Source organism: Fusarium musae, chromosome 6 (assembly GCF_019915245.1).
Source record: "Fusarium musae strain F31 chromosome 6, whole genome shotgun sequence".
NCBI lineage: Eukaryota > Fungi > Ascomycota > Sordariomycetes > Hypocreales > Nectriaceae > Fusarium > Fusarium musae.
This window is the reverse complement of record NC_058392.1, coordinates 1690057-1811952: the sequence shown is the minus strand read 5'-3', so window position 1 is coordinate 1811952 and position 121896 is coordinate 1690057. Positions and strand designations below refer to the sequence as shown.

At 45.1% G+C, this 121896-nt stretch overlaps 34 protein-coding genes across 34 annotated transcripts in view; 17 read left to right on the top strand and 17 right to left on the bottom strand.

Moving 5' to 3' along the window:
- Window positions 1–202: 202 nt before the first annotated feature.
- On the top strand, window positions 203–2220 carry J7337_008422 (uncharacterized protein; the record flags this gene model as incomplete). Its single annotated transcript, XM_044826041.1, has 5 exons — window positions 203–249; window positions 315–434; window positions 493–640; window positions 690–758; window positions 856–2220. 5 exons carry the CDS (start codon window positions 203–205, stop codon window positions 2218–2220), a joined length of 1749 nt encoding a protein of 582 aa, XP_044678958.1.
- Window positions 2221–3596: 1376 nt separating this feature from the next.
- J7337_008421 (uncharacterized protein) lies at window positions 3597–4669 on the bottom strand (the record flags this gene model as incomplete). Its single annotated transcript, XM_044826040.1, has 3 exons — window positions 3597–4020; window positions 4073–4545; window positions 4598–4669. 3 exons carry the CDS (start codon window positions 4667–4669, stop codon window positions 3597–3599), a joined length of 969 nt encoding a protein of 322 aa, XP_044678957.1.
- A 2945-nt stretch (window positions 4670–7614) lies between these two features.
- J7337_008420 (uncharacterized protein) lies at window positions 7615–9537 on the top strand (the record flags this gene model as incomplete). Its single annotated transcript, XM_044826039.1, has 7 exons — window positions 7615–7686; window positions 7831–7980; window positions 8025–8151; window positions 8209–8323; window positions 8371–8443; window positions 8493–8588; window positions 8641–9537. 7 exons carry the CDS (start codon window positions 7615–7617, stop codon window positions 9535–9537), a joined length of 1530 nt encoding a protein of 509 aa, XP_044678956.1.
- Window positions 9538–10092: 555 nt separating this feature from the next.
- J7337_008419 (uncharacterized protein) lies at window positions 10093–10365 on the bottom strand (the record flags this gene model as incomplete). The annotated part of the gene is made up of 2 exons (XM_044826038.1): window positions 10093–10279; window positions 10310–10365. The coding sequence occupies 2 exons, from the start codon at window positions 10363–10365 to the stop codon at window positions 10093–10095; spliced, it is 243 nt and encodes an 80-aa protein (XP_044678955.1).
- A 269-nt stretch (window positions 10366–10634) lies between these two features.
- Window positions 10635–13622, bottom strand: J7337_008418 (uncharacterized protein; the record flags this gene model as incomplete). The annotated part of the gene is made up of 1 exon (XM_044826037.1): window positions 10635–13622. One exon carries the CDS (start codon window positions 13620–13622, stop codon window positions 10635–10637), a length of 2988 nt encoding a protein of 995 aa, XP_044678954.1.
- Window positions 13623–15564: 1942 nt separating this feature from the next.
- J7337_008417 (uncharacterized protein) lies at window positions 15565–17082 on the top strand (the record flags this gene model as incomplete). The annotated part of the gene is made up of 1 exon (XM_044826036.1): window positions 15565–17082. The coding sequence occupies one exon, from the start codon at window positions 15565–15567 to the stop codon at window positions 17080–17082; it is 1518 nt and encodes a 505-aa protein (XP_044678953.1).
- A 2216-nt stretch (window positions 17083–19298) lies between these two features.
- On the top strand, window positions 19299–22302 carry J7337_008416 (uncharacterized protein; the record flags this gene model as incomplete). Its single annotated transcript, XM_044826035.1, has 2 exons — window positions 19299–20171; window positions 20221–22302. The coding sequence occupies 2 exons, from the start codon at window positions 19299–19301 to the stop codon at window positions 22300–22302; spliced, it is 2955 nt and encodes a 984-aa protein (XP_044678952.1).
- Window positions 22303–24094: 1792 nt separating this feature from the next.
- On the top strand, window positions 24095–24939 carry J7337_008415 (uncharacterized protein; the record flags this gene model as incomplete). Its single annotated transcript, XM_044826034.1, has 5 exons — window positions 24095–24099; window positions 24177–24271; window positions 24332–24610; window positions 24644–24697; window positions 24749–24939. 5 exons carry the CDS (start codon window positions 24095–24097, stop codon window positions 24937–24939), a joined length of 624 nt encoding a protein of 207 aa, XP_044678951.1.
- A 451-nt stretch (window positions 24940–25390) lies between these two features.
- Window positions 25391–28820, bottom strand: J7337_008414 (uncharacterized protein; the record flags this gene model as incomplete). Its single annotated transcript, XM_044826033.1, has 4 exons — window positions 25391–26471; window positions 26524–28496; window positions 28548–28698; window positions 28756–28820. 4 exons carry the CDS (start codon window positions 28818–28820, stop codon window positions 25391–25393), a joined length of 3270 nt encoding a protein of 1089 aa, XP_044678950.1.
- Window positions 28821–30219: 1399 nt separating this feature from the next.
- On the top strand, window positions 30220–30821 carry J7337_008413 (uncharacterized protein; the record flags this gene model as incomplete). The annotated part of the gene is made up of 2 exons (XM_044826032.1): window positions 30220–30655; window positions 30709–30821. 2 exons carry the CDS (start codon window positions 30220–30222, stop codon window positions 30819–30821), a joined length of 549 nt encoding a protein of 182 aa, XP_044678949.1.
- A 151-nt stretch (window positions 30822–30972) lies between these two features.
- On the bottom strand, window positions 30973–33671 carry J7337_008412 (uncharacterized protein; the record flags this gene model as incomplete). The annotated part of the gene is made up of 4 exons (XM_044826031.1): window positions 30973–31602; window positions 31652–33062; window positions 33112–33545; window positions 33591–33671. The coding sequence occupies 4 exons, from the start codon at window positions 33669–33671 to the stop codon at window positions 30973–30975; spliced, it is 2556 nt and encodes an 851-aa protein (XP_044678948.1).
- Window positions 33672–34267: 596 nt separating this feature from the next.
- Window positions 34268–36017, bottom strand: J7337_008411 (uncharacterized protein; the record flags this gene model as incomplete). The annotated part of the gene is made up of 3 exons (XM_044826030.1): window positions 34268–34748; window positions 34799–35371; window positions 35419–36017. 3 exons carry the CDS (start codon window positions 36015–36017, stop codon window positions 34268–34270), a joined length of 1653 nt encoding a protein of 550 aa, XP_044678947.1.
- Window positions 36018–37987: 1970 nt separating this feature from the next.
- Window positions 37988–39367, top strand: J7337_008410 (uncharacterized protein; the record flags this gene model as incomplete). The annotated part of the gene is made up of 3 exons (XM_044826029.1): window positions 37988–38167; window positions 38213–38791; window positions 38846–39367. The coding sequence occupies 3 exons, from the start codon at window positions 37988–37990 to the stop codon at window positions 39365–39367; spliced, it is 1281 nt and encodes a 426-aa protein (XP_044678946.1).
- A 678-nt stretch (window positions 39368–40045) lies between these two features.
- Window positions 40046–40501, bottom strand: J7337_008409 (uncharacterized protein; the record flags this gene model as incomplete). The annotated part of the gene is made up of 2 exons (XM_044826028.1): window positions 40046–40163; window positions 40218–40501. The coding sequence occupies 2 exons, from the start codon at window positions 40499–40501 to the stop codon at window positions 40046–40048; spliced, it is 402 nt and encodes a 133-aa protein (XP_044678945.1).
- A 71-nt stretch (window positions 40502–40572) lies between these two features.
- J7337_008408 (uncharacterized protein) lies at window positions 40573–41799 on the bottom strand (the record flags this gene model as incomplete). Its single annotated transcript, XM_044826027.1, has 3 exons — window positions 40573–40611; window positions 40657–41599; window positions 41675–41799. The coding sequence occupies 3 exons, from the start codon at window positions 41797–41799 to the stop codon at window positions 40573–40575; spliced, it is 1107 nt and encodes a 368-aa protein (XP_044678944.1).
- A 6126-nt stretch (window positions 41800–47925) lies between these two features.
- J7337_008407 (uncharacterized protein) lies at window positions 47926–49359 on the bottom strand (the record flags this gene model as incomplete). Its single annotated transcript, XM_044826026.1, has 3 exons — window positions 47926–48208; window positions 48256–48926; window positions 48979–49359. The coding sequence occupies 3 exons, from the start codon at window positions 49357–49359 to the stop codon at window positions 47926–47928; spliced, it is 1335 nt and encodes a 444-aa protein (XP_044678943.1).
- Window positions 49360–50243: 884 nt separating this feature from the next.
- Window positions 50244–53365, top strand: J7337_008406 (uncharacterized protein; the record flags this gene model as incomplete). The annotated part of the gene is made up of 5 exons (XM_044826025.1): window positions 50244–50296; window positions 50480–50598; window positions 50652–51932; window positions 51982–53210; window positions 53258–53365. 5 exons carry the CDS (start codon window positions 50244–50246, stop codon window positions 53363–53365), a joined length of 2790 nt encoding a protein of 929 aa, XP_044678942.1.
- A 4198-nt stretch (window positions 53366–57563) lies between these two features.
- J7337_008405 (uncharacterized protein) lies at window positions 57564–59909 on the bottom strand (the record flags this gene model as incomplete). The annotated part of the gene is made up of 1 exon (XM_044826024.1): window positions 57564–59909. The coding sequence occupies one exon, from the start codon at window positions 59907–59909 to the stop codon at window positions 57564–57566; it is 2346 nt and encodes a 781-aa protein (XP_044678941.1).
- A 1076-nt stretch (window positions 59910–60985) lies between these two features.
- J7337_008404 (uncharacterized protein) lies at window positions 60986–63544 on the top strand (the record flags this gene model as incomplete). Its single annotated transcript, XM_044826023.1, has 6 exons — window positions 60986–61331; window positions 61370–61613; window positions 61671–61743; window positions 61789–62097; window positions 62144–62485; window positions 62537–63544. 6 exons carry the CDS (start codon window positions 60986–60988, stop codon window positions 63542–63544), a joined length of 2322 nt encoding a protein of 773 aa, XP_044678940.1.
- Window positions 63545–64281: 737 nt separating this feature from the next.
- Window positions 64282–65902, top strand: J7337_008403 (uncharacterized protein; the record flags this gene model as incomplete). Its single annotated transcript, XM_044826022.1, has 4 exons — window positions 64282–64321; window positions 64418–64539; window positions 64588–64753; window positions 64800–65902. The coding sequence occupies 4 exons, from the start codon at window positions 64282–64284 to the stop codon at window positions 65900–65902; spliced, it is 1431 nt and encodes a 476-aa protein (XP_044678939.1).
- An 872-nt stretch (window positions 65903–66774) lies between these two features.
- On the top strand, window positions 66775–67608 carry J7337_008402 (uncharacterized protein; the record flags this gene model as incomplete). Its single annotated transcript, XM_044826021.1, has 2 exons — window positions 66775–66835; window positions 67091–67608. The coding sequence occupies 2 exons, from the start codon at window positions 66775–66777 to the stop codon at window positions 67606–67608; spliced, it is 579 nt and encodes a 192-aa protein (XP_044678938.1).
- Window positions 67609–68419: 811 nt separating this feature from the next.
- Window positions 68420–70482, bottom strand: J7337_008401 (uncharacterized protein; the record flags this gene model as incomplete). Its single annotated transcript, XM_044826020.1, has 2 exons — window positions 68420–69392; window positions 69452–70482. The coding sequence occupies 2 exons, from the start codon at window positions 70480–70482 to the stop codon at window positions 68420–68422; spliced, it is 2004 nt and encodes a 667-aa protein (XP_044678937.1).
- Window positions 70483–80832: 10350 nt separating this feature from the next.
- J7337_008400 (uncharacterized protein) lies at window positions 80833–82434 on the top strand (the record flags this gene model as incomplete). The annotated part of the gene is made up of 5 exons (XM_044826019.1): window positions 80833–80850; window positions 80991–81386; window positions 81436–81903; window positions 81954–82110; window positions 82160–82434. The coding sequence occupies 5 exons, from the start codon at window positions 80833–80835 to the stop codon at window positions 82432–82434; spliced, it is 1314 nt and encodes a 437-aa protein (XP_044678936.1).
- Window positions 82435–92298: 9864 nt separating this feature from the next.
- J7337_008399 (uncharacterized protein) lies at window positions 92299–93710 on the top strand (the record flags this gene model as incomplete). Its single annotated transcript, XM_044826018.1, has 3 exons — window positions 92299–92743; window positions 92796–92935; window positions 92985–93710. 3 exons carry the CDS (start codon window positions 92299–92301, stop codon window positions 93708–93710), a joined length of 1311 nt encoding a protein of 436 aa, XP_044678935.1.
- A 1560-nt stretch (window positions 93711–95270) lies between these two features.
- J7337_008398 (uncharacterized protein) lies at window positions 95271–95967 on the top strand (the record flags this gene model as incomplete). Its single annotated transcript, XM_044826017.1, has 2 exons — window positions 95271–95433; window positions 95483–95967. 2 exons carry the CDS (start codon window positions 95271–95273, stop codon window positions 95965–95967), a joined length of 648 nt encoding a protein of 215 aa, XP_044678934.1.
- Window positions 95968–96313: 346 nt separating this feature from the next.
- J7337_008397 (uncharacterized protein) lies at window positions 96314–97228 on the bottom strand (the record flags this gene model as incomplete). Its single annotated transcript, XM_044826016.1, has 1 exon — window positions 96314–97228. The coding sequence occupies one exon, from the start codon at window positions 97226–97228 to the stop codon at window positions 96314–96316; it is 915 nt and encodes a 304-aa protein (XP_044678933.1).
- Window positions 97229–98594: 1366 nt separating this feature from the next.
- Window positions 98595–99149, bottom strand: J7337_008396 (uncharacterized protein; the record flags this gene model as incomplete). Its single annotated transcript, XM_044826015.1, has 3 exons — window positions 98595–98774; window positions 98835–98961; window positions 99031–99149. The coding sequence occupies 3 exons, from the start codon at window positions 99147–99149 to the stop codon at window positions 98595–98597; spliced, it is 426 nt and encodes a 141-aa protein (XP_044678932.1).
- A 2100-nt stretch (window positions 99150–101249) lies between these two features.
- On the bottom strand, window positions 101250–102394 carry CAP1 (F-actin-capping protein subunit alpha; the record flags this gene model as incomplete). Its single annotated transcript, XM_044826014.1, has 7 exons — window positions 101250–101598; window positions 101647–101784; window positions 101838–101890; window positions 101943–102032; window positions 102088–102206; window positions 102265–102283; window positions 102341–102394. 7 exons carry the CDS (start codon window positions 102392–102394, stop codon window positions 101250–101252), a joined length of 822 nt encoding a protein of 273 aa, XP_044678931.1.
- A 512-nt stretch (window positions 102395–102906) lies between these two features.
- On the bottom strand, window positions 102907–104091 carry J7337_008394 (uncharacterized protein; the record flags this gene model as incomplete). The annotated part of the gene is made up of 1 exon (XM_044826013.1): window positions 102907–104091. The coding sequence occupies one exon, from the start codon at window positions 104089–104091 to the stop codon at window positions 102907–102909; it is 1185 nt and encodes a 394-aa protein (XP_044678930.1).
- A 1513-nt stretch (window positions 104092–105604) lies between these two features.
- Window positions 105605–107382, top strand: J7337_008393 (uncharacterized protein; the record flags this gene model as incomplete). Its single annotated transcript, XM_044826012.1, has 2 exons — window positions 105605–105722; window positions 105773–107382. 2 exons carry the CDS (start codon window positions 105605–105607, stop codon window positions 107380–107382), a joined length of 1728 nt encoding a protein of 575 aa, XP_044678929.1.
- Window positions 107383–108934: 1552 nt separating this feature from the next.
- On the bottom strand, window positions 108935–109582 carry J7337_008392 (uncharacterized protein; the record flags this gene model as incomplete). The annotated part of the gene is made up of 1 exon (XM_044826011.1): window positions 108935–109582. The coding sequence occupies one exon, from the start codon at window positions 109580–109582 to the stop codon at window positions 108935–108937; it is 648 nt and encodes a 215-aa protein (XP_044678928.1).
- A 2465-nt stretch (window positions 109583–112047) lies between these two features.
- J7337_008391 (uncharacterized protein) lies at window positions 112048–113619 on the top strand (the record flags this gene model as incomplete). The annotated part of the gene is made up of 4 exons (XM_044826010.1): window positions 112048–112373; window positions 112426–112928; window positions 112982–113510; window positions 113556–113619. 4 exons carry the CDS (start codon window positions 112048–112050, stop codon window positions 113617–113619), a joined length of 1422 nt encoding a protein of 473 aa, XP_044678927.1.
- A 5650-nt stretch (window positions 113620–119269) lies between these two features.
- J7337_008390 (uncharacterized protein) lies at window positions 119270–121544 on the top strand (the record flags this gene model as incomplete). The annotated part of the gene is made up of 3 exons (XM_044826009.1): window positions 119270–119489; window positions 119714–121440; window positions 121494–121544. The coding sequence occupies 3 exons, from the start codon at window positions 119270–119272 to the stop codon at window positions 121542–121544; spliced, it is 1998 nt and encodes a 665-aa protein (XP_044678926.1).
- Window positions 121545–121894: 350 nt separating this feature from the next.
- FMN1 (riboflavin kinase) overlaps window positions 121895–121896 on the bottom strand; it is a gene marked incomplete at both ends in the record, with an annotated part of 678 nt that continues 676 nt past the window's right edge. Inside the window, one exon of the mRNA XM_044826008.1 lies at window positions 121895–121896. This exon is cut by the window's right edge and continues 523 nt beyond it. Coding sequence (XP_044678925.1) covers window positions 121895–121896 — 2 coding nt within the window.

Sequence of the window (121896 nt, the reverse complement as noted above, 5' to 3'; positions counted from 1 at the left end):
CTACATAACCGGAATCCTCCTGTTGTTTTGAGTGACAAGGTTTCCGAATTTCCGGTCCTGACTGGCTCGATATTAGTGGACCTCGGGTAATACCATGTATATAAGTAACAGAGGCGCTACTGGCATCAAGTTGGCTTCTTCCTTGATACTTTTCTCATATATCTTTGACAGATTGTCTCTCCTATAAAACAAACAAGCAAACATGGCTGCTGCTGCTCCAGACTCTACTTATGACTTCATCATCTGCGGGTAAGGTTCCGCACTCACAAGGTTCAAGCCTAAAACCATTATTGGTTAACTAACCTGATTTATAGTGGTGGCACTTCAGGCTGCGTTGTGGCAGCACGCCTCGCTGAGGATCCCAATGTAAAGGTTCTCGTTCTAGAGGCTGGTCCCCATAATGAGCATCTTGAGAACGTTCACATGGTTGGAGGGTAAGTACCCCTGCTCCTGCAGCTGTTCATAAAAGCATTGACTAACTCATTGTTTTAGTTGGTCCAACAACTTCGACAAGGAGACTGACTGGAATATCGTCTCTATACCTGGCCCTGGTGTCAACAATCGCTCTGTGAAGCTTAGCCGGGGCAAGTTCCTTGGCGGCTCTTCAGGTTGCAATGGCACTCTTATGGTCAAGGGAATGGTGAGCTCCATTGATGGTTCTCAATCGATACTAGATCTAACCTGCGTAGAAACAAGATTATGATGACTGGAACCTATCCGGTTGGAGTGGTGATGACATGTTCAAGTACATGCTCAAGGTATGTGCCTAAACTATATCCTCAGCACAATGGGAGCTATCTCAACATTCCCACGATACAACTCTTCAGAGCAATTACTGACTTCTGATACTTACAGGCTGAGAACTTTCACACAAAAGATTGGTTCAAGGAGACGAAAGGCGCCCATGGTTATGAAGGCCATGTCCACACCGAGCCCCATGACTTGGCTCCTATCTCCAACTTGATCGGAGAATCCATGGTATCAAAGGGTCTTCCTCTCGACCACGATATGTTTTCCTCAGGTGTGAACCCCCATGGCTGCGGCCACTCTGTTAGAACAGTCCACCAAGGCCTTCGTACCACTAGCGCAGACTTCATCACCAAGCAGAAACCTAGAGATAACCTACACCTCATGGTCGAGACACATGTTGACAAGGTCATCATTGAGAAGGACAGACAAGGAGAGTTGAAGGCCACTGGTGTTCGAGCAGTCAAGGCCGATGGATCAGTCGTTGAGCTCAAGGCCTCTAAGGAGGTTATTATATCTTCCGGTGCTTACTGCTCACCCAACGTCCTCAACCGATCAGGCATCGGTGCAAAGGTTGAGCTAGAGCAGCACGGTATCACCACTCTTGTCGATCTTCCCGGCGTTGGAAAGAACCTCCAGGATCACTTGATCGTCTTTATGTTCTACGAGACTGACAAGGAGGGGCTCACCACTGATTCTCTAGTGTACCACGGTAACGCGTTAGAAAAGGCCTATACCCAATGGAAGGAGGAGAAGAAGGGCCCTCTGACAGTGTTCCCATTCGGAATCTTTGCCTACGCTCGCATGGATGAGCGTCTCGCCGACTCTAAGATCTGGAATGCAGCTCCTCGAAAAGAAGGCCGCGATCCTATGGGTCTTACTCCCAAACAGCCTCAGATTGAGTTCTTTACCACTGAGTGCTATGGCGGCCCGAAGCAGTACGACCAATTCCCCATCGACAACAAACACGCTTTCAGTATGATCGCCGAGCTCTTCGCTCCCAAGTCCCGCGGAACCGTTACTCTTCGCGACGCCTCACCAACATCTGTCCCTGTTGTCGACTGCAACTACCTCTCTGACCCTCTGGACCTTGAAGTCCTCGCTGAAGCATGCGCTTTTGGCAACGAGATCATCACCGAAGGTTCGGGCACCAAGGACATCGTCAAGGGTTCATGGCCCTCAGATCTTGTGCACCACAAGTACAAGACGCGCGAGGACTGGAAGGAATACGTCAAGGATAACGCTACAACTTGTTACCATGCCAGTGGATCGTGTGCCGCTGGCAAGAAGGATAACCCTATGGCTGTGGTGGATGAGAAGCTACAGGTCTATGGGGTCAAGGGGTTGAGAGTTGCAGATTGCTCGATAATGCCTACCGTGAACAATGGCCATACACAGATGCCTGCGTATGGAATTGGTGAGAAGGCTGCTGATCTTATTAAGGAGAGATGGGCTCTGTCTGCGAAGTTGTAATAATCGCGATGTATTGATACGAAGAGCTAGCATATGCTTCATAACCCGAAGCGAATTGCAACCAATTTGAAGAAACAAAGATCAACCAAAAATGAGGATACAGTATTACCAGCTCGTGTGAAGCTGTTCTGTCCTCCCTCCCCCCCTTGATAATGTAAAGACTCTGGAAGGGGTTGAACCGACGATTCTTGATGCCATTTACAAACTCCATGAAGATCAACATACCCTATACTTCTGCCTTTGTTCTCCGAGCCTAGTATATCCGTCGGAGCCATTCGTGAACCACCGTAACAAGGGTCAGGGGGTCACAATCCTTCGCCAAGATCGACGCGTTCCGCAGAGTAACATTGAGATCTTCCCTTGTACCTGGCTTTAAGTTGTACGTAACCAAATTGTCCGGAAAAGCACTCACTGAATATTCAGCATAAAATGGCCAGGGAGCAAACAAAACTGGAACCCTTGACCCTAGGTGATAAAAATATTTAGATAATTTACTCCAAGTTTAGAGAACTCTTTGCTAAGCTTAGTTACGTCTTCTTAAATCTTGAGTCTTCTTGCTCTTCGAAGATGGGTTCAGAGAGAAAAAAAAAACAAGGCAGAAAACGGACTCTCTTCTGACTAGGACCGAACCGCACGGATGCTGATCCCCAAGAGATGGCGTCTTCTAAAGCGGAAGGTGATTCTGCAGTGGGTTACCAGGCTTGGTTTGTTCAGGGGTGCAGATACAATCTGCCGCTTTCTTTAGGGCTCAATTTTGAGGTTGCAGTGAGGCAACTCGGAGTTGCAATCTCTGGTTGAGTTATAGAGAGAGAGGCCGAACCAACTCAGCCAGGCTGTCAGATCTTCAGACTCTTTATCCTTGGCTTAACATTGAGTCAGGTTGAGAGAAAGGTGCTGGATTTGAGCTTCGACGGAGCATATGTTCCGTATCAGTTTGAAGTCATGGCGAAAGGAGAGGAGATGGCTGAGCTGTGTTGTTCAAGCTCTGTTTGGAACGTTATGGTTAAGACTACATATGAGAGCTTCCACTAGTTTTTATCAATGTGCGGCAGTTGACAGCTTAGTACTCTACAGTCGCATCCAACACCTAAACCAGCTATCGCTAAGTCACGGATAGTCGTCACACCACCAGCGGGAACTAATTCTACGTTATCTATCAACCCAACTTGACAGACGGGATTGACATACAACGGTTTCCATGTGTTTATTAATCGTAAATATTATCACATGGTGGATTTCAGCCGGGCAGAGTATCAAAACAAAATAGATCATTACTAAAGTGGTATCTAAAACAAAAGTTCCTATCCATACGATTATTGTTAATGCAATCCCCAAGATCTGATCAACTCCCACGCCTTTCTCATCACCGATTGGTATCATAGTGATCGTTCATACTCCACCGTCACTGTCTTTGTCTGGACAATTGCTGGTTTGATCGTCCCCCCAACGATCCCCTTTTCAGAATCACTATCGATCCAACCCGTCACCTCTTCACTCTGGCCAACGCTGGTATTGTGTCCCACGCGTCCATTTATGGGGCCTAGAGCAAAGTTATCGGGTATAGGGTTCTCATCGCCATCGAATTGTGAATATTGTGTTCGGTCACGGCGTCCCTGGGAAGAGGGGCCAAATGGTCGACTCGGAGGCTTGGATCCTGTATCTGGCTTGCCGTATTTTGACGATTTCCCTGTTTTGCTGCCATATCGTGACTCGCCGATAAGCTTGGGGGCAACATGTTTGAAGAACTTGCGGAGCGTTGGCATCGTCGCACAGGTAATGATCAGGTTCGCTTCAACGATACTGGAGGCATGTTAGTTATAGCGCTCTGCTAGACGGTCAGAGAGATCCATACATCCAAATCGAAGGGAAAGCGATAACCCAAGTCAGGTCCATAGATTTAAGCATTCCAGGAAGAAGCGAGACGCGCACAATTGATGTGACTACTGTCAAAGATCCGATTGTAAAGATGCCCATCAAACCCACCTTTTGCTTGAAGGGCATCTGGAGTTGCAGAACCATCGGCAACGGCAGTATAAATAGGACAACGTCGCTGATGATGTTGGTTATGGCGGTCGCGATATACAGACCAGGTCTGTTAATACATTTGCCTTCTGTGATTGTAACATCCCAGTTCATGGCAATAGGATGGCAGGCAAACATAACAGCGAAGAATATCCCGATGGTGTATCCGCTGATAAATACAGCGGTTGACCAAACTGAGATTTTGAACCAACGCTGAGGAGACAGTCGGAAGTAGAACATGAGGAGAGCGAGTTTGGCCAGGGAACCACAGAGGACATATATGAATGCGGCAAGATAGACATCCTACTGTTGTTAATATCTTGTGAGAACAATTCTCCTTTCGTAAGAGACTTACCATTAGGTAAATGTTAAAGGTCTCAATAGAGGCTTCCCAGGCATGCACTCCTCCAGCGCCAGAAGCAAACATATGTAGGCAAAGGCTGATAGTGACCAAGGCCAATATCTAATTTTGCCGTCAGTTTTTGTCGATATAGACGCCTTATTCGTGGAACCTATAAAGCCATGACTCGTGGCTGCGAAGATACTTACATATGAAAATATGAGTAAGACTAGTATTTAATATCAGCACAATTCATAACTTCGATCTGTCATCCCATGCAGACTCGCCACGATTGAGTTTGCAGGGTCGAACCAACAACCAACAGCAAACAGATAGAAAACGACATGTCAAAACTTACCATCGTCAAACTGCAAGCCACCTGCAAGAAATAGCTTGACATACATCCTCTGGCAGAAGAAAAGAAAGCTCACAGCCATGCCGAACCCCGCCACAAAGTACGCTTCTGTCACTCCTTGTCTCTGTGGGTTGTCGAAGTTGACCACATAGCCCTCGGGCGGTGGCAGAAGCACCATTACTCCATCTATCAGAGGCATTTTGACATGGAGGTTTGTTGGGAGAAACTGAAGACTCAGTCTGGGGAAGGCCTTGGGTAATAAAGGATGGCTGACGGAATTCGGAACGATCTGAAGCAAGAGATGGAGACTAGCCGATGTGCCACTTAAGGATCAACACGTAGCTGTCACTCGTTTCCCCTCAAAGGATGCTACAACTTCAGACGGTAGGGGTAACTGTATATCACCGTGGTACTCGCCTCCCAAGGAGAGAGTCTCAGAGGCATACGTGATAGGCTCAAGAGGTTCTACTAACCGATGCTGCTTTGACGATTCATCACAGGGGACATACAGGTCATACATCAGAGAATATTCAGTTGAAAATTCACAGAAAGAACTTAACAGAACCAATAAATTCACTCACTGTGACCGTGGCCGGGTGTTTTGGCCCAGAAGATGAGAGTTGCCGAAGAACTCGCCTGAAGCCAAGAGATCCGTGAGCCAGGCACCGCAACCCAGACGCGGTACAGGGCATGTCGATCCGGCCGACAAGCGCAGGTGGTATGATTTCCAGACGGTCAGTGTGTTCGATATCATCGCGATATCCCAGGCCCTTTGTTAGACAGGCCCTGAAGTGGTAACGAGAGCCGGCCGTAGGACCTTTGCATTTCGCCAAGAGGTCGTGTAGAGTCAATGTAACTCCTGAGCCGGATATTCGATACAGCAATGGAATGTGTTTATAGTGGTGTTTTTCTAAGACGGCAATGCCGTTTATGTGTTTGAGGGCTTGCTGTGGCGATGCTTTGGATTGTTGCAGAGTTGTTTTGTTACCCTGCTGATGGAGATGGGCATCAAGATGTCTTTGGTCGTGATGCTTTGATTGTGATCAGATCGGGGTCATCTCATGCATGGCTACTAGTCTTACAGGCACTGAGACAAGGATAATTCATGATCAGCCATCATGAGTCCGGAAGATGAAAAGTTTGACACAACCGAGGAGTCAACAGTGAATATTGTTATCTATTAAGCTGCCATTCTTATATCATATAGCTGTATATACACTGAGCGAGATTGAATCGTATGTTCTTCTGTAAATGGCCGATTTCGAAGGATCATGAGGATCAGGTCTATGTGTATGGGAACTCAACATTAACAGCCGAACAAAGGATGACTGATCCTGCCCATCGATACCAGGGCCTGCTGTCTACAAGGGACAAAGAACTGTTACAGGAATGTAACTCGTTACACTTTGCCTTATTACCGATCTTCCTCACCGATCTTTGATTTCAGTTCGCAGCAATCTTATATGGCAGCCTCGTCTATCTCCAACAGAGCCAATGAGACATGTTCCGTCACTGCGAACAGACCTGCGGAATGGAAGAGCCCCTGCGACCTGTCATATCATATGCGGACATAATACGGAAAGTCACCAATACACGTGGAGTTCTTGATGACGATCAGCATCTGATAGAGACAGGTGAATAAACACTAAGTGGGCTGGGCTGAGTTGGCCGACTACCGTAGGTAAAATGGGTTTCTTCGGTTGCGCGGATCACACCTGAACGGAGAATAAACTGCAGCGCATAAACTATAGAGAAAGAAGAAATCGCGAATGGTACGGAGTAGTATAGGTTTCAATAATGGTTCGAGGTGAGGATCTATCCTTATGCAACGGTACTTGCGAATAAGGTTAAGAACTGGACAACCCTGTTCTGAGCCCTGCTTCTTCACCAATTCCAATCCCTGGTCCCGACTACTGTGGGGAAATAGGAGGATTCATGAGCCGTAAATCTCCTCAATCATATCCTCGTTCAAACAAGGCCCCCCCATACTAGTCTCGTCGAAAAGACCGGGATTCACAGCCAACCGCTTCAGAGAGGTCGGCTTTGGACCGAGGTAGGCGAGGCTTTCAGGACTTTGATATTGATGTTCAAGAGCTCTGATGCAATGCAAAAAAGTGACAAGGTATGATCCAAGACAATGGTTCTCATTGTCAAGGATGTTCCACGTGTATCCGAGTCCAATTGTGACAAGCTGCAGCTCAATCTTGAGCCTCACAGACCTCACCAGTGGCTACTTAGTAACAGTGTGTAGTATGTGCTTCCTCATTCCGGCCCTGTCTCCGAGTTGACGTGCTCATATACAATATATCTCCTGGCATATCGGTGGAACCTATCCCAGCAATAGCTGTGCTGACTCTGCTCCCAAGCTGCCACTAAACCACAACGAACATCACAAGACAGCATTAGGAATAATGTCTACTCCAGGCCTCTCTCCGGCCCCTCTCTCGCCCGAACATCGCTCCGTCTCCTATTGCCGAAGACAGGAGATCAACTAGTTCATCCGAGGGGCGAGTACTCCGTAGTTGGTTTAATAACAAGACGATCTTCCTCGTCCGTGACCTGTAGATCGTTGCCTTTCTTCTTGTTTTGATAGAGCATATCATCTTGGTTCTATTATCGAGGGTATCCTTTCTCGTCTTGTCATTCTTTGTTTGAGATATACGTTACAGTTACAACCATGAAGCTTGGTGTGTTGGCTACTGGTGCCGCTTATGGCACCACATTGCTCCCTTCTAGCCCTCAGCAGTGTGTAAGTCATGTCTCGAGTCGACCCCTCGTCGATCGACAATTCCTGATACACATTTAACCTGCATCATGTTCTCTTATCCCGTCACAATGAACAATTATTCTTATCTCTTCTGTAACCTGCATAATGGCTAATGTCACATCAAAGTGCTCTGCTCTGCTGAAGGAGGCTGGCCTCTCCGATCTTGTCGTCACAAAGAACCAGTCACTTTACAATGAGCGAATCGACTCCTACTGGTCCGTCAGTGCTGCCTTGCATCCTGACTGCATGGTACTACCCAAGACGGCACGTAATCCGGTTTGATAAGTCTTTCCAACGTTTAGTCCTGACACCATCCATAGCCAGATGATGTCTCAAAGGTCATGGAGGTCATCACCAAGAATCAATGCAAGTTCGGTATTCGCGGCGGCGGCCATGGCAACTTTAAGTTGTCCAACTCTGTCGAGGAGGGCATTACAATCGACTTTGGTAAGTTATAGGCGGTGAATCTCATCCCATCATCGTTATTCATGCTAAGAGCTGTAGGTTTTATGAATGGAACATCGTACGACGAAGAGAAGAATGTCGTGAGCGTAGGACCTGGTGGTCATTGGCAAGATGTCTACGACACTCTTATCCCATATGGTCTTGCTGTCGCTGGGTATGCCTATATACCCTAAGTCTTCTTCCATTACTTACACTCTATAGTGGTCGTGCCGGAACTGTTGGTGTTGGTGGTTTCGTGACAGGTGGAGGAAACTCCTTTTATTCTGCATCTCATGTAAGTGACAGAAACACTAAAAAGGCACTCGACATACTAACATATATAGGGAATGGCATGCGATACAGTGGCGGGTTGGCAGCTCGTCCTCGCCAACGGTGACATCGTTGAGGCTAACGCCGAATCCAATGCTGATCTCTGGCAGGTGAGTGTCTTTATATCACACCATTCGAATCAGCCATGCTAATACCAACTAGGCCATGAAGGGTGGCTCTGGAAACCTGGGTCTGATCACAAGAATCGACATGTATCCCATTGAGTTTGTCGACCGTAGCAACCCTTCAATCTGGGGTGGCAACCTTCTCTACATGCCTGAGTCAGGCCCTGCAGTTATCGATGCCCTTATTGATTTCACCGCCAATGTCCCCAAGGACGAAAACTCCAGCAGCATCGTTTACTGGGCTTATCTTCCCGCCTTAGCTGGTGGCACTATTCTCAACGCAGCTATAGAGAACACCAAGGGTGAGGTCAAGCCCCCTGCTTTCGACAGCTTCTATGCCATCCCTGATATTCAAGGTGACACCACCGTCACTGAAAAGCTTAGCAAGGTCACCAAGGATCTCGGTTCAGGCCAACCTCCCCACTTCCGCAACGTCTGGTTCACAAGCTCCTTCAAGCCCAATGCTGAACTCCTGAACTATGTCGTTGAGAAGTATGACGAGCTCAACCAGGCCCTTGAGGCTCTCATGCCTAGTGCCGAGTCAGAGCTCAACACACTCTGCATGTTCCAACCCATCACCAAGTCCATCGCCGAGAAGGGTGTCAAGAATGGCGGCAACGTCATGGGTCTAGACAAGTATACAGAGGACGGGGATGGTATCATGTTCCTCCTCACCTGGGCTGCTAAGGGTGAGGCAAGCGAGGAGGCTGCTTTCCCTCTCCTCAAGGCTTACATGGACGATATCGAGATCAAGGCAAAGGAGATGGATGCTTGGTGGGCTTGGAAGTTTGTCAACTACGCTCATCTTACACAAGATCCCCTAGCGACTATTGGAGATGAGGCTCTTGCCAAGCTTCGTGCTGCCAGCAAGAAGTACGATCCTCAGGGTGTCTTCCAGAAGCTCCGATCTTCTGGTGTAAAGATTCCTTTTTAACCAGAGTACTATATAGATAAATATTAGAGGCACTATAGACTGTATGCATTTGAATCACATAGATCTCTAGTCGAGTGTATATTCATCAGCTTAACTGATACTAATCTCATCTCGGAAGATGTTCATGAGATGCAAATAGTCCAAATGATATTATCACCCTCCCATTACAATACATAACTGACCCAATGACGGGATTACCAGTCGATAGTAAGTACTATGTTGCTATCTACACGCTTATCAAGGGAGGATGGAAGAAAAACCACGGCCTCGGTCCTATATAGCAGAAAGATTTAGGTAAGTTTAGGATAGACTTGGGCAAATTAGTGATATCTTAGCAGTCCTTTAGACTAGTTTATTTTGGCACATCGGCTTAGTGTTAGAGGCTTTCTTAACCCTGACGATGATCTTGTTATTGTGATATTTTATACAGTATCGAGGTCAACTGAAATGAGATGAGGCTTCCGCGTTTCTCGTCCACAGAGTCTTATTATCATCGATTCTTATGCGGCGTAATGCTCAACAGAATTGAGCCATGCATAGATCAAGTGGTCCCTCTCAGTTCCTAACAATCTTCTCGCCACCAAACCATGCTCGAATAGTAGGCCAGTATGTGTAGTGCATGTAAACATCAACAGAGGCAACGACTGCGAGGCCTGCCAAGACATATCGACGATTCTGAGGAGAGGCATTCCTCCATTTCTCGACCAAACTGGTAGACTTTCGGACAGTGGGGGCGACGGCGCTTTTCATGGTTGTTGAGCTTGAGATGTACCTGCGAGCAGCTTGGCTGGCAGAGGTGGAGAGGCGGATGGTGATGGTGGGCGACATGATATTTTGTGGTGGTTTGATTGAAGTATTTGTTTTGGGTTTGTATAACTGACGGTCACGTATGTGATTGAATTGTTTTATCGAATTGTTCTTGTTGCTTTTCGATTCTACCAGAGTCGACAAACAGTCTATATAAATATTCTCAAGTGATATAAACCAAATTCCAAATTCCGTTATGCTTAACCATAAGGCCTAACGATCCCCCACAACGCCTCGCTGCTCAAACATGACCGGCATTACTTTGAACCATCACAAATGATCTCATCACATCAGCCACCTGGTCGCTTCGGTCGATTCGGTCGATTAATCGTCAGCGGTTTGAATGGTTTACGCAATCGGTCCATTGAAGGCGCCGGCCCCAGGCCAACTGGGCGTCTCACACCTCCATTGGGTTTTACAGACATGAATGTTGTCGCATGAAGACTTGAAGCAGGCTTGTTAGGCAATGCTTCTTCCTCGTCCCCTTTGTTCTCTTCTTCAGGCTCTTTTCTTGACGGCGGCCGCGGTGGTGAACTGGAGAAACAGGAGTAAGGCTTTCGAGGGCCCGCGTCTACCTTTGGAACATTTGGTTTTGACAGAGGTCGTGCAGAAGGAAGTTTGTGTTTTGCCAGTTCCGGATCTATCAATGGCTTTTGTGGCTCCAACCCTGTTGGCAGTCTCCCCGGCATACTATTCTGCCGTGAAAAAGCAGACTGGTATCGCACCTGTGCAAGGGACCTGGACTGCTGCTGCTGCGGTACAGGCTGAGGTTCAGGCGGAGGTCGAGGAGCATCTCTTCCATGGTTAAGCCAGCCAAGCATGCTCTTCTGTCCAACGCCTCTTTTCGTCGATCCCTTCTTTGGCCCTGGTTTTGAGTTTGCTGGCTGTGCTGCGGCTGCGGCTGCAGCATCTAGGGCAACTCTGTGAGCTCCCGCAGTTGTGAACCCTGGTAAAGCAGAAACAGTGAAATCGGACGATTGTTCCATTGTCGTAGCATATTCTCTCTGCCAGGGAAGCTCATTTGTTTCATCGTATGAGGTGACCGGGTGCGCCGTACGTTGGCGCTTGGGTGCCCGCGAGTAATGTCGGCCAGTCTCTTCGTCGTATCTATCGACGTTCTTTGGGTCGACAGGATCAGCCGGAAACCCGTCATCTTCAACTGAGAACATAGGAGGGAGTTTTTCGATTATTGCCTTCTCGCCGGGGGCCTCGCGCCCCAGGATTTTAGCAACGCCCTCTACAACTGCTCGATCGAATGATGGCCCCTTCTTGGCGAAGACCTTGGATGCAAAGGGGGAGACAAATGGTGAGAGTTCAACCTTGCTGCTCATTCCTTGAGAACCGTATAGTGGGCAGCTTAGGTACAGTAGCGCTTGAGCTCGTGTCATTGCCACATAGAGGAGACGTCGTTCTTCATCTGTGTCTTCCGACCTTGAATGGGGTATTGATCCGGTGTAGACAGAGGGCACGAAAACAACAGGCCACTCCAGCCCTTTTGCTGCGTGAATGGTCGATATAGTGATCAGCGACTTCTGGTCTTTTGTGTCGCCTTTGTTCTGTGCATCCGATGCCAATGATATGTTGGCCAGGAATCGGCCTAGCATATCATCCTCTCTTACTTGGTCCATATTCTCGATTTCAGGGAGTGCTTCTTCCTCAGGTCCGCCAAAATCTCTCATAAAATCGCTGACCAGATTAACGAACTCCTGAACGTTGGCCCATCGCTGTTCGTGTTCTTCTGTGTATTCTTCCTCCAAATACTTCTTGAAATCAAGATGGCCAATCAGTTGCTCTATCAAGTTAACCAGAGTGACGGGGCTGCTCTGATTAATTTGATCGGCTTCTTTGCGTAAGCTCGAGATGGTACGTATGAGTTCTGTATTGAGCTTTTGCTCCATCTTTGGTCTGATGTTTGTGTTTGCCCTACGATTGCCTTTACAGTGCTTGAGAATCAAAGTCCAGAGGCTTATGTTAGTCTGCTCCGCCTCTTCAAGAAGAGATTTGATTGTTGCTTCTCCTATACCTCTTCTTGGCACATTGATGATCCTGGCTAGCGCATCGTTGTTGTCAGGCTGGCTCACTACACGAAGGTAATCTATCAGGACTTTGATTTCCTTTCTTTCGTAGAATTTATGGCCTCCGATCATTCGGTATGCGACACCGGCTTTCCCTAGAGCTGATTCGATGTGTCGAGAAAGCGCAGCGGATCTTAAAAGAATTGCGACATCTTCAAAATTGAGCATGTTTCCAAACATCATGATAACCCGTTTGATCTCAGAAACGATCCATTCGCCTTCAGATGACGAACTCTTCAGTGTTCTGAGAACCGGTCGCGCTCCCTTAGTGTGGACTGGCAGTAACACTTTCTGGTATCGCTTTTTGTCTTGCTGAATAACGTTGAGAGATACATCAAGGATGGATTGTGACGATCGATAGTTTTCTTCCAGGGAGATTTCATCTGTATCAGGATAATCTCTTAACAGTCGATAAAGGTTTCGAATCTCGGCTGAGCGCCAACCGTAGATACTTTGATCAGGATCGCCTACAATTGTGATTCGCTGGCGTGCTTGGGCGAACAACTTCATCAGCTCATATTGAATGCCGTTTGTATCCTGGTACTCGTCGATAAGGACGGTCTGGACGTTGGAAACGCAAGCTGGGTGATCTCTCAACAGCTCGACACACTTGACCAGGAGATCATCATAGTCCAGCAAATTTGACCTTTTTAGTTGAGCTTGATACTCTTCATAGCATGTCCTTAGCCCTGGGTTCTCCTTTTTGCCTTTCTGCGCTGGAGCCGCGGCGGCATTTGGTCCCTTCGCTTTCTCTTTGCTGATCCATGACCTTGCATGTAGCGGCTCGATACCAAGCTCCAGCCTCTTGCAGATTCTCTGGATGATCGCCCTCGAATCTCCGTCGTCTGCGATTCCAAACTTGGAGTCTAGTCCGATGCGATTTCCGTATATAGACAGATATCTTCGGGCAATCGAGTGAAACGTTCCAAGCACAATCTTCTTTTCGCATTCCTCGCCTAGAGCTTTTCCTATACGCTCTTTCATTTCTCTGGCGGCTTTGACGGTAAAAGTTGCGACAATCACGTCGGCAGGTCGATAGCCGACTCTTTGGATCAGCCATACTACTCGAGAGGTAAGAGTATGAGTCTTTCCACTACCGGGGCCAGCTAGAATTGCTACCGTCGATGCAGATGAGGTAACAGCTCGGCGTTGCGCCTCGTTCAACGACTGAAGAATCGCATCTTGTGTGGTCGCGGTGGACATGCTGGGTACGTGGACGAATCCACGAATTGCTGTCGAGTGATCGGGGAGAATAGTATCATTGAAATTCTATACCCATGCGAGATTGCTCGAATGGGATTACGGCGTGTATTTCAGCCACCGGAGTCACTGTATCTGCATTCGATCGAGGGGCTTTCGCGTTGATGAGGAGCGGGCAACGCGCAACGCGATGTCATTTTCGCGATGTCACGTGTATTGTAACGCCTACGTTGTAGGGTGGGTAGGACTAAAACACCAGGAAGCTATACATATTCTACGCTCTGATGTCATTGTTGACTTCAATTAAGTACCTATCTTGTTCTTGTTTGGTGGTTTATTTAATGTTCTTGTCTACCTTATCATCCACATTTTTGCTCCTCATGTTTTTGAAGAGAATATTGTGCTCATGACGCTGGTCTCACCATTCAATTTCCCCCATGGTCATCGTGAATTCCTCCATCGACTGACTCTGTGGATGGGCAAAAGCATTATGTCTGTGTGTCACATGCTCATCTTTCAACAACTCTGTCAGATCTCGTTGTCAGCTTCGTCACATCCCCTTTGCGCTGAGGCTTCCCCCGTCACTATCACTGTCACGATATGCCATATCAATCACCGCTAAAAGAGTGACAAACAAAAGTCCAATGCTACGGTGATGTCCCACCCTAGGAGTTTTGATCAAGCCAAAAGCGCACTGTTGCCCAAAAAGGTCGCACTCTGAAACATAATATTTCTGTGGGTGCTGTGAAACATCGCAGTCTGTTCATTATCAGCCAGGGACACATCTATGATCGTAGAGCATCAGGATTCATGAACCGCCCCGATTCCCCTGCACAAGTGCTCACCGCATAGCGCCTGTTTTGCATCTGTAACAAAACTCAACATGGCCCTCAATTATGATTGTCACGTCTCCAGTCAGCAATCACCAACCATATCACCAAAGTCACTTGTGCAGGGTAGCATGAAGCTATAGTCGTGCGATAGTAGTGCGACCTTACACAATAGGCGCCGTGATAGGTCTTTCTATTCGAGGAGATCGACACGAACATCACTAGCAATGCCGAGCTACCTGATGTCACACAAAGACGAGCAGCCCATTCGAAAACTTTGGCACATCACATGATGAGAGGAAGAATGGGAGATTCCACATGGTTCAGGGCCCGACAGCCTGGATGATGCAGGCAACACACACAATTGGGCCTCAAAGTGACCCTCACTGCCTAGACTCCATCGTCTATGCCGTTAGTTGAGTGATTGAAGAGCTATCGCCACCAATCGCTGGGTCAATGGTTGCTGGTTTGACCCCGCAGATCCAGGAACGTTTGAGTCGGACAAGACCTCTCTCTGTGATGGCGAAAAGCAAGGATCGCCCCGCCCCGCTTGGGACCCTTCAATGGCAGAAACAAGACAACCACAGAGAAGCTTAAAGCGAGAAAACACTGCAGTGTATCCCGGCATCTAGGAATCTAGAGCCAGCGATAGGTTGTGTATGTGGGTATTGGTGGTTGGTAGTCAAAGCTAATGGCCAATCAGGCGATGGCACACTATATCGCTCAGCGGTTAGCCATCCAACCAAAGCTCGGAGATGGCCTCGTCACACTTGAGCCCTCACATATCGCCTGCAACCACTCTGTTGCCATCACCAAGGGTATCGAGCTATTCTCAGACGTGTTCTCATGCATTCGGCCGCTATTCGACGACCGCCAGTTGACTGGCGTTGTCTGCTCAGCGACTCAGCGTCCAGCCCTGGATAGCTCAGCGGCTAACGCAGAGTGATAGACGATCATGACCCAGCCCGCTATATACCCCGTTGAGACCGCAAGTTCCCTCTTCCGTGCATGATGTTCTTCTCTAGTGTTTCGTCTCATCGTGTTCAGGAGGTCACATCGCACAAGCTGGCTTCTCCATAAAGAATAAGTGTCTCGCCTTGACCTCGTTTCCCACGATGCTTCTCGAGGGTGCTCGCTACTCACTACAACTCGGTCTGCTTCTGCCTCTGTCAGTCATTACAACAGCTCAGTCCGAGCCTGTTCTATCCTCAATACTCCAAGCCCGGGACACAGATAAGCCTATACCAGGAGGACCAATTGACACAACCTACCTGCCAGCCCAGATTGGTGGTATAATCGGAGCATACGCTGTATCATTGGTGCTGGTCGCCATAACACTGCTTGCCCTATCAAAGAAGCGACGCGAACATATCGCAGCTGGAATTGACGAGGTCGACTTTGAAGTTCGGAAAGATATCGTCAGTCCTGACTTTCCTCCCACAGCTGTACCTACATCTCTGAATATCATCACCGACACCGAATTTGTCAAACCGAGCTTCCAGGACTCGCACGAAGGAAATCCATACATCTATCCATCGCCGGCTTCAAGTATTGGAGCCCCCGGAACTAATCCTTTTGTCGATCCCCGTGTTGTGGCAGTAGACAGACTCATGGCTCAATCTCAGCTTGAAGACATGTACAAGCATGTCCTGGAGCATGAGGATGCAAAGAAGCGAGGAGTAGTTTACGATGTTCCTCTGCCTCCGACTGCTCACCACCAACCACGCCCTTCAGCCTCGGCTTCCGTACTCTCTTTGAAATCTTCGACATCGTCGCCATCGAAGAAGGAGAGGAGCAAGCCAGCAACACTCAACCTTTCTGCTTCCCGCGAGGAGAAGAGCCAATCAAGGACCTCCTCATTTCTCTCAGCACTACGATCGCCAAAGAAGAAGCAGATGAAGGGCATGAGCATCTCATCGCCTCTCATGACCCCCCAATCGGGTGAATTCCCTCGCTATGAAGGACAGGAGATGAGCGCGATTCCTCCCCGACATTATGCTCCGGCTGCTCCTCCTCCGGTCCCCACTAATCAGGTCCCGTATGGTTCACCGGCCCTCCCGCCCAAGGCCCATGCGTCACTGCCGACCCCGGATATCTCGCCCGAGAGTGTTTTGAGCATCGATGAGCGTATCGGAAGTCAACTCCCTTATCCTGGCCATGCCCGTACTGTGTCACATGCACCCAGCGAGCGTGATCCCGAGTCAGCAACTTCGGAACACTCTCAAGCACCACTGGTTGGCCTGCCATCGTCCCCCAAGCCTGGATCAAGGTTCCCATCTCTTCCTGCGTCACCCAAGCCTGGCCAGACATTCCACCGTGCCAACGCACCTTCAGCTGTGCGAACTGGTGGTTCTCTACCGTTGCGTGCCTACGAGCCTGCCATGGTTTCGCCAAACACTATTGCGCAGACTACCAAGCAGACTGTGTTTGAGAGGAAAGGACCACTATCGCCAAGCGGAGCAATGACTCCGCACACAGCTGGTGCAGTGCCTTATTCGCCTTATCAGCCCTTCACGCCATGCATGCCTGTGACACCTTCGCTTGTAACCAGGGAGGATCGGAAGAGAATGAAACGCATGGTACCTAAGACACCGACGTTGGAGATGGTTCAGAGTTCGGATGACGTTTGGTAAACGAAATGATTGGAGTTTATAATTATTTAACGGGGTCTACATTGCATTGTTTCCTTTGATGTCGTTGATATCAAGATATGAGGGGTCTACTTGGTTGGGGTTTACAGTATTTGGCTAGAGCTGGCCCACGGGCTCGCGGGGATCTAGTAACGGCCGCAAGGACCAGAACTTTACTATCTGCATAAAATATTCACCTGTATATCATTTTCTTCTGCCAAATCAAATTTGTTCACGAGTTCTCGCGTTATTTCCAAACGTGTAACGTCACACAACAGACGCGGTGTTTTCCATCTATCGTAACCCAGGCGCTAGCTAATATCTAGTACATATCGACTCTACGATCTCAAGATCTTGAATCGCCAATCGGAACAATTAAGAAGATGTATGTGACGATACTTAAAAAGCAACAAGCGTTAAAACTAGAGGATGACGCAAGGTTGTTGATCGTTTGATCATCGGGATGGATTGGCTAATTGGGGATAGTTAGGAGGGGAGGATTTAATATTGGGATCACGATCATTTGGTGGCGGCGGGGACCATCTTGAGAAGCGAGGATAGTGGCACAGAAGCTGAAAGCTGAGTCCAAGACATGCAAGAATAGCCTGTGCTGTGTAACCCGAACAGATCTTCTGTTCAACGCGGATTGGTAGGGCGCCAAATAGTTCGGTATTTGTATGTAGCTATCCGTCTCACAGTACCTGAGAGGGTTGCACCAGACGGGACATGGCAGATTCGAGGCATTGATATCCATGTTTTTTTTTTTTTTTTTTTTTCTTTCGGATTCTTCACAATGAACTCGTCTTGGCGACCGTTGTAAAGCTATTTAATTGGATATGCGATACTCTCATATTCTCGAGTAACCGTCGCCTGGGTCTGGCCTTTTGCCGGCTGGAATGTAATAATTGAGTTCCTGTGAACCACGGGACGCGAGACTGAGACTCGCGTGGCTAACCCGAGACAACTCGAGTAGCACCACGGTTTATGTTTTGTCTTTCGACAGTGTATGTAGGGGGGGGGGGGGGGGGCGCCTAGGGGCAGAGTTTGACAACGGTGACTGAGATGTCATCATTACGGCTTGACTATGAGGGTATATTCTACTTCTTGAGCCGAATTCTTTTAACGCAATCGAGTTCCCGAGTTCCCCCATTCCAATTTGAACAAACAGAGTTGGCTTGTGCTTGACGGGTTACTGGATTTGTGATTGCGTGCACAGTGCAGACAGCGCCTTAGACCCGAATGCGAGAGGGGTAAACCCCTAACTAAAGTGGACCGTATTCTCGAGATCGCCAATACTGTACGGTTCAAGCCGTAGCGCCGCCTCGCCTGGAGACTCATCCCGTGCCAGTTGCTGGGCTTAGTGCGTACGCCACCAAAAGTCGTCGACGTTCTGCACTGTATTTGGAGTAAACACTTGACTGGTGGATCCCCTGAACTCATCACTCCAGTCTTTTGTACAAAAGACGAGCTTGGCCAAGCGTGGACTTGACTAGGCGTCACTGGGCTGATATCCGGGTTCCATCGTACGATTTTCTGCCCTCTTCTCAAACTGAATTCCTTGCATCCATCGCTCGCCTCCGAATCATCGCCCAAATCGCCTATTCTCTCATCTGCAATTTTAACTGCTACTCGTTGCCAGTCGAACCATAATCGTGAGACTGCGCTGCTCTTCCCTTGTTGTAGAACCCCTGCACTGTCCTTTCTCGCTCATCAACCGTTCGGCAACACCCGTTCAATCATTCGATCTCAGAGCCATTGAGACAGCCCATCGATTCATTCTGTGGTTGCAACACGCCCTCACCACCGATTCTCTCTATCTTACCCACCGATTGATTGCCTTAGCAGAGGCTATAGGCCTGTCGACTGTTGCAGGCTGACCCTCAGCACAGCCTGTAGCTGTAGCGGCAGCTGTCACTCACTGTAGTTGGAGCCATCCACACAGCTGGAGCCATAGTCAGTAGCTGAGGCTATCGCGGCCAAAGTCCACTCCTCGGCCGAGAGACTTCAACTGAACAGGCCACACCCGGAACAGAGGCCAATTCAACCCAACTGGACCGACAACATCGACCCTTGCTCTTAGTATCGTCGGCCAAAGGCCCTCGTCTTCCCGAAAGGAAGGCCTCGCTCGACCACGGCGACTCCTTCGGGGTCACCCCAAGCACTGGGTCTCTCAATCAGGCCATCGCAGCTGCATTGCATGGTGCTGGCCTGTTCCCATCATGCCCGGCTCCCGCTTCTCCGACATGGCCGACCATGATTCTGCCAACAGCCTCTATGGCCTTCAAGATCCGAATCTAGGTGGTTTCGTTGATGATGGCTCGCTCGTGAAATCTGACCCCTCCTCAGCCTCCTTGCCCAACGATTCCTCCCGTCCCCAGACCCAGCAACAATACTACGACGCTGCATGGCACTTCACCGGCACGCCCCCTTACGACTCGTACGACCCCTCTAGCAGCACCGCACCTCCTGCTCAAACTACCTATCAACCTTCTCCTTGGAATCTCGCTTTCGGTCAGGACCAGCAGAACCTTCAACAGCTTCCCATCTCTACCGGCATCGATGGCCTTCCGGTAACCGCTCTCAGCTCCGAATCAATCTACGCCGCTTCAAATCCTTCCCTGCGACAGCCTGGTTTTACCGACAACACCGTTCTTCAACCAGCCCTCATCAGCCATTTGACTCCTGCTTTGCAGGAGAAGCTGCGCAACATCGCCATGCCACCACATCTCCAATACCACTCCCCCAAGAGCGCCTCTAGCCCAGACTCAGCAAATGGCGAACTCAGAAGGGGTATCTTTTCATCACCGGATCCCGCCGATGGATCTTCGAAAGCATCGCGAAAGCGCAAGTCTTCCGCCGACCCTGAGGATGAAGAGGAGGAGGAAGAGGATGGCGATCAACCAGTGAAGAAGACTGCCCATAACATGATTGAGAAGCGATATCGAACCAATCTAAATGACAAGATTGCCGCTTTGAGAGATAGCGTTCCCAGTCTTCGCATCATGTCGAAGAGCGCGCGAGGTGAAGACACGACTGAAGATCGCGAGGAACTCCATGGTCTGACCCCAGCTCATAAGCTGAACAAGGCTACAGTACGCTGTGCTCTTTATAGCGATATAACTCCCGCTAATCATTGGACAGGTTTTGAGTAAGGCGACTGAATACATTCGACACCTTGAGAAGCGTAACAATCGGCTACTCGACGAAAATGGTGCTATGCAAGCCCGAATTGCCGCTTTCGAGAAGCTTTTCATGGCCGGGGCGATGAATGGCGCCATTAGTCCGCTTCAGCAACCACCTACGCCAATACAATATGCACAGGATGCACAGCAGTTTGTCGGGGGCCCGTCGCAGGACGGTAACGCACAGCCAGGAGGAATGATTCAAGTTCCCGATGATATGAAGAGAATCATTTCGCAACAAATGGCTTCTGGTCAACCATATCCTGTACCCCAGCAACAGTTTCGCGGTGGAAATCCCGCGCTCATTCGACAGCAGCAGCTCCAACAGCAACAGCAAATGCAGCAGGGTCGGTGGAATAATGCCGGTCCATACTTTGGTAAATTGATGGTTGGCTCACTCGCCGGCCTGATGATTCTGGAGGCGATGCATGAGGATGAAGTTAGCAATGAAAAGCCTGAAGGTCGTGGTTTGTTCGCCATGCCTATTCAGCTTCTGAAGAGTGCAGCGAGCCGCCTTGACTTGACCGTCGGAGGCTATCATCTACATACTTCACTCCGAATTATTCTCCTACTTGGAACGTTCCTTTGGGTGTTTGTTCCTTCACTATTCACGCGAGATTCACAGAAGTCGAAGAAACCACAAGTCGGGGTTCTTCAGGCAGCCCCATCGCTCGCTTCACCAATTCATGTCCGCCGACAAGCTTGGCTTACTGCTATCCAGACCGTATGGGTCCCTAGCCACAATTTCTTCCTGGAGGCGGCAGCTCTCATCTTGAAGACTCTCAAGCTCAGCCTCCGTAATGCTATTGGAGTTCATGGTTATCAAGCAATCACTGGTTTGACTCAGGAGCAGGAAACAGCTCGTGTCCAGGCATGGAGCATAGCCCTCGACTCGCAGTTGGCTGGCGGCGATGTTGAGATCAACAAGAGCCGTCTCATTCTCACACTCCTCGCTTCCGGCACCCTCCCCGACACTCCTGCTAGACTTATGCTCAAAGCCCTCCATATTCGCGTTCTTCTCTGGGACCTGGGCCAGAACCGACTCCAACTTGGGGCAATCAACCTCATCGCTGCCAAACTTGCCCGCAGCAAGTGGAATGAGGCCCGCCAGCTGAATCGTCTCCTTACCCAACTTCACCGCGAGTCCTCCGAGCAGCATGACGACGGTTTGCCCGAACATCTCGCTCTTTTGGTTGAACAAGACTGCGATGAAGTGCTCAACGACGACGTTATCCAGCGAGCACACAACCTGGCTTTCAATACCGATACTGATTACAACGTTGTGACCCCTATGGATGGCATGGATTCTGTTGTTGACGATACCGCTATTGGATCTCCCCTCGATGCTGTTGCTGCCTGGTGGTCGACCCAATTCCTCCACCGAACTTTGGTCGCCACATTGGAAAAGGATGAAGAGACGCTCAGCACTAAGGCAGAAGATATCGAACTAACCATCAAGGCTGCACCCTTGGGTTCAACCGCGCAGGCTCGGGCAATCGTGGCACGAGCAGTTCTCATTGATAAGGCACGCGGCGCTAACATCGCCTCTGCCTTGCAATCAATGGGCAACGAAAAGGTCGATGCTCTCCTGAGCTCTTCCATTTGTGTCGTTGACTCAAGCTTCCAGGCTTCTACTCCCGATCTCCGACTTGCCCTACGATGCGCCATGGCCATCGCTCACCTCCGACGCGTCGAATGCACTCCTGGGAGTACTCACCAAGGACTCCGTATGATTGAGTCAATCATGGCCCGTGGCAACGCCCCGCAGATGTCTCTTATTGGATGCACCGCAACCCTTGAGCTGATGGAGGAGCTCTACGGGCACAAAGCAGCAGCTGAGACCTTCCAGTCCTCTCTTGAGCGACTATCTGGCGGTCTCCGTCTATGGATGGGCGGATCTCCCGGGGAGAAGTGTGGTGTTGCCTCTGATGTAAGAGAGAAGGTCGTCAGCCGGTGCCTGGCTATCAACAAGAGTATGGTGGGAATTGATTCGGATACCGGCTATGGAAGCCTTGATGAATGCGAAGACGACGGATGTTAGACGACAAGGAGCAATTTCCCCTTTGATTTTTCATTTTTTATAAGCGACATGCACACCGATACACTTTTCCGCCACTCCACTTTGATCACCTCTTCACGATCTATTCTGTTTGTTGCCCTTTCGAGATGACTATCTGTACGAAAACGGTTATTAGATTGGTGGGAAACCCTGGCGCTTATTATTCACGGAGTTTTAACTTGGCAACGGGTAAAAGGACAATCAAACAGTACATGGCGAAGGGCATATTATTTTTAACGGGCTTTCTGATGGACTCAGCATTTGCGGAAGTGTGTTGAAGTGTTTTGACAAACAAAGATATCTCTCCTTATTCTCATTCAAAGCACATTAATATGGCTTCATTCCCTGCTATCGCACGTGGTGATATTTGCTGCCGAGTGGCGTAGTGAGCGGTCAGAATGGTTTAATGAGGACTTCGAAGCGATCTTATGATTGGGTTACCACAGAAGATACAATCAATCGTATGAGTCTTGCCTTGAACAAAGCTGACGTAGGCTCATCATGCTTCTCCATAAGGAGGGGAGGAGACTTTGACTGAGATGGAACTTGCAAATTATAGGTACCAGAGTAACCATGACTCGGGTTAAGAGGTCCCCCAAACAATACCTAGTAGTTTGAAGACACGGAGGATCTCAAGCGACCTGAGGACACTGTGCTAAACCTCACATCCAACGATAAGTGCACGATATCAAATAATTTCGCCGAGAGTTGACTTAGTAGTTACAGCTTCACCAAGACTCGCATCTCTCTGCGTTTTAGAACCTCTTTTCGGACGGGCATCAGATGCAACAGGTAGGAGTATTACGTAAACTCATCAATGGTTTTTGACACTGCGTCTATATTCTTGGCGAAACATACCAGAAATGTATCTGTATTATCACTGATCAAAAGTATCTAACCAAAAACATAACTTATGTAGCCAAACGCCATACCCTAGGTAGTACTTATACCATACTCTGATATACTCAACCTTCAACTCACTCATTCTTTTTATTACCTTAGCACATGGCTGATCTTGTGTAGCTGGGCTGCGCCTTACCGGAAAGATGTTCCTTCCTCCACTTAGACCACTTAGACCACTCAGACCGGGACGTGTATCTAGCTCCTTCCTCAAGACAAAACATACGTCACTTGAAGAGACAAGAAAACGAATACGGGAAGGAGCAATTGCACAAGTTGCTACCCCAACTGAAGTCATTATGTACCACCGTCACAATTAAAGATGCTTGATATAACGACCAGGTCACTGAGTTTCATTCAGCATATCTGGTTGTCATAATCCGCATCATCAAAATACAGTTTTAATGAGCCTGTGAATTGATAGCGTCCTGGCCTTCTAACTTACCTAACTGCTCCTGCCCCTGAGATGGAGTTTATGGAAGTTTATGGAGAGTTGGAAGCAGAAAGAGCCATGAACGCCTCGCAATCTGCTGTGGCTGCTTTGTTTGGGATTCCCGTCCTGAATGCGTCTACCTAGCAAAAGGAGCCCTGCCCCAGATGCTGAGACACCAGACATGGGAGAGGAGAGGGAAAGCGCTCCCCGACCACCACCACACCTACGTCGCTCAAGAAGGTCAAATCGCCGAAGTTGATGCCGAGAAGGTAGCAACTGCGCCTGGTTGGATGATCATGTTCAAGGTGCCTCAGTAGAGGAAGCGTCTTATGCTTGGAACTCTAGTTCAAGTTTTTACCCAATTCATTGGTATGACTCCTTTATATTGAGAGCCATCTGTGTCAAGAGCACGAGTTGACATTAATCCTAGGAATCAACGTCATGGGGTAAGCTTTTAATCTATTCCTCGAAACCAGAAGTCACTTTACAAGTGTTTAATACACTCACTAACATATGTACATAGTTACTACCAAACCATCATGTACGAGAAGCTTGGAATTACTGGAAAGACAAATCTTCTGGTTGCAGGCATGCACAACTGCACCGGCCCTCTTGCGAGTAAGTTGGACATCTTATTTCCTTTAACAGCTTTTCTGTTCGTAGACTAATAGTTTTGAGATCTGTTTTTCATCACCTTCATCTCTGATAGGATCGGCCGAAAGAGGCCTCTGATCTATGGTATTATTGCCATCACCATTGCTCTAATCCTAGAGAGTGCGGTCAACTCTCAGAACGTCGATGGCACACACCGTGGCCTCAGTATTGCCGGGGTTGCCTTCTTATTCTGTGTCACAATCATATTCTCGTTGTCGTTTGGCCCTGTTTCCTGGACGTACATGTCTGAGGTTATGCCATATCAAATCCGAGGAAAGGGTTGTGCATTCGCCACGGGTATCGGTAACTGGCTTGTGAGCACTTTCTGGAATTAAGTCAGTCCCTTTGCCCTCGACGAGCTTGGCTGGAAGTTCTACTTCCTCTTCGTTGGTAAGTAAACACTACGGGGCTTTTCTTTAGTCAATTAACTTAGACCAACAGCTTTCAATCTTGTCATCACACTACCCACCCTTATCTTTGCCTTTCGAGAAACAAAGGGCCTATCCCTTGAGGAAATTGATCTCATGTTTGGTGATCGGGCTCTCGGGAACCTTCCTGCAGATATTGAGAAGGACGGAGGTGTCATTGCTGTGACTAACACCCATGATGAGAGACCTCACCAGGATCTTTGAGGAGAGGGCTATGATCGCGACCAGCTCTTCAGGGCTTGTTCTCTAACCTCCTCAGCTTGGGCCTTAATATTATGTTGAAGAGGTGGCCTGCAGAAGACCGGCGGATGTGGGCAATGATTGTAAAATGGATATTATATATAGAGTGGCATATTCATACTAATCCATATGCAACGTTTGCCGCCAATCCGACATAATGGAAAAGTTTAGGTAGATTTTGCCTAAACTTAGGAGGCTCTTTGATGAGTTTATCATCCGGTTCTTTCGCCATCAAACTGATGGGATAATAAGGAGACCATGCGCTTGATGTTGAACTTGACGTAACATAAAAAGAGGTATTTATATATGCTCTACATAGCATAACTCATAGTGTCCCAAACCAAACCGTTCCGGTATATCCCCAACGCCGAACCATGATATCTTAAGCTTGTTTATGCTCTATGTTTCTTTTTCTCTACCATTCCGGTGCACCGCCGCCACAACCATTCGCTGCCATCATGAGGTCAAGTGGCTTAGTAGTCATCTTAGCACCACCAGTGGGCTTGACATATGGCTTCTTTCCTCTCAATCCAACAAACTTGATCTTGCTGTCAAGCTTAGCGAGAGGCGCCTCACCAGCCTCGCCCTTCTTGACCATCCACTTCTTTGTGCCCAAAGCAGCATCAAGCTCCTCCACAGGGGGAAGCTTGAGGTACAACATACCGTCGGCTCGAGCCTCGGTAGGGAATGTGGCGATGGAGAGAGACTCGTCTGTCTTGCAAGCACCGTTGCCGAGGTCAAAGTTGCGCTTGTGGTGAGGACATGAGACCCAGGGTGAAGCACCATCCTTATCATCACTCGCCACAGCCTTGTTGGGCTCTTGGCCGATGAGACCGTCGGAGAGGATGAATGCACGCTTGTGAGGACACATCTGTTGAGTAGCGTAGTAGACGCCCTTGATGCGCCAGATGGCGAGCTGCGTGTCACCACGCTTGATAGTGGCGGAGATACCGTTTGGCAACTCGTCAGCACCGTCAAAGTATGAAGATTCGATGATGGGTTCCCAAGAAGTCATGGACCACTTGTCCTTGAGACCCGAGAAGTTGTCTGTAGCTGCAGCGTCCGCGGGCCAGAAAGCTGGTCGCTTCTGACCACGGTCATCTTCAAGCTCCATGTTGCGTGTTGTGTCGTTTGTGTTGGCGAACTGCTTGAACTTGGCAGCGATGGCAGGGCTCTTGATAGCTTCAGCCCACTCATCGAAGAAGCTGTCGACAAGTTCTTCCATCTGCGCCTCGAGCGAGGCATTGATGCCGAGCTTGTCCTCGAGGATGACCTCTTGGAGGTACTTGATACCACCGGGGAGGTTCTCGATCCAGCGGGCTGTTCGCTGAAGCTTGTCGGCTGTACGCATGTAGAACATGAGATATCGGTCGAGGATTGTCACGACATCAGCTGGGGGCACATCCTTGGCTAGAAGCTCGGCATGGCGAGGGTTCGCACCACCGTTACCGCCGACGAAGATGTTCCAGCCCTTCTCTGTGGCAATCAAACCGAAACTGATTCAATGTTAGCAGACAGAACAATTAAACGATGAGGGGAAAAACATACTCTTTGCCTTGAGCTTCAGCACACTCTCGCACACAACCACTCACACCACCCTTGATCTTATGAGGGGCTCGAATACTCTTGTATCGCTCCTCCAGACGAACGGCCATACCGACACTGTCACTCAGACCGAATCGACACCATGTAGAACCAACGCAACTCTTGACGGTTCGCAGAGACTTGGCATAAGCGTGACCAGACTCCATACCACCAGCAACAAGCTGGCCCCAGATATCGAGAAGATCCTGCTTCTGGGCACCAAACAAGTCGATACGCTGACCACCTGTGATCTTTGTGTAGAGGTTGTACTTCTGGGCAACCTCGCCGATGACCACAAGCTTGTCAGGAGTAATCTCACCACCGGATACACGGGGGACGACAGAGTAGGTACCGTCTCGCTGGATGTTACCTAAGAAGCGATCATTGGTCTCCTGGAGACCGTGGGTGGTCTTGTCCATAACGTGCCTGTTCCACAGCGAAGCCATGATGCTCGCTACCACAGGCTTGCACAGCTCACAACCAAGAGCCTCCTTGTCGTTTCCAGCCTCGCGCATCACTTCACCCATGTTCTTGAGGCGCTTGACCATGATGATGTTGAACAGGTCAGCTCGAGAGTGGTTGAAGTGTGAGCAGACGTAGTTGGTGACCTCCTGGCCCATAGAAGCCATTGTCTTGTTGAAGATGGTGGTGATGAGAGGAACACAACCTCCACAGCCGGTGCCGGCTTTTGTGCACTTCTTGATACTGGCAACGTCCTTGCAAGTGCCATCCTTGACAACCTTGACAATATCGCCCTTTGTGACGTTGTGGCACGAGCACACCTGAGCATCGTCGTCAAGATCATCAGTATCCTCACCGCCGTCCTTCTTGGCGCCGAGAATGAGTTCACTGGGAGAAATCTCAAGCTCCTTCTGCGCCTTGACCATTGGTAGAAGCTTGACGTAGTCACAGACGTCGCCAATCATCATACCACCGAGGAGATACTTTCCATCTTTAGTAAAGATGTACTTCTTGTACACATTCGAGAAGGGGTCTTTGTATGTAAGAGCTTGTACAGATTTGGGCTCTTTAGCGTCACCATTGACGAGTGTCCTGGCGTATTTGGGAGGAAGCGTCACAGGACCATCACGATCAGCGAAGCAGTCACCGAAACTAGCGACGTTGACTCCGAGGAGCTTGAGTTTTGTGCTCATATCGGGGGTCTTGAAGGTCTGGGGGCTGTGAAGCTTGGCTTGCGTGAGGTTGAAAGCGACGACTTCGGCCATGGCCACACCAGGAGCGATAAGACCGTAAGCCATACCACGCCAGCTAGCACACTCTCCAATGGCGTAGATATCGGGCATACTCGTTCTCAAGTCATCGTTGACAACGATACCACCGCGCTGTCCAACCTCGAGGTTGGCGCTTCTAGCGAGGTCATCTCTTGGCTTGACACCAACAGCGAAGCATAGTGTCGAGCAGCTGATCTCTGAGCCATCGTCAAAGATAACTCCAGTGAGGTTGTTGTTCTCATCAGTCTTCATGCTCGATACGCCCTTGCCGAGATTGAGGTTCACACCAAGCTGCGAGACCTGATCCGCTACCATCTTACCACCAGTCTCGTCGACCTGTCTTGTGAGAACCCACTGAGCCTTTTCAATGACATCGACTCTGTTAAAGGTCTCAAGATCGAGCATGGCCTTTGCCGCCTCAAGACCGAGAAGACCACCACCAACGACAGCTCCATTGGTGCCCTTCTTGTCGGTGGAGAACTTGATAAGCCTGTTCAAGTCTTCGATTGTGCGGTAGACGAAAACACCATTTGCGTCCCAGCCCTTGAGCATACGGGGAAGAATAGCGTCTGAACCGGTGGCGAGGACGAGGATGTCGTAGGGGTAGCTCTCGCCGTTTGCGCACTCGATGAATTTATCCTCGGTGTTGATGTGTGTGGCTTTTGTGTTGATGTGGCAGTTTAATGAGCTTCCAGCTTCTGTGTACTGTAGGTTGTCAGTGTCTTGGAATGCAGTTCTGGTTCAGGTTGAACATACCCATTCTGCTGGGTTCATGTATAGTTCTTCGACCTTTCGGTGCTCGAAGAATGTTGTGAGTCCTACTCGGTTGTAGGCGAGATATGGTTCTTCTCCAACGACTGTGATTGCATATTCTTTTGATTTGGCGTCATACTTGAGCAGCTTTTCTCTGTACTATTGTCAGATTACGGTAGGCAACTAGTCAAATAGTGTTGAATTGACTTACATGAAAGCAATGCCCACCATACCCAGGCCAACGACCACCACACGTTTTTGTGCTGTTGCAGCCATTTTGATAAGTCAATATTAAAACAAGTATACTTGGGAGAGAAACCCAAAAGATAGAAGGGAATACCATGGTCCGTCATGGTTATAAGTGAATATCAGAGCCTGTTACAAAAAGAGGGTCTTCTGTACCTCAAGACCACAAACTATGGACCCCCCTCTGATGTTTCTCCCATCTCCCTATCTAGAACGTACATCTCCGGGATAGTCCAGCTCGTGCTAAGCATTTCCGCCGTTGGTCCATAGAACGTGAGCGCATTTGCAGTTCTCGGCCAGGGCTGATCTCTGATAAGGAGACAGCGCGCTGTGGCTGAGGGACCAATCAGCGACTGCGCCCGCACGGTAGAGGCGTTTTGGCCTCCGCGGAGAAGCAATATTCTCACCAAGGGCTCGTACGTCGCAACACACCACGACAGAGCATGATATGAGGTCTCGAGGTGATTCTCATATTAAATCGCATCCGGTTTCTGGCGAAATATTATGCTCCAACTCGTAGTTTCACCGTCCGGTCAAGGCTTTTGTGGGTTGTTGACTAATCTGAGTCTCGGTGAAGGATGAAGCCATCTCGAATACCGCCTAATAACAACTCAGTATACAATTGTCACTGCTCTTTCTTGGCCTTATCTTGGTCGTATCTTGGAAAGATATCCTCAAGTCCTGGATAGGGAATGATATTGTCGAGAGTCGCTCAATTAGATTCCTCACTCAGATCCGGGTATTAGATTCCCTCGAGCTATTTTTGTGTGTTGTATCGATCGGGAATATTCACTGCCTTAACTAGTTCCCGTATCAACCTTTCTCCTCGGAGTGAGCCTCCTTATCAATGCCAGCATAGATAAGCCTCAATATCAACCTCTTCTGCTTTGCAACACAGCGACTCTAACTGGGCCATACCTACAGTTCCCCCACAAAGATAACACCGTAGCTCAATGTCGCGGAGATTCAATTGTCAAGCATTCTCCACGGAATAGTCAACAAGAACACGCAGTGACTCTGGGGGGGGGCAAGTCCGTTCTGTGGAGTCTCGGAGAGGAATCCCTGAGGCGAAGAGAGGCCAAGTTTGGTGTTCGTGTCGTGTCGTACGAATGCAGATGATGTGATTTCAAACACGAGTTCAACCTTTGTTCTGGTACAGACTAAAAAAAAACTTTTATTGACTCCATAGATCTTCATCCCATGGTTCGATAAGGTAGCAAGGGTAAAAAAGAATGGGATACTAAATAAAGTCTGAAGGCCTAGAATTGCATTTGCATTGCTGTAGACGGCTTCGGCCGATCGGTTGAACCTATCACACGTGTTTAGCTTTAGCCTGACGGGTACCTTAGCTGTAGAGCCCCTCCCACGTCATCGTCTCAGCCCCTCCAGTCTTCAACACCACAACAAACATCACCAACCTATCAAGACAATGGCGACTGCAACCGAATCATCCTTCACATTCCCCCGAGAATACCACTTCCCCGCCTTCTTCACTCGCCAAACTAATCTCACTACGCTCCATGCTCAGCGCAACAAATGGTCCGATCTCATCCTCGCCTACGCGCGACATAACCGTGTCTTCCGCCTATCGCTTTCCGAAGCAGCAGATTCAGATCTGTTTGTAAACCGAAAACTCGATCGAAGGCTACAGTTCGACGATATTCGTGATGTGATTTCTTATATGCACACAGATGGGCGTGTAGAATACGTCGGAGGCAAAACAACAGGAGATGTTGTGTTTCTATATTGGCGAAAGCCTGAAGAGTGGGCAGAGCTTGTAGAGAACTACGTCGAAGAGACGGGACAAAAGGGCAGTGTTCTTACAGTCTATGAACTTGTCGAAGGAGATGGTACAAAAGGAAGTGGTAATTTCAGTCAGGCAAGCCGGTGTTGAAGACCCTATAACTGATCTTCACAGATATTCACGGCATGGACACTGATGTCCTTCTCAAAGCTCTAAACATCCTCGTCAAACGAAACAAAGCCCAAATATTCGGCCAGGACGACTCGTTAGGCGTCAAGTTCTTCTAAGTACTGAACCATACATACTCATCTCTACATAAAGCACATGCGACTTTTCCATCACAGCACGCGCACCAATATGAACCGAATATGGACTCCAACATCGCTGCCGATGTTAAACCTTCCTGAACGCCATATCAAGCAACAGTCAGAGAAATGACTACTGGGAATTTCCGTAAAACTTCTCCGCCAAAAACTTGTCATCAAACCGCACCTGTTGAGCCATTGCGACATCGAGCAACCAGTCAGGTGCAACAATGCGAGGCTCCATGTTGCCATTGTACGCCATATCACGGAATTTCTCCCAAAGCGGCTTCTCGTCGGGTTTTCCGCTACTTAATAGGTAGACCGGCTCGGGTGGCGCGTTACCCTCCTCCTCTGCCTTTGTTGGTCGAATTGTCGTCCCGCTCCGAGCCCGGTAGATCTTGAAGATCGCCCCATTGGCCTCGGCGATCGCTTTGTAGCTCTCCGCACCATTGCGGATCTTTTCCGTGCAATAGATGGGAACACCAACAAGAAGTTTGCCTCTATTTGCCTTGGCACGAGCGACGGATGTCTCAAGGATAATGTTGTGCCTCTTCTCAGCTGCGTTGTCTTTGAGAATGAAATCCTCAACATGGAGAAGGGTGCCCTTGTCTAAAGACTGGTCAATGAAAGTTGACGAGATGACTGTTGGACCGCGTGCAAGCGCGCATAGGAATTTGACAGTGCGGACAACACTAGGGGCTGCCAAATAGTCGCACGGCTGACCCTCTTGCACAATCTGTATGCCCATGTCCCGGAGTTTTCTCTGTCGTCTGGTTAGAATAGATTCAAACAAATGGCTCGCGCTTACGTACTCGATCCTGATCTTCCTTACTCTTATCTCCTACCCAGCGAGTGAATCCAGTCAAGACAACACGCATCTTAACGTCTGGAAGTGACGGCTTGGTCTTTTTGGTTGGCCGCTTCGCTAACGCGTCGGCATCCTCATCTTCATGCTTCTCCTCTTGTTTGGTTTTGGTGTTAGTCTTTTCGGCCTGGTCGGCAGCTCGCTTTCCCCCCCAGATTGCATTGCCTCCCTTGGCATGTCTCTTCTTCTCCTTTTCGTAAAGCGCGATATCGTCGCTCAAGCCATGCAGCCGTTCCTGGGCTTTCGCTTTGGCGCTGCGACTCCCTGTGGAAGCCACCGACGGCGTCTCGTTCTCCTTCCCAGCACGGCGTGGACGAATTGGAGTTGCATCTCCGATAATTCTGGTCTTCTTTCTGGACTTCTCGCTTGTTCCTCCGTTAGAATCTTCCATCTCGACGTCCTCGTTACCAGCCTGGCCAATAACAACACCCTCTGCTGGCCCTCGTGCATATGCGTTCTCCTCTGCAGCTTCCAGGATTGCTCGCTTCCTCTTGGCTCGTGGTGAGAGCTTGGCTGGCCCCCCGGGGTAGTACTTTTCGCGCAGTTTTGGCTCATCAAAAAACGTTTGCCCGATTATCTCGCCCAGGTTAGTGCGCGGAGGGAAATGATTATACTTCTTGATGTTGATGGGCGTAATTTCGCACTTGGCATAGCTCTCCTCGATCCAGAGATGGTTAACCACGGCAATCCCCCATTCAGGAGCAGCCTTGCATTTCTCGCTAGAGTCTCTAGCAGTGATCAAATGCGTATTCTCGGCTCTCATCGTTCTGGTAAACTCGGCTCCAGAAGCTTTGATCAGGTTCTCCAGGTAAATTCTTGCTTCACCACCGTAATTTGATACTGTGATACGTAGACCCTTGAATCCTTCTATACCATCCTTGGGGATCGGATAGTGTAGCAGTCGACGGAGCGGCGATGTCCACTCGTTGTGGACAATAAGCCAGTAAAGCCAGGCCAGATTTCCGACTTCTTTGTACGCTTGCGACGCCTGAACATATTCAGGACCATCGCGGTATTGGCAGATGAGCATGTCGCAATCCTCGACCTTATCCACGAGCTTTCCGCCCCCTCTGATGATAATTTCTCTGACCACCTTTGACAGTCGTTCGGTAATAGTCAGATCCCCGGACAGCAATACATTACGGTCCTGGAAGATAGTGACCGGTGGGCGAACAACCTCACCATCAGAAGGCAAGGGTAAAGGGAGGTAATTCGGCGTTGGCGATGTCGCACCCGCGAGGTTTTCGTTGGAGGGTATTTTGAGCTCGTCCGAGGAAGTCTTCTTAAGAATTTCGGGATCGGGCAGTAGATAGGGACCTTCATCGATACGTTTCCCAAGTTTGAAGCAATCATCGAACCTGAAGATTGTCAGCGGCCAACATCACAAGCCCTCTGCGCTAGACATACCAGTGTGGCAACACAACTTTGCCTTTCCATCCCTTTTGTAGGGCAACCTGGACCTTAGGATGATCCATCGATAGGGCGCAAATATGTGTGGTTAACTTGGAGGCATCTTTTGTTTCTTGTCCACCCAAAGCCATTGTAGCACCAGCAATACTCTCCTTGTCGGTCTCTGGCAGATCCGCGCAAGTCACCACCACCTCAGAAAAGATCATTCTCGGATCAGGCGAAAAAGGCCTAATTTGAGCCTGCTTCCTGCGAGCTATTGAGAAGGTGATCCATTGAGTCGTCACTACAGGGATCATGTGAGCCTGTGCCTCAATGAACTGAGGGAAATCGATCGTGTTGGAGATGATGTGGGTGACTTTCTCGATGGGTAATGAACCGTCGCGACGAGGTTCGCATATTTGTGCACCATTTTCTTCTAAAATAGTTGATAGCTAGGGGTTGTCAGTAATGATAATTGAGTTTGGCAGCTTCAGTACCTCTCCGATCAGTTTGGGAGTTAGTAAATTGCTGGCGACGAACGCGATGGCGCATTCAGCAAATGTGTCGGAGGGGGCCATGTCGCGTGTTGAGGGCAAAAAGTTAGGATGAAGGAGAACAAAACAAGGGTACAGAACCGTGGTTATGACATCAAGCAAAAAATAAACCTAAGCTCAAGAGATCAACAACAACGGGAAGATATTAGGTAGGAGGAGAAGAAACCGTGGGGTGCCTAGAAGCTATTGTGAAGCTGCAGACGCGCCGACCACTCAACGCGAGAGTTTGACGCGTGCACGTGACCATAATGTCCACACAAATGGCCTTCAGTTGGGAGGGCGGGGGGTCAACGATGAAACTGGTACACAAGGGTACCAAACACCAGGCCTAAGAAAATCGGTTATTATGAGAGCAGATCTCTTGATATGACTATTGCACAAGACTGGAGAGTCACACTTTGGTATCAAAGGCTATCATGGGCAGTTCCAAGGGACACGTATGTCTAAGGGCTGTATTAATATAGTATCGACATCTCCCTCCCAAGTTCATCATCCAAATATATATTCTCCATAAGAATTCATCCCAATATATTTTCATCTCAAAAACCAAAACGCCCAGCACCGATGCAATGCTATAATCTGTCATCAAAATGGCGTATACCTGTTCCTGTTCCTTTTCTTTAGCAAACCACGCCCAATGGCCCCTCTACGACCTCCTCCAAAGAGGCCAAAGCCACTGCTGCTCCCATCAGGGAGCTCTCCTTTGCTGACACAAGCTTGATTGTTCTGTTTCCAGACTTTTCCGTCTTGTCGGCCGCTACCAGGTCATTCAGATATGACTGGCAACTGTCAAGATAGCCAGGGTAGCTCTCAATAACGCCACCGTTGTAGGCTACTGTCGTCTCGGCCAGATCACGGTCTGCTTCCGCGCTGTCTCGCTCAGATGATCCAGGTGATAGTGTGGAAACGAACGTGTTCTGACTGTCGATGCGCAAGTTCCAGAAAGCATGTACTCCAGCGGCAGCAAGCGCACTTGAGCGCTTGGAGATCAAACTGGCTAGCTGCTTGAGGAATAATAGATCAGCAGCTGTGTGGGTTTGGCTCGATGGGTGGCGAGAGGAAAATTGCTTGCGCGCCTCTTCGGCATCAGAGCTCGTATCCCTATGATCATTAGCATGCTGAAGCTGGATAATCATGAGTCTGAAACTTACCCCTCAATGATAGAAAGTGTCTCGGTTGAGAATGAGTAAGGTTTCTCCAGGGACACAGGAACAACACCTCCAAAAACCCCAGTTGACTCGATCGCCTCAACAAGCGCCAATCTACAAATCTCGCCCAGATAGAACCCGCTGACCATGTGCTCTAAAGGCTGAAACTCAGGTCGGGAGTGGTTCGCCAATAATTGCCGATCCCACCTTGTCAAGGGCAAGATATCACGTCCCATCATGCTGATCTCGCTGTTGATGATGACATGTGTCGCTTTCTCGAACCATTGCGGAGGACGCTCGCCAAATTTGACACGTCCGATGGCGGACACAGGAAGATAGGCAGCAAGGTTGACGCCAGTACCAAGGATGAGACCGAACCTTGTTGTGGGGTGGTTATACGACTCCGATAGTAAGCATGCACTGGAGTCGTTGACGATAGCGCGAAGTTCTACGTTGAGACCGCGGTTTAAGCAGGCTGTTCGTACGATCTCTCCAAGATCTTGACCTAACAACCCATTGCACGCAGCGAAGCCCTTGCCCATCCCTTGCAACTTGCCACCTGCTAGTGATGTTTGCCTAACGAATATTAGCTCTGGGCGATAGGGTGGGTGGAATAAGCATACTCAATGGGAAAGCTCCATGCCATTGACATAGGCAAAGGTCCATCAGATCTATCTTGCTGCTCTAGCTCTGCTGATAGAGTTTCAAGTATTCTCTCGGCCATCCAGTCAAAGAACAACCTGCCTTCTAGGGCTTTGATCTCAGGTGTGATACGGAAGTTCCTCATGCTCACGATCCTGCTCTGCTCTCCGATATTGGACACGCGACCACACAGTTCCACCAATGCTACTCTGAGGGTCGAACCACCAACATCCAATGCCACAAAGCGGCCAACCTCTGTACCTCTTGGTAGCTGATGACTGTATGACGGTAGCATACACTCCATATCAGTTTCTAGTCGCTCTAGGAGTTGTTTTCGTAGGTTGTTGGATAGTTCTTGCAGGCCATCTTGACTGACAGGGTCGAGGAATAGAGCCTCTGCCTCTTTGAGAAAGTCCTGGGTAGATTTGCGCGGCGTATTGGCGGCGACTCTCGTCTTTGTGTTTGTCTCAAGTCCCAGAGAGCTGCCCCAGTAAGCCAAGAGTGACTGGACTAGTGATTTCCCCCGAAGGAGGCTCTTGATGATGGCAGCCAAGAGTGTCTTTTGAAAAGTCGCTGACATGATGGTAACGAGTGATTATGGAAAATAGAAACGAAGGGGGAAAGGAAACAAGGTTTGAGTCATGGACGCGGCAGAATGTAAATAGTCCAAGAGAATGCGAAAGGAAGAGGTTGAAGCAACCGCCTTCGAAGGAATAGATGAGATGGGATGGGATGGGGTGAGGGTGAGAATCTTACGCCCCGATGGATTGACCAACTGCTACTACTACTACTAGCAGGTGGAGAGTGTCTGATGGACAGGCACAGGTTCCTGGATGGGTAGCTCAGACGAGGGGAGATCTGAAGGAAACAACACGAAGATGGAGATGGAGATGGGGATGGGCCACCTCTGATGGGACATGCCAGGAGTAGAAGGGATCAAAGCATGAGAAGGGACGGATAGAGCGGAGCAGACGACAACAGAGTCCCGCAGAGAGGAAGCAGAAGAGAGTCGACGTTGCAAGGGGAAGAAGTCGGTCTGGTCGAATTCAGTTTCCGTGCAGTTCACGCTGTGTCATGGAAGTAGAGGGAGAGCAAGAGCGCAGATGAATGCAAGTGGTAATTGGTAGTAGTAATGTATCATATCGCCTCCAATTCGTCCATGAGATCAAAACCAACGTCGCACAGCGAAAGCGCCCGCTCACGCACCCGCTCTCTCACAGTCACAGGCGACACGCGACAACCGCCACAGCGATGGGAGCCAGCAAATTAGTGAGCAGAAGCGCCTGTAACTGTAATTGTCATTGTAGGTGGCCGTTGGCCTCTGTGTGGCCTTGGAGTTTGTTGGGTCAGACGGGGTCGAGGATCGTAGCCAGATGGGGGGGGAGGATGTTAGTTAGTAGGTTGTAACGTAACGTTGCGTGTGAGTGTGAGTGCCCCGTGAGAAAGTGGATGGTAATTCATTAGTGAGTGACATGGGCCGGTCACGTTTTAATTGTTAGTGTGCACCGCTACTATTGGAGGCTGAAAGGCCGTCTCAACAATCTCCATAAATTCAGAGGGTTCATCTGATTTGACATGTTACTTCAAACTTGTCCTCGTTACACAGACATCGCCAAGGAACGTAATTTGAAACAATCTGCCCTTCTTCGGCGCGTCTACACCTCTATCCTGGACCCCTGCAGGTATTGAAGTGACCTTGCCACGAGCATGAACAAGATCAATATCCTGGAACCAATCCTGTCATCAGCTAGTGCGCTTACACGGCATTAATTCTTGATCATCTTGGGGGATGTGACCTCGGCTTAGTTTCATTGCTGAGGCGTAGGCTTCACCTAACGACAAAGTTCCAGAAACAAGGTATACAATACGAACAAAAGAACTCTATCATGCTTCCACCTCCCGTAAAGAGAAATCGGGATCCCGAGACCTCTGTATGTATGTACCATGGATCTGATAACATCCCTCCAACGCTACCTTACATCGGAGCTAATGCCGGCTACTGTATACCGCTGACTATATCCGTCTTCGCCCCGTAGAAACAAGCAAGCTTGGCTCTGGCCAATGGAAGCAGAAGGCAACCTTGACAACACTACCTATCATGGACGAGCAAGCAATACAGTGCGGCTTCTCAAACAGTGTTAAACTTCATAGTAAACGTTTCATTCCCTCCCCCGCGAATCATTGCACCTATCGTGACTTTCTATCCAACCTTACATTGTCCACTGACCGAAGTCGCTCTCCCCACGCTCCATCATGAATGGCAGTGGGAAAGCGTAAAGTAAAGTGGCGTCCTACCTATCTCGGGCAGTGGCTCCTATCATGATGCAACGGGTCCCCATGGATGGCAAGTGACTCTCTCTTGGTAGTGACTTGTGCGCCTTTGATAAGCTCTCCTCATAAGCAACTGACTCCTCGAAAGTGTAATCATATTTCTTAAACCCCTAACGCACTCAACAACTCATACCAAAACTCCATTACTTGATAACCTCATTTCTAAACTCAGCACTTATAACATCATCACCCACTACCAATAACACAACCACATACATCATGCGGCTCATCATCCGTGACGACGAGACTGAGGCATGCAAGTATGTCGCCAATTATGTCGTGGAGCGCATCAATGCCTTCCAACCCACACCCGAGCATCCCTTCATCCTCGGCCTCCCGACAGGCTCTAGCCCTATCGGAGTGTATGATATGCTAGTGCGCAAGTACAAGGCTGGCGAAGTATGTTGCATTACCTCATCCTATAGCAGCATCTAACAATAGCAGGTCTCATTCGAGAATGTAGTCACCTTCAACATGGACGAGTACGTCGGTCTTCCTCGAGACGACCCAAACTCCTACCACTCCTTCATGTGGAAGCACTTCTTCTCTCATGTCAACATTCATCCTTCCAACGTCCACATACTCGACGGCAACGCTGCCAGCCCGGAAGCCGAATGTGATGCATACGAGGAAGCTATCAAGGCAGCTGGTGGTATTGATCTCTTCTTGGCCGGTATTGGTGAAGACGGTCACATCGCTTTCAACGAACCCGGATCAAGCCTTGCCAGTCGCACTCGAGTCAAGACATTAGCATACGACACCATTCTATCCAACTCGCGCTTCTTTGACAACGATGTAAGCCGGGTGCCAAGAATGGCATTGACTGTGGGCGTCCAAACTGTCCTCGAAGCAAGAGAGGTTGTTGTCATTATCCTTGGAGCCCGCAAGGCGCTTGCATTGCAAAAATGCGTCGAACAAGGCGTCAACCATATGTGGTCACTATCATGCCTTCAGCTCCACCCTCATCCCATGATTGTCGTCGACGAGGACGCCACATTGGAACTTCAGGTAAAGACAGTCAAGGTAAGCGACTCTTCCTCCCATCATGACATGAGCCTCCGCTAACATGGACGACAGTACTTCAAGAGCATCGAGAAAGTTGCTCGCGAGCAGGGATTCGAGCAGATTCTTCCCTCCAAAGTACGAACTGGCAACGTCGCTATTCCTGAAACCAAGATTCAGAGAGCTCAGAGTCCTGCGATTATCGCTCCGGAGCCGATTACTTCACATCTCTTGCGAGCGACACCTGCGGGCGACTACTCTATGAGAACCCCTTCGCCCGATTTGTTCCCCGACCGAATGGCATCGCGTATTCCAGAACCGAACCTGAACCGCAGACTTACGCCCAACCTCGAAGTTCAGACCGACGTCCCAAAGACGAAAGTTGAGATGATCGATAGCGCCGTCGCCATGTCTCCAGACGCCCCTGTCGCGAACTTGCTTCAGCCGATGACAGCAAACATTAAGGCAATGCGATCACCGTCGCCAGACCTAGTTCCCGACAGTATGGCCTCACGCATTCCTGAGCCAGATCTGAGCCGCAGGTTGACACCCAACCCCGAACTTCAGAAGAAAATAAACACCGTCGGGGCGCATTGAATGGGATGAGTGGATGCATTGGGGTAGGAAGAATAGAAAAGAAATGGAGACCAGGAAGGTCTTGTTCAGTCGCTACAGGGTTGGTTCAGGAACGAAATTATCAGACTGTATAAGTATGACTACAACGATAGTATCTTTAGCACCGTATTCGATTTAGGCGTTAAAGTCAGGTTAGAGATAGAGCACAAACACCACTGGTGGCTTTTAGATAGGTTGCGTGTTGGGGTTTATGGGTGTTATGTGTATCGTCTCGGCATGGAGGCGTTTGGGGAAAAAGTGTCATTTCTTGAAAATCGATTGTGATCTAGGACGACTGGAAGAAACACAAGTGTTCAATACGATCTAATACCTCTTGTAACTTGAGAATTCAGTTTGTGTATAGATTCACTCTCGAGCAGCATGAGCGTGATTCAACAACAGATGCTGTGTTTTGTAGTACGTACTTTGCAATGACCAATTGTCGCATTAGAATTCTCGGGTATCGATGCAAACCATCTCATGCCCTCAATGGTGGGTTAGCTGTCCACCTAATGTGTATATACTTGCTCACAATGTGCTATAATCCCAAACAGACTCCCCGTTTCCAGAATGCCCGTACAAAAGCTTAAGTATATAATATACAGGAAAGCGGCTTTTCCAACAATTCGTAACTCATCAGTCTCAACCACCTGTTGTGTTTCAGTCAGAGGCAAAGTACCGCTTGGCCTTGCTCTTGAGCTGTTGTGCTTTCATCTCGGGTGGCATGATAGTGTGATGGACCACGTGAGGCCGATAAACAGCATCTACAGGCGGCATCCTGGTGGAGGTTAGTAACGTGAAAGTGGAGAGATCCAACAAAGTGGTAACGTACCAATCATCCACAGTCAGTGGAAAGTATTCGTACAAGGGATCGGCACCCTCATCTGCAGGACTGTTTTCCCTGTTCGCCCCTGCGGTTGTGTAGCCTTTGCCAGAATTGGGACTGTGCAGCTCGGCACTCGAGCGGTTCGGGCTTCTCTCGTCTTCTGATAGCGATAGATTGATCGGCAGAGATGCATTCTGACGTGGGAGTGAATTTTTATTACTGTGGGAATTTGCTGCTTTAGCAGAATTGTGTGGATCGCTGGACCAAGCTGGTATCGGGGGTCTGGTCATTGTTGGCGATAAGGCTACTCGTTTTGCCGGATGTGGACTTGCAACGGGTTGAGGACTGGGTAGTGGATGGGTCATTGACCCAGGTGTTGCCCAGTCGTTCGGCTGCTTATCTGTCAGTTTTGTCCTTTGCATAGATGAACTGATTTGTGTCTTACCTGGAGATTTCCAGCAGGAGGGAATCTTTGCGTGAAGTTCGTCGAATTCTCCCGTTCGAGTTTAAGGGTTGGGTGGTCGACATTTGACGTCGATGTGCTTCTCCTCTCAAATCTCTTGTCGCCTGTAAGAGGAACATCCTTCCTGCTGTCGAAGTTTCTGGGACTCCGGCCGCGAACAATGACTGGGCCAGATTTGATCTCCGATACTTTTATGAGTTCACCAGTCTGTGTCTTTCCTAGCAGGGTGATCTGGACTACGTAGTGCTGTTGCAAGCCCTTTCTTCTGCCGTTGTTGGCAGTAGCATGCTTGAACTGAAGCCGTTTCCAAGATATAGGCAAAGAAACGCGATGTGCGTCGATCTCCTGGCCTGTCGTTATATCCAGTGTGATGGTAGGTGGTGCTGAAACGCCTTTTGAGTCATCACCTCCCTGGGGATTGGCGTTCTTCCAGGGAATCGATATTATTTCTGTAGCCTTTCCTTCGATGGATTCGATGGCTGCAATAGTCGCTACTAACTCGAATATTCGAATGTGTTGGCCTTGTTCATTCACAATATTCCTGATTCCGCGAGGGAGAGTGATCTGCCCCGAACACTGCCAGAGGTTGCGACGATAACAAGTCAATTCCATCGGGCGTCCGGTTGATTCTCCTCCGAAGACATCCTCGGCAACGAAGAACATGCCGTACAATTCAGCCGTCATGCCGGCGTCAACGAATTGGTTGTTCTCGTTGACAATGGTAGCGTTGGAAACGGGAGCGGAGAACCCAAGAAGCTTATTATCGGGCTCCTGGGGAGATGATTCCTCATGTAGGGCATCTTGATTCGGCGGAGGATCGAATTGTTGTCGAGTCGAATATGAGAAGGGATCTTCGAAGGTCGAGGAAAAGGCATCCAAGTCGTACGAGGTGCCGAAAGGTAGAGTCTGCAGTGCAGCCCCATCACTGTAGATGTTAGCTTGACTACCTAGCCCCCAAGCCAAAGTTGCGCGCGAGTTGCAAATGCGCTGCAGTGCTTACAGAAGTGATTCATCAAATGTCATATCCTGGTCGAACACGTCCATATTCATACTATGAGAGTGGGCAGATCCAAAGTTCATCGCCATCGCTTCGCTGGAAGAGGCGCCAGTTGGCAGCCCCGACATTGAGTTGTAGGTTGACATGGCATTGTTCAGTTGAGAAGAGCCGTCAAAGTCTCATTGGCGCGGCGGGGGAGACAGCGACACAACGTGATCGCGCAAGTATGTGCAACGGTGCAAAGGGATGAGAAATATCTGGCGACACCGGCGATGACGGGTTGTTTCCCCGGTAGAGCGCCGAGGGTTTGGAGCGACGAGCAAACAGAAGCCGAAAGAGAAGATAAGACAGGTTCAAGGCCGAGCAGAGCGAGGTAGAGATAGTCAGGTAGTAGTCTATGAGGAGAGGCGGAGGCGGAGGCGGAGGGAGTGTGGAGAGCCTGCCTGCCTGGGCTGCCGACCTCCAGCTCCAGCTAACTCACTCTACGGGCTCCGGCTACTGTAGGTTTGTGGAGGAGATACAGAAGGCCAAATCGACATCTATGCTAAAATTCATCTTAAGGGATTTTTTTTATTATATCTACCCTAATATAGCACTAAAGGCCTTATTAAGCTTCTAGGTAATATAATATTATTATATTAAATATTATTATTATAATATAATATTAAGAAAAAAAGGCTATAGCCTTATTTTATATATATCTTTATAAGCTTATAATATATTATTTAGTTTTAAAATATTTACTTTTATTTTTTATTATTATAAATTATATTAAATTTTACCTTAAAACTAGCTATAGCTATAATAAACTTTATATAAAATTAAAAGCCTTTAAAAAAGCTACTTTTTACTTATTTTATTAATAATAACTTATTAAAGCTATTAAAGTTATTAACTTTACTTTAAATAGCTTCTTAAAGCCTAGTTTAATAATAATTTAAACTAAATAAATATAATTAATCTTTATTATATATATTAATATTATTAATATAGCTACTAAAAGTTAATAGTATAATATTATAGTAATAAGATATAAAAGTATAATTACTATTAAACTAAAGGCTATATTTTATATTACTTTAGGATACTTTAAGGAAATTATTTTAGGTATTTTTATATTAAAATATAATAAAAGAGTTAAAAGTAAGAATATTAAAAGTAAGATTATAGCTTTATTAAGCTTTATATTTTTATCTTATAATAAAATAGTTTATTTTATTATATTAAGCTACTATAAAGAGTTTTTATTAATAAAATAGAAGCTTATTAATAGTTATATTACTAATATATATTTAAATAAACTTATTATATATAGTAATACTTTTTATAAGATTATATAGCTAAAGGATTTCTTTAAAGTAGTAAGTATTATATTCTTTATAAAGGCTAAAGTTTTAGTTTTTTTTATACTTTTATACTTTAATATATAAAATAATTTAAAAAAAAGTAATACCTTATATTTTAATAAGTAAATAATTAAGTAAATAAAGGCTAAGGTAGAAACTAAAATACTTACTTTAAAGTATATAATAAAGCTTAAAAAAGAAATAAAAAATAAAAAAAAAGCTATATAATATAAAAGGAAAGAGAATAAAGTTAAAGCTAAAATTAAGGCTATAGTTAAGGTTAAAAAGATAAAAGATAAAAAAAAAAGATAATATAAAGATTTAAATATATTTAAGGTATTTCTTTAATTTATAATATTAGATAAAGATTAAAGAGGTAAAGAAAATAAAGAGAAATAAGATTAAGTTATATTATAAGAAAAGACTAAAAGGTACTTTTTATAATTAAAGACCTTACTATAGAGGTTTAAGGAATAATATAAAACTAGCTTTTAACTTTATAATTAATCTTATTTTAATTAATATTACTTTAAGTCTTTTAATTAAGTAATTATATATTAATATTATATATAGCTAAATAAGACTATATATAATTAATTTTACTTATAGGTATTTTTAAAAAACTAATAGCTAGCTATTTTTTATTAAGTATATATACTTTTAATTATACTTATAAAAATAAGTATATAAAGAGCTTTAGGTTCTTAGGGGTATTTTAAAGAAAGATTTACTTTTTAAGAATCTTTTTATATATTATAATTATATCTTAGGGCAGATAGGTATTAAGATTAATATTATTATATTTAAAAAGCTTTTTAAGAAGCTATAATTAATTAAATAATATTAGATAAGTATAACTTCTTATTTTATAAATTTTTAGCTAATAATATAAAACCTAAGGCTAATTAAGAAAAATATATAGCTTATTATACTATATATAAATATAATATATATTTTATATATATATAAATTTAAAGAGCTTTATATATATAATTAATATAAAAAGATATAAAATAGTAATTTAATTTAAAATAAAATTAATAAAGAAATACTTATTAGCTATAATTCTTTTAAAATACTTTTATAAGCAGTTAGTATATATATATATATATAAGTATATATATATTAATACCTTACTTAACTATTATTAAGTTAGTATTATTAACTTTTAATCTTTTTATTATATATACTTTTACTATATATTTAATAATTATAGAATTATATTTACTAAACTGTAATATCCTATAAAAGGCTTTATATTTATAAAAAGTAGAAATAAGCCCTAGCTATTATAAGAGTTTTATTACTATAATTTAATTAGATAATAAGTAGTATACTCTTTTAACTCTTTAAGATATAAAAGTATTATTTAAGTATACTTTATAATATATTAGCTAATATATTAATATATAGCTATATAATATATTATAAGTATATATTAATTAATATATATACTTTAATCTTTTAAGCCTTTAACTTATTATAAGTATTAATTAATTAAATAAAGTTAGGCCTAGGTATTATCTATTTAGTTTAATAGTATTATATTATATTTTATTAATTAGTTATATTAATAAATATAAAGTCTTAAAATGCTTTATATAATATATATTAATTTAAAAATAGCTATTTTTACTAAATATAAGTATAAAGATATATTTAATTAAATAACTAAAACTTAATATTTAGTAAAGTATTATTTTTAAAAAAATAGTATAATTTAATAAGTTATTCCTCTTTTTACTTAAAGGTCTAATACTATAAAAGGCTAAGGTTTTATTATATTTTAATTAGCCCCCTATTAGTTATTATAAAGCCTTCTTTTTATAATTATAAAAAGATATTTTTATCCTTAAGAATATTTTTAAAAAAAAGCTTTTTAATATAATTATATAATACTTTAATATCTTTTATTTAGGCCTAGGTATTATTAAGTATTATTTAATTTAACTACTAAATCTAAAGATATTAATATAATATTTTATAAAAAGTAAAAATATTAAATTTAATTAAAATATATTATATAATATTATCTATAGTTATTTAATTATAATACTTTTATTATTTAATTTAAATATAAAAAGTATTAAGATTAATAAGAAAGTAGCCTTTAAAGCTTATTATAAGATATAAAAAAGATAGATATAAAATAAAAAAAAGAATTTATAGTAAAAGGCTTAAAATAAAGCTTTAAAGGATAATATATAGCCTTATATTATAATATATAACCTTATAATATTATATATAAGTATACTATATTAACTATACTTAATAATACTTAAAAAAAACTTAAAAAATAAATATTATAATTACTTATTATAAAATATTATAAGATACTATAAGATATTATAAAATACTATATAGATATATATCTATTTATAGATATATAATTATATTTTAAAGATATTTTTAAATAATAAAATAAGTTAATAAAAATATTAAACTTTTACTATTAAGTATTATAATTCTTTATAGTATTTTATAATACTTTATATACTTTATAATATTAATTATAAGTTATAAACTATAAGCTATATCTTTATAAAAATAAAGATTTAAAAACTAAGTATAAGTAGCTAAAAGAAGTTAGTATTATTTTAAATAATTATATATAAAATTAAAATACTTTATTTTTTACTTTTTACTTTTTTAAATTTATTTTTAGACTTTTTTTTCTTTTTATAGTTAATAATCTTATAAAAAAATTAAAAGAGTTTTAGGTATTACTTTTAATTAAAATTTTTAAATATATTTATAAGGTTTTTTTATTATTAAATAAAGAGCTATTACTATTACTAAAAATAGAAATAGTATTAAATTAAGCTTTATATTTCTTAAGATAGGCTATTAAATAAGTTAATATAGAGATATATTAAGTACTATAAGTATATATACTTAATATAACTATAGCTTACTTTTAAATAATTCTAAAGGCAGTTAATATAGCCTTTAAATAGATTTATAATATAGTAATAAGTAAAAGTATTATTACTAGCTTAATACTTAGTATATAGAAGTAATTAAAATAGTATACTTTTATATATATAATAAAGTATAGTATTAGTATTTTACTATAAGAAGTTAAATATATACTTAGCTTTAAGGTTTTTACTTTTTTTTTTATATAAAAAAAGTATATTAAGCTCCTTAAGTAATTATATAAGTTAGTATAATATAATATAAAATAGAAAGTAATTAAATAACTTATTTTATTATTATTAAACTTAATATACTTAAAGCTTTTATAAAAATACTTTTTTAATATATTTATATATACCTAGATAATTAATTATAAGTTTATAAAAAAGTATTTAGCTTTATAGTTAAAAATAAAAATAAAAATCTTATTAACCTCTTTAACTAGATATTTAAAAGTATAGTTATTAAAGTTATATTATAAGGCTTTTTTTATAGCTTTATAGTTTATATTTCTATTATATTAAAAGATATATAGCTAATACTTAAGTTATTCTTTCTTTTTAATATAGTCTTTTTTAAGCTTTTTATTTTCTTTTTTTTTTTAATTTTAGTAATTATAACTATAAGTTTATTATAATATTACTATATTTTAACTTACTTTACTTTAAGCTTTTTAATAGTAATATAATTTACTTTAGCTTTCTTTTTTTAAATAATAATATAATTTACTTTAGCCTTTTTCTTTTAAATAGTAATAAACTTAGCTTTAAGCTTCCTTTTATAAATAATATAATTAGCTTTAGCTTTTTTTTTAATAGTAATATAATTAGCTTTGGCTTACTTTTTAATAATATAGGCTTTTTTAACTTTTTTAGTTTTATATATCTTTTATATTTTTTAAGCTTTTATACTTTTATATACTATAATATTATAAAATAGTATAAGTATTTATAATATTTAAATAGGTTTTTTAATTAAATATTAGCCTAAAATTACTTATATAATATATTAAAATATAAAAAATAAAAAATAAAAAAGATATTAAAATAAAACGCTTAATTATATAACTTTAATTAATATAATATAAAAGTATAAGAAGATATTAAAGTAAAGTAAAAGAAAGGTTAATATAAGCTAAAGCCTAGTACTTTAGTAATTAAGCTTTAAATATAAAATAGGAAAAGAAATATATTTTAAATTACTTAAAAGTAAAATAAAAATAAAGCTTTAAAGTATATAAGTTTAATAAAATATATATTAAGTTATAAAAGGAAATTATAAGTAAATATAATATATTAAAAGTAAAGATTTCTTACTTTATAAAATATAATAAATTTAAAAAATAAAAATAAAGCTAAGCTTAAGATTAATAATAACTATTATAAAATTATATAAGGTTATATAATTTAGCTAAGTAAGGGATTTTAATTAGCTAGATTTACTTATACTTTACTTATATTATATTATAGGGAATATTAATTATAGAATTATATAGTATAGGGTTAGCCTACTAAAAGATGAATTTTGGCATAGATATCGATTTGGCCTTCTGTAGGAGAGACCCACTAGGCTAGCTGACCCTTTACTGTTCCCAGCGATGGTTCTAAAAGTTGATTGGCATTCGCTTCAACAATTGGCCGAGACAGAGCTTCATGTGAGGACTCGAGACACATCCAATTGTTATCTGCTGGAGGGCAGCGCTATATAAGAGGAAGCGTTATTATTTGTTGTTTTTGGCGTTGTTTGCCATTTCGGCATCTTCCAGGAGGGTTTTATTGTTCGTCAAAGTCAATTAAAATGAAGCACGGCGTTGGTAGCGTTTGCAGTAATATTTTATTTATTAATGCTCCCTTCATGCCCAATGCTCTCTAGGGCTTTGCCTTTCTAATAATAATGCTCTCTTAATTCTAGTTTCTGTTTCATGCAGCATACCTACCTATTCTTATCATGAGGGCGGGAACCAACAGCAACGGCAAGCCAACCAAACTTTCACATCAACTTGCTCTCCTTGATAGAACCGGACACCCTCTCACCAAACTTCCACACTTCGTCCAGTACAAGAACTTCATTCGTTCCCCTGACTTCACCCTGGCTTTCGTATCCGTCTGACAAAATCACCAGATCTGCGTCAGCCCCCGATTCTAGTGAACCCTTGACTCCCTGTAAGCCAAGCATGGCGGCCGGTGTTGATGTGACCGCTCCAAGGGCCTGAGGAATACTAGCCCCAGTCCACTGTCTGAAATTATTGACACACTCGAGGAGAGTTATTGAGCTGACGAGAGTTAGATACAAGGCTCCGCAGGGTAGATCAGTACGTACCTCCCAGCAATCGTGTCGGAGTTCTCAAGGAGCAATTTAGAACCTTGCTTGACAATGTTGCATGTGTACTCTCCGTTTGTCCACGGATAGGCTCCATCCGGAAGACCAACAAGATGCATAGCATCCGTGACCAGGATAAAGCCATCAGGATGAGCGCTGTATGCGATCTTGATAGTCGTAGGATGCAAATGAATGCCATCTGAGATGATGCCAAAGTAAGGTCGTGGCAGACTCTCGGCCTTGCCCAAAACTCCAAAGACGCCTGGGTTTCTGTGGTGCAACGGGCGCATGGCATTGAAGAGGTGTGTAATCATTGTAGCACCCTTACTGACAGCTTGCGATGTCTCTTCATATGTTGCCTCGGTGTGGCCAACGGAATAGATAATTCCTCTTGAAGTGATCTCTGGGATCAGGTTCATCATCTGTCCGCGTTCCGGCGCTGCTGTAATCATCTTGATCGGCATCGGCGAGCCATCGGAACGAGGGGTCATATTCTCACGACCATAACATTGCTCAATATCCTCTATCGATTCAGCTTGGGTGAGAACATCGACATTGTGAACTCCGTTCTTGGTGGGACTCAAGAACGGACCCTCGCAGTGAGCACCAAGGGACTCGGCGCCGTGAGCCGGGATCCGCAGTTCCCCAGACGGGCCAAGATACGGGAGGGCCTGGCAGGCGTTAGCTTCATGTACGATTGCCCCACCAAAGATGAAGGCGTACCTTTTGGTATAATTCAGGCCGTTGACTGGTGATGGTTGGGATGTATGATGTGACCCCTGTCTTGACCAGTAGTCGATTGATCTTTTGGATATTTTTGCCATATTCGGACATGTCATCCAGTAGAGTTGAGAAGTTGAAGCCAAAGGCACCGTTGAGCTGGCACTCAACCAGCCCTGGTGCAATGATGCGTCCACCAAGATCAAGAGTATTGTCAGGCATGTTGCGGCCGCCATAAAATGAAGCCTGGCTATCGATGATCTTGCCAGTAATGGAGCTGACCCAAAGGTCCTCCCAGACCAAGTCGTTGCCCTTCAGCAGCCGACAGTTGGTGAATTTAGTGAGGCCATTCTTGGGTAGGGTCGGCGAAACGGCGATAGGCATACTGAAGATGGGCTGGGGGTCTGTGATGAAGAATTAGATATCTCAAAGTGGATTTTTTTCGGTGTTCTCTATCTTGAGTTGAAAGTCCCTAAGGACAATGAATCATATAAAACGAGAGGCGAGTCGTGGGGTACTAATATTTTCTAGAGAGTTTCATCCTCGGAAGCATGAAGCCCTATCAAGCCGCCGACAACGGCCACGTTTTCTCCCAGATAGCATGGAAAAAGTCATTTCGTCATTACTGCGAGCGATTCAGTAACCGTGCCATCTGGACCCAAGCGGACGGTGCCATCGTCGAAGCCGTGATAGTGAGACTGTGTGGAGATGATTTTGGTCTGAACGTGGTATGGTTCCCTTTTGCTATGTTGCTGTGCATATTGACAGCCAGAGACCAGGGTGCAGCGGAATACAAAGACCACGCCATCCGTCCATTTTTGCCTCACAAGTAATGTTCATCCTTACCTGGTTCAATATCTCACGTCTCAACACAACGTGAAAGGGACCTCTCTGTCGCCGACCATTTGTTGCTGTTGTTCCATGTAACGTTAACTCTTGGGGCGTAACCCATCAAATTGCCTGCCATAAAGAAACAGCCAACGAACAGCATGACCCCACTTCCCTATCGCCCAACAGCTGGCTCCTTCCGCAACTGACCAATCAATATACACCAACACCATCAGCCGAAGTTTAGGCGGTTGGCAGCCACTCCAATGGCCCCTCCTCCTGCTGGGTCAGTGTCTAGCTCATCCTCTCGAGAAGGCTACCGCAGTGTCAATGCATCTCATCGTTACCTCAAGCACGCGGGGCCATCAAGGGGTGAGCCAGAACCACAGCAGAAAAGATCAAAGTACCATGTGACGAGGCATCGACGCCGCCCAACCATCATGGCCCATACAGACAATAGCGACCTCGATCCAGTATGGCAAGATCTCGACCGGTACGTACCCACTCACCTCACCTCACCTCATCTCACTTCACTTCCTGTCGGTCCCGTCGAGGCGCGTCTCCGGACGGCGCGGGCCCGTCAAGGGGCCGTCTCTCCACTCTTCGGCTCCGAATCTCGGAGAATATCCATCCGTCCATTCACTTGACATCATGATACTAACTGTTTGTCCCGTAGTGCCATTGGACAGATCCTGATAATGGGCTGGGATGGCACTGAAGTTACCCCCCAGATCAGGAGCCTCATTGAGGATCATCACCTTGGTTCCATTATACTTACAGCCAAGAACCTTAAATGTGAGCTCTGCTTACAGACACATGTCTTACTTCATCAATCTAACGTTGTCAAGCTGCTCAGCAAACAGCAGAACTTGTCCAGGAATTACAGACCATTGCTAAGAATGCTGGTCATTTACAACCTCTTCTCATTGCCCTCGATCAGGAGAATGGAGGAGTCAACAGTCTTTTCGACGAAGACTATGTATGCCAATTTCCCAGTGCCATGGGCGTCGCAGCTACTGGTCGAGCCGACCTAGCATATGAAGTGACCAAGGCTACTGCCACTGAGATCTCGGCCTGTGGTGTCAACCTCATGCTAGGACCCGTCCTTGATGTACTGAATAATGCTCGCTACCAGCCTTTGGGAGTGCGTGCTACCGGAGATGACCCCCAAGAAGTATCACAATATGGCCTGGCGGCTCTACGAGGAATTCGAGATGCTGGAATTGCTTCATGTGGAAAGCATTTCCCATCATACGGAAATCTGAACTTTCTGGGCTCAAACCTAGATGTGCCCATTATCACTCAGACACTAGAGGAACTCAGCATCAGCGCTCTGGTTCCATTCCGAAATGCCGTTGCCTCGGGAAAATTAGATGCTATGTTTATTGGAGGCTGTGGCATATCCAATCCGTCCATGAATGTGAGTCATGCTTGTCTTTCAGATCAAGTTGTGGATGAGCTCTTGCGCGATGAACTTGGATTCAACGGAGTTGCAATCTCAGAGTGCTTGGAGATGGAGGCTCTCAGTCATGAACTTGGTGTCCAGAATGGTGTTATCATGGCCGTCGAAGCAGGCTGTGATCTTGTCCTCCTCTGCCGTGCCTATGACGTCCAACTTGAAGCTATCAAAGGCCTGAAGCTCGGTTATGAAAATGGTATTGTGACGAAGGAGCGGATTTTCACCTCTCTGAGAAGGGTACTTAACCTGAAAACGACCTGTACCTCTTGGGAGAAGGCGTTGAACCCTCCAGGCATTTCTTTGCTTTCTCAACTTCACCCATCTCATCTTGCTCTATCACTCCAAGCCTACGATGATTCCATCACAATCATTCGAGATAAGGAGAAACTTATCCCACTCACAGCCTCAATGCATCCCGGAGAGGAGCTCCTCTTATTGACACCTTTAGTCAAGCCGCTGCCTGCATCTTCACTCACCAAAAAGCTGCTGGCAGCCAAAGACAACCAGAATCAAGCAGAAGGGCAACATGAGATGTGGGCGCATAATGGTCGTGACCGAAGCGCGATATTGAGCGGAGAGGGGGTTTTCCGAGAATTTGGCAAATCTCTTGCTCGAGCTCGTAATGAAAAGTTACTCCACACAAGCTATACGGCTAATGGAGTCCGTCCAGGTAACACTCTTAGACTTCAGTAGATGGCATTCACTCTGACCAGATTTAGTTCACGAAAACCTGATCCACAGAGCATCTTGTATCATTATTGTCACGGCTGATGCCAATCGAAACCTTTATCAAGCTGGTTTCACCAAGCATGTTGACATGATGTGCTCTATGCTTCGAACCAGGGGTCAGAAAAAGCAACTGATCGTAGTGGCAGTCAGCTCTCCGTATGATTTTGCAATGGATAAATCCATTGGCACATACCTCTGCACCTTCGACTTCACCGAGAACGCTCTCCATGCTCTTGCAAGGACACTGGTTGGAGAAATTGCGCCCCTTGGAACTCTCCCCGGTACACTGCGTAAGAGCAAGAAGGTTCTCAAGTCCAGACAACACTGGCTGGTAGAAGAATACAGTGCGAAACGTGACGCATCTGCTTTGAACGACCTACTTCGAGCTGTTCACCGAGCAAGCGCACCAGACCTGCAGTTTCTACGCACAACAACTGCTGCTTCCTTTCAGCTCAATAATGCCAATATTGCAGAATCACATTTTGTGGTTAGAAACAGCAGCACTAACGCTTTGTACGGCTTTGCTGCTACATACTTTGTTCACGGTGTTGGTATCCTTGGAGGTGTCTTTGTCGAGCCCACCAAACGTGACGTATCGATCGGAAGGTCCCTTCACCGACGGGCGCTCAGAAGTCTCATGCAGCGACGAGGAATCAAGCAAGTCCAGATAGGGTCAGCTTTCCCTGGGGTTTTCCTAGGTATTCCCAACGATGTCGAGGTCAACACAATCAAAGAGTGGTTTGCGAACAGCGGCTGGGATGTTCAGTTTCCACGACGCGTCTCAAACATGATCTTACAGGATGTGGCAAGCTGGTCTGCCCCAGAGGGTTTGTCCCAGAGCATTCAAAGAGCCGGTATTAGCTTTGACCTGATTCATGATTTGGACAACGCGGATGGTGTTCTCAGCCATGTCCGTAACAACGCAAATCCTGAGGTATTAGAGCTGTACCGCCATGCGCTGTCAGAATCGAAGTTGAGTGGGATCGTGCGGGCCAAGGATGCGACAGGTGCCTTGTTGGGTACGATCATTGTTTGCAAGCAGCGCAGTCCATTGGAAACTCATATTCCTTCGTTGGTGTCACGCTCTGAGGACATCTGTGGCATTATTGCTCCAGTTGTACCTCTTGGACCACAATCAACTCTCGCTTTACAAGGCTTGACGCTCATGGGCATTCGTCAGGCCAGGAGTCACAAAGCTACAAAAGTGGTTCTTGGTTGGGTAAGTCAACCAGCCTATCCAAGCTCTCAATATCGCTAACAAATCAGGTTGTGGATGATGGTTCCGAGTCCCTCACAGCGATGGGCTTTGAGACACTCCAAGAGTTCGAGGAAATCACAAACTCCCCAGAAAATGTAACTATCCCTCACTTCTAAAGCAACAGCAGCTACTTACAAACAACAGTTTTCTAGCATACTATGAAGAAGGGAACACAACGGATGTGTTATCACGAATCTACCGGGAAGTTTATGATTAGCGAATGGAATACATGCTATCTTGAATAATATACTTTCTAAGTTTTGCTACATCCTAATTTAGGCCATGCCTCATGATTCTACACTTGTCTCCCTCGCATTTGTCGCTAGGAAACTCAATCACGGGTCACAGAACTATTGGCAAATGCGAATTTTCTAATCGCTGACTTTTAAGGAATAACTACCTAGTCTAAAGCCTACTAAGTGTATACTGGAGCTCAGAACCTTCAAACCTCTCGAACAAAGGCTCAGAAACCTCAAAAACTTCACCAAGCTCCTGGGAATTCATAGTGTGGTGAAAAGACAAGAACCTGAAAGGACCTCTCGGGTGGGCAATCGTATCTGCACCATTAACGGGTTGAGCGCCTCGATGAAGTTCTTTCAGGCGTTTCAAGGGGGTAAATGTGCAAGGTCGGTTGAACATCGAGCAGTTCTTGCAAACCCAAACATCGGTTCTAGTCTCATCCCTCACACAAGTAATAACATGGCCGTTCAGGAGGACCCAGGGAATGACGGTATATGTGTCGCACTTAACATCCGACACTCGCATCCCATTTCTGTAGTCCTCCTTGTCCCAGTTCAGTGCACCATGACTGGCAGTCAAAGGGTTAGACGGCCCAACAAAAGTAACCCGTTGATTGGAAGATTCCTCGAACAAGTCATTGCCGAAATTCTTAACCATAAGGTTATAGTTATAGCCCCAGCTTGCTCGAGCTGGTGCTGGACGGGTAACTTTCTGTTGAGGTACCCAACGGTATCTCTGATCAAGATGATCAGTCTGAAGTATCTGGATATTCCCGATGGTGAGTGACTCTGGAAATCCATCAAGAGGTTCGGTGTACACTATTCCCTCAAAGGCCTGGATCAGTTTCATAGCAGCTCTCCATGGCTCTATGACCACTTCCGTATCGTAGGCACGTGCCGGCTGTTGAGGACGTGTCGCTGGGGGGGTAAGGTTTAGCCTTCGGCGTTGGAGGTACACTGTATACCATTGATCGCCTGCCTGCCATTCAACGCGAAGTGCTATACGGGATGCTTCGAGGAAATCCTGAAAAGGTCCAACACTGGGGCATCCGACGTAAGCTTTGGGATGGGGCTGTCTGTCATTCATTATCTCGGCAACCAGAAATCCCCTTTCGATGGCATGGCTCGGCCCGGTGATGCCCTGACGATCAAGATTCACTGCAAGTGAAACTTTTTCAGATGTCCCATCGACTTTTTTCAGAATGAGAGTCATTTCCTTTCTCCAAAACCGGTCCCCGGGCTGGACAGAAGGAGCAGCATAACAAACGGCCAGGGACTTTTGCATTCGGTATGTTGTGAATGTCCTGGCAAATGGACCGTCGCTTGTCGCCATCGGTATGCAATGGACATGATTTCTGGATCGCTCCTCAAACAATGGAGACGATCTATTCAGCCCTTGGGGATCCAGTTCAGGCCAGCCTATCTGTTGGCGAACTGCTCTGGCCGTGTTGGATACGAAACGAGCACGGCGTTGCAACAGTTGGTGAAAGGGAAGCTCTGGTTCATTGACAAAAATCCATCGCATTTAGCTTTTGAAGGCGATAATCATTACCTGCTCAGCCATGTTCAGCACCATGTTAGAAACAGATGCATCTTCAAAAACCAGTAAAGGGATCGTGTGGCGGTCTTCGGGTATTGACTTTGCAGCAGTCCTGTAGTGCCTTTGAGCTGTAAATTCGTGTAAGTGATTCGTACTCCAATATATTAGAGGATAAACAACATGCGGATTAGATCCAATACTAACAGCGGACCTTTCACTATTTGTATGATCATCACCCCAAACGCAATGGCTCCATTCCCAATGCTTCATGTAGCATGTTGATCAATTCTATCTACACCCTGATCCTCAAAGACCCACGGCCTCTTCTTCCCCAAGGAGCCCCAAAGGCCATATCCGCAACGTTCATACTACTAGAGGCGGCGATATCACACAATGTTTGTTGTTGTCTCCATAGTGAGACCTACACATGACCATTAACGGCCCGTTTCTACATCTTCAGCCCTGATATGACCTCTCCCCGGCAGAAGCCGAGGCTCTAGAAGACATGGCACGCCGAGAATCGTGATGCCGTAGAGTTACATGGTGTCCCTGGTGTGATTCCTTGTCGGTTCCGAGCGGTCGGGAGAATATACTGCTGGTGTTCGGCAACCGGCCCCTCGAGGCGGCGGTTAAATGGTGTTGAAGAATAACCAGCCTATGAATGAACGCTCTAGACTTTAACTTGTATGAATGGACACCCCTAACCTAACAGTGGTACTACCGTATCAATACCTTGATCAGAGACTAGACGATACTAGAGTTGAACTACGATTATGGCCTGACCGTTCACCACAATGTCATAGCCATTCCGTCAGCCACATTTAAAATCAGAAATCTTAGCACATGGCTTTTAGTCTTTTCCATCCCGGCTAAATTTGAATGCAGTTGTCTACATAGAGGAACCTGTAGGGGAACCTTTGATCCTTCGTGTGGTTGCTTACACCCGGACCAATCAGTTTCGTTCGGGGCTATTTGACCCGACCCGAGTTCAGATCATCGTCAGATACAAGAAGCGGGCATTTTATTCTATTATGATGTGTATACCAAAGATCCACTGAGCACATCCATGATCCAGGCAAGATTAGTGTAGGCTTCTGACGGAGGAATTACGCCGTCGTCAGTACAGCCCTGAATATGCTGTAGCTGTCTGTCATCTAAACTCATGCTTTGATGTACCAATAATGAGACAAAACATACATCCTCTCGGTTAGTCGAGGGAGAACTTATGTACAGGAATCAGCCCGAGTCCTTCGGCTTCGGGTGTCCGCACACTCAACTAGGTCTGAACCATGGGAGGATTATGAGAAGGCTCGTGGGCTTTTATGATCATTGAAAGAATCACATATACCCTCCCCATCAATATTACGCCATGACAATGTAACATCAAAAGACAGTGCCTCGAATATGCATAGTCCAACCACATATTTTGATCTTCTTTGCACGGCAGTTAAAGGTAATGCCGATATTGAATGTCTGCTGGTTCTTCTAATGTACTTAATTGTTGGTATACAGATACAGGTCCAGCTTTCATCTCATTTTAACCCTCTGGCTCACAGTGGTAGATCAAATGATACTCACGGCTCCAGATATCCTATGTGAGTGTATTGACTTCTCTTCTGTATGCTTCTGTGTGAATATTCGGTGATCAATCACATCCCATACCATGGTTAAGTTGCCTGTTCCATTTGGCGGGTATATTGGCACTCAGGTCGCCACATACTAAGCAACCGGATAAATTGCCGTCAGGTGAAACTGGCTGTAGTTCTCTCATTTGATCTGAAGTTCCCTGCTACGTTACTTGTCTATCTTATTAGTTGATCAGATGTTTATTCCCGTTGGAATAATCCATATGATTGCCCACCTCACGAGCAAGACGACCAACCAATCGCGACGACTATAGACCACCAAAATTACCATTTCGGGCAATTCCTAACCCGCAAACCCCGCTGGAAACTCAGTGCGGCCTAAACGCGGATTCGGGTGGGGGATCACTGTGAGGTGCCAAAAATAAGAAGTCCAAAGACCCACTAAGCCTATACTAAATTTGCCCAAGTTCTTGCTACAGTTATCTGACCCTTTTTGTCTCCTACCTTGATCACTTCCCTCGGGTTGTCGTATTCCTTGGCTCCGCCCGGAAGGATCATCATGAGATACAAACTTTTCAAGGAGCTCCAGAGGATTCTCCCTAGCTCATGCTCTTTGTGGGGTTTCCAGGTAGCCAAGTGTAGTGCTGACGAGCAGGCTTGACATGTTCCAACCTCTCGGGATTGCGGTACGAGTAACTAGCTATATGGAGGATATTTTCACTAGAACTCCAATTTCCAAATACCCGGTCTTGGAAATTGGTATTGTTGCAAGCGGCATGTGATCTTGGAGATGGTGGTCATGAGCTGAGGTCTGCTGTGGCTCAAAAGAACAATGTGAGCCATGAAGTGGAAGACGTCACATCGAAAGTCATGAGCCTCGGCCTCAGAACGAGTAACAACAGTTCAATCAAGTTCTCTATATTCAATTTGAATCATGAAGTCTATAAACCTATGACAGAGACTCAATCGAAACCGGGGCATCTCCCTCCAAATTACGACCTTGTTCTGCAATCTTGTAATCGCCTTTGAGCTTGTCAGTATTCTCAAGTTTGCCATTTTCTCCAACGACAAGCTCTGCAGCAACATTTCCATCGCCATCTACTACAGTAGTCTTAGCGCCTGGAGAAGTCTGATACAAGGCAACTTCAACATTTTTCACAAAATCGTATTCAGAACCAACCTCCTTGCGGCTGCCAAGCACAAGAATAGTGTTCTCACGGACATACAGAGGCAATGTGCCGAAAGCGTGCTTCTCTTTGAACCATCCAGGACCAGACTTGACTTCGTTCGTGAAATAAGATGTCCATTTGCCCTTGGGGAGGTAGAACTCAACTTCGCCTGACTCTTCATAAATAGGAGCAGCTAGGAGCTGGGAACCGACCATGAATTGGCGATCAAGGTACCAAGAGGTTGGGTCTTCAGGGAACTCAAGTGCAACAGATCGAAGAGACATTGGGATACCACCCTCTATAGACTCAATAGCCTGAGAGAAGATATACGGCATCAATCGCGTCTTGAGCGCCGTCCACTTGGACAGAGTCCTAGAGCATCCCTCCTCAGTGGGATCATCATTGTCGACAATCCATGGAACACGGAAGCAATTCGAGCCGTGCAAACGACTATGACTGCACAGAAGGCCCATTGCTACCCATCGCTTGTAGATCCATGGGGGTGGAGAACCTTCGAAGCCTCCAATGTCACAGCTCCAGAAAGTGAAGCCGCTGAGACCCATTGATAATCCACCGCGGACAGACTCAGCGAGAGCCTCTGGTGTAGACTCACAATCTCCGCCCCATACGAGAGGAAAGCGCTGTGTTCCGGCACAGGCAGCACGAGCATAAAGAACAGCCTCGTTGTCGCCATATCGCTTCTGGAGGGCCTCGTAAACAAGCTTGTTGTACATGAAGGCGTAGTAATTGTGCATCTTGTGTGGGTCGACTGAGGTATCATGCCACTGAACGTCAAGAGTGGGAATACGCTCGCCAAAGTCCGTCTTGAGGGCATCGACGCCCTTGTCAAAGAGCCCGTTGAGACACTCGGTATACCAAGCACAAGCTTCAGGGTTGGTCACATCTAAAAGACCCATGCCAGCTTGCCAGAGATCCCACTGCCAGATATCTCCATTCTTGCGCTTGAGGAGATAGCCCTTCTCAGCAGCGTGTTTGAATGCCGCACCAGCTTGGCCGATGTAAGGGTTGATCCAGACGCAGACCTTCTTGCACAGTCCACTCTCCTTGAGTCGCGATATCTGGCCCTTGGGATCAGGGAAACGCTCTTCATCAAAGATAAAATCCGTCCATCTGAAACCCTTCATCCAGAAGCAGTCGTAGTGGAAGACATCGACAGGTGACCCACGAGACTTCATGCCCTCGAGGAATGAATTGACCGTGGCCTCGTCGTAGTTGGTAGTAAAACTAGTCGTCAGCCAAAGACCAAAACTCCAACTGGGGACTTTGTTGGCTTTTCCAGTGAGGACAGTGTATTTCTTGAGAACATCCTTGGGCCCGTCGCCGTAGATGATATACATCTTCAATCTCTGCCCTTCCACAGTTGTTTGCACACGACAACATCTTTCACTACCAATCTCGAAATCGACCTTTCCAGGGTTATCCACAAAGACACCATAGCCACGGTTGCTCATCCAGAAAGAAACGTTTTTGTAAGCTTGGTCGCTTGAAGTACCACCATCGGCGTTCCAAAGAACGACATTCTGGCCAACTTTGTTCCATGCTCCAAAACGCTCGCCAAGGCCGTGGACGGACTCGCCGACAGATAGAGTCGTTTGCATGAACATGTAGTGTTTGAATTCGCGCATATCTCCGGTCTGCAATGGCGTACTGGGAGCTGGGGAGTAGGCAAATCCTGTGCTACGATTGCCCAGGTTCGTGAGGTGCTTTTTGCCATCTGAGCTGTGGAACTTGATGTCGAAATTATGTTGGTCAGGGTGAATAGTGGCAGAGAGAACTCCAGATTGAATAGTAGTGCCTTTGTCACTCTTGACGATCTCTCCCTCAACTTTGGGTTGACCAGCTGGGAAGAGATCAAAGTCGGGGCCTTTTCGTTGAGCACCGGCCCAATGTGTGGTCTCGATAGAGATGACTCCATCCATCTCTGCTTTGATATCGATATCAAGCGTGGGTTGGTTGAGGGTATCGCCTCGAGAGCGGATGTGCTTTACGGGACATAGCAGATTCAGGGCCTGCTGGTCCTTGCTGGGAGTGATCTCATAGACATCTTCGGCATACTCGGTGCGAAAGTCTTTGGCGGGCAGCCACATGCCATCGCGGAGATGCATTTTGGTGTTTTCTTGGTTGAAGTAATAATAGGGGGTATCTTGGTCGATTGGCTTGTTGATGAGTGAACGGATGGATTGTCTCTCCAAGAAATAGTCGACTTGGAATAAGAGAGACAGAGAGAGTGTTACTCTCCACTTCAGCAATCCTCCATATCATGGAACCTCAAATGCATCAGCATCAGCATCCCGCTCCCACTCCCACTCCCACTCCTATCACGGTTACAATTCACCCGGAGCAGCCCCTCTCGACCCCACCAACCTATCATGACAATGTCCCCTCAGCGTCATTCGTTCGGGTCTGACAACGAGTTACACACATGATGTTCTTGTAGAGTTGCATCCCGTCCCCTCGCCCCCCCCCCCCCCCCCCCCCCCCTGCTCGACGATCAAGTGGTGGATAAATCAGCGGACGCTAGAGGCACGCCCGGTTAAACACAGACGGGGCCCCTCTAGCTGCAGCCCATCGCGGGGTTCAGGGCCACTGTAAGGTAACGAACGGGGGTCTGCAAGGATGCATCGTTCGTTTCTGTGAGAGGCTCCTCAACTTGTCCTGTACCTACGTAACTTTAGACAACTTTTGTTCCACAAGCAGCAAACACCTACCTATTCCAAGGTGATCTCCCTCTCACAAGTTCGTAGCTAGCTTCATTCCTTTTAGTCAGTTCATCTGCATCGAAGCTAGGATATTCGGCTCGTCGTTCCATATACCGGCCCGCGCCCCTTGCTCACTCTCATCCCATATCAACTTAAAAAACAAATCCACGAATCCCAATCTTTTGCCCATCTCCTTCTTTGTGGCGCCCCCGCATTCTCCAGGGTCTTGTCATGATCGTCCTGCTCTTCGGTCGTAATATCCTCAGAGGACAATCCATGGACTAGGAGCCCGCAATTAAAGCTCATATGCAATGCTACTGAACAGTAAGGTGCAATGTCAAGCATCACGAAGTGACGCAGTTCCCCCCCGTAGGCTACACGGTTAATTGTAAAGACAAGGTCCCAGGTTAGATATAAAACATGACGATCCCGCCTCATTCAGTGTATAGCTCCAGGCAGCTTCTTCACCTTCAACTCCCACCATGAAACTCTCTAGCTACCTCTGCGCGGCAGTTCTGGCTGTAGCCGGTCAGGCTGCCAAGGATAAACCTGTTTACAAGGATCCCAAAGCTTCTATCGATGACAGAGTCGAGGACCTTCTCAAGCGGATGACTATTCAGGACAAGACAGCACAATTGATCCAGGGTGATATGACAAACTATCTCAATCTCACTGATGAGACTGTCAACAAGACTGGTTTGGCATGGAACTTCAAGTATCGAGCCAATTCCATCTGGACAGGCTTGTATGCGAACATGACTACTATCAAGAAGGCTGCTAAGCTAGGACAAGATTATTTGGCCAAGGAGACTGAGCTTGGCAAGTTTTGTGCTTCAATATTGGGTTCATGATCTAATGCGCAGCAGGTATTCCTGCCTTTGTTCAGAGTGAAGGTCTCCACGGAGTCTTGATTTTGAATGGAACAATTTTCAACAGTCCTATTGGCATGGGCTGCTCGTTCAACCCAGAGCTCATCGAAAAGATGGCCGATGTCATTGCAACAGAGTCTCGAGCCCTTGGCATTAATCAGCTGTTCTCTCCTCAAGTCGACTTGGCTCGAGAGTTGCGATTCGGTCGCGTTGAGGAATGCTTCAGCGAGGATCCTTACTTGTATGTTCTTACCAAATCAAGCTCATGGCCGCCTAGTCGTTACTAATTTCCGATTAGAGCTGGAGAAATGGGTTATCGATATGTAAAGGGTCTTCAAGCAGGTGGCGTCTCAGCCATGGTTAAGCACTATGTAGGTCCATACCATCACTACTGATTCACGTACTCACAGTCAAAGGCTGCTTTTGCAACTCCAGAGCAAGGTATCAACACTGGCCCAGTCCACGGTGGTGAGCGAGAGCTGCGGTCTCTCTACCTCCCTCCATTCAAGCGAGCCATCATCGATGGAGGCGCAACTTCGATAATGTCCTCCTACAACTCCTACGATGGTGTTCCAGTTGTCGCAGACTCTTACCTCCTTACTGATATCCTCCGTGAAGAGTGGGGTTACAAGTACTACGTTATCTCGGATGCTGGTGGTACTGCTCGTCTTGCTCAAGCTTTCTATGTCTGTCCTCTTGAGGACGATGAGTGTATCACTCTTGAGGTAAGTCACCACAAGGTCCCACCGAGTAAAATATTGACTTTTGTAGACTCTTCCCGCTGGTAATGATGCTGAAATGGGTGGTGGCTACTGGAGTTTCGAGATCATCCCTGAGCTCGTCAAAGCTGGTAAACTCGACGAAAAGGTCGTCGATACCGCTGTATCTCGTGTTCTTCGCTCCAAGTTTGAGATGGGTCTTTTTGAGAAGCCCTTCACTGGCGTCGCGGATGATAAGATCTGGGACTATGTCAACACCAAGGCACACAAGAAGGTTGCGCGCCAACTTGATGCTGAGAGCATCGTTCTTCTAGAGAACCACGAGAATGTTCTGCCTCTGAAGAAAGACGCCAATGTTGCTGTGATCGGTCCCATGGCCCACGGCTATGTCAATGTGGGTATCTTCTAACTATCTGGTCAGGTACCATCACTAACTAAAGAACAGTACGGTGATTATGTCATTCACACAGCCATGACCCGAGGAGTTACTCCCTACGATGGAATTAAGGCCGCTAGCAAAGGCAAAGTGACCTTCACTCAAGGTTGCGAGCGCTGGTCCACAGACGAGTCTGGCTTCAAGGAGGCTGTAGCCGCAGCCGAGGCCGCTGATGTCGCCGTTGTAGTCGTCGGAACATGGTCTCGAGATCAGAACGAGCTATGGGGCGGTTTGAACGCCACGACCGGAGAGCATATAGACGTGAGTAACTTGAATCTCATCGGTGCCATGCCCAAGCTCGTCAAGGCCATCATCGAGACTGGGAAGCCCACCGTTGTGGTGTACAGTTCCGGAAAGCCTATCACAGAGCCATGGATTTCAGAGGAGGCTTCTGCTCTTATTCAGCAGTTTTACCAGTCTCAGGAAGGTGGTCATGCGTTGGCTGATATTCTGTACGGCAACGTCAACCCCTCGGGCAAGCTCTCCGTCAGCTTCCCCTACGATGTCGGCACCACGCCCATCTACTACGACCATCTCAACTCTGCGCGCGCCTGGCCAAACCCTGGTAAGATTTATGAGAACGGTACCCTTAAGTTTGGTAGCAACTACGTCCTTGAGAACCCCGAGGCCCTCTACACATTCGGCTATGGTTTGTCATACAGCAAGTTCGATTTCTCCAACATCTCCGTCTCCAAGAAGAACGTCACTGCGACCGACACTGTCACCGTTTCCGTCGACGTCAGCAACAAGTCCAAGCGCGACGGCTCTGAGGTTGTGCAGCTGTATGTCAAGGACATGCTTGCGTCTGTCGATGTTGCGCGATACCAGCTCAAGGGTTTCAAGAAGGTCGCCGTCAAGGCTGGCAAGACCCAGACTGTCAAGATTGATCTCAAGGTTGAGGACTGGGGTCTATGGAACCGTAAGATGAAGTATGTCGTGGAGCCTGGTGATTTCACTGTCTTTGTAGGAAACTCGAGCGAGAACTTCAAAGGCAACGTGACTGTCACAGTTTCGTAGATCCTTCTACATTAGACACCCAATCCCGCAACAGGTCTTGTCAATTTAGTTACTTTTCCCAATTGAGTTCATCACATACTTGCAGTCATACAACGTTGCACAATATATTGTGGCGTTGACGTGCCTGACACCGAGTCATAATTGCTTGCATGACATGTTGACATATTGATGACAGTTTTGATGCAGGAGCTCCCTCTGGTACAGTCAATTGACCCATAAAGCAGTACCTTAATCCTTTCAAGCAATTAATAGCATGAGTTTATGCAGTTTGCATCAATTAGGTAGAATAGGCTGAGTCAAACTGTGAATCTTTGAAGAATATCACCCAGTACAACGATGAAACATGATTGAGCCAGATTGGGCTTATCTCTTATCGTAAATGGTCAGGGATTGCTTTATCCGGCACCGGCTTTTTTATCATCCGCGCAATGACCAATCAGAATAGTCTGCGCCCGGAAATGTGGTCATGGGCTACGGGAAGGCGGGCAGCCTCGCTTCTCTCGTTCCAGCTTCTCCTCGTCGTTCCAGCACAGTCGATCCAAATTTGCTTATTGTTAGCTTTCCTACGTCAACACGACTTTTTGTCACGGACTGACACTCAGCCTTGTACTTGGGGGTTACCAACAACATTTGAGCGTCTTTTTTCCTCCTTGGACGCGCCCAAAAGGCCTGCGCTCCCTGGCCGCTACGCCCACAACTCCCGTCGATTCGACATTTCATTCCACCCTCTGTTCGTCATGGCGTCGCAACAAATTCTTTTTGCCGAAACCATAGCGGGTATGAAGAAGGCATTCAAAAGGAAATCATATGGTACGGAAATCTCATTGCGCTTGTCGCGATCAAGGGATCGACAGCTGACCATATACCCAACAGAATCCGACTCAGACTCCGAGATCGAAAGCTATAGCAATCGCGGGAATAAGCTCAAAAAGCAGGCACGGTTTGCCCGCCAAGGGCAATTGGTCCCAAATAACGGTCCAAGTTCGTATAAAGAGGTTAGTTGTTTTGACAAATCCTCCCAGGCCAGTTCTGACTTCTGCTAGTATGTCGAATACGGTGGTGTCCGACGCCCGATCCTATATCGCAATCCTCCATTAGTCGACGAGGAAGGATACGAGATAGATAGCGACGACGAAGATGAGGAGCGCGTTCAAGAGGCAGAGGCCTCGGCGGCGGAAATGAACCCTTACGCCAACATACAAATAGAGAGTAAGTCAACAATCACGCATTTGAGTAGCAGAGCTAACAGGAGTAGATATCCTTGCTCCACTTACTGCATCAACCGCGTTACCGACACACCCGACCCTATCGAAGCCCTTCACGTCCAAAACCCTGACCCGACTTGTTGACCAAAGTTGCGACATAATGCGCAAGGAGAATCAGTCGCTGTGGAGAGTCAGACATCTCCTGACAGCGCTCTGCGGCGACTACACATGGGTCCCTTGCGAAATGATGGTCCGGCCGGCAGACGTTGAGCTCTATACAGACAACCACACGGCGCAACATTTGTTGGCGCTATCTCAAGCGGTATCGGCGCTTCCCAGAATCACCAACGGCGATATGCAACAAGGCAGCGGTGTCGAACAAGCAAATGCTGTACCAGACACAACATTTGATGGTGAGCCCACGGACAAGGACCCAGCAGAGGATGCCGATGTAACCATGACGGACGCTGGAACTGCCGACCCAGATGATTCTCTCATTGAGGATGCCGACGAGAATACAAAGGTTGAGGGCGAGAAGGATGGCGCTGGAGCGGCATCAAATATGCACAATGGCAAGCAAATACCAGCTGCACAGACCGATAAAAGAGATTCCATAGGTGAAGCGACAAACGGGGTCAAGGAGCATACAAACGAACGAGCGACGAACGAGATGGAGGCGACCAGAGCTGAGGCCACTGCGAAACCTTCAGGCAGCGATGCACATCAACAAATGGAATCGGCTGAGACAATACGTGCAGATGTATCCATGATCTCCGACGCGGACGATGACTTCATACATCCCATGTTTCTTGCACCTTCAGGAGCAAGACCAGATCGAGATATCGGCTTGCCGGACCAAGAAGCGGAGGATATTCGACGATTGCTTGCTCTCTACGTGCAGAAACAAGAAGAGGTGTGTAGAGGGGCAAAGAGGCTGTTTCTAGGACTCCTCAAAGCCGAGCAGATGCGGAAGAATGTACTCCACTGGTCCAAGGCAGAAGCTCATTCAGGGCTTAACCGAGACATGTCGGACGGGGAAGATTGGTACGACAAGGAGGAATGGGGTCTCACAGAAGACCTCAAAAAGGGGCAGGATGAAGAGGAAGAAGATGTGCAGACAACTGGTAAAAAGACGAGAAACCGACGTCAATAGCTGTTGGTTTCTGTGTTCTTTTTTTTTTTTTTTTGATGGATGATGATGACTGACTTGACTTGTTGGGGTTTTTGCTTTGGGCGTTTTAAGGCTGGCGTTTGGAATAAACCGCGAGATAGGCCTTGATGCCAACCGCAGTAAGCGTATTGTTACAAGCATCGATAGATATGAATATTGAAGCATATAGTCTAGTCAGTTCAGTAGTTAGTGGTCATACCCATGAGATGAGATTCGACATCTGCCTGTGGTGGTCCTGGTCCCTCATGAGGCTTTCTCTCGGTATAGGTTGAATTCGGCAGATTGGGTTGCTTGCTTGCCTCGATTCCCTGGCTGCGGTGCAGGGATCTTCCGTTTGGTCAGGCCTGTTCCATGGGTGATTTGGCTTGGTTTGGTTTGTGGACGGTGGATCAAAAGACGCAGTCCTGATCCTCCAGGGCTCTCCCCCAGTTGACCCTCAGGACCCTCTTCTGAACGGCACCGTGGCTCTCCACTAATTCCGGGCTCCTCATTATGACGCGGGCCCGGACTCTCTCCTCTTCCGCTTTCCACTCTCTTCCATGTGACAGCCCAGTCAGGGTCAGGACAGCTACTAACAGGAAGGTACCTTAGGTAGGTACCTGTGGGAGGTACCCTAGCTCTCCAAGCTGCCCGTCTTTCTCCAAGCTCTCGCTTTTAATTCTGTTTCCTGTTTCTTATAATATCTCAACAGTTTATCCTCTCAACAGCAGAATTGCAAATCATCTGCAGTTTTCTTTGAACCTCTTCTTCTGTGACTCTTCCGTGAACTTGTTACGTCAGTGATCACGACTTTTGCCATTCCCTCACTTTCCCTCTTCGTGCCTGTTTACTTTCTTGGTTACCCAGCTGTCATCATGGCTCTTGGTTTGAAAGACTTTGTCGAGTATGTCGATTATGACAAGCAGAGCTTGTACAGTGAGTATATGCCAACTTGATTTGAGCAATGTCTCTATCTACCAACGATTACTTGAATCTGACTCAAGCTATTTGCTTCTTCCAGTCTCTGCTGCCTCCATCGCATTCAACCCTCTCTTCTGGAAGTGAGTTGCAAGCCCCAATGTGACGTTCTATCATCAATTACTAACTCTTTTCTTTTCTAGCATCGTCGCCCGTCAAGGTATGCAGCTTGCAGCTAGACGATTCATCTTCGACTAACTTGATCGCTGAAAGAATACCACAACAAGCTTCTGACCAAGATCTTCGGCGGTAACTCCCAAGTTGCCTGCTATGCCCTTGCTGCCACTATCTTCTCTCTCGGTATGATTCGCGACTTTATCTTCAAGACTGCCATCGCCGAGCAACCCACGCATCCCGCTCTAGTCACCGACTTCATCCAGGCCGCAGCCGTTGCTCTGTTCATCGTTGGTAACGTCCTGGTCGTCTCTTCAACCTGGCGACTAGGCATTACTGGCACTTTCCTCGGTGACTACTTTGGCATTCTCATGGACGAGATGGTGACTGGCTTTCCCTTCAACGTGACCGGTTCTCCTATGTACACTGGCTCTACCTGCAGCTTCCTCGCTACCGCCATGTGGTATGGCAAGCCTGCCGGTGTCCTGCTCACATTGTGGGTCGATGTTGTCTACAGGATCGCTTTGAAGTTTGAGGACCCGTTCACTTCTGAGATCTACGCCAAGCGTGAGCGTGAGCGTGAGCGTGAGTGTGCTGCTGGGAAAAAGTCCAACTAAGCTCCCGAGTTCTGTCTAAACTCTCCCAAGTAAACGACAAATAAGAGTCAAAGGACAGCATATTAGCGCTTCATGAAACGTTATCAGGGCCGCACAAACCAACGGAGACTGCCAGACAGCTCCATCTAGTCGAATAGTGTACGATACACACCAAGTCGACACAGAAAGCTACGCCTTTCAACAGGCCAGGTGCCTCTCAACAGGCTTAAGAAGTTTTCGGATTAAACCTACAGATACCACGTCTTTGCTGACATAAAATCGTCGCAAGGCATAAGGGATTACATTTGATTTATATAACAATACCAAACTGAGCATTCGCAACCAAGGCCATATACATACATGGACGACTTCTTTTCCACTACTCAAGAACGGATAGCAACTGTTCCCCCTTTTAGACACCACGTCTGTAGACCTACGCATGGCCCTCATTTGCGCTCTTTGATTTAAAGCGCTTCTGCGTTATGGCCAAGTTTCTCTATATTGCATGACAGGGAACCTACCCTCTCGTATGTGTGTCTGAGTTGGCCGACATATGACCTTGAACCCATAAAGGGCACAGGACAGAGTCTAGAGGAAAACTTGACATACCTAAACTCAAACATATTGTACACTAAATTCAACAGCCATCTAGCTCATGATCTAGTCATCCCTTATAAGTTGATTTGAGAATCTACTCTACAGTTCGGCAACCCCTCAAAATAAGCTCGGCAACCCATGATCGCTTCTAAGCGACTCCTCATGCATGCACCGTCCATACCCAGTCAATTTCTTTTGCCAACGCCAACTCCGATTCACTCTGGTGCACATGCATCTATGTCTCAGAGGGCTTGTTGTCGGGGAGCAGGTCAACAGCAGAGGCCTCAACAGGCTTCTCCTCGGTAGAAGCTTCACCGGCCTTCTCAGCTTGACGAAGAGCGAGCTTCTTTTGCTTCTTTTTGTCCTTAGCAGCCTTCTTCGCCGCCGCCTTCTCTGCCTCGAGGGCCTTTTGCTTTCGGATCTCCTCACCACCAAAGGCCTCGCGCCACTCATCAAGCTTAGACGCAGGGATCTGTGTGAAGAGAAGCTTGGGCTCGCCAATCTTTTGGCCGGGCTTGACGAGGTCTCCTGACCATGTCTCAGGAATGGAGATCAAGCCAGGGCTGCCGATCTGCTCCAGGATGGCCTCGGAAGTAGAGGGCATGTAAGGATGAACGATGCTTGCAAGGAGCTGGAGATGGTTGATACCAAGACCGATCACCGCAGCGCAGCGGTCTGGCTCATCGGCCAGAAGCTGGTTGTTCAGCTTGCTGTCCTGCAGAAGTTTGTTGCCAAGGGCAGAGATGTGCATAACGGTGGCAAGGCCAGCGCGGAGCTTGATGGCGTCGAACTGTGAGATAAAGGTCTTGAGGGCCTCGTTCACTTCCTTCTTGTGCTCCTCTAGCCGCTCGTCGGTGTACTTTGTGTAGTCGGGAACGACGCCATCCAACTTGGCCTGAGTGAACTTGAGGATTCGTTGGTTCAAGTTACCGAGGTTCTTGAGAAGATCGTTGTTGTTGCAGTCAATGAACTCTTGCCATTTGAACTCAGAGTCAGCGGACTCGGGCCGTCTGGATAGAAGGTAGTATCGCCAAACATCGGGATCAACGCCAGTCTCTTTAGCAGTGTTTCCAAAAACTCCAACGCCGCGGGACTTGCTGAACTTTCCGCCCTCATAGTTGAGATACTCGGTTGTCGACATCTTGTGGACCTTGGTCCAGTTCTCTCCTGTTCCAAGTTGAGAGGCAGGGAAGATGATAGTGTGAAATCTAGTGAGTTGTCAGCACCGCCCCAGCGTATCATGTGGATTCTCAAAAAGTTCGCTTACGGCACATTGTCCTTGCCCATGAACTGGTAAAGCTTGACGTTCTCAGGGTTCTTCCACCACTTCTCCCAGTTCGTGCCATCCAAGTTATCACCATCGACCAAGTTCTTGGTGATAGAGACGTAGCCAATGCAAGCATCGAACCAAACATAGAAGACCTTCTCTGCATACTCCTCGTTACTCAAGCCTTCGAGATCCCTGGGAATAGGAACACCCCACTTGAGGTCTCGAGTGATACCACGGGGAAGGAGTCCCTTGTCGATCCATGACTGGGTGATGGAAATACAGTTTGTGCTCCAATCTCCCTCCTTGCTACTCTTGTGGAACCAGGGAACAAGCAAGTCCTTAACCGCGTCTAGGCGAAGGAAAAGGTGCTTCGTCTTTCGCTTCTCGGGGGTGGTTCCATCGACCTTGCAGCGGGGGTTGATCAGGAAACCAGTCGCTTTAGCCTCGACATGGTCATCATCAGAGGTGCTGGGCTCGCGTTCGGGCTCAAATGGGTCGAGAAGGCTACCGCAGGCATCGCATTGATCTCCGCGTGCTCCGGGGTCATGGCAAATGCTGCATTCTCCCTCGACGAATCGATCTGCGAGGAACTTGCCGTGGGCAGGATGCGAGCAAAAAGGCTGAGTAGTCTCTCGCTCCTCAATATAACCATTCTTCCAGAGCTCCTTAAAGATCTGCTGCACAATCTGGGTCTGTTGTTGAGTGGGTGTTCGGCCGAAGATATCGAAGTCAATTCGGAACCAATCGTAGACTCCCTTGTGAAGGGCATGATACTTGGCGCAAAGGTCGGCGGGCGAAAGACCTTCCTCGAGGGCCTTTGTCTCGGTAGCAGTACCGTACTCGTCGGAACCACAAACGTAAATGGTGTTCCAGCCTCGCGCTCTGCAATAGCGAGAAAAGACATCGGCGGAGAGAACACTGCCGATGATGTTGCCCAGATGCGGAATGTTGTTGACGTAGGGAAGGGCACTGGTAATTAGAATGTTGCGCTTACCCTCCTCAGGCAGAACGGGTGATTTTGAAGCCATTTTCGGCGATCTGATATCTATCAATAACTCTAAGTTTACTCAGGACGATTGATAAGAGGTTCGGTGTTGGTTGTCTTTGTCTGTTTGTGAGTCACAGAGCTGCGATAACGCCTTTGACAGTCAAAATTCGTAGCTGAGGTGCGATGGCGGGGGCGGGGGAGGGGGAGGGGTGATTGGAGAAGTCGCTGTGAAGGTCTAGGGTAACCAGAGTTGGTGGCAAAGACAGCCTTATAGATGATATTATACAAAGCGTAGATTAGTTATAATAAGCATTTTAGCTTTAATTAAAAGAGCTTTATTTTCTTTAATCTAAGGTAGTAGTTAGGTTAACCTTATTAAATTATAGAAATTATATAGTAAGCTTAATCTAACTAATTAAAAAGGGATATACTATTTATAGCTTAATATACCTCTTATTTAACTATATATTATTATATAATTAAATAATCTTTAAATAGCTTTAATTATTTTATAGCCTTAACCTAGTAATAACTAATAAATAGGACCTAGATATTTTAATAATAGCTATAAAAGTATTAACTATAAAATCTCTAGCTAAACTAAAATTTTAATAAACTTAATTAATAAAATTACTTTTAAGCTATAGTATCTTAAGTAACTCTAATTAAAATAAATATATTACTTAACTAGCTAAAAAGCTATAAAACTTAATTAATAGGGTCTATAATTCCCCTATAACCTTAACCTTTTTTAATCTATTTATTACTTAATAAAGTTATTATAATAATTATAAAATTATTAAAGAACTAATTAAACTTAAGTTATTTATAAGTTCTTTATTTTAATTATTTTATTAAATTAATACTACTAACTTTAATTATAATTAAGATATTAAACCTAAATAGCCTATAACCTTAAACTATTAACTAATTAAGTATATAATCTTTACCCTTACCTAACTATAGTTAAGAGATTAATAATAATAATATTATAGATTTTATTTAAAATATAACCTTAAGAGCTAGAATATAAATATAAAAGCTAATAAAAAAAGTATTTATAATTAGCTATAATAATTAAATAAATAAATAATTACTTAACTTAATTAGATTTAAATATAAAATACTCTATTACTTAGACTTTAATTCTAATACTATCTAAAGTTAATACTAAAGTAAGATACTATTTTTAAGTATTAAGTAATAATATACTAATACTTTAGGCCTAATAGATACTTAAATTATTAAACTAAAGGCCTATTATAGCCCTTAGATTATAATAATTATTAATCTTATAATTATAATCCTTATAAACCTAAAAGTATACTTTTTATAAGTAATATTTAAAGTTTATATATAATAAAATTACTTAAAAAATTCTATTAAAGTTAATTTTATAAAATAAAAAAGATTTTATATATAAAAAAAAGTTTTATTTAAAAATTAAAAGAGCCCTTTAATAAATAAATAAAACTATAGTTAATTAAACAGAATTTACCTAACTAAGCATATTTACTTTATAAAATAATAATTAATACTAAAGTAATAAACAGTAGTATTAATAGTAATATAGCTTTAATTATACTTAATATACTTTTATAATATAAGTAAATAGTTAAATAATAAGAAAAATTAATAGTATTATATTATTATTACTTTATATATATAGTTTTTTAATTTTATAAATATAAGTATAATAAGCTTTATAAATTATAATAAAAAAAGTATTATATATATTTAAATCTTTTATTTTTAAGCTATAAAAGCCTTTTTTTTATTTTTTTTATAATTTTTTTTTTTTTTTTTTTTTAAGTTTTATAATTTTTATTATAATATATAATTATCTTAATAGCTTTTTACTTTTAAATATCTATCCTTTTAATAATATACTTTTTATTTTATATATATATTAATAATTTATTTAATTTAGCCTTTTACTTTTAATAATCTTACTTTTATTAAATATAAAAGTAATATTACTTTTTAAGTTAAGGTTTTTTATTTTTATTTTAATTTCTTTATATATTATTACTTAGCTTTATTATATTATTTTTTTATTTTATACTTTTAATTTCTTATTTATTAAGCTTTAATTAAGCTTTTTATTACTTTTATTTTTATTAACTTTAATAATCTTTATTATTTTTACTATAATTACTTTTTTAGTAATATATTATTATATAAGCTTTTAAGCTTATATTATATTATTATTATAATTATCTTTTCTTTTTTTTATTTATTTATATATATTAATTATAAATATATAGCTTAAGTTTAAGCTTAAGTTTAAGTATATCTTTATTATCTTTAAGTTTATTTATATTTTTATAAAGATAAAGAGTTTTATTAATATTATAATACCTTATAATAGTAAAAATAAGCCTTTTTTTAATAAAAATATTACTTTAAAAACCCTTTTACTTTTAAAAAAAAAGACTTTTACTAAATCTATATTTATAAAGTCTTTAAAGACTCTTAATACTTTAAAGTATAAGATTAAGTTCTTTAAAAAAGATAAGTTTACTTTTTTTTATATATAGTATTTTAAAGATATTTTATAAAATAAAAGCCTATTATTTTATTACTTAATTAAAAATAAGCTTTACTTAAAATAGTATTATTATTATTCTTATAGTAATTATAAAGGTTATATTAAACTATAAGTACTTTTTTATCTTTATTTAAATATATTACTAACTTATTATAGTTCTTATACTTTTCTTTTTATAGCTTTTAATTTTTATAATACTATTTTTAATAGTATTTTTTTTATAAGTTATTTATCTTTTTTTATTTTTATATTTTAAATTAACTATTTACTTAAAAGATTAAATATACTTAAACTTATATTTTAGTAATATATAATCTCTTTTAAATTAAGCCTTTTTATTTTATTATTTTTAATTATAATATTTTTCTTTTATATATTTTTAATATTTTTATAAGTAGTTTTAGTATACTTACTTTTAAAAATAAAAGTATTTTTAATATAATAAATAGTACTGCTTTTAGTTTAATTTATAATAGCTTAAAGATACTTAATAATATTACTTATAATAGTAATAATAAAAATAAAAATAAAAATAAAAATATTATTATTATTAATTAAGTTTTTTAAAACTATTTACTTTACTTTAATAAAAATATTTTTATTATAAGAAATACTTTAAGCTTATTACTTTAATTACTAGCTAGTTAAATAATTAAACTTAATTTTATTAAGACTTATAATTATTTTAGTTATAATAAATTAAGTAATATTTTAAAATATTTAAATTATTATTATAATAAAGCTTTAATTAATCTATTTACTAATATCTTTATTATAAGTAAATAAATAACTTAAAAGCTCTTTTTACTTTCTTTTTATTACAATTATATACTTTAAATATTTATATAATATAAATAAGTATTTATTTTAAAGCTTAATTTAACTATAAGGTATATTATTTATTAATTATTATAATAAATAATATATAGCTTTATTAAGTAAAAGTATAACTTATTAAAAAAATACTATAAACTTATAGCTTTAATTATAGTATACTTTAATATAATTAATTCTGCTTTTATTATAGAAATTAAAACTATACTTTAATATATTACTTTTTATATTACTACTTCTTTAAAGAGAGAAATAAGGTATCTTTATAATAATTTTCTTATTTCTTTATTATCTATAAATAAAATATCTAATACTATATAAAGTACTTAAATTTTATTATAATTATCTTTATAAGTAATTAAGAAATTATAAGTAATATATAAATAATATAAAGCTTAGTTTATAGCTTTATAATATTTTATATTTAGGTTTATAAAGTATTTAAAGAGCTAGGATACTATAAAAATAATATCTAGGTATATTATTATTATTATATAAAGTAATAATTTAACCTTTTTTTAATATAACTTAATATAATTTAAAGGTATTTAATTTTCCTTTTTAATAAGCTTAGTAATAAAAATTAAAATAATTAAAAACTAATTATATTTTATTAATTTATATTTAACTATATATTTCTTTAAGTATAAGTTATAATAAAGGTAAATCTTTTTATTAAGCCTATTTTTAATAATTCTAATTCTTAAAAACTACTTAGCTTTTCTTTTATCTTAAAGCTTATATATTTCCTTTAATATATTAATTATTTTATCTATAGCTTCTTTTTTTAATTTATAATATAAAATAAAGATATTATTTATAAAGAATATTACTAATATATTTTATATTTTTATATAAAATAAGTATTCCTTTTTTTTACTAGCTTTTAAATTAAGGCATTTAAAAGTATTTAAAAACTCTTTAAATTATAAGACTAGTAAATCTTTTAATTTATATAGTACTTATTTTAATTTAATAAGCTTTCTAGCTTACTTAAATCCTTTTAAAAAGTAATATATAATTAAAGGCTTATTTTTATTATAGATTATATTTATAAATATATTTACTATATCTAGTTAATAGATTTTAAGATTATATTTAGCTATAAAAGTAATTATAATATAAAATAAGTATATTATAAGGGTTACTATATATATACTTTAAATTATATTTTCTAGTTAAAGATTACTATATATATATAACTGCACTTTATATTTATTTAAATAACCTTTTTAATTAAATTTATATATAAATACTTATTTAAAGAGTATTAGTCTAGTCTTAGTATTTTACTATAATATTACTTTTTAAGTTTTTTTATTAATAAGCTTATTTACTTTAGTATAAGTAGCTAAAAGGAATAGCTCTTTAAATATATAAGTTTTTAGCTCTTTTTAATTTATTAAAAGTAAAAGGAGTATATTTTAGTATATTTATATAAGCTTAGAAGTATTATATATTTACTTTAAAGATTTAAATTTAAAATTTACTTTTATTATTTTCCTTTTTTAAGCTTTTTTTACCTTTTTAATTATATTAAGGAAAGTAATAAATATTATAAAAATGCTTTTAAGATATATATACTCTTTACTATAGTAATTAATTATAAAAAAAGCTACTTTATTATCTTATTTATAACTTTTAGTCTTTACTTATATTTTTAAGTCTTATTTAATACTTTTTCTTTTTTACTTTTTTTATTTTTATTAAGTACTATACTTTAATAGTTCTTTTTAAAGTTTTTATTTTTTTTTAAGGTATTTTTAGCCTCTTATTATTAATATTCCTTAAGTTATTATAATCTTTAGCTATATTATAAGTTATATTTTAGTACTTATTAAAGTATTTAATAATATCTTGTCCTGTATTTAAGGCTATATTTTAAGGAAAAGTAAAGCTATTTACTTATCTATTTAATGCTTTTTTTAATATCTTACCCTTATCCTAGCTTTATTTAGTATTTTATAGCTAATACTAAAGTACTTAAAGTTATTAAGTATTATAATATATTTATTTATAAAGTATATTTATTTACTATATTAGCTTTATAATACTTATTTTTATATTTTTTAGCTTTTTAATAAGCTTTTAGGATTATTTTTAAATATCTTAACTTTTTTATAGTAATTAATACTTTTTTTTAGTAAAGCTTTTTTATTTTTAAAAAAGCTTTTATACTTTTATATCTTTACTTTAGGTTTTCTTTTTTAAGAACTTTTTTCTTTTTATATTATTATATTAAGACTTAATAAAGTTTAAGTTATATTATTACTTTTTAAGTATATTTCTAGTTTAAGGGTTACTTTTAATATTTTAAATTTAATTAATTTAAGTTTAGTTAGTTTTTTTATTATACTTTAAGTTTCTTTTATACTTTTTAATTATTATAAGATATTTATAGGGATTATATTTACCCTTAAGCTTAAACTAACTAGTTATTTAATTAGTATATTTACTTAAAAAGCTTTTTTTATTTTAGTTTTATTAAAGTAAGACTAATTTATATAAACTATTTAGTTATTAAGCTTAATAATAAGCTCTTTAGATTAAAGCTTAGTATATTTATTATAAAATAACTTTTTATTAAATTATATATTTTATATAGTTATTACTTTCTTAAAGTAAAAGATTTAAATATAATATAAGTTACTTATAATATAGCTAATTAAATATTTAATATATATTTTTAGCTTAATTTTTATTTTCTTTTTATCTTTTTTTCTTTCTTTTTCTTTTTTTAAAAGATAGGCTTAGTATTTATATATAAGTAATAAACTTATATTTAATTTAAAGTCTACTATTTCTTTTTTTATTAATAATAGTATATAATATTTAAACTATTCTTTAAGTACTTTAATTAGTAATTTTTAATTTAATCTATATATTAAGCTAATATTAAGTAAATAGGCTGCTATTTTAATACTTTTAAGCTAAAGCTCTTTTAAAAAGTTAGTACTATAAAGTATTAAAACTGATTTTATAGTAATTTATTTACTATTTTATTTAGTAGCCTTATTTAATTTATAAGTATTTAGTAATATAAGCTTTAGCTTAATACTTTAATAACTTACTTAATATTAAAATTAAGTTAGCCCTTTAACTATAATTATAGTATATTTATTATTTTAATAAAAAATATATATTATTACTTTAAATTAATATTATATTTATTATTTAAAATAAAATAAAGTATTAAATACTATATTATATTACTTTATATATAATACTTAAGTAAATAACTATTAACTATATTTATCTTTTATAATTAATAGCTATTTTAATTTATTATAGCCTTTTAAGTAATCTTAGAAATCTTAAGTATTATAATATTATAGTATTTTCTTTTAAGTTAAGTTAATCTTATAAAAGTCTTTAAAAGAGTATTTTTCTTTTATTAGGTATATTTATAATAATCTCTAGTTAGCTTATTAATATTATATTATATAATAGTATTAATAAAGCTTTAAGATAGTTATTAAATTATTTATATTTAAGGAAAATAAGGTTATTTATAAACTAAAGCTTATATAAAACTATACTTTTTATAATTAGTTTATAATATATAATATAGTTTTCTTTATATATTTAAAGTCTTAAATTATATATATAAGTAAAAGAGATAATATTAATATAAAATCCTTTAAATATATATATTACTAATTATTAAATCTTTTTTATTAAGTAATCCCTTAAAAGTATACTTTCTTTTATTAATAATCTTATTTAATATTATACTTAACTTTATAATATAGTTTATTTACTTAAAGGTACTTAAATTAAAGCACTTTTTATTATTAATAAGATATATAAATACTCTAAAGTCTTAAATTATATTTTTTAAAAATAAATAAGTAAAAGCTTTAAAAGCTAAAAAGATATAAAGTAGTTTCTCTTTATATTATATATTTAAATTAAAGAAAGTATTAGTATAAAAGTTATTTAAAACTTTAAGTATTATATTTATTTAAAAGCTAGCTAGAATATTATTACTTTTATTTCTAGTACTTTAATTATTTCCTTTAAGTTTTATACCTTTTTTTATAAAATATTTTTTAATTTCTTTTTATTTTAGTTTAGTTATCTTTTAATAGATAATTATATAAAGCTCTTTAAATAATAATCTTTTTATTTACTTTAATTTTTTACTTAAAAGTATATAAAGTATAATATTATATTTAATTAATTTCTATTTATAAAGTAGTTATTTATTATTTATATAATATAAGTAGTTATTTCTTTTACTTATATTAGTAATTTATATATTTTAAGTAATAAAGATAACTCTTTTTTTTTTAAATAAGTTATTTCTTATAATAGCTTAAAATTTATTTATTATATTAATAAGCTTTACTTAAGTTTTTCTTATAATTTCTTTTTTTACTTTTAAAAGCTTTAAGTATATTAAAAGCCCTTTTAAGATATTAATAATATATTTATTAAGCTTATTTTTTACTTATAGTAATTTAAAATATTATTTAATTATTTTAAAAAAGTCTATTATAGCTATATTACTTTAGACCTTATTAAGCTTATAATAAATAGTATATTTATAAAAGCTATTTTATTACTTATACTAGACTATAGGTTTTATACTTATATAGTTTACTTAATATAGTATTTTATAATACTTATTATATAATATATTAAGAACTTAAATATTACTTAAAATATAATACTTTTTAATTTCTTAAATAAGCTTCTTAAGAGGCTATTATTAATTTATATATTTTTTATTAAGCTATTATTAAATATAATTATAAGTTAGTCCTTTTACTATTTTATTTATTTAGTTTTTTAAAGCTTATTTTTTAAATAGATACTTCTTATAAAAGTAAATATTATATTTATAATTATTATTCTTAATATTAAAAAGTATAATTTAATTAAATAAAAGTTACTTTTTAAGCTCTTTATTTATATTAATAACTTCCTTTTTATATTCTTTTTAGTTTTTCTTAATTAGATAAATAAGATTATTTTTATTAATTACCTTTTTACTTAAGTCTATATATTTCTAGACTTTAAGTAATATAATATATATTTAAAGCTTAGTATACTATTTAATCTAGTTATTATTATAAAGATTTATAATATATAAATTAATATTTAATATAGTAGCTAGCTTTAATAATAGTATTATTATAGTATTTTATTTTTTATAAAAGTATTAAAAATATATTATATATTAGTCTTATATATTTAATTAAATAGTAAAGGGATTTTTATATAATAAAGTTATATAAAGGTTTTTAAAGCTTAAGTAATTTAAAGACTTAAAGAATTAAAATTTAAAAAAAATTAAAGAATTACTAAAATACTATTAATTATATAATAAAAGTTACTAGAAATTGCTTCCTATCCAGGCTTATAACTATTAAATAAAACTACTATACTATTAGCCTTATAAAATATAAGGACCCTATACAGGGCCCTAAGGTAATAGAGCTTATATTTTATATAATATACCCCCTATTTCTACTAGGCTTATTTAGTAAAATATACTTTTAGGGCTTTTTAAGACTTTTTCCTTTATAAGGGACTTTTTCTTAAGGGACTTTTTTTTTCTAAGGGACTTTTCCTGGCTCTATTTTTAAGGTAGTTTTTCTAGAGTTTAAACTTATAACCTTTACTGCAGAAGTTACAGGCTTATTAAATAAGCCTCCCGGGCTTATAACTGTTAAATAAAACCACTGTGCTATTGGCCCTATAAAATGTAAGGACCTTATACAGGGGCCTAAGGCAACAGGGCTTATATTTTGTATAACAGATGATGTCTACGGTACCTGCGTTGACGGATTGTGCTGTATTATAGAAATTTGAATGTTGTCTGACTCATTTCTAAGTTAGTAGGAGTCATGGCATAAACTCTTTTAGGGGTTCTTGGGAACATGCCACTCTCGCGTGTCTCGGGTTTGTAGAAATCAATCCTAACGATGCTTGCACTGATGCAGAGCTGATGCAGAGCTGATGAACATCATGAGTTCCACTGGTTCAGTGTAGGATCCCCTCTGTATCACTGTATGCTCGGGGGCAACTGGTGCACTCTTCCAGCTTCACTGCCAAGTCCATGAACGGACATACTAAAGCATGCTTACAGCCATGAGGCTCCAGACAGATGTTCACCAGCAAAGCTTAGAGCAAGCCTCTTCATTGACTCAATCATATGTAGCTAGGCAGGTACTTCGTCATAAAGCCAAATTTGAGGACGGACTGCTATGAAATTATGCTTGTCCCCCATCCTACGAACTCTAGAGATATCTCATTCTACCAGGCCCAGAATTTGATGTACCAAAGGTAGGACACAATCTCAAGCTACCATTGTGATACGATGAGTCTCTACTGAGCTCGTCTGGGTCAGATTTCAACGCAATACCAACGATCCTTCATAAGTTTGATATTCGTTTCATAACCTATCACAGAACCTTGTCCAACTCTAATTCGACCTGTAAAGACCCTTTTTTTTCGGCTACCTAGGTCACCTACCATCGCCACGACTCCCTCCCATCTTTGACGAGTGACGACAGAACCCCACCGAAACTCCGAAACTGGGAAGGAGCCCCGCGTCACGTCCCGCTACCTACCAAGCAACAGAACAGCAACCCCACCATACCTTACCTGCAGCAGGAACGAGTGAGCGCCTGACTAAGGTACCTACCCTACCTAACCTGGTAAGGTATTGACATCCATTCATTATCTGGCTGGCAATCTGAGGAATCTCATGATACAAGAGGTCTTTGACTTCTCACCACTTACCTACCTACTTACCTACTATAACTCAGGCCGTCTCGAGCCTCTTCACTTCCTCGGCACAACGAGCTCAGTGGTCGTGTCGACTTGCCTGTTGACTAGCCCCGCGCTGCTCTGTCTACTATCAAGTCATCAGGCACTCAAGCTGCCAAAGCTACCAACCGTACTTGAGATAGTTATCGTGAAACTTGACAACCTGCATCGCAGAGCTACAGGCACGGCAGATTATACACGTAAGCCACGACAGTATAGCCCATCATGAGCATGTTTCAGTCGGTAAGATCATTCCGCCCTGTCCCTTGAGCAAGCAGTTTCCGCCCAATTCGCACATCGTCTGTTGATAGCTCTCATGAGCTATTTACATGCCACTAGAGTAGCTCCAGCGTGCACTAATGTATTTACTGACGTCCCAGTAGAAGAAGCCGTTCTCGGCGGTAACTGTAACCGTTGAGAACCTTACCTCCGAATCCTATGAAGAGGAAGATCTCAGCGGTATCCCCGAGCTTGTCGATGTCATCACCTTACAAGCTACGGGCCCTAGTGAAGCAGCTCGAGCCATTCGAAAGAAGCTTAAATACGGAAATGTCCACCGCCAGATCCGTGCATTGGTCATTCTTGACGGTCTCATCCAGAACGCTGGTGAGAGGTTCCAGCGAACCTTTGTGGATGAGCCCTTGCTTGAACGTCTGCGTGTTTGTGGTACATCTGACCTGTCTGATGTTGCAGTGAGGAATAAGTGTAGGGAACTCTTTCGCTCATGGTCACAGTATGCTGGCAGGCCAGGTCTAGACAGTCTCGCGCGACTTCACAGGGTAAGTCATTATCGCACAATATTTCAGCACCAAATGCTCAACATTGCAGGAACTTCCCAAAAGAAAGCAAGCCGTTACACAGGAGAGATCTCGAGTCCTCCGGGAGACGGAGGAAAATCCATTTGTCGACGACGAACAAGAAGCGGCGGCAAAGGCGGCCCGTGATGCACGGAACGCTTCAGGCCCTTCGAGCTCAACCCCAGCATCTGGTTCAACATTCGGACATTCTTCTACCAAATCTTCCTTAGGGTCCAGTGCTTTCTTCGGTAGCTCTAGAGACAAGAAGAAGGAGAAAGAGAAGGACAAGGCCAAGGCCAAGGGGAAGCGGAAGCCTTTCAACCTTGAGGCCGAGAAGGAGCAAATGAAGTCTGTCATTGCTGACTCCTCCATCGCAGCAACGAACTTGATGAATGCGCTTCAAAGCATTAACCGTGAGGTGGAGCGTATTTCAGAGAACCAGACGGCAGTGGAGCGCTTTGAAGCCTGTAAGCTTCTTCGACGCAAAGTACTTCGATATGTGCGTATTCGTTAGAATTGTGAGAGAACCTGTGGACTAATCAGAAACAGGTCCATCATGTTGAGGAAGAGCAGTGGCTCGGAGGATTGCTTCATGCTAATGATGAGCTTGTCCATGCCCTCATGTCTTTCGAACAGTTCGATCGTTCGATTGACGCGGACAGTGATTCGGATGACGAACTTGCCGAGCAAGCTCATCTTTATCGAAGTAGGTGTTGACCTAGATTTTGGCAAGAATGTAGCTGACTTCTTCACAGTGGCTACGATTAAAGGCAAAGAGGCCATGGCCAAGGCTGCCTCTCAGTCTCCAACCGCCTCGCAGCCTCCAGACCTCTCCGAGCTAAACATTTCGACACCCGTTCATGCAGCTCCTCCTCGGCCACCCCCCATGTCCAAACCTCACTCAAACCCTCCCCCTCAACCCCCAAGGCCAGTTGCAGCTCCGCAAGATGAAGAGGACGAAGACGATCCTTTCGGCGATTCTCATGCACTCGAGACACCTATGCACGAGCGTGATCAGCCTAAGTGGTAGACATGGGGTCTAGAGACTACGTCAAGTCACGGCAAGCACATAGTCCTTTATAAAGCGAGCAGATACCAGCGCGATTCAGTCTGTTTCTTTATCGAATGTAAAGTCTTTTATTCATCTCCCAAAAAGTGATTTCTCCTTGAATGGACTGAACAGTCACATACAGCTGTCACCAGTACACCTGTACTAAGTCTAGGGTATGTGGAAAACGACGTGGGTGATACTGTCAAACCACAAATCTGATGTTTGATAAAAATATACGTAGTCAGTTAATTCAAAATGGTATCGATCTTTTGTTTTGTAGATTATGTTGCTCTTGTGAGAGAATTCATTAAGTAATGAGTGATGAGGGTATGTGTATGTAGTGAGATCACTCTTCCAAAGTCTGGGAAACGACCTTCTACGATGTATAACAAAGTATCTTAGAGATGGAACGATAAGTATGTAGTGGCATAAAACACATCTGTGTACTGTACTAATATCTTAACCCGAGAAACGCTCGTCCATTACCACAAAACATCCCTCCTTGAACTGGCTAAGCGTCAGGCACACACAAACTAGCCCGAGACCCCATGATATCATGTCTCGACCTTCCACATAATATGAGATCTCACTCTGACTACCGGGGTGCGCCAGCTGAAAGAACTTTAAGGAATCGCGAGTCTTATCGCCCCGAGAACTCCCAGACCGCTCTCATCCAGGACGTGGTCTGATACGGCGGTGCAGTACTGCACACTCCCCGGATATGCAACTCGTGCAGCCAGAATGCATGGATGCGGAGTGCAGGGCAGACCGTTAATCTCCACGATGCAAGCAATGGGATGCAATCGACAATCTCCCATGACCTGCCGGATCTTGCGGTCAGCAAAGCAAAACCAACTCAAGAATCACTTTGACAGAACACCACCACGCGACAGCAAGGGCAATCCGGCTGTAAAAAAGCAAAAAGAAAAGCATGCAATCGAGAACCTGCAGATCCGGTACAAACGAGAGACGGCCCGTCTTTTTGGCGAGTCTCTTATAAACCTGTCATGATCCTTACCGCACATTGACCATTGGCATCTGCCTGCCGTTAAACGGCACACAAGAAAAAGCAACGACGAGTCGTGGATGCAGATCTAGGTGTACTAAAGACGCTGGGATCCCTCGTGGGGAAGGGGGGGGGGGGGCTTGTCTTCTGTGCATTCATCAATATGGCGGTAAAAACTTGCACTTCGTCGGCCGGCAGTGACAGAGCAGCGAGGCTACAGAGTAGTTGTGAGTTGAATGCTACACTACACCAGATATCGAGATAGCACGTTCCTGAACAGTTGGCCGAAGCTTTGGTGATCGACATATCCGCCTCGCTTCCAGGTGTTGCAACGGGTAGCTTGACTTCCGATTCACAGATTGAGAAAACACATTTGGTCGGGGTGCATCGACCCTGTGGGTTTTTCGCGCAATATGGCCTGCTTGCCAGCAAAGCCAACTTGGTTGTTCATCATGCCAGGACCAGGCCATTTTGGTTATTGTCACCCATCAATGTGGTCCGGCCCCTGAGAGTACGGTCAAGCTCCGGGCTGGTTCATGCTCACGGCTCACCTCACCTCAGCTTGGTTCGCCTTGAGCGCAAGGGAACGGTGAAGGATGGGACAGACAGACTGTCGAGGACCACAAATGCGGGAACGCGCAGGCATGCGTCCATTCTCAAACCGCGCCGACGGCAATCTCAGCCCGGGCCACCAGACGAGTCTACCCACTCGTGGAGTATGCTATGCAGAGTACCTAGGTAGTTAGTTAATGAAGAGCCTCCAAGGAAATTGCAAACAGCAGCAACCCTGACAGAAATAGTCCACATGATCATGTACCTTATTGCTGATAAAAATTGGTTACCGTCTCCCCTTCATCCAGCCTCCACCGTATCAGACTTACCTAGTACAAAGAATGCGTGTTATCAGTCATTGTGGCCACGTTCAAAACTGAGTTGGTGGGTGGTGCAAGTATACAAGAGCTGATAAATATCTCATTTCTCCCGCATTTGTAGCGTCGTATTTGGGAGCATGATGAACGAGATCTGACGTGAATTACAGAAGAAAGAGGCATATGATGGCCCAATTGACTGATATCGAAAATGACCCTCGTGGCAGCCATGGGCCAAAGTCACCCCTGCATTGGCCCTGACGGGTGTTGGCGTGGTGGAGGGGGGAAAGTCTATACATTCAGCCCTGGAAGAATTGGCCGACCATCCCACGTCACCTCACCCTCTGAGGCTTGGACCTACACTGCTCCACTGTTTCTGGAAGGCTTCCATCAATTGTTTCATCGTCTGTGACGGCGAGCACGGTCCTGTGGGCTTTGCTTGGTTCAGTTCAGGGTCCACCCTGGGATGCTGCAGGACAACGGTCAGACTCCCGGTTGGTCCTGATGATACAAAGATGGAGCAGGGAGCAGAAAGCAAACTGAAATCCATGCGTTATGAAAAAGACGCACTCGATACATTCATACTGTAGATTGGCTGTAATGTACCTCAACTTACACAAAGATAACGATGGTGCGTTATTATTCACATCAAGGCAATTTGCTTTGTGTGTTGCACTCCAAGGTTGAGCCTTGATGTTTTAATGTGAATTCAAGGTTACTTTGCAGCATGCACTGCAATCTTCCAGTCGTTAGTTGCTGGGTTTATGCCGTTGCAGACGCTGTGAAATGTCGATCACCGGGTAGTTCGCGCAAATGACTGCCTCACGAACCAATGTAGGCCGAGTGATTGCACAAGTGCATACGTATAAACGCCGCTCTGTGACATAAAAAGCTCTGGCGAGATCGACGAAGGGCGTAGCGATGGATTTGCGACAGCCGAAAGCCTTGACCAGTTATATTTTTCGGCCATATGCGGGAGAAGCATTAACAAGCTTGTCGCGGCAGGCTGAGAGGATAGGCCAGAATATCATTATGATATACAGAGCGTACATATTCCCAAACTCTATTAGCCGGCCTGAGAATTACCTATGTCGTTAGCTTTGGGAAAACAAAGGCGTGCATTCTGAAACAACGCATCTTTTAACTATAATGAGAAAGGATAAGCCTCGCACCGGCGCAAAGAACGGCTTGCTCAGTAACTCACAGTATAAGCTCCAGGCACTCGTGATATTCGAAACAGATAACTAATGGAACTCACCTGCGCTAAGGAGGGGAATACAATGTCAAACTGTTTCATCTCTGCTTCGCGTCTGGCAAGGCCAGTGTCCGAGCACAAGTGCAAAAAGAAGGTATTCGTATTGCTGCCAAGTCTTGCATTTGATACACTAAAGCCACCAACCCTCTTTGGGGTCGGTGCATCGCCTTCGCCGAAAATGGCCAACGGAGGGCTGGACGAACGGACTGGAATGGAATCGCAGCTGAGCACTGAGCTCGTAGAAACTAATAAAAACCAACAGTCAAAGGCGAAGTTGTTTGAAGCCTTCATGGGTGGTGCGAGCACCATATTTCTAGAAATGTTCTATACATGGTTGGTTAGTAAGGTAGTCGAGCCGGTGAGCAAGTAAATGAGTGTAAGAGTTGGCCAAACCTAAGCCACAGGCACCACTTGATACGTATGGCCCCAGTACATCATTGGCTTGCAGTCCTCGAGGTACTCTTTGTTTGAATCTTTGCTCGGTTTGCATAGTCAATGAACTCACTGTCCGAGGATTCGATGTGTGAGCCTGCGCCGAGCCTTCATAGTTCCCGTTTGACCCGATTACTCAAGTCCGAAGCCTTTCACGAACTTACGACCACCAAGGGAGACAAACAATTGACAAATCGATCCAATAACATATCTCTCAATGTATCCTCCTCGATTGTTCATGCAGCAGGTTATCAGTCCTAGCCCCCGCGCCGGCACGGACAGGATTTCCCCGCCCAGTAAGGTCAAGTTCTGCATTTATTCACAATATAACTCAAAGGTCAAAGAAGCCAAGCGTAAATCGAGATACACTAGAAAGGATCATGAGAGTGAGAGCCGAGCCGGAGCCGCAGCCTTTGTGACATCTTGATGCCCAAGTACCTGCCGTTTTCTTTGACATACGTCTTTTGACCGTGGACCATATCCCATTCGCAATCGCTGGTGTCCAGTCTTGGAGTGCTCTGTCGATTTGTGGTATAGTTGCCGTGCTTTGATTCTCAAGTGATATCCGGTGGCTCGATATGCACTAGTCCTTAATTAGAGTCTCTGAATGAACAGCCGAATACCAGCACATTGACCAACCTACAGCATGCCTTGGTCAGCCATTGATCCCCATTCCCGTGTCAGTGTAGGTTTTGGATGGATACTGCGCCATGACTACAGCCCCCAGAGCAACCGGTCACTGACTCAATTCTAAAACTTCTGGAAAGACGCCAGAACGAATGGAAGTGATCCATGCTTCTGCAGCACGGGGCAGATTCAGATGGGGCCCCGGGAGCATGGGGCCAGGGCAAGGATTTAGTCAGGACAAGCTTGGGAGGCCGAGCGCTCTTACGAATAAGATAGACACGAGACAGATAAGATCAAATGATGGATGGATATGTATGTATCCGTACGGGCGTGGGCGTGAGCGTGAGCGTGAGTGGGAGAGCAAGATAAAGAGACCGAGTGGGATCATGGAGCGATCGGGACATACAGCAATCAATAATGGAAAGTGCGGAGGTGAATAAGGTAGACAGCCGAATTGCCAAGGTGAGGAAGGTTCATCTCATGCATGGATACCAATATGGGATAGGCTGGAACTTGGAACCATACCACGGAAGGAGTGGAGGGGTGAGGCTTTGATGGTGCCATGCTTCTTAAGGTGATGGATCGGAATGAGAAAGTAGCATCGAAGGACGGAAAGAAGCTCAGTAGAAGGATAAGATGTGTCGTGGGCGCAACGCTACGCTCGGACGTGCATTGTCACACGGCGCTAGATCCGCCTTTGCATTACCATCGTTCCAGAAGAATTCTCGAAACCTTCCTCGGTGAGCTAGCGTCATTTCCGAATGTGTGAGTAACCCATCTAATGGCCCGGTTAGTCTCGAAAAGAAGCCAACCAGAGTCTAGCAGCTGAAAGATATGCCATCCACCCCTGTCAAGTTTGATTCCCAAGTTTCTTAGTGTCTTCCATTTCCAGCTTCACTCAATTTTCTCTCTCTCTCTCTCTCTGTCTCCTGGGCTGTTGGTCCACGATACACCCCTTTCTCACTTTTGAAGTCATCATTCAAGAGCGTCATGGTGGACCTTGTCCTTTATATTGCATTAAGCTATCCCTTTTAGCATTTATGTTTTAATTATCAACTGGCATATGCGCCAGCGCCTGCATCTTGCGCACGGTATTTGCGGGGATGGTTGATTGATTGATTGATTAGGTCGTTGGAAAGGTGTCGAACAGCCACAGCACAGTGCCTTAGCACTTAGGTAACTAAACTAACCTGAGCGGTGTAAGATCATACCCGTTTGTCTTCTGGAAGGCAGATGGACCATGATGAAGCCTTCTAAAAAGCCCCCAGGTATTGACGAATCATTCGTGCCTCAGCCCACTACTTCACGCAAATCTCACACAGTACAGGGTTGCTGACTCTAACGTCTCCAAAGTTGGGAGGGGAGCACCCAGGCCACTCGCTCCATATCCGATTGGGTAGTCGTATCTAGGACAACCCCTAACCTAGAGCCCAGGAGCAACAAACATCCCACATCCATCCACGGCAGCAAGCAGACTCATGCGCATTGCATGCATTAACATGCTAATTAAGCCACGGATTATACGGCAGGGAAAGAGCGGAATAAGAAGTGACACCGCCTCAGTTGTGTACACCATTAAAAGACTGTGGAAGTAATATGCAATTGGGTGCTGATCCAAGGGCGGCCTTTGTTTGCGAAGGTTGATGGAGTGAGTGATTCGTCTCTTAGCCTCGATTGCTTGACACCATCTAGTGAAGAACAAAGAGACGATGACAGGGCTGCTAACAGCTAAACTAGACCAGGTGACCAGATATTGAGATTACATCATGTCAAGTGTACCACAGATTCAGGCAACTCTCCGACAAACGTTGAGCGGTCCTGGACCGCTTTCACCGAAATTCACAATACGCATGGCTGGAGATTAATTAGCCTCAACCAACAGCCCAGATCATATTGACGCCTATGGCGCAGGAAAACATTGTCAAATATAGTGTCAAGGGAGATGTGGGATCCCCTAGATGAGGCAAGCCACTCTAGGCGACGACAACTCGACACCGCCTGAGAGTGAGAGTGAGAGTGAGATATGGGACAGGGGAGCATGGGCACTGATGATTGAACTCTTCTGGAAGTCGACGAGATCTACCACTCAGGACAGCTGCCGCCTTGCCTGCCCCCAGCCCTGACAACCCGACATCAGCTCTGGGCACCAGCTCTGACCCGCTAGACCGCGCCCAAATTGACGGGACCCGTCTGAATTCCCCTGGGAACAGACCTGGGTTATTTTGAGGGGCGCACATGCCATGTCGACCCTGCAGGGTACAGGGAAGATTCATGACGTCGGCCCTGGTGAGTAGGGGCGGGCAAGGGAGAGTGATGCGTTGTACATTGATTAAGACCAGGGGAATCGATTTGGGGTTGAACATCAAACAGCGGGAGCTGAGTCAGATAGAGGCCTGTTCACACTCCCGAGAGAGGGGAAACAGCGCCGGACATAGGTGAGAAACAATCAATAGCAACATGTTTAGCATCACACAAACAGAAAGGTGTGGTTGAGACAGAGCGAGGCTTATACGGACCCTGTCTGCGCAGCTCATTTCTTTCATAATATCCTGTTGTTGGACTGGACATACGAGTAGACGAAAAGGGAGGTGATGGGGCGTCCACTCGCAACTCACGAAGACACGGCACGATATGTTGGCGGCCCAACTGGCATAATACAGTAAGAGAAACGAACGATACGATCGACGTCTGAGGATCACTCCAGCTGACAAGGATTGGCCTGCCTGCGAGATGCCCATTCCCTCAGCAGCGATCCCGATTATTCACGACAGATGAGGGAGGACCACAGCCTCTTTCCAATCAGCGCCGTGTAACGGCTAGAGGCTGCAAGATGTTATCCAGGGACGCTTCCACACCAGTCATTGAGTGACTATTGAATTTGTTATGGGCATTGGTGGTTGGTTGGGCGAGGCGGCGCGCTGTGGCTGGCCGGGGAATGCCCTGTATCTCAAGACGCACAGTAGGTATGCACTGTATGCTGTACATGGAGTTCAACTGCCCGGGGACGGGAGATTTCCAATTTGTGCATCGTAAAGTTGCAGCAAAACGACGGGAACCATCTCTTCCGAGGGCCAGGCACCCGCCCGCTTGAATGCTGGCAGTGGAGGTTTTTTTTTGTTTCTTTTTGCTTCGCTCCCAAGTTCTCGGGACACTCACTGTGTACTATAAATGAAGGCAGTATATGATAAAAGTTTATGGTTTGATTTGGCGCGTCTTGGGATTACACACGCAACGGCGTTTCATGTTGAGTTGAGTGAGAATGACGGCACGGCTGATGGATGTTTCCAGGGCGGAATTGAGGTTCTGGCCCTCGTTCTTTGTGACGCCTGCCGCATGCCAATCCCCGCTTGTGTAAGTTATGGGAGGGTCAAACCTCAGTAGTACCTAAAAAGGGTCAGACTTTATTATACATATATTTTCGACAAAATGGACGGTTATATTAAAAACAATAATAGCTGTTTTGAACTCTTCATATGTTGTCACTGCAACCGGAGTATGGAGAGTGAATATCCCTTCGAGGCTACAGCGTACCGTGTTTCTTTCAGAAACCTGAGGTTTGGTCTGAGTCCTAGTCTCAGCTGTTCGCCTTACTGTGCTACACCAAGCCCAGGTCACTACCAATGTAAAATTTAACAGCTCTAGCGTACTCGGTGCTAATTCATCGGCCTCGCGCGTTCTCAGCTCGCGTTCGCCCTTGATATGAAACCTCAATTTGCAGGTCATCCACTGTTACAGTTCGTCGATCCCTCGATGATTTCTTCCCGTTGTGTCGTGTCTCGAGGTCCTGCCAACCCTAGTTCTGTGCTTCGATCTATGCCACCTTGTTTCTTGCGAGATCTGGCGCACAGAGCAAACCAAACCTGCGAGATCCAGTTCTAACGAAACCCTCGAACGGCTTTCGGGTAATACTTTTCCTCTAAAAAAGAAAAGGAAAAAGAAAAGAAAGAAGAAGGAAAAAAAAAAAAAGATGGGACGGGCACCAAGCCAAAATGATCAATCGTCATTTCATTGAGACCAAGAAGAAGCATCTGTTTGTTTATTACCCCAACTGTACGTACGCATACGCATCGAGTGCTTATTATGCTCAGATGATTTCTTCTTCTTCTCTTTGTTACAATGCCCCAATACTCTAATTACAAAGACATGATTGCTTACTCGTGCCTGAACTACACCTGCACTACTGTTTCCGTTATCCTGTTCCATTGACTCTATTTCTGGCTCTTGTTTACTCTAGTTCAGGTCAGGTCTGAGAGCATCTTGGTTATGCTTTATTCTTATTTCCCCAATCCTTGTCTCTGCCCTACTATCTGGCTCATCTGATGCGCTACACGCGCTTTGCTTCGAACTGGTTGAACTTGAAGCGTTGGGTTGGGTTGGCCGCTGTAATGAGTCTGAGTCTACTTCATTCCCGCTACCGCTATTCACGCCCTCATTCAGGTCCGCTACCCCTGTCACCCTCCAACCCCTGCCCGGGAGTGCGCCGTAATTTATTTTGTAGACCCCCCCCTCCACTAATTGCCCCCCATAGGGAATCCACTTTCACTTCCCCTTCACCCTCCCACTTTCAAATCCCGGAGCTGCCTTTGCCTTTGCCTTTCTTTGCCTGCCTTCGCCTTGTCACGTCCCGCCATAGGGACCCATCCTGGAACCTGACATAAAGACTTGGCCCCTACCTGGCCCTCGATCATCGCATCAACTCCTTTGGTCTATTTTATCTATCTCCCGTTCCCGTCTTTCGTTGTGTTTTGGTCCTCATACGTCCTGGCGATTGATATCCCGCTCTACTATCTTTCACATCCTCTCCTCTTTAAGAACCATCTGTTCCCCCCAGTTGACCCTTTAACGGTACCTGCGTCTAGACTACTGGCCTTCAGCTGTGAACAGACCACCTCCTGATCCCTTCTTTCATCGCATCGCGCCTGTGAACGACTACATCTCATCAGCTATCGTGTGTTGATACAGTGCAAATTGAACTTGAAAACTTGCAAGAGTCTTCTGTTCTGTTGACTTATCATTACCGACCGCCCGATCGACAGTGCATCACTTTGTGGAGGGTACAGAAAAAAAATTTAACCATTTTTGCCTAACCCCTGTGGTCCTCGGTTCTTCCACCTTACGCATACACCACGCGCGTTTCTTCGACGCTCCAACTACACAAAACTTCGTCGCCGCCCAAAACCGAAAATCCGACAACGAAATCCTGTCGCCGGCCGACCTCTGTCCTCCCGCTTCGACCGAACCCGCATCGAAAAGCGGTCTGCAAGATTTCCCGTCCACTTGTCAGTGCGAGCATACACGTCACTTGCAAACAAACAAACGCGGAAAGGTGAGTCGCATAAGTTGTTTTTCGGGACCTGACACTCGGCGGATCTTGGATACCGATGATGCCCTCTCTGTGCGACTGGTTGGACCTAAGCATGCTGTTGCATTCGCTTACCCATCTGCCGGTCTCTTCGGGATGTCGTTGTTTGTATTGACACCTCGAGCATCAAACATGGCCCGCTATCATATCAAGACTAAGTAACTAACGTGCATCTTCGCAGCCAACGTCAGCTTGACCGCCTTCCTGCTGTGATCCGTCACTTGTGAGCGCCCTCGCACACCCTTCCCCAAACGCGCCACGTCTTCAGCTGGCAATTCCCGCCATATTGAAGATGAGCGGCATGCGATCACCAGCTCCTACGGAGGTTATGGACATCACCAACATGCTCAATAACAAAGGTCAAATGCAACAACTTACTTCCGGTCTCCTCGATCACCAACAATACCAACACGCCTTCGTTAAGCACGAATCCGGTATGGAGCGATCAGCCTCTCCTCACGGCTCTGAGCACTCGCAATACTCCAACCCTCACAGCATCGCCCGAGCCTACCCATCGCCATCCACGATGCAAGCGCCGATGCATATGCCGAACCCTATGTCCGCCGCCATGACAATGCAAGGCTATCCCGAGATGCCCAACATGGGAGGCATGCCTCACATGCACATGCAACAGATGCCTCAACAACCCCCGCCCCCTCCCCAGCAGCCCATCAAGGCCTATCCTTGCAGTACCTGTGGCAAGGGATTCGCTCGACGCAGTGATCTTGCTCGCCACGGTAAGTGAACATGAATGCTGAGAGACTGACTGGCAATGCTAATGTGTCCCAGAGCGCATTCACAGCGGAGTTCGACCCCATGTTTGCGACTGGCCCCAATGTGGAAAGCAATTTATTCAAAGATCTGCCTTGACTGTGCATCAGCGCGTGCATACTGGAGAGAAGCCTCACCACTGCGAGACTTGCGCAAAGGTTAGTACCCAAAACTCTGGTATTTGTGACAGTCGCTGACCAAATACAGCCCTTCAGTGACAGCAGCTCCCTGGCCCGACACCGCAGGACTCATTCTGGGAAGCGTCCCTACAAATGTCCCTACGCTGATTGTCAGAAGACATTCACTCGCCGCACCACCCTCACCCGCCATCAGAACCACCACAGCGGTACTATCGAGGAGGCTGCCGCTGCGACCGCTGCCGCTCTTGCTGCGTCCAAGTCGAAGGGCTTGTCACAGACTCGGTCTGAAAGCGACCACATGTCTAACCACGGCTCGCCCTTGACGACTCCTTCTCCTAGTCAGCGAACTATGTCTATGTCGCCCAGTGTCGATCTGTCTGGTAACAACAGCATCCCCCGTCACCCTGGTGACTTTCAGTACCTGTCACAGAATGGTTCTCTGCCCATGCACATGCGTGTTGGCAGCCCTACCTCCACCTCGTCTGGCGGTTTCAATATGATGCGACCTACCTCGCATCCCACTAGCTATGGCCCTCCTCCTACTCTGGAGCCTAACCTGGATAACAGCCAGGGTACGCCCAGCAGCAATGGTGGAAGCCCTCACATGACCAATGTTGGCTGGCAGTCTCCCTCGCACATGGCGTCGCCCTCGCAGAACAACGCCAGCTATGTTTACCCTGACCCCGCGGATGCGTATCCTGCCAACCAAGCCATGAATCAAATGTATTACAGTGCCGCTGCGCACATGCGCCGACCCCAGAGCACTGAACCTGGACTGGTACACATGGCTTAGTCAGACATATTGCCAGATTCTGAGCTTGAGCAATGCTCAAGGTCGTCTTTCTTGTGATGATCAGGAGTGAGCTCACTGATACCCTGTATTATTCAAGCTGTGCCCGAGTCGGGCACGAAGATTATGGCGGCGTTAATTCCTTCTGGACTGGATTCCCATACTCATACCCCTTCACCTGAGCTTGCCACAGCTGACGACAAGTTGTGTGCATGTCTTGGTCTAATATCAACCCCCCCCACAACACACATCACTCTCCCGTCTAATAGGCGGGCTCGCTCCTAGATGGAGCATGCTCTGAACGTTGATTTCTGCACTGTTTCGTGTTTTTCATGCTTTATCGATTCCCCCATCTCTCGTACATTATGGATGCTTTTTCGTTTTCTTTGTTCTAGTATCAAATAGACTGGCGGATGGGCAATGTGATGAACGACGGACAGGACATTGCATTTGTCTGCATAACGCAAACATAGGACGGGAGTTACACTGGAACATTTGCTTGTTTTTTCTTCTTTCTCTTCTGAGCATATCAGAGGCAAAGACAACAGGCATTATGGGAAGCACAAGACGCTGGCATGTTTGTGTATTACTATGTAGACTTGGACTCGGGGACTGGCAACCAACATAGACTTGCTTTCTGATGCGATGAATATATTACTACACTCAACAAACCCGAATATCAGCCCGCATATGACTAGTCTATGTTGTGACACCCACACATAGACATGCTCTAGAACCAGAACATCAGCTATCGGTTGATATATCGGTCAGCCGCGGCCGATGTCCTTCGGCAATTATTGCCAACTGATATGTACCTCTCAATTGAGCCGCATGGATAAACATCTGGCGTTTCACTGCCCAGAGAGATCGACAAGTCACCCCTCGTCTTAATCCGTGCTGTCAGGCCCAAAAACCTCCATGACGTCTATCACGTAGAACAAAGCCTCCACGAGCACGCGACTGTCAAGCCCAGCGACCGGTCTAGACTTTTCTAAGACCATAAATTTCAGCTAAGAAGCTGAAACCACGCCATTTTGAAATAAGAAAAGAAACAAACACAATAAAAAGCGAAAAAGCGAGAAAGCCTCTCCCCCCTGCCTAATTCCCGGTAGTGCAGACTAGACCCCCGCAGAACGGCGATTTTCTGATTATTCATCGCAGACATATTCAATATTCAACGACAGGCCACGAGGGGCGGCATAGATGCCTGGATCTGCCAATCGGGCAGCCCTGACGCCGGCTGAGCTGGAGTTTCATCATGTACGAGAGGGCTTGGATGGAAGATGTTTGGCTAAAGCCCTGGTCCCTGGAGGGCAAAATGTGAGATTTCATAATACAGGACGGACGGGGAGGAAGTGCTCCGTTCATATATATAAGTATCTTGGGTTGCTTGCTTTGCAGATCGACAAGGGCTTTCTCACTAATTAAAGTGTGACGGTATTCAACGGTTTTTAACTTTTGGTGTTGGCGTCCATCTTTACTTATACGCCCTGACTACTTGAACGCTCTACAAACAGAGATTCTTCCGTTTTCTTTTCTAGCACTCCCTCTTCACTTTCAACCATGCTTATTGACATCGTCATCCATGGAGACATTCTATGTCCGTGGTGCTTTCTCCAGAAAAAGACTCTCGAGGATGCCATGGAACGATATCAAGCACTCCACCCAGAAGTTGAATTCGATGTCACATGGAAGCCCTTTCTGCTGTACCCCACGCTACGAAGAGGTAATTCTACCCTGCCTCTACATCTCGCTGTTATTCTAACCCTTCCTAGGTGACAAGCGTGCTCTCTATGAAAAGCTCATGTCCCCAGAGAAGCTTCGTCTTTTCACTTCTCGACTCCAAACAGCCGGTGCTCGTTACGGCATCGAATTCTCCGTGACTGGCAAGACAGGGCCTTCACAGCCTGCCCATCGACTTGTGGCCTTGACCCTTGAAACTCGCGGAGCAAATGTCCAGTCTGCGTTTCTTGACGCTCTGTTCCGTGGTCACTTCGAAAATGGGGCTGACATTGCCGACGAAGCCTGGTTGATGCACGTAGGCCGAACAGAGGCCAAACTCGAAGATTCTGATATGAGAGCCGCGCTTCTAGGGCCTGGTCTGGGAAAAACGCTCGAGGACGAGGTCAGAACTGCTGCCATAGCGGGTGTAGAAGCCGTGCCTTGCGTTACGGTCCAGAAGAAGTATCGAGTTGGGGGGTATCAAGAGTCAGACATCTTTGAGAGCCTGTTTGACAAGATACGGCGGGAGAACAGGTAAAGACAAATCAATGTGGGGACAAAGGGCATGGAAAGTGAGAGATACACAATTGGGATTAAAGGCTTGTCACGTACTACGGCAAATGGCGACTGGAGTTTTGTATATTGAACAATGCTGTTGATTGAATAATTCAAAACATGCCGCTGCCTTGTTCCCTAGGTCTACCCGACTATGCCCGTCTCATAATGCCCTTTGTCTTTTTTGTTTGACCATAATCTCAATGGGGTCCTTTATCGCCAAACGCCAAATAAAAATCAAACCAAATCAAATGTTTCGTTCGTCCCTTGAGTCACGAGCTCATCACCCTAACGCCCTGAAATGAAAACAATTATGATACACGCGTTCCCTATCGTCGCATGCCACTGTAGTCTTGCATGAGATGCGCCATGTGCACGTTGGTAGCCTTGCCGATCCTGTTGCCCTTGCGACGTTTCTGAGCCTTGGGCTTGTTGGCCAGTCCATCCTTCGCCTTGCGAGGATCCTCGCTTGTAGGCTTTTGACCGACGCTCGTAAGCTTACGGTGCATCTCCTCGAGGGGTGGTAGTTGCACACGCTGCCACATGCTCTGGAACTCTGGCTGGACCTCGTGATGCAGCGAGGGATCGTTGGGCCAAACGTATCGCGGGATGTTATCCTTTTTGGTACGCACCACCAAGATTTTGTGCTGACGCTCGAGGGCTGATATTGTGTCTTCGCAGTCGGGCCAGCCGTCCTTGAGATCCTTCACTGACACACCTGAAGCGTCTGTCTTGGCTTGAAGATGAGCGAGAAGGCTGGTTGAGTCCTTGACTCCGGGAATGATAGGTCGGTGGACATAAGTGCCAGTCTTCCAGGTCTGTTCGCTCAGGTTTGCATCAGGCTTCCACTCTACACGAGGGTGCCCTCGCAAACCTTCAGCAAGTTGTCGCTTGTGCTCATCGTCAAAATTCCGCAAACTCAGATGGTCGATAATATCCGTGATGGTCTTTGCGTCGCCCTTCTTTTTTAGGTAATCGACAGCATAGGTCATTTGCGTCTTGACCCCAGCACCATAGCCTGTGAGTTGCGGCTGAGAGTAGGGCACCTCGGGGCCAGCATCTCGTTTTCGCTTGGAAGTAGGAGTATTTGGATCGGAGGCTGCTGAAGGAGATGGTGAGGGAGGAGCAAGCGAAGGGACGGCGAGAGATGAAGCCTTGTTTGTTGATGGATTTGAGATCTTTGTCGCGGCTGCTGAGAGGGTCCCCTTGAAAGCATTTGCCTGCCTTTCGAAATAGGACGACATGATGATCTACGAAAAAAGAATGTACTCTCTGCGGATCGGAGATGAAGATCGAGAGGTTGCGCTTGTATTGTAGGGGATTGGTGTCAAGGAGAGACGGCCAGGGCGGACAGCGAAGAACAAAGGAACAAGGAAAAAAGAAGATGGGGGTTGAGGTTGCGTGAAGTGAGCTTGAATTTTGGATTGACGTTGATCCGGCGAGGCTGATGTTCACGTTAGTGTGGCGCTAGGTACCAGCAGTGACCACCTCAGGGCGGGGGGTGCACTACCGTACTGTGGTTGTGCTACTAACCTCCACTGACTGTACAATCGATCGATTAGTATCCAAAATAAGGCGCAATGTGTGAGTACAGAGTGTGTGCTTGTAAGAGGAAAAAACATATTGGCCAGTTCATGGACATTGAACGCATATTTATATTTGCTTGAATGGGACGTACAGTCATAGGCAACTGATATCAAACTCTCTCCTTATACGTGGTGGCGAAACGAGGTCTATTGAGAAGTTTGTTTCCGTCACAATTCTCAGGCAAAAAACTATAGATTAATTCTGAGAAACGTAGCATCAGTCACCATTGGTCAAGATGTTGTAATATATACTTGTCGGCCGCAAGCTTAAGCTTTAATCAGCTCAAGTTTCGACCTGTTTCTCGATAACCATGAATCCTAATTTTAGTCATATCCTTGGAAAAGAGTAACTCCATTTTAGCTTTTCAAATCTGTAGAATCCCATAGGTGAAGAGGTCGACGTACGGTTAAAGAACCATACAAAGGCCACTCCGTGAGAACTTAGTATCTTGTAGAGTTTAACCACGAAAGGGTAATGGAGAAAATATTCATAACCAGTCATTGATCAAAACAGTGATATATATTTACTTTACTTGATTGCCGCAAGATTTGTCACCTCCATTGCTCAATGCATGTCCCGCGCTCATGCAACACCGTGGCCCATGAGACGAGATGGCCGAGTCGTCTGTCTGACTGCGCATGAGTCGCGCCTCGCAAATGGGTCTCGTCTGCGCTTCGCTTCGCTGCGATCCTTATCTTTCTTCCCGGGTTTCGGTCGCCCTTCCCGATCCACTCTTCCGTCCACCCCCAACAAAAAAAGTAAAATCCCGAAAATCGGGACTGGCATGGGCTTTGACATTAGTGAATTCGCCGCTGCCCACTGTTCTCATCATGTCCAAGCCGGGGTAAACTGCATTTAGTAGCTGCGCGCCCGCCGTCTATCACCGACCTCTGTTCAGGCCAAAGTAAACTCCCAATGCATAGTTGCCCTTAGACAAACATCTGCATTGATGCCGTAGCGAAATCCAAAGAACACCATTTTTTTCTCTATCCTCATTCATGCGATGCGATTGATATGAGGCGCTTATGCGGAGGCTTGGCCTTGAGCCTCTTGCTGCTTCTGGAGATAGTTGTAGGCAACGTAGGCGATGAAACCAACGGCGACAACAATGGCGTATGTGTTCAAGCTGGAGCCGGCGGGATCAGACTTGCCACTTCCCTGGTTCGAGTTGGCGATTTGGCGCTTGGGGCCCTCGTCACCAGGCTGCAATAACACATGTTAGCGTTTGGTCCATCGAGATTGAGGGTTCTGCTAGGTACTCACCAGACGCTTGAGCTCACCGACGAGAAGACCGTCGAGAACCTCTCGGGCCTCGTCACTGTGGCCAACATCCTCGAAAGCCTCGGTGGCATCCTGACCGGCAACGTCGAGCATGACCTCCTCACCACCGCTAAGTCGATGTTAGTATCCTGAGCAACGATTGCGTCACGTAGCGCAGAATCGTAGCAATAGAACGTACGGGTGCTCGTCGAGGAACTTGGTGCAGTCGTAGACCTTGTCGTGAACAACCATGTAGATGTCGCTGGAGGTGTTGTGCTCAGCAACATCCTGCATGGTGAACTCCTTCTTCGCGGACATGATTGCGGTGTGGATGTGACGGGTCGTGAAGAGAATTGGGGGTTCTGGTCTTGTCCGAGGGCTGTCGTCGCACAAGTGCTTGGTGGGATTGGGATTGTAGGAGGATGGAAGTGGAAGAATGGAAGAGAAGAAAGGAGGAGAGAAGAATGGAAAGTCACAAGCAACGCAACTGGACGGAACCTAGCCCAAGTTAACAGCTAAATTAATTTAGGTCCCCTGTTTCTAGGTGGCCTTCTGGAGATTTGGCGGCGGCCACTCTTCCTAGGGGCCCATAGGTGCTGGTGGAGGTAGGTAGATGGAGTAAAGTACTGCCCCACACAGATTCTACTTGTATGTACTTGATACATGATCCTGATCCTGATCCTTTCCATTGCGGCGTCTTACCTTCTATTGTTTGTTTCCATCTATTCTGATTCCTCGGAAGGTCATCGGAAAGGAAGTCGACCGAAATCGTCCCGTGCTACCGGATTCTGGGGGTCCAATTGTGTCCGTTTAGATCACCTACTACTACTTCTCTCTTTATGATCATTTTCGGCACATTTCCCTCCTGTTAACATGTGCCTTTTGCTCCTCACAACCTTATCATCCAGGCCACGACTGGTAGTGAAGTCTACCTCAACCTCAACCTCACCCACTTGAAGTTCCTGGTACGATTCGGTGTCCCAACATCCGGACCCATCCCCTATAAGGCCCGTCGCCGAGGGTACTTTTGAGCCAATCGCAGCCATCAAAATTACCGTAGCTAATCTCTGATTCGTCGCTTTTTCTCAACCCCAGCCTTACCAACCTAAGTAATTTGTACGGTTGCTCAGAGGCCCAAGAACCGTGGGCTAGCACAATTCCTTTCTTTGATTCCGTTTGTTTGCTGGCATCCATACGAATACGGTGATTTCTCCCCGCCCCAGCTTCAATACCACTTCACCGTCATTTTGAACGGCGGGTTCCATTGCTCTTCATACCCAACGTGGTATGATTCTTTATGTCAATGATCAAATTGTGGTGATCCAATCCGAAAGGCATCGGATAGTTATTACTCAAACTTCCGATCTCTTCCGTGAAGGACAGATTGGCAATAGGTAGGCTACAAAACAGTTATCGATACCAGATCTGCCCCTCCAAACCCATAGATGATCTCCCCCCGCATCTTAAAATCTACAGGCAAACATCACCGGTACATACCTAAAACACGGACCTATCCTCCGTCTACCGCGGGGTTATGTCACTGTCACAAGTCACGCTCTGGGAGGAAATTACCCTTTCAAGACAAGTTTGGCGGGACATCTCTCATGATGAAGAGTCAAGATAACCGGTCACTATGCCGACGTGTTCCATGGCCAACCTAATTCCGAGGAACATCACAGCCCTGAGGACACATGCTGTGATATCAAGAGCTGAAGGTCACTCGCAAACCAGTACCGATGGAGATGCCGATTTCCGATTCCCGAGGAAAGATATCTCTAACCTTTGCCCTTTGCGGTTGACTTATGCAAGATAAGCAAGATATGACAGAGGCATTGCTTGCTTGCTGTGAGCCTCTTATGTCTCACATGGTCTGGTTGCTTTGGGTCCTTTAAGCTTATGACCATTTAGGTAAAACCACCCGGAGATTGAGGAATCGACGATATCAGAGGGCCTTGAATTAAGTATTGCAAGCTGCTCTCAGACAGCAAATAGATAAAATATCCAGTGACCTTTGTAGTTAGACTGGCGTATAGATTTTCCTACTGTTGAACCACTTTACATCATCGGTCATGTATGCCCGGAGTGCCATCCGTCAAACTCCCGTCAGTCACAAATTCGGGTTATGTGGCACACGTTGTGCATAAGACTAGAAGCCTCCGGAGCGTTCCAAGTCAAACGCCTAATCTAGTGATTCGCGGACTCGGGATTATGCAGCCATTAAAGACTTGGATAATACGCTTTGATTATCGAGATAATCGCATCCAAGCCCAAGCTATCCTCGATCGATGCTCGGATTCTTAATCTTCCAAATCAGGAGAGACTAGTACCTTCAATATAGACATCGATCCTTGGCATGTATTCTACGTTGTTTCTCATCCAGTCTATCGTTCAAATTCGTGCGCTGCTAATGACCATGCTCTATCGCCTTGAGCTTCCACCACCAATGTCTTGACCCAGCCTGTAGCTCGTCACGCGATCCCACTCAATTTTCTGTCTCGTCACAGGAAGCTGTCGTCGCAAGCCCTTGAAGGCTCCCTCGCTGAGGCTCACGAAGCCCTTGTTCAGCTCCTCCTGGTACTTTCTCTCCGTGGTCGAGATCTCCTTAACGATACTGGTGCCGTTGACAGAGGAGATGGTGCTGGAAACGGGTTTGTTGGTGAGCAGACGAACGTTGCCGTCCTCATAATAGTGTACGTCAACTTTTAGGGAGCCTTCGAGAGCTCCGGAAGATGGGTCAAGAATGTAAAGGGAGCGCCAGCGCCCGTTCCTAGGGACATTAGCTTCGTGGAACAGGACTGTTACATAAGAAACCTACCAGAAGTTGTTGGGGCTATATTTATTGCCAACAATAACGATGGCGATCTTGGAGTCCGACTCGATTGGGTAGACACCATGCGCAGCATTGGCAAAGTGCTCATCAACGTAAGGTCCGATACTTTTGAGGGTGGATTTGCTATGATTGCATGTTAGTACTTCACGCTGTCCAACCGGCTCGAGCCAACTTACACAAGATCCGCTTGAGCTCCTTCCAGAACATGGCTTTGCACGGCACTAGCTTTCTATTCTCCCGTCAGAACCATATATCCGTTTGTGTAGACATGCGCAGCTTACCTGCGCAGTGTGGTCGAAAGCAAAGCTGGAAGAGCTCTCAACATCGTAGTATCGGCCGTCTCCAAGCGAGTTGTGAGAGCTAATAATGGCCTAGCTCACCTCATCAGCTCCAATCTCTCTATTTTCGAAATTCTTCGTCACCTACTGGTTGGCTGCTACCAGGCAGCTTCACCGTAACAAACTGCTCCTCATTGTACTTTTCGAATGCGGGACCGAGGCTGGAAATGATATCGGGGGAGGTTTCGAGGGTGAGGGACTTGATATCTGCAGATCCGCGTCAGTATTTTTCCATTGCCCAGCAATCGCATTCGACCGGTAATACCTGCGATAACATCTGCGAGCTAGGAGTCCATATTAGCTGATGATGCCGCGGACAAGAGGATGATATCAGCACGTACCTCTCCGGGAGGAGCACCCTCGACAAAGGCAGAAACAGTCTCTAGATCCGACATGGCTAAATTAGATTGAATGCGCCGTGTATAGGTATATGGCGGAAAGGATGGGCGTTGGCGTTGGCGTTGGCGTTGAGGCTCAGGGCGTGGAGTTCTTGAGGCACAGCATGGGCCACAGTCAAGGGGAGGTGGGGCAGAGGATGGAGGAGCTCCATTAGCTTTGGTGGAGCAGGAACAGGAGCATAGTTAGGTGACGGCGTCAGTGGGGTCAATGCTAGCACTTCTACTCCGTACGGATATTTGCTTAACATCTACGGAGTACTGCAAGGGAAGACTTATAACGTGGAACACCTAAGATATGAAGACATCATCAAATCATTTGTGCTCCTTAAAGAATCGATTCCTCGAATTTCTATGTTACGACTCTAGCTATCTTGGCTGTTTTAGTAACCGCTTTACCCCCCCCCCCCCCATCCATTATTCTTCTACTAATAGTTCAACAACTTCTTGATATTATCATATATTCCTGGGAACAATGTTAGCTTTGGACCATCATCACAATGATCTTTCAATTACTTACTAGCAACGTCAGGAACATTAAACTTTTCGTATAGCAGAGGCGAGTGAATACTCCACCCAGCAACTCGAGCGACTGGTGCCTCTAATCGCAGGAATGTATCATGGTCTTCTTGAATGGTGGCGGCAACTTCAGCACCAATGCCTGCATTCACCATAGCTTCGTGGACAACCATGGCTCGTCCTGTCTTGCGAACACTCTGGAGTACGGTCTGCTTATCCCATGGATACAGAGTCCGAAGATCGATCAACTCAACAGAGATGCCTAGGTCCTGCTCTGCCTGCTTGATGGCGTTTTGGCATAGGTAGAGGGGTTGACCGTATGAGACGATAGTGACATCCTTGCCTTCCTTGAGAATCTCGGCCTTTGATAGTGGGAGTTCGTATGAACCAACAGGAACTTGCTCGACGGCGGCGCGGTACAGGATCTTGGGTTCCATAAACACGCAGGGATCGTTGCTGCGAATTGCGGCCAGGAGGAGACCCTTGGCTTGAGCTGGCGACCTTGGCATGATGACCTTCAGTCCAGGAATATGTGTAAACAGACTCTCGGGAGACTGTGAATGGTAGAGACCTCCGTGACCAACACCACCGCAGGGCATTCGTACTGTCAAGCCACCCACACTTCGCCCGCAGGACCCGTCACGATATCTGAACTTGGCGGCCTCGTTGACTAATTGATCGAAAGCTGGGTAGACGTAGTCGGCAAACTGAATCTCAGCAATAGGCCGCATGCCTTCCGCAGCAAGACCAATGCCGAATCCCATGATACCCTGTTCTGTAAGGGGAGTATTGAATACTCTCTCGGCACCATGGGTTTCGGCCAGGTTCATAGTACATCTGAAAACACCACCAAAAGCAACATCCTCTCCAAAAATGACCACAGACTCATCCTCAGCCAGTGCAATTCCCATCGCGTCGTTGAGGGCCTGAAACAGGTTCATCTTCTTGGTCGGGCCATTTCGAATGCTTTCAGGCAGCTCCTTGTGGCTCAAAGCAGCCTGTGAGTTATGTGCGAGGAGAGGAGTTGTGCCATAGTCGACAGGCAGATTTAGTTTGGCATTCGGCGGGTGTGTCGAGTAGCACTTTCGCCCTACAGGAAGCGCAAGTGAGAGTCGTGCAGTCGAGGGATTGCTGACAACGTGTGCCCTCTTGAATTGGTGAATAACACGATGCTTCATGGCGATGGATGGACTGGCAATGTTCACAGGTGGTAATGGCAGGAGATGGGTGATTAGAGATTCAATTTGAATGGCATGTCAGAGGAGTAGTAGCAGCTGAGTTGTATCAGAATGATTATACCTTAGATATCCAAAGCCAGCCGAAGGAGGCTTATTGATTGATTGATCCTCGGTGAAGGTGATGTCAAGCTCGGCTTGCAGCGGGCTCAGCGGAGTTGGCGGCGGCTTCTATCGCCCTCATGATCTAATGCCGAACAAGACGGAGAGTTACCCAATCAGCTTCTAATATCACGGATCATTACATAGGAAACACTAAACAGAACTCTACGGTAGAGTATAAATCGTTTCATCAAAGGACTACTTCACTATGCGCAGCAAGCTCGATGAGCCGAGCTGAAGATATTCTGGTAGTAGGACTGATAAGGATAAGTCATACAAGGATCATCATCGAGATAGTACTAGTACTGAGATCTTGTCTTCCCAAATACTACAAGCATCAGGTCTTCGACGGAATTATTCTACAGGAAAAAAAAAGTGCTTCATCACTTATGCTTTGCTTTCAGAGTAAAAAAAAAAAAGGTTCACGTGGTGTCTCGCAAACCATCATGAGCCGTGCAGTCGTTCAGTCAACGCAGGCCAGAGTGTCCAGTCAACCAGCCTACGCACTGATAAGCCAATGCAATAAGAATCGTGATGTTGCCAATATCTAGGCAAACCTTGGAATCTTGGATATATACGCGGACTCCAGGAGACATTGCATCTATTTTTGGGTGTCCATATACTTGGTGAACGGCAATGAGTTGCCGTTGCGTACGTATGCTTCATTCGCTTTGACCATCGACATAGTGTTGCATTTGAAGAAGAAGGAAGTCCGGCCTCTTACGACAGGGCCGATTTGACCTCCCTAATGACTGGAGCCATAAAGAGAAAACATGGCGAAACGTGACGAATCAGTCCTGGGTTATCGTTTCGACGAGGTCTGGGCCTGGGCCTGGGATAATTCCAAGGATATATCTTGTTGCCCCGACAACCACGATCGGCCAAGACTGACGTCGTAACTGGTCGTAAAACTATTGACACTCGCTCAAATCCATTTTTGTAGAGATTGCATTCCAATTACGCCGTCGCTACATGTCTCACGATGCCGGCGCCAGAGTCATCGCGGCGCTCTCACTCACACCGACCTCGAGATCGCGATAGGGACAGAGAAAGGGATCGACGAAAGAACGGTCAGCGGAAGAGGAAATCGCAAAGCTCCCGGCGGCCAGTCTCTGGATCTGAAGACACCCGGGACAGAAGTTCAAGAACATTATCAGCGAATGCCTTGGCGGATCTAGAAAGGGAGAATGCGCGACAGAAGAAACGGAGCGAAAGGGCGAGTCGAGACTACAGAGATGAATCACGAAGACGAGAACGACGAGATGAACACAAGAAAAGAGATCGGGATCGAGATCCCGATAGGCCACGAACTCATGGCAAACACAAAAAGAAAAGGGTCGTGAGCGGTGCTATCATGGAAGAGGGACGGTCCAAGACTCATCTTCGGGGTGGCTGGGGGAGCGTGGACAGTGTGGAACAAGAGAAGGACTTTTATCTACCAAAACCGCCAAAGAAGAGCAAGAAGAAACTCTGTAAGTTTTTATGTGGTGAAATTGGCAGTTGAGAAGCTGACTGTACTCAGGGATTGCACTCGGTGTGAGTGCTGTTGTCCTCATCATCATTATCATTGTGGCAGTAGTCGTCAGTAAAAAGAACAAAGGCGGTGCAGGAGGAGGTGGCAGCAGCGATAGTTCAGACAATTCAACTGAGGATACTTCTGACCTGGACGGGATGGACCACTCGGAAATACCCGAGAAGTGGCAGAACACATATCTCGATCCTTGGACATGGAAGTCAACCACCGATTTCAACCTCACTTTCACTGACCAAATGGTTGGAGACTTGCCCGTCATGGGTCTCTACGACGACTGGGACGACTCGGCCCGAGCCAACGATAATGTCCCACCTCTCAACAAACCCTGGGGATCTTATGCGAAGAAACCTGCTCGTGGAGTATGTATTGGGGGATGGCTCTATCTGGAGCCTTTCATCAGCCCATCTCTTTTCAATTATGATACCAAGGAGGGCATCATTGATGAGTGGACTCTGTCCGAGAAGCTGGGTTCCGATGCCGCGAAAACTCTCGAAAAACATTATGCCTCGTTCATTACAGAACAAACCTTCAAGGACATACAAGCAGCTGGTCTCGATCACGTCCGAATTGGTTTCAACTACTGGGCTGTCGAGGTCTACGATGGTGATCCTTATGTGTACCGAACGTCCTGGAGATATCTTCTCCGTGCGATCGAGTGGTGCCGCAAGTACGGCTTGCGAGTCAACTTGGACTTGCACGGTATTCCGGGAAGTCAAAACGGATGGAACCATAGTGGTCGATGGGGTTCCATTGGCTGGCTCAACGGAAAAGACGGTAGCAAAAACGCAGAGCGCGCACTTGATATTCACAACCGTTTGTCCAAGTTCTTCGCTCAGCCTCGCTACAAGAACATCATCACCCACTATGGTCTCGCCAACGAACCTCGAATGACCAGCCTTAAAACAAGCGATGTCATCCAGTGGACAGAAAGTGCATACAAGCTCGTCCGTAAGAACGGCATCAAGGCTCTCGTGGTGTTTGGGGATGGATTTATGGGACTTGAGAACTGGCAAGGCTTGATGACGGGCTACGATGATATGGTCCTTGATGTCCACCAGTATGTCATTTTCAACGAGAACCAGATCGACTTTACCCACAAGGAAAAGGTTGAGTATGCTTGCGACGGCTGGACTGAGCAGGCTGAGATCAGTATGAATCCCTCGACAGGGTACGGGCCGACCATCTTTGCCGAGTGGTCGCAAGCTGATACAGACTGCGCGAAGTATCTCACTGGCGTAGGCTGGGGTACTCGCTGGGAGGGCACATACGATACCGGAAACAAGGACACTTCCATCTTGGAGCCTCGTTGCCCTACCAAGGACGATAAGTGTTCATGTCGTGGCGCCAACGCCGACCCTAGCGACTGGAGCGACGAGTATAAGAAGTTCCTCAGGATGTTCGCCGAAGCACAGATGCACAGTTTCGAGAAGGGCTGGGGGTGGTGGTACTGGACATGGAAGACGGAGAATAACTACCAGTGGAGTTATGAGTCTGGCCTCAAGGCGGGTGTTTTGCCCGAGAAGCCTTGGGACCGTGACTTCAATTGCGACAAGGACGTCCCTGACTTTGCCAAGAGTGGTTTGCCGGAGTATCTTTAGAGATGTGTTTTGTGTTAGTGGATATACCGTATCAGTTGGGCAGTACATGTTGGCGCGTTTCGGCGTTTGGGTTTGGTTTGCTTGGAATTGAGATAGAATATGCATGCATGTTTGGTATATGGTGCTCTATGAGAACTGATGGAAAGTATTTATGATGGGGGAACTCACTATTCCAAGGTAGATAGATGTATGATGACAATATAAGGAAATTGAGTTGCTACTATGCTGTTGGTTCTCTGATTTCAAACCGCCAGTATCATGACCCAGTCCTAGGTGTATCATGCCTGGGAATATGTGAGACAGTTCAGAGACATGTCATGATGGTCATGATGACCTACTAGAGGGTCTTGTCCCGTGATCGGAAGTGGTATCCGAGAGTCGGTGAGCAAGGACAAGCCCCCAAGCCCCAACCGGGACGGTGGAAGGCCTCAGAGTATCCGACCACACAGAAAACTCCCCGAGAGGATAGACATCATCATGGCCAGCTAGTTTCATGAGCCGCCCGAGACCCGCCGATCGGGCGTTAGGATTGCCGCTGATCCATGACACGGATCTGGTGTCATCTGTTTTATGATTCGGTGAATAGTCGAGATACCCAGCAAATTTATACATCCTGATGAGGCAAAGACTCCCTTAGGATTTAGGCCACTCATAGACAAGAACGAGTCTCGGAACTTTAAGTCAACTGACAGATTTAAATGGCTAATAGCAACGGAACATGGCGCCCTTGAATGTGTGGTAGACCCTAACTATCATGAAACCAACTCCATTGTAGATAAGATATGAGCTTCTGAGGTTGTTTACTATCGTTTCTTTTGTTTTGTAACGACATATGTATAGGGCGGGATATTAGCATTAGCCAGCCTATTCCACAACTGGATATGCCATTTTAGAATATTATGTACTACCAGTAGTTAGTTGTTCATACTTGAATTATAAGACTAGAAGCATGCCATAGCAACACTTGAATACCAATTTATATAGCGTTTCATACAATGAAGCTGAATTCCTACGGAAGAACAAACTGACTTTGTGACAGGCCGGGAATCAACGACACTGCCTTTTAATATACAACCTAGGTTAAAGCAGAATGATAAACATGTCACATTCATAATCAGAATCACAATCATGAGCTGGGCACGCACGCCTTTTGTATATTTATGCTGCATGTGTTGCTGAAGGAATGTGTAAGAGATTCCGATCGCGTTGCTCGCTGGCGGGTCACCTATGTCAAAACGAAATCCAATCACGAACATTCTTTGTTGTCTCTCATATCATCACCATCATTATCGTCATCGTCATCGTCATCGTCATCAACTGGCCAAAGCGAATACTTTGGTGGATATGGGCCAGAGGCGATGGCAACTGTACCATATCAAGTGTCGATGTGTATGTTCCACTTCAATAGCTTTCCTGGGGCAGGGGAGGGTTTCCTGTGCTGTGTTTGTTTGCTTGTTTCTTTTGTTGAGAGAGAAAGAAAAGGGAATCCGGCCATGAATAGCGTCATCATCATCATCATCATCATCACCGAAGTTACCATCAATGAATCACTTCATGCAGACACTTGCAAGACGAGGTAGTAGGCTTGGGCTCCAGCACCCCTTCGGTAGTCCTGCAACTCGGCAGACAGGACCTTGATCTTGTTCTGCTCGGTGAGGCTCTTCACGTGTGCCTCATAGCCACCAGTCTGCCAGATCTCACGGATGACGGTGGCCACGATGTAGCCTCCTGGCTTCACGACACGCACGAATTCACTGATAGCCTCGGGACCAACGTGAGACTGAGTCAGGGTGCCCACACAGGTCACGACATCATAAGAGTCATTCTTTGCGGACAGCGGTCGCGACAGGTCACATACGTCCAGGTTGCGATATGCGTCTGTAGCGCGAGCCTCGTCGAGCATGCCTGGGCTGATGTCGACACCGTCGACTTTCTTTGCGCCCAGGCGAGCGAGGAAGACACCGACGAGGCCGGTGCCGCAACCAGCGTCAAGAATCTCGACGTCTTGGTTGATGGTAGGAGAGCCTAGGACTTGAGGGACATAGGCAGCGGCAATGGCTGGGCCGACATAGTCTTGGCCTTTGCCAGTGATCTCCTCATTGTAGGTCTTTGCCCACTCATCATAGACAGAGCGAGCATGATCAGCCGAGGTGAGGGAGTAGATCTTGGGGAAGTATTGGGCGGTGGTTTGAGAAGACATGATGTTGAGTCAATTGGGGGTATTTGTGATAGGGGTAGATGCGAAGTGTGTTTGATTGGGTTATGTAGAGGTTTCAATGAGTTAGGGTAAGATTGCAGGGTATTCAAGTTGAGTGTTTATGAAGTGCTTGTTCGTGTTGAAGACGAAGAGGGAGCTGGGTTGATGGTTTAGAATCTCAACAACTTGGAGGAGAAAACCGCGACCTTTTATAACTAGATCAAACAAATAAAACCCCGCGTCTCGTCCTGTTTCCCCTCGTCCCCCCGCGTCGTAGAGGTTCCGAAATGACGTTTGAGCGTGCTGCTGAATGCGAATCCATTGGTGGAGAGGATTATGATTGCGACTCGGCGTGGCCCAAAGAAGTGATCCGAGGTAAGCGCCTAAAAGATGGAAAGAAATCAGTACATTTTGATAGTTGTAATAATAGGTTTTCGTCAGAGAAATGGGGGTTGTCAAAAAGAAACCGCCATGTTTATGTTCATGGTGCGAGTTGTTGGAGGGGATCCAAGGGCAACGCAACGCAACACAACGCAACGCAACGTTGGCGGTTATGATCAGCCGAGGACTCTTGGCCAACCGGGCCAATTGATTGTATTTCTGTTGAGACGAGTAGAGCCATGTGTCTTCTTTTTCACTCAAGCTCCTATTTCCTTTGCGAGCTTTTTCTGAGTGTTTGCGATCAGTCTGTTTGTGAATTATGACATTCTTTGACTACACCACCAGAGACCAAACTTTGGCCCGATCGCAACGACTAGGTATAACCAAAAATACGTCAATAATCACAAGGAAAGAAACGCTGTTCCCTGGAGAATCCAATGGGGCAAGGTCATGGTTGGAAAGAAAAGAGTTCAGCCGGTCGCGGGCGCATCATGAGTGAGCCCTATTGCAAGAATTACATGCATAGTTGCAGCACTTTTGCCTCGTTCGCTTCTGCCAGACTGGGCAGTGCAGCTGCAGTGTGCCTTGGAAGTGCATCTCTGAGTTGTAATTCAAGCTCATGGTTGAAGCGGGATTGGTGCGATTGTCAGGTCTCTTGAGCGCTGATAACTGTCTCGACAACCATTGACTATTTGAAGGCATAGATGTGGCATACCTTACCTCTTTACTACTACCTCTCCTCATGACTCTTTAATTGCATCTGTTCGTTAACTACGACTGGTGTGCATCAAGGGACCTGCTTACCCTACAACACACGATGTCTCTAAGTCACAGGCATTTTCCTGGCGTTCCGTTCTGCTGACCGAGCCTTGACTGATGTCCCGCATTACAACCCTACCAGCGCCCGCAGTGGTACGCGTGCAACTGGATGACGACATGTACGTATGTCGTCTTAGGCATCCTATCAGATATCGTGGGAGGTGCCAAGATATTTGATAATTGGTCCCGTTTGGTCCATGTTGAGCCGTGTCTGGGATATGCAAGTGATCCGAACCCTGGTTCGTCAACTCGAAATAGCTAAGGGGCTCTTATTTGACGGAGTCGGGCAATATCTCCATCAGCATGTGAAGAATAACCGGGTTTTGAACTCTTGCAGGGTCGTATTGCTTGAGCATGAGGCTCCCTCATTCGACCACCTGAAGATGACCAGTTTTAGCGTGATACGGAGCTACTGATGTTCGATCAAGTTCAAGGTACCCAAACAAGAGACCAGGCATTACTCTTATCTTTGTACTGATGACTCTTTGAAAGAGAGCCTCACAAGTCTCGATATGCGGGGAAATATCAATTTAAAATCATAAGATTATTGTTGAGCTCTTGTTCTCCCTTTCCCCGGGAAACTCAAGGAGAGAAGAAGTGATGAATACCTATTTGCCATGTTCAAGAGCCGAAAGAATTCAATCAAGATAGTTTGGAAGAACTCAAACTCTGAAAGCCGAAACAAGAGCTCTTCGGGCTTAATACGCAATGCATTATTAACATTCTATCGCCGAGATCAGCACGGAGAGGGGGAATAATACCCCGTCTCAGCGCAACAGCATCTCATAGTCAACTTGTCCTTCTCAAGAAGTGATTTTCATGGGAACGTCGTGAATAATTATTTCCCCAGCAATGACTGACTTCGTGATTACGGAATACGCGATACGCGCCCTGGCTTCTCCTAGAGTCAAGCTGTTCAATAAGCAAGCCACGGCGGCCGATCGCTCCTCTCGAGACCCTAGCATGCCGGCTTGATTGGGTATTAATAAACATTTCGCATCTTTACAGGGTGCCAAGTCATGTTTCTGGTCAGCAATGACAACAAGAGGTGATTTCCACAGTACGAGATAGTCGAGAGTCTAAGTTTGTGGTGGTGAGAAATGGCAGAGTTTTGTTGGAGAGTAAGATGTTTAGAGTGTATATAAAGACTAGGAGGACCAGAGTCTTGGCATAGTTTTGAATACCAAGTCAACTTTACTACGAGAAGTCGATTCTCTTAACTGGAGCTCAAAATAATTACCTGAGCACTGTTGTTAACAGTCAGAACCATGAGTAACATGGATCGCGATATTGAAAAGACGTCGACGAATTCAGGGACACTCGGCCCCGAAAGAAACGACACGACTTTTGCGCCCATTCAACCACCACAAGCGATCAGAACTCGCTCACGAGCATCTGCTAGGATATCCCGTTGTCAGTCCCAGAATGGTTACAGCTGTAACCCCCACAGCGAGCCTTCGGATGATGAAGTCGAGAAGGATCCTTTCGAAGTCGGCTGGGATGGGGGTGACAACGACAGTTTATGCCCCCGGAGCTTTCGCAAAATAAAGAAGTGGCTCATTATTATCATTGTATCGTCTGGAAGCCTCTGCGTGTAAGTGTTTCTTCAACGTCATCAACCGAGATGGATACTTATGTGAATGCAGAACTGCTGCTAGTTCCATCTATACATCTACATATGAACAGATGGAGGATGAATTTGGAAACTCACGAGAAGTCTCCATCCTTGGTCTTTCATTCTTTGTTCTAGGTATTGGACTAGGCCCCATGTTCCTCGGTCCCTTGAGTGAGTTTTATGGTCGACGACTCATCTATATTGTATCGTGGACTCTTTATGTTATCTTCATCATTCCTCAAGCCGTGGCTCAGAATATCGAGACCGTGATTGTGAGTCGATTTCTCGATGGATTCGCTGGTAGCGCATTTCTGGCTGTGTCAGGAGGTACTGTTGGAGATCTCTTCACAGCAGATGAGTTGCAAGCGCCTATGTTGATGTTTTCACTTGCACCCTTTGTTGGTCCGTCAATTGGACCTTTGATTGGGGGCTTCATCAACTATAACACTGACTGGAGGTGGACTCACTGGACTCTTCTGATCTGGGCATTCGTTCTATTATTGGGCATTGTGTTTCTTGTCCCTGAGACATATCGTGAGTCCAAATTAGCATTCAGGTCTAATATGTTCCAACTAACCTCGACTAAGATCCGATCCTGCTGAAGAACAAAGCAAAACAGATGCGAAAGGAGACTGGAGATGGAAGATGGAAAGCCCCTACAGAAAAGGTTCAGAAATCAGCCGCCAGCGCGATAGGACGATCGCTTCTACGACCATTTCAGCTATTGATTTTCGAGCCTATGTGCCTGAACCTATGTATCTTCACAGCCATCGTCCTCGGCATTCTCTATCTCTTCTTTGGAGCCTTTCACCTTGTATTCGGCGATATCTACGGTTTCAACCTTTGGCAGAATGGCTGCTCTTTTCTCGGGATCCTCGTGGGAATGCTGCTCGCCGCTGGGCTTGATCCCTTGTGGCACAATATTCGGAGCAAACTCATCCGCAAGTTGAGCGAAGAGACCGGCATTGAAGGGAACAGCCAGCCCGAGTTTAGGCTACCTCCAGCCATTTTGGGAGGTATCCTTGTCCCAGTTGGTATATTCATGTTTGCTTGGTCGTGCTATCCATGGGTTCACTGGATTGTGCCCATAGTTGGATCGGCAATCTTTGGAGCTGGGTAAGTCATCACGATCCATCCCATATCAAACCAAACCGTTCGCAGGCCTCAAGGAGGCGTCATCAATGGGAGCACCGTGATACCGAAGTCCAAGTTTACACGGGACTGAGACAAGAACCGGACGCGCGGAATCGCATTCGCACAAGGAGAGCAAAACATGTCTTAGTCACCGCTTGGTCATTCCTCTTGATCTCGTATCCGCTGAACCTCTGCTTGACGAACTGCAGCTAACCGCTTAAATCTGATATAGAATCCTACTTGTGTTCAACGGAGTCTTCACCTTCCTAGTAAGTCCAGCTTTGTGCCTGTATCACAAGTCTGTGACAGGCTCACCGCATGTTACACAGCTCTCTGCTAGCCATTGTGACAGGAGTGTGCTCGTGCCAGGGAAGAGACTGTGCTGACTTTGATGGAATTAGGTGGATGCGTATCCAAAATATGCCGCAAGTGCCCTTGCTGCTAATGCATTCGTGCGTTGTGTCTTTGCTGGTAAGTCGTAGGAGTATCTACTCCCATGGATCTGTCTGATTCTTCACCGCCGGCTGGCTACCAACTTCCCCTGACATAGCCTATTCTGGGGAGCATGAGGCGTCAGCCCGGAAAGTTGTTGAGATTCAGCGGCATGAATCATGGCTAACTCGAGTCCTGCAGCTGCATTTCCCCTGTTTGGTAACCAGATGTACACTAAGCTCAACAACCACTGGGCTTCGTCTCTGCTAGCTTTTCTGACCGTTGCCATGATGCCCTTCCCTTATCTATTCTTCCGGTACGGAAAGAGAATCAGAGCCAACAGTCGATTTGCTACTTCTTGAAGAATGTTCATCGAGGTTAAAGTTGGGTATATGAGAAAAGTATGTGGTCAGGGCTGCAAGTTCTGACTTCATCCGTGTACCCGCGCCACCAAACCAGGTACCAAAGCCCCTGCACTACAGCTATTATATGGACATCTCAAACTAATACACCGAGAGTCCAACCAGGTCAAGGGTGGCTTTTGTGGAAGACGAGTGGATTGATCGCCGGTTGTACAAAAAGGCCGGTCTAGGTTCTAAACACAGGGCTTGAAATATTGGCGCTTCTGTAATTTGTATTCGAAGATACGTAAAATCCTGTCAAAAGTCGACTCTACTGCGTGAAAAGAGGGTACCTATACCAAGAATTTCGATGAGTATGCATGATCTGATTGTGAATGCTTGTTAGGACCCCCTCGGCTGAAGGGCATTTCAGGATTCCCCCAGAATTAATGCAGCCAGCTAAGTTTATCTTGAGTAAAGATCTTCCCGGGCCGCTAGGCGAATGCGGGGATCTGGATGACGGACAGGCAGATGATGATCAATAATAGGCGAGTATAAATGGTGGCTTGATACAAGTGCTCAGCTGCTGCGGGCTTCAACGACTGTGATCCAGATTAGGTCTTTTTCACAGAAGATGCAATAGGTACAACCAATTCAGATGGCTGCTTATCATGCTTGAGAAATTTGACCCCAGTCAGCTGGTCAAGTTTGCCAAAAATCAAATATCACGTCGTACCCTTGAGCTAGAACACCAAACACCGGCATAAGATAGGCCAACCACAATTTTGGTGTGAAGAACATCTTCAAGATCGACAAGGGTGTCTCAGTCCTCTTAGTCCCTACATCAAATTTGCCTTTCCGTACTTACATACAACCTGCAGGCCCTCGGCTATCGCAGCCTCGACTCGACTCCAGGTTCTCGGCCAGCAGCATGGGTCGTATCCTCCAACCGCATTGATGTATACATGCCTCTACCCGCTGTGAATGTTTATAAAAAGCAAGCAAGCAACAAGGAGTGGGGGTATACTGCCCACAAGAGGCTCAGCCGGATGTGTTGATTACTTTGGGAATCCTTGCCTTGGACTCTTGGAGCGGCTGTCATGCAATGCAGAGCGCAGCCGCAATGGAGAAACAAGGAAAAAGCAAACAAAAGCTGAAAGATGGCACAGAATTTGAGTCTCATTGATACGTAGTCATAAATAGTTACACCTGAGACAGGACCTTTCTGCCTGACTTTAGGTAATTGTAACGCAAACTTTCGAGCTAACATTGACACACAAGTCTCTATGACCTAGCTATGCTGAAGATCAGGCTCCCGCGCATTCTTACTATTTGCGCAAACTTGATGAGGATCGTTACCTTGTATCTTGGCATGATTCAAGAGTGAGTCCCAGACAACAGCCTTAAAGCCTCGGTCGCCGACGGGTTGCGGTCGGTTAGCGAAACCGCGGGTATTGGACATCCAATAAAGGACCCTGACTATCAAACCTGGATCGTTCTATTCTTCACCGTAAACAGCTGAGCGTTGGCTACATACAGTACCCTCGGCGGCGTTGGGCTTCCGCTTCCGCCCCTCACCTCCGGCATCCGGCTCGGCATCAAGCCCCGCGTTCTGGCTGGCCGGCTTCTTACAATTTTAGAGGTAGACACTGATAAATGTATCAAGTTTCGCTTCATGAAGCTTCTGTCTGTTAAGGAGAGTAGTAATTACCGTATGTGGCAAGTTTAGCTCTGTAGATATCCTATGTTAGGTACATACTTGTACTCTTCTCTGTGCTCTACATGTTCATTTCGGGTACCTTACTTATACGCCGCTTACCTGTTGTTCCACACCGGGCCAGTCAGTGATTGCGCCGGCGAGTAGATTTCTTTATCTGCCAACGTCAGTAGCACTAGGGTCCTCTTTTTATTTATTTCCTTTTCGCTTCTGGGTTTTGGTAAAGACTAATGACAGGGCTAGAATTGCGTGTTAGTTGCTCGAGAGACGACGACTTGAAACATATACATGTACATGCATGTTGGCCTGTGTAGGTACTATACGGATACGACAGACTAGTTATCAGCAAGATGGCAATTGGCATTCTGCACCAAGTACATGACTATCACCAGGGTTATCCAACATCAGCCCGACGCTGCACCTCGTCGCAACGGTGCTGCAGTCGCACGACACCTTGAGACCCCTGTCATAGGCGAGGTACGAATCACACTCTAGCTGACTCTGCTATTACCAACACAGAAGAGAGTTTGATATGTCGGCGACGTGTACATACGCGCAGAGAATCATCCAACCAGGGCCCCAGACTCTTCCGATTCACAATACATCGGCCTCAGCCAGGTCTAGGGGGTCGAGGTAGTTGAGTGGCTGGTGATTGGGAATACAAATTCGAATGGATTGGATGGATCAACGGAGTAGTTTTTGGCGGCTCAGCGGGACCTCTTTAGCTTCATCTTCTCGATCGAGACTATTGCTTGAGGCGCAGGAGGTGAAATTCTCCTTCCATGACCTTTCTTGACCGCTAGAAGTGAATCGAGTCAAGTCGTCAACTGTTCCAATGGGTCCAATACCTTAAAAAAAAATAAGAAAAATCTGATCTTGGTTACAAGGCTTCGTCAGTTACAAATAGAAGCATCGTCGGACCAATAGCCAGCGCCCAGTTTCCCCAGAGCGGGTTACTCCCTCCACTACCTAGGTAGGTAAGATAGTAAACCCCGCAGTCAAAAGTTTGACTTTGATTGGGCTCGAATTGGTTTCTGCTAGCGGCTGGTGAAAATGAGAGGCTTGAAACTTCGGTTTGCTGAGGCATAAACAACTGAGTAAGAATATCAGCCATACTATTAGTCTATCAAATCCACCTGGAACTGTTCGAGGTAGAATCTTTCATGATGATCAGCGTGTTGATTGTGTTGTTGGTGACGACGTTGAATCAATTGACTATCAGATATGTACGATACCCGCCCATGTCAAGGCTGCTTGAAGGGTTTGACGCCGTTTCATTGCTACGTAGAGAGACAGGGGAGTTGACTGAAAGGATGAAGAGTTACCCACCCTACAAGTACCACCCTGTGTGGGTATACAGCTAATACCTGTATGGTTATTCGATCATCCGCCCGTCAATCAATCAATCAATGTCCTGTTCGTACTGTACTGGAGCTGTTCACGAGATTGGATTGCCTATAGCATCATCACCTCGGGTTTCTACATTTGCACATGCCATGGATGCACAACGAACGAGCCTTGGCTGTCTTTATACCTTGTGATGTAAAATCAAGATTCGTCGTCACTCTATTCCCCTTAAATACAATCCACTTTCTCTAACTGAGAACTTGTCGTGAACCCACCTTGTTGTACTCCGTACTGTACCTACCTTACATCAGTTACTTGGCACAGCAAACTTGGTACTTCTGTGATCCCTATAGTACTAAGGTAGTACGCATTCGCACTCAATTCTCACAGCAGAAAGGCAAGGTTGGCAATATTTTAGCTCAAGGTCAGGTACCTACCTACCTACCTACCTAACTTGGAGCAAGCAAAATCAGCATAGGAACACCTGCGTCTGCGTCTGCGTCTGCAATCCTCCAATTGCCTACTAACTAGGTACTGCCCTGTCTGTGGCGTCTGCTACCTAAATCTACCAACCACCAAAACCCACAATGCTACCTGCTACCACCACCACCACCACCACCACAACACCCTGTCGCCTGACCTGACTGGGCTCTTTCTAACTGACCTCGAATTGGACCAGTCATTGCTTACAACCTATTCTGCGAATTGCCTCGTTCGACTTCTACTCTCAACCTCGATTCTGTATTCTTTCTTCTACTCCCCCTTCAACCCAATCTGTACCGCGGTCCGGCTCCTCCGCACAATCTGCCCTCAACTTTGTCCCCCGCGCCGCGCCTGGTTCGCATGCCTCATCTCTGCACAACGCTACATATACGCTGTCACCACAGCCTGCTTCTACGGTCTGCCGACGCCGTGTGAGCTTCTACTGTTTCTGTAGTGACCAATTTCTGCTTAAATTGGTTGGCTTTGGTGCTGGTTCTGGGTGCAGCCACTCCTCATGGCCCGCGGGTAGCTGCATCCTATTCTTTCCTCGTCGTCATTCGCATCCTCACTCACTGTCGCCAAATCTCTCACCACCCGTGCCGCCGTTGCTTTTCCTCCGTGTCGCCTTAACGTAGACAGCTCCGCCTCTACCGTTGACCGAACGACTTTCCTGCATCTAGCGATCATCGATCACCCAAGCTCATCGAATCGGAATTCTACCTCCTCCACCTCCTCCGCCTTCTTCGGTGACAACAATCACAGCCTCGCGGCCCCTGCGACCTACTACTGACTCAATCTACGTTCCGCGAAGACGCCTCTCTGTGTATCATACCTATACACTTATTGGCTTTCATTGAGTACGCCCCTTCCACGATACGAGCTTCACCGAGCTGTTTCGGTCCCCCAATTAGCCCAGAGACGTGATCATCATATACACGGCTGCATACAGCCTTCTGGCCTCGTTTGCGCCCAACGCCATAGTCCTACCGCATCTGGGCATTGCAGTTCAGATTGTTCCTAATCTTACATACATCGCCTACGCAGCACGCGGTAGCGATCAGCGAGGGAGATCAGGGGAAAGATTATCTGCGCGTCGCCACGCCACCGTGGGGGTTGTTGTCACTCTGAACAGCATTGATTGTGACTGCAATTCGACGGCGTACTTGTCCCTGCTTGGCTGTACCACCACGGCTTGGATAAGTGTGGTTTCGCAAAGCTGTCTAAAAGGAGGACAAGGTGAAAGAGAGAAACACAAAAGGTTTCTGGGATCGGAGCCTGCATATCCGAGCCGCCTTGTGTGCAGTAACCCGAACACAGTCTCGGGCTGTAATAAGCTGAGAGGTGGATATTCCAGTTGTCGCAAGACCTTGTACTGGTCTCCAGGCCTTGTATATAAAACCTAAGACACCATGCCGCACGAAATGGAGGAGAATAGCACTGAGGTCTCAGATGTTATGTCTGAGAACGAAGACGAGACGGAAACTTTTCTTAAAGAAGAAGACGAGAAGATGACCGACCAGAGCACTACCGAGGGCACCACGGAGGTCAAGAAGAAGTACGACCCCAAAGACCCTATGCGCCCAAGGAGGAAAAAGGCGCGAAGGGCCTGCTTTGCATGCCAAAGAGCTCATCTGACTTGTGGTAAGTGTTCTTGCAACGACCGAATGCTGGCAATTTGCCCAATTATCGTGACTTGAATTCGTCTTCTCCATGTGAAGCTTGACTCTTTAATCCATCAGTCGTCGGGGCTTTCGCTGCTAAACTCCCTTGCGCGTTTCCTTTACCCATTTCAGTGGGAAAAGAGTCATAGTTGAGATCGTCGTGCTTGACAGCCAAGAAGGGATTTTGAACTGACATCTTTACAGGAGATGAGAGACCATGCCAAAGGTGCATTAAGCGTGGCCTTGCTGATGCATGCCAAGATGGTGTGCGCAAGAAGGCTAAATACCTCCATGATGCTCCTCCAGAAGCCCTGCGGCCTGTCCTTGGCCCAAATTATAACCCCAGTCCTAATCCTACTCCCTCAAGGCCCAACGCTCAGCGCCAAAATTCGAATGCTAGTCAGTCAGATAGTATGTCTGCAACTGGCAGCAACTTCTTTTCTCAGGCGAGCACTACGACACTGCCGGTCTTTTCGACGGGGGCGCAGACTCCTGTAGGCATTGATAGTCTACCTTTCAACCCACAAACGTCTCCGACATCCTTCCAGGCTCCGATCAGCAATGCGCACGCCCAAATAAACAATATTATACCTACCGGTAATATGGACTTCAACGCTTTATTTGACCCCAGCAACCCTGCTCTATACAATTTTGACCTCGAAGGTCTGAATTTCGGGAGTCAATACGCCGGCTGGGAGTTTGGCATCCTTAACAAAATGGCCCTTGGAGCCGAGACACCTCCACGAGAGAACTCCCTGTCACAAACTCCAACCACCGAGGCCACTTATGCAGCTCTCTTCGGAAATGCAAATGGCAACGGAAACGGCTTTGATAATCCCATGCTAGGGGCCGACTTTTCGGGTATGGACCAAAATAACCAATCTCTATATGCCCAGGGAAACCTCCAGCACGGACTACCCCATGCTTATGCTATTGCAGCCGGGCCTACGAGTCTTGCCAGCCCAAGCACAGATGCGACAGCCAGCCCCCATTCTGTTGCGGGCTTGGAGAGCTCACCAGGCCATAATTTTGCTGGAATCCCTACAGTTCCTGGCGCACAACGGCACAGACCGAAGAGTACTAAGCCGAATCCCAAGTCGTATCTTGGCAAGCGACAAAGAGACTCTGCCGCTATCTACGAAAGTGTAAAAGAGCCGTATCCTTACACAACCGGTTTCCACAACATGGTGGCTGTCCTACGAAACCGGCTGCCCGGTAATAAGCTACTACGAATCGCTAAAGCCCTCGGGGAGATCCGACCGTCTTTTATATCGTGTACCAAAGATCTGACCCGTCAGGATCTCATTTTCATGGAGAAGTGTTTTCAAAGAACGTTGGTAGAATATGATGACTTTTTACAGCATTGCTGCGCTCCGACCATTGTCTGTCGAAGATCGGGCGAGGTCGCTGCTGTCAACAAAGAGTTTATCGCGTTGACAGGATGGACAAAAGAGGTACTGCTCGGAAAGGAGCCAAACCTCAATATCAATACCTACAGTGGGCGTTCAACCAATGGGTCGAACACACCAGACAACAATGCTCAGGGAGACATGCCAACGCCCCGGCCTCAAAGAGCCGCCCTTGACATGAGCGGCGGGCGGCCTCAGCCTGTTTTCCTGGGTGAATTGCTGGATGATGACAGTGTGGTTGAGTTTTACCAAGATTTTGCGGAATTGGCTTTTGAGGACAGTCGCGGCAAGGTACAGAGAAGTTGCCGACTCAACAAGTATCGATCCTCTCAGAGCATGGACATCAAACCCGACCATACTGCTCAGAAGGACGTACAGCCGAGCATCCTCAGTAGCCGAGTCACGCGGATTGACAGCGAGCACGGTATATCGAGGATTGAGAGGGATGGCAAGGTTGAGTGCACTTACTGTTGGACGATCAAACGAGACGTCTTTGACATTCCCATGATGATTATAATGAATGTGAGCTCTAGCATCCTGTCCCTCAAGACTTTCTCCTTACTAACTCAGCTCAGTTCTTACCGAGATATTTACCAGACCAAGGACCCCAGCAACTGGCAGTTTAGCTAGTTATGACTGTGGGCAAAACTGAAATACGTTCATTCTCCCTTTTTGTTGGAGGTTATTTTCTTTGAAATGAGATACTAGCCAGGCCTTTAGGGGGGGGCTACCTTGCAAGAGAAGGGAAAGATCCGGAGTACACGCTTTTGTATAGAAGATTAGCTTTGATGCTGCATAGTTTATTGGTAGTGCTCTAAGTCAGGCAGATGGGGGTTTCGCATGATACCCAGGTAGTCAAGCAGATGTGAAATGAAACAACCATGACTTTCTAAAAAAGATTCCAGCTCTTCTATGTTGCTATCTATCCATAACTCCCGGCCACTTATTTCCATGTTCTATTTCTCTTGGGTCTATCTT